At 50.8% G+C, this 140,977-nt stretch overlaps 3 protein-coding genes and 1 long non-coding RNA gene across 7 annotated transcripts; 2 read left to right on the top strand and 2 right to left on the bottom strand.

Annotated features, from left to right (window-relative positions):
* Positions 1-894: 894 nt before the first annotated feature.
* On the bottom strand, positions 895-25,248 carry ZDHHC7 (zinc finger DHHC-type palmitoyltransferase 7). Its single transcript, XM_025427023.3, has 8 exons — positions 25,006-25,248; positions 12,784-12,869; positions 9,337-9,668; positions 4,017-4,141; positions 3,508-3,604; positions 2,949-3,030; positions 2,081-2,211; positions 895-1,422 (listed from the first exon to the last, which is right to left on the bottom strand). The coding sequence occupies exons 3-8, from the start codon at positions 9,649-9,651 to the stop codon at positions 1,246-1,248; spliced, it is 927 nt and encodes a 308-aa protein (XP_025282808.1). The 5' UTR covers positions 9,652-9,668; positions 12,784-12,869; positions 25,006-25,248; the 3' UTR covers positions 895-1,245.
* A 42-nt stretch (positions 25,249-25,290) lies between these two features.
* LOC125755159 (uncharacterized) lies at positions 25,291-33,303 on the top strand. The gene is made up of 2 exons (XR_007410934.1): positions 25,291-25,782; positions 32,643-33,303. It is a non-coding gene; the product is annotated as an uncharacterized LOC125755159 (long non-coding RNA).
* Positions 33,304-35,747: 2,444 nt separating this feature from the next.
* KIAA0513 (KIAA0513 ortholog) lies at positions 35,748-95,084 on the top strand. Of its 4 annotated transcripts, XM_025427024.3 has the most exons (14): positions 35,748-35,901; positions 45,344-45,432; positions 74,998-75,470; positions 77,478-77,577; positions 78,431-78,504; positions 81,415-81,485; positions 83,115-83,319; positions 84,191-84,231; positions 84,763-84,841; positions 86,740-86,817; positions 88,033-88,062; positions 91,102-91,182; positions 91,706-91,800; positions 93,315-95,084. In XM_025427024.3, exons 3-14 carry the CDS (start codon positions 75,142-75,144, stop codon positions 93,362-93,364), a joined length of 1,233 nt encoding a protein of 410 aa, XP_025282809.3. In that variant the 5' UTR covers positions 35,748-35,901; positions 45,344-45,432; positions 74,998-75,141; the 3' UTR covers positions 93,365-95,084. The 4 variants fall into 4 exon arrangements, with proteins under 4 accessions (XP_025282809.3, XP_025282810.3, XP_025282812.3 ...); XM_025427025.3 differs by lacking the exon at positions 45,344-45,432; XM_025427027.3 differs by lacking the exon at positions 88,033-88,062.
* Positions 95,085-103,113: 8,029 nt separating this feature from the next.
* On the bottom strand, positions 103,114-114,279 carry CIBAR2 (CBY1 interacting BAR domain containing 2). The gene is made up of 9 exons (XM_049110621.1): positions 114,102-114,279; positions 112,883-113,117; positions 110,849-110,917; positions 110,673-110,774; positions 109,945-109,946; positions 109,620-109,728; positions 105,741-105,854; positions 104,186-104,287; positions 103,114-103,452 (listed from the first exon to the last, which is right to left on the bottom strand). The coding sequence occupies exons 1-9, from the start codon at positions 114,119-114,121 to the stop codon at positions 103,318-103,320; spliced, it is 888 nt and encodes a 295-aa protein (XP_048966578.1). The 5' UTR covers positions 114,122-114,279; the 3' UTR covers positions 103,114-103,317.
* Between the last annotated feature and the right edge of the window lie 26,698 nt (positions 114,280-140,977).

The raw sequence follows: 140,977 nt of genomic DNA, 5'->3' as shown, positions 1-140,977 counted from the left end.
GAGAAACAAACATAAAGGATACAAAAAATAAAGCTGTTGCCATCCTGAATACTTTCTGCAAGTGAGTAAGGCTCAGAGTCCAGGGGCTCTGCCTTGGGGTCCCCTCACGTTCTCAGCGATGCCCAGAGGCCGACATCTGTCTCTCTCTGCAAGTGGCTGTGGCCTGGCCCTCCCTCCTCCACACCCACCACCACCACCAAGCTGCACAAAGCATGAGGCCACCGTGAGCCTTCGCTGTTCTCTCACTGAAGTGCCGTCTCTACACTGCTGATTTGGCTGAACAAAAAAATGCCAGTTCCAAGGCCCTCACACGCTCAAGATCTTTAAAATAAAGTTATAATAGGAGGGCAACGAAGGACCACACCGGAGTGATTGTTCTTTGGATCAAGATATTCTCCAAAATGCAATACATTCATAGTAAACCCCACGGGACGAGGGTCCCATGGCAGCTCTCCCCTCTTCCCTGAAACGTTGGTTTCTAAAAAACAGCTCATTGGCTACACGCAACTATCACCTGTTACGTCACCTAAACACTGCCTAAGCGCGCACACACACACGCACGCACGCACGCACACATACACGCATAGACATACACACAGAGACACACACACACACGCAGACTTGCTGAAAGGGTCAAAGCACGCCTCTTCCAGGGCAGTAGGAGTGTACCTAAAGCTACCTTCACTGTTCAGTGCACAGACCTTTTGCAAATTCAGTGCAAAGTGTCAGAGCTAATTGAGACCAAAATGTTTTTCTATGTAAACGCCTCTTCTTGATCAAGGGAGTGTACTAATGAACCCCAGGGTCAACAGGAACGCCCTGAAACCATTGGATGGACAATTCTTATTCACTGGATTTACTTTTTCTTTTTCTTCATGATTGAAAAAAAGCAGCTTAGTACACAGGATTTTAATAACCCATGTAATATCCCATACAACTTTAGAAAATGCAAAGTATCCTTAACAAAAATCCTAACTGTGCAGGAAGATAATGACATTTGGCTTCTTTATGTGGCCACATACCTCTCGTTAGTTGTATAGGCGAAAACTGGCCAGAGCATCATCCTGTCACTGGTTTGGAAAATCTGCAATCTGTGACTATAAATATATAAAACTCTGCTTGCTGCAAGCAACTGGTCTGTATATGTTCCGTCTGCCCTATTGGTCACAGGTGAGCTGCTGATACCCTTTCAGACCCAAAATAAATAACTTAAAGTCTGTTGACAAGTCCCGGCATGAGGAGGCCTCAGACAGAAAACTCTGGGCCTCCTTTCTTGGGTCTGGTCTGCAGTTGCCCAAACCGGAAGCCAACAAAAGGGTTCATCCAGAGGAGTGAGGGGGGCCCCCCAAAGACAGACCGCATCCCCTCCCATCGCAGCCTCCGCTCCCACGTTGGCTTCTCACTCTTCAGCCTCTCGATCTCCTGGAAGCAGAAAGGAACGCATATGGGCAGCAGCCCCAGTTAGAACCCCCAACACACGCAGGTCAGGCCTCAGGATCATACTGGAGGTGCCACCACCAAAGTTGGGAATCCGGTTTCATTTGACAGCCAGATGCTCAGGTGACATGTGGGCCCTCAGTGGTCAGCAAAGCAGACTCTCCTTGCTGTGCCAGCCCCAAGGCCCCCCGAGGACATGCAGGATGCAGGCTGCAGCCAGCAGCTAGCAGCACACAGCCCAGGAAGCCCCAGGAATGGCAGGAAGGAGCCAGTCCTCTGGGTCAGGCCCTCACCTTTTGTTCATTTGTTACAAGTATTTATCAGGTGCACAATTCTAGACCTATAGTTCAAAGGCATGAAGGTAATCCATTTGCTGCACCTCACCTAGCTGCTCTGGTAGGGCTGGGTCTCCCAGAAACTGGGGAATTTGCCTGGCTTTATCTGCCTGGATCTATTGACTCTCATATCAAAGTGATCCCTGAATCTGCATCTCGCATAAAGATAGGAATGATAAACACAGAGAACCTAACCAAGACTGCCCTATCAATCTCCTGAGTTAATACACCCGCGGCTATGGGGGCCCCAGGACCACCCACTTACTGAAGCCAAAAGTTAAGCGAGTGCACCAGAGAAGGAAGCGTACCGTTTCATCGTTGCATATGGAGTGGATCTGAGTGCCAAACATAACTGCAGTGAAAGTGAAAAACAGAAGGCTCTCAAGGCACAGGAAGATCAACAGGATTACAGTCACGGGAGGGGAGAAGTCACTGCATTCTGCGAACAAGAGAACGCAGGCTGTGAGTGGGCACCAGAGCAGGACAAAGCACAGGATGGTGCGGCATTCAGCTCAGAAGAATCCTTGTGGTACCAGCCCTGGAGCCAGCCTCAGCGTACTTGTGCTGGCTTGTAAATGGGCACATTCATTGTTCACCGTGGGGTGGAGGCAGTCACCCCACCCGGGTGCAAATCCACCCCCCCATCTTTTGGTCAGCAGTTTCCAGAGTACCCGAGATTTCTGTGAAAGCTGTACCTATGTGTTGAACCATGCACTGGCCTTCAAGGGAAGCTAGGAGAGGACACCCCCTTGCTTGGCCACTGCCCACAGGACCCTGGGAGGTATGTCTGGCCCATCCCCAGTCCTGTCCAGGGAGGAGCAGCTGGGGCACACCACAATGCACCTGCCACGGTTCACTCCAATCCAGTAACACAAGGACCACACTGAACAATTCCCAGCTAGCTAACCAGAAGACAAATGTGATGTTTGGTGGAAGGAGACGAATTTCCAGGTAGTCCTGAACTCTGCGGAACTGCTTAGCAGGAACTGTTACGTGATGAAGGAAGGGGTACGTATATGTGGCTTCGACACACTAGCCAAACAGTGGACCTGAAACCCATATTCTTCACTAAAGGGATTTAGGAATTGACTGGAAAATCGGTTCATTCAGCTCTTCCCATCCTTCCCATTCATCCCAGCATGAATTTGTGGGAAGGGGACACACAATGTGACTCACCAGTCCACTGCCCTCGGACACAGGAAACGAACTGGAGTCCACAGAGGATCAGAGCATGGACTGAGGACAGAGCTATGTACATCTGGAACAAGAGAGAAGCTGATCAGCAATCGGGGAGCAATCGCATATTTCTAGGAGCAAAGGCCACGTTCACATGTTTACTTTATCATTTCATTCATCAGCAAATTACTGGGGGGAGGAATCCATCAGGACAGCTGACAGCTGCCACCCAAGATCATCCTACACTAAGGAGCACAATCTCACAGAAAACGCAGCAGGGAAGGGAGTCCTAACACATTTCAACAAGACCCTATTAGCAACTGTGACTCAAGGTATCTGAGGGAGAACGAGATGCATAAAACACCTAAAATAGTCACATAAGCAACATACATTTCTTGCTTCCTGCCAAGGACCGCACAGAATAATAATTTCAATCTCAGAGAAAAGGTTGGAGAGAGAGAGAGGTCTGATGTTAGAATAAATTCACCTGCTCCAGGCAAGATTATAGTTAAAGAATTTAAAGCTCAATATAAGTCACCATACAACTACTTTTACTCACAGTGAAGAGCACAAAAAATCTCTGATTCTTTTCTCCTACACAATTGTTCACCCATGGGCAGTGATGATCCATTTTCCGAATACATCTTTTGCAAATACTGCAAAGGAGAAACTTGGTTTTTAGTATTCGATGCTATGAAATACACAACCCCAGGTCACACATCCATACACAGAATTCAGTGCTGGCAAGAGGCCTCAAGAAGGGGTTCCTATCCTAGGGAGGGGGCTGTGTACCTGCAGCGGTGGGCACCAGGCTGCCCTAGGGAGGGGGCTGTGTACCTGGAACGGGGGGCACTAGGCTGCCCTACGGAGGAAACTGTATACCTGCAGCGGGGGGCAACAGGGCTCCTCTAGGGAGGGGACTGTGTACCTACGGGGTGGGGGGGGGGCACCAGACTGCCCTAGGGAAGAGGCTGTGTACCTAAGTGGGGGGCATCAGGCTGCCCTAAGGAGGGAACTGTGTACCTACAGTGGGGGGCACCAGGCTGCTCTAGGGAGGGGGCTGTGTACCTGCAGTGGTGGGCACGCTCAGGCTTGATACAGCAGCACTTTGGGCACTTGTAGATGACTTCTCCAGGCTTCAGCTGCAAACTCTCCATGTACTCTTTAGTAGCATTCCCTTTGGGTACTGCCCCCTGCAGTTTAGTAAGAATGTGTGTTGGTCGGAGAGAAAGAAAGATTAAAAAAAAAAATCAATAAACAAGGATCAATCTTAGATTTTATACACCGTAAAATAACTTGTAATGCTGTCGCTGCCACTTAAAGTACATTAATATGAAAAAAAGGAGTGCCTGGGTGGCTCAGCTAGTGAAGTGTCTGTCTCTTCATCTCAGCTCAGGGCTTGATCTCCGTGTCATTAGTTCAAGCCCCACACTGGGTTCTATGCTGGGCATGGACCCTACTTAAAAACCAAAAATGAAAAATAAATATCTAACTTGAGCAGGATTAGAAGTTTTACTTTCCATGAAAAATAGCACATGTATTCAAACGAACTCAAAATACATTTTTATCTTTCATAAACTGGCAAGTCACCTGAGTTCTTTCTAGCTTCATGCAGGACATACCACAGGCAAGGTTTGTTTGTCGAGCCACTCCAACTCAAGGGCAGCTGATTGTCCCTGCAGGGTGCCAATGTGTTCTGTGGACACCACTCCCCTGTCACCCCATTCTAGGGCAGGGCTTTGTGATAAATGTGGGCCACATAGCTTTCCTATCAGCTACAGAAGAGCAACACTGAACCAAATGATAACATGAAGGACTTTATCTCATGTTTGCAAAGTTGTGCTATACATCTTCGTCTGCTGTCCTCATCAACAGCACTCGTGCACACATACCTGGACAGCATGGCCCTGAGCCCCTGACATGATACGGTTGGGTGGTGGGGCGACCCTGGGAGTAGCAGTGTCAGGGGTGGCAACAGTGCATTTGTTGGTGCCCTCCATGCTGGCCCAGGTGAAGAAATATGTGTTCAGGTAATGCCCACTGATGGCAGGAGTCGTTCAGAGAGCCGTCCGTGCAGAAGCCAGGGGCAGGCAAGGCCTGCACAGCAGGCAAGGAGGGCCTTGTTCTTTGGGCAGTGGAACTACTCAGTGAACACATCTGTGGGATGTGACTCCAGAAGTCATGGCAGGACGCACTGGGAAAGATGACCCAGTAGAGTGGAGTTTCTAAACATGATAAGGTGGGAATAAGGTCTCCTCTCCCATTGGTTAACACCATGGAGCCTGCACTTCGAGCAGAAATGCACATGGGGAAGAGCAGCCCAGAGCTGCAAAGGGCATGCAAGCCTGAGGAGACCCAAGGTGGGAGCGAACAGTGGTGGGGACAGCAAAGGACTCCTCAAAGCCCAGAAGCCCAGGCTGGCATGAGGGCCAGAGATCTGAACCTGTGGGTTGAGGGCCAATATCCATGCCCGGCAAAGCTCAGCAGCAAGTGTGCTGGGCCTGGAGACTGGGGAGTCTCCAAGGCCCCTGGCAAATCAGACCTAAAGCCCCGTGAACCAGCAAGAGGCCAGGCCTCCACCAGGCACCCAGCGACGTGAGGACAGGAGGGGCTGCTTCCAGCCCACCCCGCCACCACAGTGTACTTCCCTCCACCATCCTAGCATGGCGAAGCTGTTCCACTCAAGATCCTAGCGCTTCCTAACACTCCAGTCATCTCCTTGAAAAGTTAAGGTTTAAAATGTTTGGGCTTTGAAAATTTAAACCAGAATGTTAGGTAAAGCATTTTACTTAATTTACATACCACATTTGAAGTCTTTAATCAAGTTTTCTCCACTGATCCAGGAGTCTTAAAGATATAATGGTTTTCTAAGTCCTGTAATGTTGTATACACTCCTGGTGGGAGTTCAACGTTATGTGTTTCCATAACAGGAGGAAACGGACCAGATTTCAAAACTCCATGTACCTTAATTTTTATGAGACACAAATGTTCTCTTCTTCCATAGTAAAAAAAATGTGATCAGCTACAATACCCTTCTAGAAAGCAGGACAGCCCAACATCTGTACTCGCTCCTTCAGAAATGTGGATTTGGCACTTAATGATTCCAATTAGATCTGTTCTGTGGGGCCACTCTTCCTTACTGCGGGCAGGGAGAGATGGACACCTGAAGGACAGAGGAAACTCCAGGAGCCAGTCCTCCTCTTCCATTGGTCTGCCCTGACAACAACCTCCACAGCCCAATCTCACAGTCTGTCAGGGGCCGAGTGCATTCTTGCCCTTGTGCTCCTCGGGCTCCACAGTTTTATTTACACTGACTCCAGTGGTGTCTGTAGCTTGCCAGTAGTCCTAATATGTGGCACAGCTGAAACAGTGACATCAAATGGACAAGGGACTGAAATGGGACAATTCTCCAAAGAAGACACACAAATGGCCAATAAGCTCATGAAAAGATGTTCAACATCATTAGTCATTAGGGAAACGCAAATCAAAACCACAGTGAGGTACCACTACATGCCCATCAGAGTTGCAATTGTCTGAAAGATGAACAATGGCATGAGGATGTGGACAAGTTATATCCCTCACATGCTGCTAGTGGGAACATTATTTTCTGCCATGGAAAATAGTTTGGAAGTTCTTCCAACAGTTAAACAGAGTTACCACGTAATCCAGCAATTCCACTCCTAAGTATCTACCCAAGGGAAATGACACATACACCTACAAAAAGCACTTACACATGAATGTTCATGGCAGCATTATCTGTAACAGCCCTAAAGTGGAAGCAACCCAAATATCCATCCACGGATAACAAAAACCTATAAACAAAATGTGTCATATCCATACAATGGAACATCATTTTGCCATGAAAAGGAACAAAGTTCTGATAAGTGCTACAACATGGATGAACCCTGAAAACCTCATGCTGAGTTTAAGAAACCATATAAAAGGCCCCATCTGGGGATCCCTGGGTGGCGCAGCGGTTTGGCGCCTGCCTTTGGCCCAGGGTGTGATCCTGGAGACCCGGGATCGAATCCCACGTCGGGCTCCCGGTGCATGGAGCCTGCTTCTCCCTCTGCCTATGTCTCTGCCTTTCGCTCTCTCTCTGTGACTATCATAAATAAAATAAAAAAAATTTAAAAAAAAATAAAATAAAAAAATAAAAGGCCCCATCTGATATGATTCCATTTAGATGAACTATCCAGAACAGAAAAGTCCATAGACAGAAGGTGGGATGGCGGTTGTCAGGGGCTGGGGGAAGAGGGAACTGGGCAGTGATGGCTAAGGGGTGCAGGGCTGCCTTCCCAGCTGATGAAAATGTCCTAAAATTGACAGTGGTGGAGGATACACAACCCTGAATACATAAAATCCACGTAACTGTACACTTTAAAAGCATAAGTTCGTGGTGTATCAATTATATTTTAATTCAAACACTGATATCCAAGACCCCAAACTCCTCCTCCACCTTGGAACTCCCTCCCTCCTGACATTTTGTCCAGCATTCTCTTTAGTGACCCAGCAAGGAGAATGAATGTGCCCAGAAGGACAGGTGCGGTGCCATACACGTACCTTCTCCCCATCACCTCTTGGGGCTTCCTCTAAATGCTGAGACCTTTCCCCGCAGGAGGAGGGGGGCTGGGATAGGAGTTGAACTGCAGGGGTTAGGAGCAGGGTTTCACTCCCAGAGGGAGGCTCTGCTGCATAAAAGGAAATGGGGAGAAAGCCCCTGAAAAGTCTCTGAGGGGAGATCCAATTGGGCTATGATCAGAGATTCCACAATCTTTGTGCAGCAAGGCTCCAAAGCCAGGGGGCAGACCTTGCATCTGACAGGCAGACCTGTCCCACAGTGCTACTCCCAGCTGCCCACCAGCCGGGTCTACAATACTGTCCTCTGCCCAAGACCCCCACCAGGCAAGGGACAGGGTGAACAGGGTAGGAAAAGCCCCTGGGATATGAACTCAGCAAAAGTCAAATAAATGTGCATATAAACCACATTTTATAGACCACTGTTTTAGTGCTGTGGAAAGCAGCTTTCTTCAAATGACACTCCACAGGGACAACTAGCACCTGGCAGTGCATGCTTGTCCCATGGCATGGACAGCGGGAACCTCTCCCCTGGGCGGGCGGCTGCCCACCCACTCGGCAGCCCTCGGCATCTCCTCCAGGCTCTGGGGCAAGCCTAGAATCTGCAGTCTGGATCTGGAAGGGAATCCTGGTTGAGCTGTAAGGGTCTGCACCACTTCACCTACCCACAGGAGGTCTCGAATAAAGAACCTCAGATAAAGAACCTTAAACCCAACATAGAGGTTCTAAATCCAGTGGCCTTCAAGACATCAGGGACCTAGTGACCTGTGTTTGGTCTGGGCCCTTGTTATTCTCAGGGAAACTGCTTCCCAAAGGAGCCCAATACACGGCCTCTGTTTTGTCGACAATACACCTGAGTCAGCTCTTTTCCTGTGTGTGGAGCCTGCCCTCTGCGGTGCAGTCCCAACCCACCCCTGCTGGAGCCAGTACAGTCATCAGGGAGCTCTTCCTCTGCTGCTGTACCAGCCGGACCTTGACCCTCTAGCAGCTAGAAGGAGGTATTGGCCTCAGATTTTAGCTGATACAGAACAATTAGATAACTGTAAACCGAAAGAACTTAGAGATAATATCTAAGATTTAGCCCAAAAAAGTTAAAGTAGTTGTTGACAGTCAAAAGACAACTGAAAAGATTAGCTGAGTGGTGAAATCTAGAACCCAGATCTCTTAGCCGTCAGTCTGTTCTTTAAAGGAACACAGTATTTAAACCAACCAGGAGGGATTTTAGAAATCTAGTTACAATCTTTCCATTTGCACAAACCACCCCTTTTCCGTTCCTGCACTGTGACATCATTTGTGTTTGAGCGATGTTTATTCTCCAGTTAAGATGTGAAAAATGCGGGGCACCTGGCTGGCTCAGTCAGTTACACGTCTGACTCTTGGTTTGGGTCAGCTCCTGAGCTTAGGGTCATGAGACTGAGACTGAGCCCTGCTCAGGCTTCACACTCAGCAGGGAGTCTGCTTGAGACTTTCTCCCTCTGCTTCTCCCCCCCCGCCCCCGCCCGTGTGTGCATGGGTCCGCGTGTGTGTGCTTTCTCTCTCTCATAAATAAATAAATCTTTAAAAAAAAATGTGAAAAATGTGGGCTGCTTGGCTGGCTCAGTCAATGGAGCAATGATTCAATCTTGGGGTCAGAGTTTGAGCTGCATATTGGGCATAGAAATTACTTTAAATAAATAAATAAACTAAAAAAAAAAGAAAGACATGAAAAATGCCCCAAGCCTGTACCCAGGAATTAATAAGGAGCAGGAGGCCCTTCGCCAGAGTCTATGGTGCCACACAGAGGGGATACAGGGCAAGAGTGAGTACTCACAGGGTCGGTGAGCATGGTTCTCAGGTGGGACGATAGGGCCAGCACCGCCAGGCAGTTAAAAAGGACTCCGTTGACCACAGAGTACCAGAAGTCTTTGGAAGGCAGCAGCATGACGAACGTCACCACAAAGTCCGCATAGACGACCAGGAGCCACGTCATGACGGCGCAGATCATGCCGCAGCCATCGCGGATGAACCAGACCCTATCTGCCATGTCAGCCTCCGAGGACGAGGAGGACGAAGAGTCGTAACTGTCATTTTCAGCCAGGAGAGGATGATGTTCGACATCCCGCAGCCGGTGTCCTGATGACGGCATGATTTCCTCGGCACACCCTAGAGGGGAAATGGACAGAGCCGATGAGGCTCGGGGGTCACACACGCTTGCTCATGTGCCACCTAAAATATGATGAGTTCCTCTGCGCTTGGCTGTCCCATGAAGACTGTCTAAACACACACAGCAGAAAAGAATACATCAATTAGATCAGAACTTTAAAATCTTCCACCTTGGTGTCTAGTTGACAGCCTAGAACACAACCAGCCCCACTGTGTGGGTGATACCTAGACACATGCATGCTGCCACCTAGAGCCAGCCACAGAGGAGCAAAGCAGTGGAAGGAACAGGTCAGATACAGGTTGCCATCCTCACCACCAAGCCTGCGCTGTCACATGTGTGCAGAGCCCCGCCCCCCAAGCCCCACACCATCCTCCGCTGGCACGTGGACCCAGAACTCCAAGAACCTGCCCATGTGTCCCCCCCCGCCGCCGTGCCCGGGCTATAGCGCCAAGGCCAGGGCCGAGGCTTGTGGTGCGCTTGCCCTGGACTCTGCACTGTTTCTGGAATGCCGTTCTCTCTGCTTTCATCTCTCAGAAGTTTTCTTCACTTGCTAATCCATTTGTTCAGGCCTCCTTGTGAGACCTTTCCCATATTTCCTACAGCATCTGATATCTAGAGCACTCGGGGACTGAAGGAACTCACAAGAAACTCTTGCTGGACCGGTTTTGACTGCTGCTTTCATGCATGCCCTTCTGTCACCAGCGTGCGACCTTAAAGTAGCTGGATACTCGTGATAAACATAGAGAGGGGTCTGTTCACCTGGCTTTGAGGGGTTCATACCAGGGACAGAGAAACACCAACAGCATTGATCAAATGGCCCAGGTGGTTCCTCGGCACCAGAGCTTAGGCAAGCGCCCTGGGGCTGCCACCAGCCTGCCACCACACTGTCTCTGTGGCCTGGGCGCAGCTTCTTTTCCCTCACACACCAGCGGAGCAGTGATGACAACAATGGTGCGCGAGCCTGCTGACAGAGGTCACATGGCCAAACTACCGCAGAATTCCCCCTCGATGCACAGATATTCACCAGGAGACACCTGAAATCGTTTCCCCGCTGTCAGTAATGGAACCCTGCTCTTAGGTCTGACAAAAATAGCCTGAAGGTTTTTTAAGTGAAACAGAAGAAGAGAAAAGAGAAAAGCCACACAGACAGGTCGCAGCCAGCCATCTGGCCGCACCTGCTGCCTCCTCGGCCAGCACTGTCACTGCGCCATTGTCCTCCCTGCCACGGAAACCCTACGCGCCCCCTAATGCCTGAACTTCCTCCCTCCCCAGCCAGCCATCCTGAAAGGTTTTTCTTCCTCTGAGGAATCTTTCGGAACACCAGACACAACTCCCTGAAGAGGACAGTGGACACTGGTTCTGCCCACACTGTCGGCCCAGCCCCATCCTGTCAGGGGCAGAGACAGTGACTGGAAGTCTCTTCCTTCCCTGGAACTCCCAGGCCCTGCTCATCAGTGCTGCCTGCCGTGTACAGACCCCTTTCTACCTCAAGAGAGTCCTCCGTGTCTCAACTCCTGACTCACAAGGAGGCTCTGGTCTTCTGTCCCCCACCCCCATCCCTGTTGGTGTGTGCACACTGCTGGGCCCCAGCAAGTGGGTGTTTATCATCAGGCAGACCCAACACCAAGAAGCTGGTCCCCTTCTCAGGTTCAAGTCGTTTCCTGGTGATTTCCACAGGAGAGTCTCAGTGAATCCTAACCATACATCATCAAGCACGTAAGCTGAAAAATCCCTCAATCAGAATTCGTTTTGCTTTATGGCTACTCAAGTGGGACAGTGCCCCTGACGAGTGGGCGCCTGCTTGCTGAGCAGTAAGACAAGACACCACAGGCTAGCTTTGTGCCAGAGCATGTCTATGCAGTCTAAGTTCCATCCAGAAAGCACGCACAGTAAACAAACACCGAACCAGTTCAGCCCAGCCTTCCCGAGGGAGACAGTGGTGAGAACTCCCCCAGAGAGCGGGGTGCAGCCCTGCAGTGGCCCGCCCCTACCCGGGCTGCAGATGGCAGGTCTATTCCTGAGGGAAGAGAAGCCACGAAGACGCCAACCCTGGGCGTGGTAGGAGATTCCCAGACCAGCTGACGAGGATGTCGATGCATAATGTTTGTGTGCGTGACAGCCAAATTTATAAAATCCACCAGAAGGCACAGGGAAAATAATCTGATACCTGAAAGTCCCTTTATTTTCAGAAACATAATCAATGAACACAGCAGGGTACGGTGGCTAAGTTCAGCTGTCTGGAGTCCACCCCGGGCATTCTGCTGAGTCACCGTGCGTATCTCGTGAACATGGCAGGAAGGGCGGGGAGGAAGTGAAGCTGCAGCCCCTTCACACAGAACCAGTTTGCGAATGAGCAGGCGGCATGGGCGCTTGCAACGCGCTACTAAGGGTAGCAGTCGCTGGGGTAAGGGTGCGTCTGCACGCTCAGTGCCCACTGCCATCGAGCCCCTTCTCCCCAGCACCGTTTCTTTTTTTTTTTTTTAAGATTTTATTTATTTATTCATGAGAGACACAGAGAGAGAGAGAGGCAGAGACACAGGCAGAGGGAGAAGCAGGCTCCACGCAGGGAGCCCGACATGGGACTCGATTCCGGGTCTCCAGGATCACACCCCGGGCTGCAGGCGGCGCTAAACCGCTGCGTCACGGGGGCTGCCCCCCAACACCACTTCTGAGAGGAAATCCAGAGGCACCACGCAGCAACCCACAGGCAAGCAGATGGCATGTTGGCACATTTTGACTTTAATGGCTGGTTTAATGGGATTCCATCTACACTCCCAAACCTAAGCTTAGTTTATGCTCACGTTTGAGAAAGCTCTGTTTCCCAGAACATGGCAAGCGGCACAGGAGAGCTTCATGACTTAAGGGGACAACCATCTGTCTGTCCACTGTCACTCGGCACTCACCTAATCTTCTACTACCTGCTGATAACTTATAACTTCACGGAATCCCCTACCAGAGGCACGTCTACCTTCAGGACAGATAGTGAGCAAATCAAGGTCAGCAGGTAGGAAGACTGACCTTCTGTACCTCCCATGCTGCCCTTTCAAGGAACATAGTCGGTGTCCAAGGCAGAAAGGAAGCGGTGACGAGGCACCTCCAGAGTCACTCCCTTACCTCACAAACGATCTCTAAACATTACTTGAACATCTTGCGCCTTTTCTTCAGGATCTTAAGGTGCATAGTGTCCTATGTGACAGGATCTGAAAGATAACAAGATCCAATTAGAAAAGTAACTTATTTTGTGACAAAAGTATGTAACATTTCGTAGGATAGGATTAATTTGGGGAGATATATAACCAACATAACATTTTACACGGGAAGTTGTTATTCAGAACTACCCTTAACTAGGAAGGAAATCATCACTCCGTGTTTTCATTACGAGTAAACTATGAAATTATTGCCAATCCTGAAAATGAAGTAATATACTTTACATCTGTTCATTTCACCCTCCTGCTATCTGAGCCCTGGCATTAAATACAAGTCTAGAAGCCAAAATCTCTTGGAAAGATTCCCCAGGGACCATCCACACCAAACCAGACTAGCCTGTATTTCAAAAGTCAACAAGTGTTTTAGCAGCCACAGCAAGACTTCCAGAGAAAACAGGAGAGGTGAGAGGTGCTGGACGGGACACTTTCGCCAGCTACGGGAGGGAGCAAGTCACGGAAAGGGCAGCAGACACCTGAGGTTCGCCATATACTGAAGGAAGAAAGTCCCAGTTCTCACTTCCCTGCTGGCTCCTGTTCACTGGCAGGTGAGTGACCAGATGTGGCCTCTCCAGAAACACTTATCTGGCCTGAAGAGAAAAGGCCTAAGATGGGGGGTGGGGACCTCCCAAATAACTAGTCTTTATTTTCAGCACAAATCTTTTCATGAGTTTTCTTAAGCTGTCCATTGATGTCGATGTCTAGTCTGACTGAAATACAACTGACATGCACCACTGTGTGTGTTCAAGGTATACGGTAGAATGCTCTGACGGACATATAGGTCAGACTTTTGGAAGAAAGCTAAGTGAGGTCTCATGAGAGACAGAGCCCCAGAAAGGGGAAAAAGGAATTCAGAACAGGCAAAATGCAGAGTGAAACCTTAAGAAATAAGACATCCTATCTGTGCAACAAAAGAGGAACATTCTGAGAACTTCCTAGTTACTTAAAAATTAAAATGACAGAATTTTAAAATTTCAGAAAAATACAGGATTAGATGAGAGAGTGAGGAACTTTCCCATAAGAAGAATTAAGTGACAAAGAGAGAGACCTTGGGAGAGAGCCCAAGATAAAACCAGCTGGCCCAGCGTCTCAGCAGCAGGCCTTCCCGCTGAGAGTCTCGCTCCCCTCCTGGCCACGGGCTCCACGTGCCTGTCCACTCTGGCTTTACGCTGCTGCTTTCCAACAGATTCTTTCTCTGTTAAGGCAAACCCTTTGTTAGTGTCTCAACAGATTCTTTCTCTGTTAAGGCAAACCCTTGTTAGTGTCTATGTTCTGAAACCAAGACCCTTGACGAGAACAGCAGGAGGCTGGTATGGGAGAAGGGAAGAGGGTCCGGGGCCAGGGAGCTTGCCCTAGGTTCTGCCACCAGCCGGACTCTCCAGAGCAGAGTAGAGGCTGCTCACTGTCCGGTCTCAAGTTTGCCGTGCTTCCGAGGGGGCCAGTTTTGACACCTCCTCTGCCCACCATCTGCTACAAGATTCACCAGGAGCTGCTTCTCCCCTAGCACAGACCCCATAACCACCCTTCCACCACCACCCAAGAGCCAGTGTTCCCTAGCACCTTCCAGCTCTGAGCTTCTGAACTTCAGAGGAACAAACATGGACATGACTCCCAAGCTGCTGAAACTAATAGAGGTGGCTTTTTTTTTTTAAGGTTTTATTTATTTGAGAGAAAGAGAGCGAGCGAGTGCAGGAGCAGGAGGAGGGGCAGAAGGAGAGGGAGGCTCCCAGCTTACCTGACTGAACCACCCAGGTGCCCCCAGAGGTGACTTTTTAAACACAGTATTTACATATAGTAACTTTGTTCATGGAATATCTATGCAATAGCCAACAGCTTTAAATACCTAATAATATTTTGAACTGTTTCCAAATAAGCTTATGTTTAACAATGTTTTAAAATAAAACTGGCTTTGCAAAATACAAGACTGCTCATCACAGACCTCAGGTTTATAGAAGAATCTCTACAATGAGACCAAATCCCAATTACTTTTATACATTTTAAAAAATAACCAATACAGCAACCACTTTGAAAAGTGGCCTGGCACCTTCTCAAAGTTGAATACCTACCCTATGAGTCAACAACTCCACTTGTATGTATCTACCCAGAAGAAATTAGTAAAAACACCAAACATGTAAAAAACTGTCCACAGTAACTTTATTCACAATACTCCCAAACTAGAGACAACCCAAGCATCCACTGCCAGGACATGCACAAATAAACTATGGCATACTCATACAAGGGCACACTTCTCAGCAAAAAAAAAAAAAAAGGGAAAAAATTAATGAGATGTGTGATCTCACAGATATATCACAAAAATATGATACCATCTCTATGGCACCTGAAACCAGGCAAGAGTAGTTTATTCTGAAAGAAATCAAGACAGGGGTTTGAGCACATGAAGCACAAGTGAGAAGAGCCCAAGGTAACTTTCTGAGGTGATGAAATGCCCTACATCTTGATAGGGCCATCAGGGCCCTTGGCACACATATCCGTCAAAACAAAAGTCAACGAGCTGTTTAAAAAAAAACCCAATCAACACTACATTTAAAATTGTATATTTCACTGTACGTTAATTACACATCAATAAAAAAAAAATGAACAGAAGAATAATAACCAGCACAGGTACAGGTGCCAGGTGAGAAAAGTGAAACAGAAGCCAAATGCTAGCCAGACGCTTCCCCCTCAGAAACGGTGCTCAGGGCGGTGACGTGTCTTATTTCTGTCTGTATCTTCAGACAAGATTCCTAACTTCTTCCCTCACTTTCTCCTTGGCTGTAAACAGAAAATGGATTTGCAAATACAAACTGAAAACAAATAAGCAAAGATATCAGTATTTTTTGGTGATCGGTCACTCTAAAAAAAAAAAGAATCAAGAGGGGCACCTGGCTGGCTCAGTCAGTTCAGCAGGGAACTTGTGATCTCAGGGTTGTGAGTTTGAGCCCTAGGCTAGGTGTAGAGATTACTTAAAAATAAAATATTAAAAAAAAAAAAGAATCAAGATACAATTATTTTCACTACTCCAATAAAAAAAGAATGCCTACCCTAGAGTCTGATATTCATGTTTATATGAAAATGCTGTTTAAACTCATTACGGCTTTACTATTCATACACCCACTGATGACCTATAAAAAGTAAGAATAAGCGACTCTGCTTCAGGCACAGAAGCAGCATATGAAGCAAACACAAGCCATGAGAGATCTACTTAATTCAAACACGGAGAGGGGGTACCTCTAAGCACGATCCTCTCTATACCAGGCCCCAGACAGGAGCTTTAGCCCACAGGAGCTCACAAACCAGCAGAGGTGGGAATCAGGCCGGTAAATAATGTGCTAAGTGTTATCACCAAATTAGGAGTGAAGTGTGATGAGGGAGAAAGAGGACAACAGCTAATTCTGTCTGGAGGAGCCAGAGAAAGCGTCAATAAAGAAGCCAGCATGGTGGGCCCTGGGAGCAGGCAAGGTACAGACAGGAGGAGAGAACAGTAAGTATGAGGCAGCCCATGTGGGAGCAGGAACAGGAGGGCTAAGGGGCCTCAAGCTCAGGGCAAAGGAGGATGGGGAAGGACAGGAGGGGAAGGGCAGACTGGGGCACTCACAAAGTGCTCGAAATGCCCAGCTGGGGAGTCTGGAAGTCCGCAATTGTTCTGCTTGGTATAGGAGACACCAGAACTTTGGTAAATAGAGGTTTCAAAAAATAACGGGTGAGACCAAGGATGGAAGGAGGAAGCCAGGCAACTAGGAAGCCATTGCCACCTCTCAGAAGAGACAAGGCACAGGCCAGGGCCGAGAGAGGGGTGGGGGCCTGCAGAGGATGGACAGCCAGTCACCAGTCATGGGAAGAAAAAGCACAGCAAGGGCCAAGGATAAGGTCTCGTGGGGGCACAGAGAGGGAAGTGAAAGGGACCCGGAGTGTGTCGGCCCCACCTACTTCTCCTGGAACAAGGGAGCCACAAGACTGGGGGAGAGACTCCAGTACAGGACAGGCAAGGTTGAAACAGACCTGACCATACCTGGGGCCACAGAAGTGTGGGCTGGAGCTCTGAAAGGTGTCCAAAGAGCCAGCAAGGGAGCCACAGGGGCCTGAGAGCAGGAAGGCTGGAGCAGTCAGCCACACCAAAGCAGGTGCCAGGAGAGGCTCATCAGGGACCTTCCTTAGCAGGTTTGGGCAAGGGCCACGAGCTGGGAAGACCAGGTGGTGAGAAAATGAAAAGAAGCACCCTAAGTCCTGGACACATGCAGCTAGAAGGAAAAGTCGAGGGAATTTTGCTTCTTAGCTTCCACTCTCATGTATTATTTCATGGGATGCTTCAACAGCGATCCTGAATAACATGAGGGTTGGGGCGTCCCCCCAACCCCAAACACCTGTAAATCCATGGATAACTTTTGACTCCCCCTAAATTTAACTCCTAACAGCCTGCTGTTCACCTGAAGACTTATGGTAACATAAACCACCAATGAATACAATTTTTGTATATATTCTCATGACAAAGTAAGCAACAGGAATGAAAGTGTTAAGAAAATCTTAGGACGAAACACATTGACAGTACCATACTATATTTATTAAAACAAATTCAAGTATGAGTAGCTGCACAGTCACACCCATGTTGTTCAAGGATCACCGTACTTGGGTCTCCCCGTTTGCACATTTGCCACCCTGGACCCACGGGGTTAAAGTCCCCTCCCCTCCCGAGTCCCTGGGGCTCCACACAAATCCCACCATACCTCATCTTGGTCTGACCATGGCTAGCTTTTAAAAGCTGAGGACAGCCCCAAAAGTGATGTAACGGAAAGAGAATGAAGAATATATGTAAAGTTAAGCCAATTAAGCCAGTGGTCTAAGAAAACATAAGTTAAGACGCCTCGCCACGCTTGCTCCTGTTTTGTTTTTTTTTAATCCTGTACTTACTTGAACTTTTCCTGCAACTACAAAGATAATTTAAGCTCACTGCAGTTTTCTGTTTTTAAAGAATGAGAGTCCAAGTGTGCAGATGCAGGAAGATGAGCCTTCTTCCTGAGACAGAGGAAGCAGCAGTGGGGTGGGGGTGGGGGGGGTCTACATTTGAACCATGGAGACGCACTGAAGCTAAAGCCATCCACACTCCATAACACCATCCACACTCCATAACACCGTTTTCTGAGCAAGGGGTAGGGAGTGGGTTGGGGCCATTCCAAGTGCAGGAAGCACGAGGGATTGGAGCAGGGAGGCTGTGGGGAGGACAGCCAAGGAAGCAGTAGGCCCATGCAGCACGGCAGACCCCAGTTTCTAACAATGTGATGGGAGTGGCTTGCCCTGCTATCCAGAAGCCTGGCTCGCCACCCAAAGGCTTAACGAGGTTAGGGAGTAGCCAAGATGATATGAGAGAAAACCAGGGTATCAAAGGCAAGTCCTGAGCTGAAATGATTCACGGTGGAGTACAGGGTGAAGGGGAGAAGCCTGACAAGCCAGGTGACCGCAAAGTCCAAGGTGACCAGAAAGTCCAAGGAACTGGAAGTCCTAGTGAGACTAGGAACCTGGTGTGGAGGAAGTGACAAGGTAGCCACATCAGCCAAAGCAGAGCAGCTTTAAGAACTCAACAGCATTAAGAGGCACCACTCAGGGTAACAGGTAAGACTGTGCATGTGACAGAACAGACAGGCCTTGACCTGGAAGGGGAGGGAAGGAGAAGGTCTGGCACGCCTGCCCAGGGGCATCAACTTTCAGCCTCCAAGCTAAGTGAGTGCCCCAATGGGAAGACTGCAGACAGTGGAGTCCTAGCTGAACTTGCTGGAAGAATGGAGCATTCAGATATCTGCTACAGTGTATTTATGGCAATTATGTTCTCAAATGTTCTTTCCATCAATTTGCAATCATGAAAGATTTAGCTTGTGCTTTCAAACCCTACCAATAATGTATGCCATATGAAACCACTATCTTCTCTAATTATTAAATCTACAGAACAGAATATTAACTTTTCAAGAAAAAAACCAACAGAATATTAAATTAAATCCAAGTCTCAATAACATGCTGGCACATTACCCATACTGTGAATGGTAAGCTTAAGGTTTATAGAAAAGTTTTCCACACTAAGATATAGAACCTCTAGAACAGGCCTTGGACACTGCAGATCAAAGGATGGTGAAAGGAGGAACGTATCCACGAGGGGCCATTGGACTCGGAAAGGAGTCAATCTCATGAATGGGGGGAGCAGTGCTAGGTCTTCCTTCTTTCCCACTGGCCACACTTTGGTCTCTTATTGGGTCCTCTTCTTTGTAAACACCTACGTGTTGGCAGTGGCCAGGCTCAGCCCTGGGTTTCCCCTTTATCTACATGCTCTCTCTCTCTCTCTCTCAATGATTTTATAGGTTCTCAGGTCCATGGACGCTGCTAAAAACACATATATCCAGGAAGTTCCCAAACTAACCATGTGTCACTGAGTATATCCAGCTGGCTCAACAACCCCCTCTGCCCACCAAACCCTTACAACCTTCACAGCTCCATGGGGCACCTCCAACTAGTTGTTAGGGTCAAAACACAGGAGTCACCCTTCATTGAATTCTTTCCCCACCTTCCCACATTGAACCCTTCAGCAAGTTCTGTGAGTGCTACCTCCAAAACCAACCCCAATCTGACTCGGTTTCTGCTCTCACTGCTTCCCTCACCCCACAATCCACCCCCATTCAGCCTTGAGTAAGTTTTCACAGATAATAGGTCACATTCTTCCCTTACTTAAAACCACCACTTAAAACCACTGAGTGCCTCTGCAGTTAGAATAAAATCCAAAGGCCTCTCTGTGGAGGCCCTACCCAACCCAGAGTGTGTTGACCTCACTTCTTATCCTCCCCACCTCACTGGCTGTCTCCTTACTGTCTCATCACCTCCACACAGTGTTCCCTGCAATGTCCCGGCACACTCCCAGGACACTCCACACCCATCTGTGGAATGAATGCAAGAATTGGGGAGCGTGCCTGAGAAAGCCCACAGGAACATGACAGGGACTGAGTGGGATCTGGCACGGGAGATCTGGGAGCCTTGGGGAAAAGCAATTGGGGAGAAATATGGAAAGGTTAAGGGGAGAGAGGGAGAAAGGGAAGATAAACTCACTTTCAAAGGTTTTCTGGGGGAGTCTCCATTTTTGGGGTGTCACCCTGAGTGTGCAGGCTTGATGAGGTGGTCTCAAGGGCACACTCACCCATATGCCAGATGCACGCTCACCATTATTCCTGTACTAGAGCTACAGCCTAATTCTGAAAGTCAAATGGAGCAGCTCTTTTAAAAACCCCAAGAAGGTATCTGAAACCTGAGGAATTCTAAATCCAGAAGTAAAAAGAATACCAGAGTTCCAAATCTCTCTAGGTGTCCTGTCCCAGGGAATAGCTGAACCTCAATCAGGTGGGTGAATCTCAGCCTCTTTCCAGAAGTTCCTAAATACGGCTTCCTTGTTTAAAATGAAATGAACTTTTATAACACTGGACTCAACCCAATCTGAAACACTATGAACACCTGACATGTACTAATATAGCGAGCTGACAGGTGCAAATTAATGACCATGTAAGACATTATAAAGGGAAAAGAAAAGAATGGCCAATTACTACCCATCTCCTAGGCGCCTGGAGCTTTATACACATCATTACATTGAAGCTGGCTACTATCCTAAAAGCAAGGCGCTAGTACCAGCTTGTTTTAGAGAGGAATAGATGAAACCTTAGAGCTATAGTAACTTGCCCAAGCCCACAGCCAATAAAGGGTGGAAGAGGACTGACTTGACTCCAAACCCCATGTCCTTCCACTAAAATACACTGCCTCCTAGAGCGTTGGTTTTAGAAAATGCATTCTGTAATGAATAAATTGAATTAAGGAATATGGAACTCTGAGAATTCAAAACATTTCAACAAAGAAATGATATTGTAAAAGCCTGTCTCGAGAGACAATGGAATCTTCTCTATCCTGACAGCTCCCTGCTTACGAAGTGCTGCAAATAAAATGCACCCTCTCCTAGAACACAGAACCTAGACATGCACCCTCTCCAAAGCACCAGCTAACCAGGGGGCTAGTGCTGAGTGCACTCCTCATGCAACCAGGATTCATTAAGTACCTTTTACCCTCTAAACACACAGCCCCTCACCCCTTCCTACATGCTCTTGAGGATACCCCTTGCTTAGAGCTCTGCCCCTTCCGTTCTCACCTTTCCCACAACCAAGTTTAGGCCCCCTCATCTCTGGTGGGTACCTCTGCAGAACCCTAATCTCAAAGCATCCAGGTCCAACAACACTCTGTGTAGCCGTAGGAGTTACAGCCAAAATCAGTGCGGGTCACAAAGGCAGTCTGGTCCCAAATCTATAAGCCCTGTCCGTGGCATTCAAGGCCTCACGGCATCTGGTTCCCCTACTTTGTTGGGCTCAGTGCTTGCACTCTCTTCCACACAGTGCTCATGCTGATCCCCTCGCCATGCCCTTTCACCCCTTGGTGCTAGGCTCCTGCTCTTCCACTCCACATAGATGACTCTCACCCTCTGCCCAAATTATTCATTATCAAGCACTTACCAAGCCCCCACTACGTAGAAGCCACTGTAGGAAAACGTAAGTGTCTTAAAAACTGTAAGATGCTATACCAATATATAGCATTATCTTGGGCCCATATGGGTCCGGATTTTACGAGACAATTGGGTCCTTTTTTTTTTTTAAAAAAAAAGGTGGGGTTTATTTTGGGCACCTTGGATAGCTCAGTGGTTCAGCATCTGTCTTTGGCTCAGGTCGTGATCCCAGGGTCCTGGGATTGAGTTCCACATCAGGCTCCCCGCAGGGAACCTGCTTCTCCCTCTGCCTATGTCTCTACCTCTCTGTGTATGTCTCTCATGAATAAATAAATGAAATCCTCTAAAAAAAAAAAAAAAAAAAAAAAGATTTGAGAGAGAGAGAACACGAGTTAAAGGAGGTGAAGAGGGAAAGGGAGGGAGAATCTTGAGCAGACTCCCCCAGAGCTCAGAGCCTGATGTAGGGCTGAATCCCAAGACCCTGATATCATGACCTGAGCCAAAACCGAGTCAGACACTTAACAGACTGAACCACCCAGTAGCAGTAATGTGAGCTATGATTAGCAAGACAAGAACATGTTTGTAGACAGAAGCAAAGAAGTTAGTGAATGGGAAGAAATAATCAGAGAGGCAAAAGTGAGAGGAAATGCCTAAACGCTGGGCAGGGCAGGGCAAAGAGCAGACACAGAGTTCACGGGAAGATGGGATTCCCTCTTCCTCAGAAGCATAGGAAAGAAAAAGACTGATTGATACTGAGAGAGAATTTTAGCTAGAAAAGACTCAAGGTTGAGAGAACTCTCCCATTGGCCTCCGTGGCCTCCATGTTCTAGAAGGTAGTCATTCGTCAGGGGTAAAACAAAGGAGTGTATTTTTGAAGTAGAAAGGGACCATGAAAGAAGGAAGGACGTGTGTAATAAAAAATATAGCCTTGCTCAAAAGGAAGTTTGGCCTTTGGCCTTGGCTGACAATCTGATTCAGGGTGGGAGCTGGCCACACCAGAAAGAGCAACAATGTGACTCAGAGTGTGGCTTTGGGTCACACAGTATCACCACAATCAATCAATGAATCAATTACACTTCCAAAACAGAACCCCAGGAACGACTCTGAACACCGAGGCTCAGATGAGTTAACCTGGTTAGCCACACGCCATGTGCATTGTCCCCTATCAATGTTAGGAATGTAACGTTATGAATCCACAGAGAGAGGTCAACAGAAGCTTCACTTTCGCTGCTTCCTCAGACTCTGTGTTAGAAGCCTCTTCACTTGGCTGATTTTAATCTTTATCCTTTACCTGTAATAAACCACAACTGTGAGCAGAACAGCAGTCAGTTCTGCGGCCTTCTAAATAATAATCAAACCTCAGGGTGGTTTTGAGAACCCCGAAAATTGCAGCTGATGACAGAAGTGAGAGTAGTCCTGCATGACTGTTCCCTCTAGGGAGCTGTCACGCTGGTCTAAACACTTCTCAGATGTTACCCCTGAAGGGTCACACAGCAAGTTGTCAATATGGACCCTGGACCCTGGCTTTGGGGCCGAAAGGGAGTGAGATAAGTGTTTAGACTTTACATTCTGCTCTAGTGTTTGGCTTCTTTTTATACAAAATAAGCTGTATTGTTCATAAAATAGTTAAATATTAAATACAAAAATTAAACTATTTTTAAGAAACAATCCCAAAAAGCTGCTTTAAGAAAACTATCTTGTAGGATGCCCAACATGGAGTGGAGCATGGCAGCTCTCAAATCATCAGGAAAACTACTTCTCAATTCATCCCAAACATTAAGTTCACATGTAAACTTATTTCTAGTTCCATTTTTCTAATTACCGAAAACTGTGTTACTTATACCACTAAAGAGGCCCAAGCGAGGAGGTAACAGTTTCAGTAGGCATGTACCAGCCTACTCCGTACTTCTGCCTGAATCAAAACTGTTCTTACATAAAGTTCCTTTTAGTACACCCTCTCGCTGAGAGAGCCATTCTGTTCATACTAATGCTTGTCCTTTCTAGAAGAGGATTTCTGCTTTTCCAGCGGACTGATTAGCACAGCTGTAATCTGAGGCAGGATCTGAGCCATTAATAGCAGAATACTTCACACGCTTTATCCCCTTTGCTTTGAGCTAAAATATCTACATAAAAAGTTCCCACGGTCATTTAAAGAATTCTTTAGGAAACTACCTTTCATATAGTCTTGTTCTCCACCCTTTCTCAACTCAAAAAATCAACCTGAACCCACCAGTCTAACTCTCCAAATTACACAATCCAAATAACTTCAATAACTCGAACTCTTCTAATTTTCCAGAATGTTTAAGCAATGCAATTTAATACTTCATTCCATCCCACTTTTTTTTTTTTTCTTCAAATATCCCAAGAGCTTTTCATGGTAACCAAGTTCTGACTCCCTGATAAGCAAATTTTGACAAGGTGACTTTTTTTTTTTAAAGGGGGCTTTTAGGTAAGTGCAAATTGTTAAATAATGCCAAAAAGATTGATCTTACCATCTGTGCGGTGAAGAGTTTAGGGAGAAATAATGATTTCTAGACTGTCTGAGACAGGAAGAGTAAAATAAATATATATGTGCAGTGAGTACATGGGCTTCACAGACTCACTGCACAAAGGGTCAGTAGAGAAAGCTACAAGGCAGCTACCTCAACAGTTCTTACACTCCTATTTAACTACCATTATAAACTTTTTTTATTGTTGTCATTGTTTGTTTGTTTTAGGTTTTATCTATTTATTTGATAGAGACAGCACACAAGCAGGAGTGGCAACCAGAGAAAAGAGGGGATCCCCGCTGAGCAGGGAGCCCAATGCAGGTGGATCCCAGGGCCCCGGGGGTCATGACCTGAGCTGAGCCAAGGCAGACACTTAACCCACTGAGCCACCCAGGCGCCCCATAAACTGGCTGTTTATGAGCTAATAAAGTTTGTCCATCGCAGCAAAGAGACTTGGTTCCAGCAGCAACGACTCCTCGGGAGAGATGAACCTTGACTGCAGCAGGAAGAGGCGCAGACGTTGCCCCGAAGGCTGACCTGATTGTCCCAGATGCCCTCTCGGGCAACAACCGCCGCCCCCCCCCCCCCGCCCCAGACACCCAAACACCACTGACGGAGAAAGTGAAAATAACCAGGCAGATGGGCCAAGAATACGAGAATGATTAAAACTTTTTAAGAGGAAGGGAAGGAGCCACAGGCGATGCTCAAGAACGCCCCTCGTAAACCGTGCCCATAAACCGCTCTTTACAGCCCACGGGGGGCTGACGGCACTCTCTCCTTCGGGCTGACAGCAACCCCGTTACCAGTCACCGGAGGGGAGACCGCGGCTCGGAGAGTGGGTGTCATGCCCAAGGTCAGGCAAGACCCGGGCGCTGCAACTCGGGCGGGATCCCGAGATCCCCGAAGGCGGGGCGGGGGGCACCAGGAAGGGAAGCCAGGCGCGGGCACAGGGCGGGCAGAGGTGCCCCCGAGGAGCCCGGGAAGGTCGCAGGGGCGCGGCGGGCGGGGGCGACGGCGCAGGGCGGCCGAGACCCCGCGCGGCCGGGAGTCCGGGGCGAGAGCAGCCCGCCCGCCCCCGCCCGCCCCGCCCGGCCCCCGCCACGGCCCCCGCCACGGCCCGGCCCGCCGCACTCACCCGAGGCCCGGGCGGGGTCGCCCGGCGCTGCGGCTCCTCCCGGCCTGCGGCGGCGGCGACTGCAGAGGCCGAGGCAGGGACGCATCATGCGGCCGCGCTCATGGCCGGGCCGGAGCGGGCCCCGCGGCTCGGTTCGGGGGGTCCCGCCGGGCCGGTGGGAGGGAGGCGGCCGCCAGGCGCACACACGAGGGCGCGGAGCCCAGCCTGGCGAGCCGGGCGGCGCGACCCCCGGAAGTGAACCTCCCGGAGGTCAGCGGCGCCGCGCTTGCGCAGTTCCGGCCGCGCCGCCGCCGGCCGCGGAGGGAGCACCCGCGGAGCCGGGACAGGCCTGCGCAGCCAGGGGCCTTGCGGAGCCGAGTCTCACAGGCTGCTACTTCCTGGTCAGAGGCAGCGCTTAGTCTAAAGCTCCTGCCGCCAAAATAAAGGGGTCCGTCCGCCCTGGAGTCCGGAGGAGAAAGGACGGGGGCTACGGGGTGCCGCGTGGGCCAAGCCGCGCCGCCCGCCGCCCGCCGCCCGCCGCCCGCCGCCCGCCGCCGCCGCGAGCGCACCTGCCCCGGAGCCCGCCGCCAGCTCGGGGTGTGGCTCGGGCCATGTGCGGAGCCAGAGCTCGGAAATGGGGAACCGGGGGAGCGGGAGTGCAAACCATTGAGCCAGAAGGCACGTGGGGGAAAGGGGAAGCGCGCGGGGCCGAGGACTCCTGGGGTGCGCCGCGACTCGGCTCCCCGCCCGGGGCGGACCGCGATTCCTTCCCGGTGCTACATCCTCGGGGCTTCGAAGGTTAGACTCGTGCTGTTTATTTCTTTGGCTTTCCTATCCGGGGCAGTTTTCGCAGGGCTGGGAGGTAGGTGCCTAGTGTTTGTTGTTCAGCTGGTAAGTACTGGCTGATTGTCAGAGTAACCAAAGCAGTAATCACAGCCAAGGGGTCCCCCAGACTCAGCGCCTGCAGGCCGCCTTCTCCCGTCTACCGTCCTTGCTTCCAGGAACCCCGACCCCAGCTCAGCTTCTGCACCCGAGGGGTGCAAGCAGCCTTCTCCCGTCTACCATCCTTGCTTCCGGGAACCCCGATCCCAGCTCAACTTCTGGACCTGAGGGGTGCAAGCCACCTTCTCCCCATCTACCGTCCTTGCTTCCAGGAACCCCGATCCCAGCTCAACTTCTGGACCTGAGGGGTGCAGGCCGACTTCTCCCCATCTAGCGTCCTTGCTTCCAGGAACCCCGATTCCAGCTCAGCTTTTGTCCCTGAGGGGGGCAGGCTGCCTTCTCCCCATCTAGCATCCTTGCTTCCAGGAACCCCGATCCCAGCTCAGCTTCTGCACCTGAGGGTGCAGGCCACCTTCTCCCCGTCTACCGTTCTTGCTTCCAGGAACCCCGATCCCAGCTCAGCTTCTGGACCTAAGGGGTGCAAGCCGCCTTCTCAGCATCTACCATCCTTGCCTTCTCACCATCTACCTTCTTGCTTCCAGGAACCCCAATTCCAGCTCAACTTCTGCACCTGAGGGGTGCAAGTCCCCTTCCCACTGTCTACCGTCCTTGCTTCCAGGAACCCCGATCCCAGCTCAGCTTCTGCACCCGAGGGGTGCAAGCCGCCTTCTCAGCGTCTACCATTCTTGCCTTCTCACAATCTACCGTCCTTGCTTCCAGGTACCCCGATCCCAGCTCAGCTTCTGGACCTAAGGGGTGCAAGCCGCCTTCTCCCGTCTACCATCCTTGCTTCCAGGAACCCCGATCCCAGCTCAACTTCTGGACCTGAGGGGTGCAAGCCGACTTCTCCCCATCTAGCGTCCTTGCTTCCAGGAACCCCGATTCCAGCTCAGCTTTTGGCCCTGCGGGGGGCAGGCTGCCTTCTCCCCATCTAGCATCCTTGCTTCTAGGAACCCCGATCCCAGCTCAGCTTCTGCACCTGAGGGTGCAGGCCGCCTTCTCAGCGTCCACCATTCTTGCCTTCTCACCATCTACCGTCCTTGCTTCCAGGAACCCCGATCCCAGCTCAGCTTCTGCACCCGAGGGGTGCAAGCCACCTTCTCCCCGTCTACCATTCTTACTTCCAGGAACCCCGATCCCAGCTCAGCTTCTGCACCTGAGGGTGCAAGCTGCCTTCTTCTCCCCATCTAGCGTCCTTACTTCCAGGAACCCCGATTCCAGCTCAGCTTCTGGCCCTGAGGGGGACAAGCCGCCTTCTCCCCGTCTACTGTCTTGCTTCCAGGAACCCCGATCCCAGCTCAGCTTCTGGACCTAAGGGGTGCAAGCTGCCTTCTCACCGTCTACCATCCTTGCCTTCTCACCGTCTACCTTCTCGCTTCCAGGAACCCCAATTCCAGCTCAACTTCTGCACCTGAGGGGTGCAAGTCCCCTTCCCACTGTCTACCGTCCTTGCTTCCAGGAACCCCAATTCCAGCTCAACCTCTGCACCTGAGGGGTGCAAGCCGCCTTCTCACCATCAACCGTTCTTGCTTCCAGGAACCCTGATTACAGGCTCAACTTCTGGATGTAAGGAGTGCATTTAGAAACTTAGTTTTTTTTTTTTTTTTAAGATTTTATTGATTTATTTAACAGAGAAAGAGAGCACAAGCAGGGGGAATGGCAGAGGGAGAGGGAGAGGGAGAAGCAGGCTCCCAGCCGAGCAGGGAGCCTGATGCAGGACTCCATCCCAGGACCCCAGGATCATGACCAGAGCTGAAGGCAGCCACTTAACCAACTGAGCCAGGCAGGGCCCCCTAAACTTCTGTTATTGTATCTTGTACTTCTTGATTCAAAGTGGTGCTGTGCATTTAGTCAGCTCTCTCTGAGCCTCCTGTATCCTGCTATCTTTGAGTCAGGATTTGTTTCCCTGAGGGAAGAAAGTGAGTGAGGCCTTTAATCAGTGATCAGTTCTTTATGTTTTGGCTGAAAGGATGGTTATCTTTGAATAACACCAAGACCGCAAGTTGCCCTGTATTTGGGATATCCTTCTTATGAGTAGTGTTAAAAAGAATAGGTCTTTCTGGTTTTATTTTTTGAGAAAGAGAATCTTAGGATCTCGTGGCTCTGAGATTATGAAATCAAGGGTGGGATGCTGGGACTCCTGGGTGATTCAGCCGTTGAGCGTCTGCCTTTGGCTCAGGGTGTGATCCCAGAGTTCCCCGGGGATTGAGTCCAACATCAGGCTCCCCGCAAGGAGCCTGCTTATTCCTCTCCCTATGTCTCTGCCTTCTCTCTGTGTCTCTCATGAATAAATAAATAAAATGTTTAAAAAATTAAAAAAAGAGTGAGATGTTTGACCAAGCCACCCACAGGCCCCACAATGGGTCTTTTTTTTAAGGGGGGGGTGTATCTCAGACAAAAAAATTCAACTGTCAAAGATTTAATTTACTTATTAATTAATGAGGCATATAAAATGATACAGTTGGTTCAGAGATAAATCCAAAAGGCAGACATGTATCTAGGCAGTAGGAATGAATGTGCTTAATAGCTGAACTTACTTAATAGATGCAGAACTGGTTTCTACAGTGAGGGAGGCACATCAAATGAACTTTGATCAGACAAAATTGACTTTATGTCTAATATCTATGGACAAGAATCACTAGCATTGCTATCAGGTCTCTGCTATTTATAAAGTAATAAATAGCTTAAAGAAAGGAGAAGACCCCGTGGAACCAGATAATCCGGAAGGGTGTGCCAGATGTTTGGTTGTTCACTGAAGACACCTAATAATCTTTTTGGCCCATTTCAAAGTCCTTCACAAGAAAGGAAGAGTGGAGGGATCCTCACCCCCACGATTCTCATCACCCCCACACTTGTCTTGCCTATGCTTTTTGATCCTGGTTTAGGCTTGTTTATCATGACTTTGAAAGTGCACCCCTTGCTGTAGGAAATGGCATGGTAAAATCATTCATTAAAATATTTAACAGGGACGGCAGGCATTGACCAAAACAATTCTGTTTTTTAAGGGTTTTCATCTCTTTCTCAACAAAATTGGTATGTTTTTAAAAATCTCTTATGCAAGTCATTTCCCCTCGTCAAGCCTCAGCTTTTGTTTTATCTCTAAAATATGAGATTAGACTTGATTTCTACGGTTTCTTCCTGTTTTAAGACTAGTTCAACTCAGAGGTTTGGGTTTATTTTTTTGTTGTTGTTGTTATTGTTTTACCTCTCCCTGATTTCACTGAAGCTCTGGGATAAGAAAACCTAGTATTTCCCATCCCTTTGGCAGGGATGGGAAACATCCCATGTCCCAAGCTAGTTCTGTTTATCCTTCAGGAGCTGGTTTCCAGCTCATCACTTGTCCCAGGAAGCAGCCCTTTTAAAGCAGAGGCTGCATTCAAACATATGAAAAGATGCTCAGGCTCATTCAAAGTAAAAGGAGTGAATGCAAATTTGAAGTACAAGGAGATGCCATTTTTCACTTAGTAGATTGGCAAAGATGAAAGTTTGGTAATACTTGATGTTGGCAAACAGACTCAGCTGATGCAATTGTAAATTTGTTCATCTTTTTGTAGCTCAAGATAGCAATATGAACCACAAAAATTTAAATGTACATGCCCTCTGACCCAGCAATTCCCCTTAGGACTTTATCCTACAGATAGACTTAACCACATGTACAAAGCTGTTTGCACTTGAGTACATACGGTAGCATGCTGTAGAAGCAAAAAGCTGGCAGCACCCTGCATGCTGTGAATATTTTAGGGAAAATATGTCGTACACACAAATAGGAATACTGTGCTGTACAATTGTAAAAAGAAATTGAGACAGATTTTCATGAATTCAAATGTATGGTCTTCAAGGTATATCAAGTTTATTATGTCACACTGTGTGTGTTCTTGTGTAAGAAAGCAGAGTGGGGGGGGCAGCCCCGGTGGCCCAGTGGTTTAGTGCCGCCTTCAGCCCTGGGTGTGATCCTGGAGACCCAGGATTGAGTCCCACGTCAGGCTGCCGGCATGGAGCCTGCTTCTCCCTCTGCCTCTCTCTTTCTCTCTCTCTCTGTCATGAATAAATAAATAAAGTCTTTTTAAAAAATTTAAAAAAGAAAGCAAGCAGAGTGGGGAGATACGTATGTTTATATGTACAGAGAATATCCCTGGACAGATAATACAAGAAATGGGTCTGTCATTTGTTAATTTTTTAACCACGTATTTATTTTTGAATACATGGAAACATAATGAAATGAGACAATACAACAATTGGCAAAACATTCAAATGTCATAGAATAGACTACCCAAAACATGAAAAGCTCTTCTTTTCATCAGGGAAATGCAAACTTAAACCACAGTGAAATATTTACACACTCACCAGAATAAAACGAAAAAGCACGAAGCATTGACAAGCATCTGGAGTAACTAGAACTTCCATGCACTGCTCGTGGGAAGGTCATTATTAAACCCCCATGGACAACTATTACTATCTGCTGACACTGAACATGTACAAACTTATGCTCACCAAAAGACATGTGCTAGAACGTTCACACAGCACTGTCCACAATTACCCCAAACTGGAAATAACCTAAATGCCCATGACTGGCAGAATGAATAAACAGTGTATACTCACACCATGAACTGCTTTACAACAATAGAAATCAACCTCTCAAGTACATGTTGGGTTAAAGACGCTAAGACATAAGACCATGCATACTATATGATTCCATTACTAAAAGGTTCAAAATCAGGCAAAACTCATCTTTGTTATAGAAAGATGGCCCAACAGTGGTCACCATTGAATTAATCATACTCCATGGTTTGATCTGGGTGCTAGTTGTATGGGTGCCCACTTGGTGTCAGTTCATCCAGCTATGTACACTTGGGATTTGTGCACTCCATTTCAAGTAAACAGCGGGAGAGAAAGAGAGGGATGCTTCTAGAAGTTGTACAGTGGAAAATCAGAGGTTTCTTCTGGAAGGGGGTTTGGGTTGTTCCTTATTTTTTACCACGGCCTTTGTGGTGTTGAATGCAACGGCCAAAATAGGGAAGCCAGAAGGCTGACAGTCCACAAACCATGGCATTGGACCAGGCCCAGAGAGCCTAAAGAATCCAATGTACTATGATGTGTCCTGAATTCCTTTTCACAGGGACACCTCACCTCCAGTTGTGGGTAGAGCCTGCAGGGGCATCATGCCCATGCTTGGTGGGGAAGGTGTGTGGCTAGTGGACGTGTATGGAGAACCTACCGAGTCCCATGCTCTGGGCTTGGCCTTCTGTGTCACCTCAATAACTCTCATGCCCTTCAGTTCAGAAACTGTACTGTGGTGTCTTCCTCCCTGGAGTGCTTTCTAAAATTTCCTCCTCCCTCCCATTCCCACGGTAGTTCAGTTCCCCCCTCCCTGCTTTGCTCCTTGTCACACCTCAGTTTTATTTATCATGTATCTTTTACTTAGTCACTTACTCCAGTGTTTATCTCTGGCTATAGCACAAGCCTCATGAAAGGCAGGTAGTTTTGTTGCTTTTGTCCACTAGCACAGCCCCAGCTCGATCAACCAATTAATATGCATGTAATGAGTGAGTGAACACACTATGGGTGGCTCCTTTCATAGATGAAGAAACAGGCTCAGGTTAAGCAGTGTGCTCAAGGTCACACAGCTAGGAGGGGAGAGCCAGGATTCAGGACAGATCTGTCTTTGCTGCTGTAATACACATATACTCCCTTCATCCTCACAGCCCTAGGAAGCTGGTGTGATCCCTTTGCACAGCTAATGAAACTGAGGCTTAGAATGAAGTGATTGCCCAACGGAAGCAGAAAGCACAGCTAGCCTGTGCTGCCTCCCTTCTGTCCGTCTGTGAAGATCCTGTTCTTCAGACCATTACAAACTCCTTCTTCAAGGAGTCAGAGGCCAGGCTGTGTACCAGTGCAGCTCTATACCAAGCCCTGATGGCTTGCTTGTTCCAGCTGCCAAAGGCCCCATCACCAAGTCTCCTGGAAGTCCTGGAAGCAAGCGCCTGCCCATTTGTGCTCATCTTCTTGTCCCCCGCCCCCCTTGTCTTAAACTCACTGGTTTATTTGACAAGCATTTAATGATCTACTCTGTATTTAGCACCTTGCTAGGTGCTGCAGACACATGAGTAAGCAAAACCAGACAATGTCCCTGCCTGTTACAGAGCACACAAACTAAGTGAACAAGTTAATAAGTGCACAATTACAAACAGGCGTTCCTATAAAGGAAAAGGATATTGTGTGGTGAAAGGGTATACCTGGAATCTGGCCTGGCCTGGCCTGGTCTGGCCTGGAGGTCACATGGCTTCGTTTTGGGTGTGATAGGTGAAGGACACGTGGGTATTTGATAAGCAAGGGGATGCAGGGGATGGAGGTAGAGGGTTCCAGGCAAAAGGGTAGATGGGGAGGACTTACAGTAGAAAGCAGCACGGATTGCTGGAAGTACTATAAGGGGCCAGTGTGCAGAGGGTGAGGGAGAGTGAGGAGACCAGTCTGGAGAGCTTGGAAGGGCCAGGTCAAGCTCCACCCGAACAACCAGAAGGATTCTGGCTGTGTCAGGGGCAGTAGGAAGCCGCTGGAGGATTCAGTCACCTTTGTGGTTTCTAAAGGTGACTTTAGCTGCTTTGTGGAGAGCAGAGCTGGGGAAGGACAAGGACAGATGCAAGGAAATGTCAAGTAATGTTGACAGAGCCATCGGGTTAGAGCACTCAGCATTTTGTCTAAAAGTATCTTTCCCACAGGTTACTAATTATTGACAAAGAGGGGGAAAAAACCCTTTACAGTAAAGAAATCTGTTACCATCTCAACCAGTGGTCAACAGCATCAGCAATAATGAGACAACTGATACGGTGCCTCCTGGTCCAATGCCCTGAGGAGGACACATCCCTGCTGCTCAGCACTGCTCAGCACTGCTGCCCACACTGTGCTCCCTGACTATCCGGGGCAGGTAGAAAACCCACCCTGACAGACAAAACAACCAGCTTGTGCTCTAAATACGCATCAGTGCCTGGAAGGACACAGAAAAGTTGGGAACTACTCCAGCCTTTGAAGATGGAGGAAGGCGCCCCCAGCCAAGGGATGCTGGAGGTCCCCAGAAGCAGGATCAACAAGGAGGCCATCCTCCCCCAGGGCCTTCAGAAGGAAGGCAGCCCTGCCAATACCTTGATTTTAGAACTTGACCTCCAGTACTGTAAGATAATAAATCTGTGTTGTTATAAGCCACAACATTTGTGGCAATATGTTCCAAAGGGGGAGGAAATAGGCATGGTGGGCCACTAGAAGCAGAAGTGATGCTAAGGCACATCGCCTGGTTGTGCTCCTATTACTTTTTCAGAGCCACCCTCTAGTCAAAGTATTTTTGAGTATTGACTCAGCCATCCAATAAATTTACTATTTCTCCCACCCTTTCTTCATGTCCTTTATACAATATCACGAGAGAGCTCAGCAAATGCTTTGTCCTGGATATCTGGTTGCATTCCCCCACCTGCTCAGAGTCTGTCTTCCTCAGTTTCCTGTGGGGACCCACACTCCCCGTGCTCTTCACCCAAGGAGCCAGCCTCACTCCTCTCCAGGTATGGCCAATCCACTTATCCCCACAACCTGGCTTCAGAGATTGATTCAAGGGGTGAGCATGTGACCAATGTTGGTCCATTTAGATCAAATCCTAGGACTTCTTCTGGAAATACTGAAGGGCAGAGTCCTTTCCCCCTGGGGTTGCTAAGTTGAAAGAACTATTTGCCGGTTGTTCCTGAAGACCACCTTGTAAAAAAAGCACCTGATCCTAGAATGAAGCCAGCTCACAGGGAAGCAAGTAGGGGAGAGAGACTGAGCTCTGATGACATCACTGGCCCCCCTGGATCCTGCTGAGCCAACCCCAGAATTTAGGTGTGTTATATGAGCCAACATATTCCCTTTTTCTGGAAAAAAAGTTTAAATTCTATGACTTACAATTGAAAGAATCTTGGTAAATACACCTTCCAGGTCCAAACGCACTATTTCTAGCATATTTCCTGACTTAGCAGTCTTCACATTTCACAACAGAAATATGGTTAACCTAGCATGCATGACTTGGTCTTTGTCATCGGTGCTTCCTCTTCTGAGGGGTCACAAATATTTTTTGTGAGTAATCTGTCCTGAGTATTTCCCACGCCCAATGTCCAGTTCACTGGCCCGTGGCTTGGAGAACTCTCTCCTCCACCTTTTTTTTAATGGCCACGTAGCTCCCTCTCTCCAACCTTCCAGCAAAGTCAGAAGATCTTTTATGAGATGGAGAGAGGGTTCACTTTAATCTCTTGAGAAATGATACTTTCCCCAAATGGAATCTGACCCTGAATGAGCTCACATTTTCCAGTTTTCCTGAATAGTTGTCATCACCAGAGTCAGGTCAGAGCTGCTTGAGTCTTGGCCTCATGCTGTGTTCACTCACTAAACTAGGTGAGGAGTTCCCCCATCCACAGATACAATAATCCTCTTCCCATAAAGTCCACCAGATGGGCTCGTATTCTGCTGGAGGCACTAACAGCATGCCCACCTATCTGTTGTGTCCACTTAAGGGAATGAAGGCTACCTCACACTCCTTCCCTTCCTGAGTTCATATCAAACTTGAAATACTCCCAGATCCAGCTTCTCATACATGCTGGCCACACCGAGCTGGTCAAGCAAATCTGGATCAGAAGCAGCTCTAGCACTGAGGGCCCCATAACTCCAGCTTTTTCCTTTTTGTTCTCTAAACTTTGCCAAGCAAGTCTTAATTCCTGGAGGTCATCTTCTCGGGGACCAGCAGGTGCATTCAGGGCACAGGAAAGATTCTTGGTCATCAGTTCACATCACCTTTTTTCCTAAGTGGCGGAACTCCAGATCCTCCTGTGTAACCCCTAGGACTTCAGAGAACCTGCAATTTTCTAAAACTGCCCTATTTCAGAGAGCACTGCATTTATTTAGCCGGGGCGTTATTATTTCATACAAGCAACCACCAGAAGGAGCACTAGAGCTCTGTAATGCAGCTGTGGAAACCTGTTTGCAGAATGTGAGCCCACTCTCTGGGATCATAAGAATTTAGGTGCTGGTGCTGGTGCTGGAACCCAGTTTTGGCTATTTGGCTGGTGCTGGAACCCAGTTTGACAAAACCTCCAAATTACTGGGAGTGTCAGTTTGTTTCTATAACCCCTTTCCTCTTGAAAAAGCTTCCATAGGAGACATTCCTCTTTTTTTTTTTTTTAACCTCTTTTCTTCTCTTTTTAAATTTTAGAGACGTGGAGGAAGCAAGAACCCTTGGACTGAAAGTCATTTACTCCATTTGCTGACCAGATGCAGACTGGCCTAGAACTTTTGGTGCAGGCAAGGGGTGGATTCTATCAGCTGTTAGTAAGATGCACCCCTTTAAAAAATCAATCAGGCCTCAGATTGCCCTCGTATAGCATGCATCCTTGCCTGACTTACTTTAAAAGTCTGCTAGTTACCGTCTCCCTGGAATGGGAAGATACGCAGGTCCCGGCAGCAAGGGGAACCAGGCCTCCCTCCCCGGCTCCAGGCCGGGGCTCCCCAGGCCTCCCGACCCAGGTCACCAAATCCCCCAGTCCCGAGCTCGCAGAGCGGCCCGTCCCACCCAGCGCTTCCCCGGGGGAGCCCTGGTTTTGAGCAGCCCCAGGAAACCGGCTCCAGGACTTTCCGGAACGGCGGCCCAAGGGGGGAGCCCGAGCGCGCGAGCCGCGACGGCAGGACCGGGACAGGCGCGCCGCGACCCTCGGGCTCCAGCCGCCAGCAGCGCCCCGCCCCGTCACGTGACCCGCGCCCGGGCCGCCCGCGTGGGGCGGGGCGGGGCCACTCTCGCGCCTGCGCAGACGGCGCCGGGCGGGGGGCGGGACCGGCCAGCTGACTGACAGCTCGAGCGCTGGCGCCTCGGAAGGACCCGGCTCTCAGGCCCGCGCAGTGGCCGCAGCGCGGAGCCCGGAGGCGGCCGCTCGTTCCCCGGCCCGACCCGCCGGCCGGCGCCCCGCCGCGGTGAGAGAGGCTCCCGCCGGCGCCCGTGGGGGGGAAGCGCGTCAGTGGTCCGGGCGGCGCGGGGCTACCCGAGGGCCAGCGGGCGACGGGCCGTGGGATGGCGGGGCGGGGGTCGGGGCCTCGGGGGCTGCTGCAGGGGCGGCGCGGCTGGGGTCGGCGGGGATGGGGGGCCGGGAGCCCGCCGAGTGCGGGCCGTGCGGCACCTGCTGGGGATGGGCACGGCCCCCCCCCCCCCCCCCCCCGTGCAGCTGGTGTCGGCCGGTGGCTTTGGGGTGGAGTCGGCTCCTCAATCTTGGGGGAAGAAGAACCCCCCGATTCCTGCAAGGACATGCTGGGGAGGGGCGGCTGCAGCCAGGATGGGAAAGACATCTGCCAACTCGTGCTGGGTGTTCAGTCCCAAGTTCGCTGCCTCTCTGCCCGGGAGGCGGACGGGTGGGGTATGGGGTGAGGGAGAGCGGGCTCTGGATGGGGTGCCGCCCCGTCAACTCGCCCTGTGCCTTCCCAGGCTCCCCGGCCCCGTGGACGTTTGCGGAGGGCACAGCAGCGCGGGCGCAGCGGGAGCAGCTCAGCTTACAGCAGCTGGTTCAGGGGGCTCTGACCCAGGGGCCCGGGAACTGGAAGGGACTGGATGTGGTCTTCCTGGAGCTGGGTGCATTTTCCCGCCAGTTCGGGGTTTGTGCTTTCTTAGGTTGCACCTTGATTGGATTTCAGAGAAGGACTTTGCAGTGGGCACTAGCCGTGGCCAGCTCCTCCGACTCTGTGGTGAAGTGTAGGGCAAGGGTGCCAACCTGCAGATGAGCAGGAACTTGCCTCTGAGCTGGCACCGGCGAGGCCACCTGGTGTGGAGGCTGTCGGTATGGTGAGTCAGTGGTAGAGGCTGGCAGACAGCTGTCGGGGACCAGGCTGCTTTAGCCAGGCTGCCACCCAGACCACTGTCACCTAATGCTAACGTCTTCAGACTCGTCTCACTGGAGGGACCCCTCCCGAAAGCTACACAGGGGCAGCCAAGATCTACAACAGGGAATTAAGCAAAGAAAATAAAAGAATGACTTTGATTGGTTACGCATGAGCACTCCCCTGAGTCTTTTACAGGTTTTCTCTTTGAAAGTTCATGTTTTCTCATTATTCAGTCTCTCCCTTCCACCTGTTTTTATGTCCATTTTGTTCAGAAATAAGCCTGCTTACGCATATGAAGCACAGGGCAAAAGGCTTTTGTGATCACCTCACAATGAAAAAGTTGACTCATGAGATTTTCCTTTTTCCAGAAAAGAAATGAAGATGACTGAGGATTCACACATAGGCACTCTTAGCGATTACAGATTATCTGCAGCCTCTTGTGTGGTTCTGGGACACGTTCCCATGTTGTCCTGCAGTGTGTGTCTTTTGTATGTCTTTTATATGTGTCAGTTAATATGAAGGTGGTTTGTATTAATTGAGAATGTAACGACCAAAGACAGTGAAGAAGTACTCCTGGTTGACATGAATAAATCACAAACCTTAAATGACTTGCTACAGAATTCCAGAGAGTGGAGGATAGTGATTCTCTCCACAGCAATTAAGTTTGGCTCTTCCAAGGTAAATTGCTTTATGGTGACCCCGAGAGGACATTTTTTAGGACCATCCCCAAGAAAGGTTTAGGATGAGTCATGCAACATCCTATCTCTCTCTCTCTCTCTCTCTCTCTACTTACTCCCTCAAAAAGAAAATAATCAGGTTAAAAGAAACATCAAAAGCAACCTGGGAAGATTAAAAAAAAAAAAAAGTCATGAAAATTCAACCAGTAGTAGGAAAAATATGCAAAGGGAGTAGTAAAATCTGGTTGCCAGTAACAACCCCTCCCTTTGACCTGACAGATACTTTACAAAAATCTCAATTGAGCTTCACAATAAACTTGGAGTGATAGGTGGTGTTATCACTCCCACATCACAGATAAGAGAACTGAGGCTGAGTGAGTGCCCAGAGTCGCTTAGGTCCTAGGGGTGAAGGGAGATAGTCAATATAGCCATCTGGGTTAACCAGATGTAATAGCCTGTCATCAGCCTGTGGAATGGGACGTGGGAAAGAGAGGACAGATGACAGCACATCTAAGGATGAGGACACCAGGGCTTCCCCAGCATCTGCTGGCAGAGCATCCCTCTCTCCCACCTCTTGCCTCCTCGCTAACTCTGCTCAGCTCCCTGGTGCAGCTGCCCCTTCACCACTTCCCCCACCCAAGCTTGAAAGAGTCTGCATCTACTCAGATTTGTTTATCTGTCTTTGAGAAATCTAGTAGGAAGTATGATTGCAAAGAGCCTCTTACTCAATTGCTTGGCATTTCCAAATAGTCTAGGTGTCTTCAGCTTTGATGCAAGAGAACAAAGCAATTCTAGGGAAACATGCCCTTAGAGTTTTCCTTGTCCTCCACACGGAAGAGAAGTGCAGTGGTTGTGAAACCTGAGGAGCTGACCCAGTAATTTTGTTTATTGGATGCAGTATTTTATACGTGGCATTGTCTGAATAATGGTTACACCTTTTTTTTTTTTAAACAGGGCACAGCTGTTCTCATTAGAGAAGAACACGCTTTAATTCTACTTTTTAGATTGGGGCATCTAGATCTGCACGAGGACTTCATGGGGAGGTTATCTGAGATATGTTTCAGTGGGCAGTGGTACAAAACAGAATTAAAAGCCAAGACAATTTTAGGGCACAAGAGTAGATATATAGATCCGAATGAGAAAGATGACAGTTCCAATCTACAATTCCATGCTTGGAGTATTGTGTTGTTTTCTGGACATCACATTTAAAAAGGACATAGAAAAAAATCAAGAATACTCATTGGAAATTGCTGCAGTGGTAAGTGAACTACAGCTGGTAAGCCTGAGCATCTGGGGAGCCATGGTCACAAAAGATTCAGGGCTGTCATTTATTAAACTTGTTTTATAGTGGCCCAAGAACCAAAGGACACAAGTTACATTTAGGAAGTGCATCTTTTTAGGAGATGCAATTCAATGCATAACTAAAACTTTCCAGCTTTAGTTTAGTTTTTTGTTTTTAAAGATTTTATTTATTCATTTGAGAGAGAGAGAGAGCAAGCACAGAAGCAGAGGAAGGGGCAGAGGGAGAGGTAAAAGCAGACTCTGCTGAGCAGAGAGCCTGACACAGGCCTAGATCCCAGGAACCTGGAATCATGACTCAAGCCAAAGGCAGACACTTAACCAATGGATTGAACCCAGGTGCCCAAGAAAGATTTTAGTTTTAAGAACTTAATCATGCCAGAGTAATCTTTTTAAAACTATGGGTTGAATCATACCTCACCTCAGTGGCTTTCTAGTCCTGTGGGAATTGAATTCAAAGTTACTGTGGTCTACTTGGGGTGCTGTGTGAGTGCTAGCTGACTTTGCTTGTTTCTCCAGCTTCACCAATTACCACTCTCACAAAAATCCCACCTTCTTCTTGTGCCTTGAGCACATCCAGTTCACTCTGCCTCAGGGCCTTTGCACTGGCTATTCCTTCTGCCAGATTGTCCCATGGCTGGCTCCCTGTCATTCAAGTGACTGCTCTAATGTCCTATCTTTAGAACTTCCTTAGCAATTAAAATAGTTTCTTCCTGGCCCCCAACCTACCCACTTTATATTACAGTATTTTATTTTCTTCATAACGATAAGAAATGATCTTTGAGAAAGCTTTTATTGTCTGCTGCCCACTTACCACCATATCCAAATAGTGCTCCAAATAGTGCCTGGCATGTAGTAGGTGCTCAATAAATATTTGTTGAATGAATGATTTTAACGACAGTCAGACCTTTCCAAAGATGAGAGGGATTGCTGCCTTGGTAGAAAACCAAGTTAGTTTTCTTATACTGGAGACAGTCAGAATAGGCTGACTAGCCAGCCATTGGGGAAGACAATTCAAACACTAGATAGAGAGGAAAACCAAATAACTTACTGTACTAATTTCCTGGGACTATTATAACAAAGTTTCACAAACTGATTGGCTTAAGACAACATCTGTTTATTCTCCCACAGTTTTAGAGACCAGGAGTCCAAAGTCAAAGAGCTGGCAGGGTTGGTTCCTGCTTGGGGGTTCAGAGAGAGAACTGGTTCACACGTCTCACGCGGCCTGTGGTGGGTTCCAGCAATCCTTGTGTTCCTTGGCTTGTAGCCTACATCACTCCAGTCTCTACCTCTATGTTCACATGGCCTTCCTCACCCTATATGTGTGTCTCTCTGTTTCTTCTCTTCATATAAGGACACCATCAAATTGGTTGTATTCCATTATGAGTTTATCTTAAATTAACTAATGACATCTACAAAGACCCTTTTTCTGAATCAGGTTATGTTCATAGGTTCTGGGGGTGAGGACTTCAACAAGATCCAGTAACATGTTAAAGGAAAAGCCTGGCAGGAGGTGCTGGGTTCTCTTTAGGGATAATGACATGGATGTAGGTATTTTTACAGAAAGCATTGTGCTCTTTGTAACTTGCAAGGTAAGGGGTGATGCGCATGTGTCAAGGGTGAGGGGACCAAGGGTCCAAGCAATTGAGTAGCTTGCCCAAGGTCAAGAGGACAAGATGAGTCTCCGCATCTGAGTGCAATGCCTATGCCCCCACCCACCCAACCACCGCCTGCTAGTGGCACAAACCCAGGGTAGGATGTGGGATTTGTCTGATGGCTCTGCAGGAGCCCTGGAGGGATTATTTCCTTCCTTGGCAATTTGCTTTACCCTCTCCTCGTGGTGGAAGCATCCCTCTTTGGCATCCCACAGTGAAATAAATGGTGCAGCTGTGCCTAACACTCCCAGCAGTGGACCTCACATGGCCCCCTCTGACGGGTGCTGTAACAGTAGGAGAAGTTGCATTTCCCCTTCTTGAGCTTTCCCACTCAACAAGGGGAAATGCAGAGGGGCTTTTCCACAAGGGGCTTTTCCATAAGGGGCTTTTTCCATAAGGTTTTAAGAGTTCTGGGTTTCCGTGTCTTGGGTTATGACTCCGAAAATGCATAGCTGATGTCCCAAGAATGAGCCATCCAGGAATTCATGGGGAAACTTTTTGTTTTGGGGGCTGGGGCTGTGGGAGTATGTGAGAGCAGGGCAGGCTGCCAGTAAAATACCTGAAATGATTTGCACCTTCGCCTTTGAGACCTTTTCATTTCTGGCTCTGTCTCGTGCCTTATGAAGGGAGATAATCCCTCCCTTACTTAATGTAATTAATTTTTGGATAAGGTAATACATGCAGATGGTACAGAATTCTGATGATAAAATGCCCGCTGAAGAGTGGTTCCTGCCTCTGCCTCCCAGGGTCACCCATTGCCACCAGTTTCCTCTGTTGCCCTCCAGATCCAATGTCCCCTTTAATGTCCTGGAGTGCCACCTCCCCACATGCACCCTGAGGGCTGTGCTCACATCCCTGCTTTCTGTTCTACCTTCCTGCTGCATGTCGGAACTCCTTCTGTGGGGACCTGATGGGCCCATTTGTTCCCATGTGTTCCCACACCCACAGGCGTGGCCTGTGTGTGATGGTTGGTGATGACAGTACCTCTGCCAAGACTTTTATATTTGGAGGGGAGATGCTCAGGAGAAATGAGTCTGTGATGTAAAATGAGGGGTTCTGAGGCTGGAGGGTGGAAAAAGTTCTCGTATTCCTGGGGTTCTCAGAGTCTGGTCCCTATAACTTGAGGGCTAGCCCTGACAGGCAGGGGAAGGGTCTTGAGGTGTTGCTGCGACAGGTCATGAGGTCATGCCGGTTGGGTTTACTCTACCCTACCCAGCAGTGTGCTAAGTGCTCTCTGGGGTTGTCATGTTAACCCTCGTAAGAACACCCCCGGGTAGTACCCATGCCATCCCCAGTTCACAGACAAGGAATCTGCCCACCCTCGTATAGTCGTAAGGGCTACGTTGGTGTGCAGATCCAGACAGCTTGTCTTTCTGTCCCAGGGTCCAGTCCAGGTCCCCCTTTGGTCTGAGGTGGTTCTCATCTTTCCTTGTTTTGTGGATGGTGTGGTGGTCCCCGTGTAAGACAGCATCTTCACAGCTCTCGAAAGGAAGAACGTTTCACACGTGGCCTGTGTGTGATGGTTGGTGCTGTACAACAGAGCAAGAACATTACATAACCCCTGCTTTCATCCTCAGGGATTTTCTGGGCTCATTCCAGAAATGTCCTCTTGCCTCTCTCAGCCCAAGACAAATGACCAAGATTCATTCCACCGTAGGAAGAATCTCCAGCAAATGCTGAAGGAAATGGCAAATTTGGTGGGAGGGAGGAAAAGAAAGGAGAGAAAAGGTTTTTGATTTTTTTTTCCCAGTTAATTACTGAATCCACTTAGGAAAACACCATATTCCTCAGTGACGTCCTTTGATAAACCAGGTGTGTGTTCTGAGGCTTTTTCCTGGCCTTTGCATCGAAGCCAGGCATGACTCAGAGCAAATGACTCACCCGTGGCAAAAGTGACCAATGAGCTAGGGGGAAAATGAGAATCTAGCAACAGTGGAGCAAACGGCAAGTGGAAAATACCAGAGCAAATGAGCTCAGAGGGCTGCTGTGTGCTGACACTCTTGAGTTAGGGGATTTGGGGGTGGACCCAGGAGGCTGAAATACAAAAATAGGGCCCAATTAAAAGGGATGAAAGCCTCATGAGAGAAGAAAACCAAATTTTGAGTTAATAGTAAAACAGCAAGAATGAAGTAAATGCATTATGTTGAGACCAAAATCAATGGCAAACCAAAAAAGAAAAAAAATCAGTTTTTCTTTTTTTAAAAGATTTTATTTATTCATGAGAGACACAGAGACATAGGCAGAGGGAGAAGAAGGCTCCCTGTGGGGAGCACTATGTGGGACTCGATCCCAGAACCCTGGGATCACAACCTGAGCCAAAGGCAGATGCTCAACCACTGAGCCACCCAGGCACCCCCAAAACCCCAGTTTTAAACACTTAGTGTGGTGGTCCAAGGAGAGTGGAAACTGGTTAACAGAGGGGAGCTAGTTTAACACTCTCCCTACTGTGAGGAGGCAGGTTAGCTAAACTTCATTAAGCAGCTGGATGGCTCTTGAGAATCCCAATGCTCGATTTGGATAATAAAAAAAATACATCAGGGGCGCCTGGGTGGCTCAGTGTGTTAAGTAGCTGATTCTTGGTTCCAACTCAGGTCGTGATCTCAGGGTCAGGAGATCGAGCTCCATGTCGGGCTCTATGCTCAGCAGGGGAATCTGCTGAAGATTTTCTCTCTTTCCCTCTCCCTCCCTCCTCCTTGTGTTCTCTCTCTCTCTCTCTCTCTCTCTCTCTCTCAAATTGGGGGAGGGGCAGAGGGAAAGGGGGGGGAAGCAGATTCCCTGCTGAGCACAGAGCCGGATGTAGGGCTTGACTCCACAGCCCTTGAAATCACAGCCTGAGTAGAAACCAAGAATCAGCTGCTCAACCCACTGAGCCACCTGGGCGCCCTTCCTGTCCTCTTCTAAGTTACCCTGCCAGCTGATCCAGAGTGGCCAAAAGCATGAGAGGTCCCACGAGGTTGATGCCTCCTGCCTGGTGGTCCTGCTTCTTGCTTGAATGTGAGTCCTCTCTCCACGCAATCACCAGCATGTAGCATCTTTGTAAAACATTAATCAGATCATGGTGTCCCCTTGATGCAAACTCTCCAGTGCCTTCCCATTGCTCCTGGGATGAAATCCTAACCCCTCAGCTTGGCCTCCAAGCCAAGCCCCTGCTTTGTGCCTGGCTGGAAGCCCTGCCATCCTCAGCTCCTTGCCTCCCTCCCTGTGTCTCCCTGACAGGAGCCGCACTGCCTCACTGTTGCTTTAATGGACTAGGTTCATTCCCACTGCTGAGTTGTGAATTTGCCATTTCCTCAGGCTGGGATGCTGGTCCTCCAGATGGTAGAGTGACCCTCCCTGGCCTCTCAGGCTGAAGGAGCTCCCCACCTCCATCTGGTTTTTCTGGCCCAGCACTGCCCAATAGAAATATGGGGTGAGCCACATGCATTATATTAAGTTTCTAGCAGCCGCACTAAACAAGTAAAGAGAACAGGCAAAATTAATTTTTATAATGGATTTTATTTCATCTAGTATATCCAAAATATCATTTCCACATCTAATCAATAGAGAAATTATTGAGACATTTTACATTCTCGTTTTGTACTAAGTCTGGAATCTGGTGTGGTCAGCACAGCTCAATTTAAATGAGCCACATTTCATGGGCTTAATAGCCACGTGTGGCAAGTGGCTACTACATGGACAGTACAGCTCTGATCTATTTGTGCTTTATTTTATACACAGCACTTAATGATGAACTGTAATGATTCCTTTTTTATCTCTTTGTTCTCCAGCTTAGAACATAAGCACCCTGAGGGCTAGGCTTTTGTTTGTCTTATTCATCTGCAACATTGCCTGGCACACTGTAAATGCACAATATTTGTTGAATGATGAGCTAACCTATGACAGAAGGAAGGAGACACATCACATCTTCTTACCATTCCAGACACAACTAGGTAGCCAGTGCTATTTGGAGCCTGCTTTAATCAGGGGAATTCCACACACAAGGTTTCCTGTAACCAAAAATGTTAACTGTTTCATATAGAGACTTATACATTGTCTGCAGTCTCTCCTGATCGCTTTTTATTGGATTGGTTTTGGGGATACAATGATAACCTAAGAGAGAAGTGCTAATGACTAGGAAGCAGTTAACAGGATGGAGAATCTCTGGCATTGTTTGCTGCTGGGGAAAGCATCTAGAGACATTTTTGATTGTCATGACTTGGGGGTGCTTCTGGCATCCCAGAGATGCTGCCCATCATCTTGTGGTGCACACACAGGACAGCCCTCACTGCAAAGAATGACTCAGCCCCAAAGCTGACAGTGCTCTGGTAGATCAGTCCTGCTGTAGATCAACCTTGCTGTGGATCAGCGTGGCTCCAGCATTTGTTGCATTTCTGAGTCACTTCTGATAATGTCAGGAAGGCTATTAGTCTCTGGAAACTGGACAGGTTCTGTGCAGACCCCATCTTTTCATTCCCTTCTCTCTCTCAGGTTAACCCTGCCCCTACTAATCGGTTCTTTTCCTAAAAGGATAGACTGAATAAAACTGCCTTCAGCTAAAGCATTTGAGAGGAAAGAAAATTAGCTTCGCTTTTAAACTGGGAGTTAAAATTATGCAGGGAAGACATCTGGAAGAGTCTGTGTCCTCAAAACCACAGATCAATACACTTGAAGGGCCCCCCTGAAAGCTATTTAGTTACCTTCTGAGCAGAGCAGCAGCTGAAACTGATTTCTTTTCAGTTACATGCAAGGAAACATCTGCCAAGCAGGCTTTTAAAAAATATTTATTTACACTCCAAAGCAGGGTTGGGGCACAGAATTATGTGCATCTTAATTTTTGTTTAGCACCCCCCCCCAAAAACAAAAAAAATAAGCAAATTCAGCTCCCATATTATTGGGGGTAGAAAAACAATTGATTGTGTATGTTTCACTTTTCAGGTTCTGGGGAATACAGTTGACTCTGGAACTACAGGTTCAACGAGTTTGAGCTGCCCGGGCCGCTCATATGCAAATAACAGTACAGTGTCGTAAGTGTATTTCTTTTATGATTTTCTAAATAGTGTCTTCTTTCATTTGGTTTATTGTGAGAATAGAGTATGTCATGTATAAGACACATGTTAATAGACTTTACATCATCAGGAAGGCTTCTGGTCAGCAGTAGTTATCAGGAGTTAAGTATTTTGGGAGTCAGAAATTATATGTAGATTTTCAGCTGCGTGGGGGGTCACCCTCCCATTGAGGTTCTAGAGTCAGCTGTATTTGCAAATACAAACTGAAGTTCTGCCACACTTGGGGATCTTTGTTATCCTTCCCAAGTCTTCCAGTGACATCTGAATGCATCTGCCTTAGGTGTGTGTAGGGGATAGCTACTGCCTGCCGCTTCATGGTGTTCTGTCTGTTGGGAGCATCTTCCCTAGAGGCTTCTGCTAGATTCAACCTGAAGAATGCAGCTTTTTAAAAAGATTTTATTTATTTATTTGATAGAGAAAGAGCGCAAGCAGGGGGAGCAGCAGGCAGAGGGAGAGGGAGAAGGAGACTCCCTGCTGAGCAGGGAGCCCAACGCAGGGCTGGATCCCAGGACTCTGGGATCATGACTGGAGCCGAAGGCAGATGCTTCACCGACTGAGCCACCCAGATGCCCCCTGAAAAATGCAGTCTTTAAAGTCTCCCAGGCAGAATGGAGTGCCCCTACTTCTGGGCTCCCACTGACATCTGTATCCTGGATTAATAGCACTTGGGATGTCTCTGGGATCCTTTCTTTATCTCTGTCCCTCCCTCGATCATGTTGGGGAAAGGAAGGCATGGTATCTGTTGTTCTTTGTACCCCCAGGACTTATCACAGTTTCCACTACGTGGTAGGGGCTTAATACATATTTGTCAAATGAATGACCTGAAGTCTACAAAATTACACCTGTTACTTGTCCACATCGGCACTGCCTCCATCAGAGGAGAAAAGAGAAGCAGCAGCCATGTTCTTTGGCCTGGGGTGGTGACATCCCGGATGTGACACTGAGCAGAGGGATGGCAAACCAACCCAGGGACAGGAGTGACCCTTCTCTCTGGTTCTCTTGTACCCATTTGATGAGCAGAAAGAGAGGGCTCTGGATTGCTGCTGGGTATGAACCACTGTGTGACTCTACTGCCTTGACATCACCCTGTCAGTTCACTGCCCTGGGTCTTAGTTGTTCACCTTAAACACCATCCATGAGTCCGTGCCTTTCCCCCTGAGCTTCCCTGCCCTGCCTCTTTCTTATCTGTCTGCCAACCTTCCACTGTCTTCTGGAAATCTCAAGTCTCATCCAACTGGAACATCATGGGATTTTATCTGAGTTAAACAAGGTCTGGAATCATGTAGGGCATAACTGTTTTGTTCCTGTTCCTTTGCAAGCATTTCCTTTATTAGTGTTATTTTTCGATCATTCAGGTTTTTTTTTTCCTTTAGGCACTGAATAACTTCTACAAAAACCTAGCATTTGCGAGTGATCAATGCTGAGCTCTTCTTGTTGGCCAGTCTCTACTGAAATAGGAATCAGGTGCCTGGGTGACTCAGTTGGTTAAGCATCTGCCTTCAGTTCAGGTCATGATCGCAGGGTCCTGGGATTGAGCCCTGTGTCAGGCTCCCTGCTTTAGGGGAGCCTGCTTCTCCCTCTTCCACTACCCCTCCTCTTGCTAGTGCTCTCAATCTGTCTCAAATAATAAATAAAATCTTAAAAAAAAGAATTAAGAAACCTCATTAAATGCTGTAGAATAGATATCTAAATCAGACGTTGTCTGCATCATTCCCAACCAGGAAGACTCCTGGGTTGCATCTTATCCCCTAGACATGAGTAAGAGAGGGTTAATCCACAGTTTGGAAGCTCCTTATCCATACCCCAAATTAGCACAGTTACCTGCTTACATTACAGCAAGGCTGTGACGTCTGGCTCTGCTTGGGTTTATCTAGACTCTTTGATTTTGGCTCTCTGGCTTTAGACAGCTGTTTAACTTTTCTAAGCCTTGAAGTTTTTTCAGCCATAAAATGGGGATTCTAATAGACCTAGCCCACATGTTATGGGAGTGTTAAATCAGGTTATCCATACAGAGCATTAGCTCAGTGCCCAGTGTGTAGTGAGCATTACGAGTGTTGGTGGTGTGAGCATTACGAGTGTTGGTGGTAATCCTTCTTTAACTATTAGAAAGCATTAAATAGTAGTAACAGCTAACATTATGCAAAGAGAGCACCCCAAAGCAGCTTGACTTTCTCACAGCGTTGCATTAACCGAAGCAGCATCAGGAAGCAGCGGCTCTGACCTTCTGGAGAGCATGTAACACCAGGAGCGTAGCAGCGCACTCAGGTGTGGCAGGACAACCCTTGCATGCACCGGAGAAGGAGGAGCAGCGACTGTTTTTGAGGAAATATCTGAAAATGCCGTCCTTTGATTCAAATACGAACTTTTAAGGGGGAGAAAGATTTTAGAAAAATGTGATTGTATTTAGCTTCTAGAATGGGTGGTATAAAAATCTTTAAAATGTTTGCTCAATAAAGGAACAGCAGTTGGGAAATGGGGCAGATCTCTCCAGGAAGGAAAAGAAACAAAGCAGGCCATGGGGGCGGTGGCGGCTCGGAAGTCCTGGCTCATTCGCAGTCCCAGCAGAGGAACCAGGGCCATGGTCCCTTGATTCTCCTGAGCCTTGGTATGTGATTGTCCCCAGCACAGGCCCTCAGAGATAGAGGCAGGCTGATGACTGGCAGAGATTTGAGTCAGGCTGTGGCTGAGCAAGGAGAGTGTGACCCCCGCCCCCGTGGCCACATTGCCTCCAAAGACCAGGGTGCTGCCCTGCACGGCTCACAGGCCATTCTCTGTTCTCTTTGCTTGGGTGGTTCTGCTGCGAGCCCATTGTGGCGACTTCTTATTGTCCCACATGGACCTTTGTGCCTTTAGGAGACCATAGGAGTTTTTCATCTCTGTTTCCTTAAAACCACAATGGCTCGGGAGGAAGGAGGCCCTGGTTACAGAAGGCTTGTGTTTTTCCATCAAGGTCACTTGGTGGGCAATCCGGGTGGCTCAGCAGTTTAGTGCCACCTTCAGCCCAGGGCCTGATCCTGGAGACCCGGGATCGAGTCCCACGTTGGGCTCCCTGCATGGAGCCTGCTTCTCCCTCTGCCTGTGTCTCTGCCTCTGTGTGTGTGTGTGTGTGTATGTGTATGTGTGTCATGAATAAATAAATAAAATCTTAAAAAAAAAAAAAAGGTCACTTGGTGAGTTCTCTGCCGGTCAGTGCCTTTGTCTAGTCAGTACAGAAGAGGCTGGATCCTAGTGTGGGTTTGAAGGAAGGAGGCGACCCGGTGTCCCGAGTGCGTGCCATGGCTGCAGGCCCCCAGGAAGGGGAGATGGTGGTCTCCTGCATCACCCAGGTAGGTCACAAGCTTTCAGGGCCAACACTCAGAAACCAGACCCTGAAAGGGGGAGCTTTGCCTGCATTTACTTTATGGTGATGCATTTACTTAATTGTGATGCATTTACTTTATTGTGATCGAGCCCTTCTGGAGACAGTTTGTCCCTTCACTACTACCAGGTCACGAGGGAAGGTTCTCCATTCCTAGTTGTTTAAATGGTAAGAGTCAGATGCACCTCTGGACACATCTGTGAAGGACAAGGGGACAGGACCACCACACAGCTGGTCTCAGCTGTTAAGGGCTGTCGGTGAGCACTGTTCTTTGGGAAGAGAGTCCTCACATGTCATGCTTAAGCAGATGCCCTGTGCACTTGTTTTAAGAATGTAACAGAGGGAGTTCTGAAGCTGGGTTCCATTTCAAGGATTCAATGATCCTAAGTCATTGTCACCTCAGATGAAGTGACCAGGTTCTGCCCCGTGTATGGGAACCTGCGCTCCAGCCTGTTCAGGCCGCATGGACAATTGTCACCTTCTCAGACCAGCAGTCAGCTCAAGGCTCTATGAGGGCTCTATGGAGCCCCTTTGGCATGTGCAATCTTGATCCTTACATCAACTTGGGCTTTCTGTACTCCTCTTGTTAGGAGTACAGGGCTGTGCTCCTAACGAGTGAGGCCCATCCTCCAGGAGCATCCAGTTAGGGAGGCATCCAAAAGGAAATGTTGGAGGGTGCTTGGTAGCCCTCAGGATGTGAGCCAGCCCATTGCATTTGACACTGCCGTGTTATAGTTTCTCAGATGCCCAGAGTTACTTTTTCATTTCACTTTAGTCTTTGGCTCTCTGAGCTTCATATAGAGAATCTGGCAGGACTCATATCTGTGGGTTTTCTTCATTAAGTATTTCTAGCCATGTGTCTGTTTCCACCATGCAGTCACACCTGCTATGTGTGGCTATTCTAACAGGGTCTTCCCTGTTTAGTTTTAAAAACAAAACTGATTTAATCCAGAGTACTTTCTCTGTGCATGACTCTTTCCTCCATGTAGATAAAGGAGGGGAAAAAAATCACAGAAAAATCAGTCTCCGATATTGTAGAAGTCTCCACTTTCTGCCTCCTTTCCCACGAATGTGATGCTCCACTCTGCCTAACAAGAATTAGGAGAGTTTACCCACTAGCGGCTCTTCTCTGCGGTAATCACTTCTGGTCGCTCCCTGTCTACTGGATCCTCGATTGTTTGTTGCTTCCCTTGCACAGCAGAGAGAGAATTTCTTTCCCAAGAGAGTGGGGATTGGCGCATAAACTGCAGAGGAGGGACAGCCTCTCTGAGGCCAGCACCATCCTTGAGATCAGCTGGTAGGAGAGAGGAGATGGTTGACTCGGTTGTTCCACATTCTCCAGGGACCTACAACGTTCAGAACATGCTGGTTAGGAATGGTATGTAGCTCCAAACGGACACCTGGGAGAGATGTGGATAGAGAAACCAAGAAATCTAGTAGACATAGCAGGCTGGATGATGGGCCAACAGCAGCCAAGCAGCCGAAGAGTTGGGTCTCTAGGCCCGACTTTTTATAAGAAAAGGAAATTACCACTTACTTAGCCCCTACCATGTTCTGAGAACTTGGCTGGCTGTTTCTACCTCTTTTTTTTCTTTTTTCTTTTTAATTACATATGGTAAAATTGACCTTTTCTTGGAGTGTATTTTTATGAGTTTTAAAACATATAGATTCATTAAAAAAATACAGATATGGATTAATGTAACCACTGTTGCAATTAAGAAACAAAATATTTGGGGCACCTGGGTGGCTCAGTGGTTGAGCATCTGCCTTCAGCTCAGGTCATGATCCCAGGGTGCTGAGATCGAGTCTTGCATCAGGCTCCCTGTGGGGATGTCTGTGCCTATGTCTGTGCTTCTATGTCTCTTATGAATAAACAAATAATCTGCGGTGGGGAAGTCTGATAAACATGTCCTCAGCCAGTGATCAAGGTCACCAGTAAGAAGTCCTGTTGATGGCATACCCCTCTGATACGACATGATGACAGTGGCACTTTACCCCTGGACTTCCTCCCCAAAACCCATACCCTGAGACTAGCCATGAGAAAAATGTCAGGCAAATCCCAGTTGAGGAACATTCTATGAAATACCCAACACCTACTCCTCAGAATCCTCAAGGTCATCAAAACCAGGGAGAGTCTGAGAATCTGTCAAAGCTGAGAAGAGGGATCCCTGGGTGGCGCAGCGGTTTGGTGCCTGCCTTTGGCCCAAGGCGCGATCCTGGAGACCCGGGATCGAATCCCACATCAGGCTCCTGGTGCATGGAGCCTGCTTCTCCCTCTGCCTATGTCTCTGCCTCTCTCTCTCTCTCGTTGTGACTATCATAAATAAATAAACAAACAAACAAATAAATAAATAAATAAATAAGCAAGCTGAGAAGAGACTCAGGAGACACGGTGACTAACCCAACATCCTGGAACAGAGGGGACATGAGGGAAGAGCCAAGGAAATAGGAATGAAGTATAGACATTAGTTACTAAGAATAGATTGATACCAGTTCATGAATAGTGACAAATATGCCTTCTTCGTATAAAATGTTAACAGTAGGGGAAATGATGTGGATCATGTGGGAATTCTCTACCATCTTTGTAACTTTCTGTTTATTTCTGTATATTTAAAACTACTCAAAATGGAAAAGTTCATTTAAAAAAAAAACCAAACACAAACACCTGCCAAACCTTGTTGCATTCCTACCAGCAACATATAAAGAGTTCCAGTTGCTCAGCATCATTGTCAGTGCTTGGTACTATCAATATTTTTTATTTTAGCCTTTTTAACAGATGTGTAATTGTAGCTTGCCATGGTCTCAGCTCACCTTTCCCCGTTGGCTGTTGATGCTGACCCCTTTTCACATGCTAACCATCCCCATGGTCTTTGTGCTGGGTCTGTCTTCCATCCCTTTGTTAGTAAGCTGTTCTAGGGATTTTTTAGAAAAAGATTCCTTGGGAGGCATCTGGCTGGCTCAGTCAGAGAAGCATGTGACTCATGATCTTGAGGTCATGAGTTCAAGCCCCACGTTGGGTGTAGAGGTTACTTAAATATTTAAAAAACATATTCCATAGGAATTTCTGCTTAGTATGTCATCTCTGATTAGACGGGACTATTTTCTTCTTCCCAATATATTTGTCAGTGCCTTTTGGTATCTTTCCCTGGCTTTACTGCACTAGATAAGACTTCTCTGTTGTACTGTGTTAATAGGAGTGGTGAGAGCTGATATCTTTGCCTTGTTCCCAATGTTCCAGGGAAAGCATTCAGTCTTTCACCATTGCATATGTCAGATACAGAGTTTTCATACATGCTCTTCATCAAGTTGAGGAAGTTCCCTACTATTCCTGTTTGCTGAGAACTTTTATCATTGTTTGATTTTTACATTTTACTCCCAGGATAAACTCTACTTGGTCACAACATATTATTCTTTTTACATGTTGCTGTAGTTGATTTGCTGATGTTTAACATGTTTGCATCCATGGAGGATACCGGCATATCATTTTCTTGCACTGTATTATCTTTGTTTGGTTTGGTAGAGTAATACTGGCCTCATAAAATGAATTGGAAAATGTTACCTCCTGTTCATTTTCAAGAAGAGATTGTGTAGAATTGGTGTTGTTTATTTAAATACTTGGTAGAATTTACCAGTGAAACCATCTGGACCTGGAGATTTCCTTTTTGGAAAGTTCTAAACTATCAATTTCCTCAATAGTTAAGGGACTATTTGGGTTATCCATTTCATCTTGAATAGTTTAGGTAGTTTGTGATTTTTAAGAAACTAGAATTAACCCATCTTATATAGCTTATTGGCTTTATGTATGCCCTTATCCACTCATTCATTCATTCATTCATTCATTCTTAGGGAGGGAGAGAGGCAGATGAGGAGGGGCAGAGGGAGAGGGTGAGAGAGAATTTCAAGCAGGCTCCATGCTCAGTAGGGCTCGATTTCATGACTCTGAGACCATGACCTGATCCAAGATCAAGAGTCAGATGTTTAACCAACTGAGCCACCCAGGAGCCCCTCTTACCATCCTTTTAATGTCTACAGGATCTCTAGTGATACCCCCTCATTTATTCTTGATATTGTGATTTGTGTCTTCTCTCTTCATTGATTTGGCCTGAGGGTTATCAAGTTGAATAACTTTTCTAAGAAGACATTTTTTCATTGTATTGGTTTATTGTTTCTCTTTTTCAAGTTCATTGATATTTGGTCTTTACTATTTCCTTTCTTCTACCTTTTGGCATTATTTTAATATTTTTCTAGTTTTTTTTTCTAGTTTTTAAGATGTATTTATTTGAAAGATAAAGAGCTAAGAAAGGGGAGTAAGGGGAGAGGGAGAGAGAAACTCAAGAAAACTCTTCCCTGAATGCAGAGTCCAACTCTGGGCTCAATCCCATGACCCTGAGATCAGACCTGAGCCAAAACCAAGAGTCATATGCCCAACCAACTTTGCTATTCAGGCACCCCATTTCTAGTTTTTAAGGTAGAAGCTTAAATTATCAATTTGGGACCTTTGTCCTTATCTAAACTAAGTATTTCATGCTATAAATGTCTTTTAAAGCACTGGCTTGGGGGATCCCTGGGTGGCTCAGCGGTTCGGCGCCTGCCTTTGGCCCAGGCTATGATCCTGGAGTCCTGGGATCAAATCCCATGTCAGGCTCCCTGCATGAAGCCTGCTTCTCCCTCTGCCTATGTGTCTCTCTCTCTCTCTCTCTCTCTCTCTCTCTGTGTGTGTGACTATCATAAAAAATTTTTTTTAAAAATTAAAAAAATAAAAATAAAAAATAAATAAAGCACTGGCTTACCTACATTTCATAGGCTTTAATTTGTTGTATTTTCACTTTCAGTTAGTTGAATACATTTTCTCCTGTTTCTTGAGACTTCCTTTTTGACCAGTGGGTTGTGTAGAAGTGTGCTGTTTAATTTCTGAGTGTTTGAAGATTTTCCTGCCATGCTTCTGTTAACTTCTAGTCTAATTCCATTATGGTCAGAGAACATACTTTGTGTGGCTTCGGTTGTTTTAGATTTGCTAAGGTTTGGGATCCCTGAGTGGCTCAGTGGTTTGGTGCCTGTCTTCGGGCCAGGGTGTGATCCTGGAGTCCCAGGATTGAGTCTCACATCAGGCTTCCTGCATGGAGCCTGCTTCTCCTCCCTCTGCTTGTGTCTCTGCCTCTCTCTCTCTCTCTCTCTCTCTGTCTCTCATGAATAAATAAATAAAATCTTTAAAAATATATTTGCTAAGGTTTGTTTTATAAGCCATGAGGTGGACTGTCTTGGGGGAATATTCACTTGGAAAGAATGTTCATTCTGCTATTGTTTGGTGGCAGGTTCTATAAATGTCATTGAGATCCAGTTGGTTGATATTACTGATCCACTCTTCTGTATCCCTGCTGATTTTCTGTCTGCTACTTCCATAGATAAGTAAGAGACGAATCCTAACGCCTACAGCTGTAATTGTGGCTTTGTCTCTTTCTTCTTTCAGTTTTGTCAGTTTTTGTTTCATATATTTTGAAACTCTGGTGTTAGCCGCATGAATATTTAGGATTGTTAAACCTTCTCGGTGACTGACACTTTTATCATTATGTAGTGTTCTCTTTTATTCCCAGTAGTTCTCTTAGCTCCAACCTAGACTTTGTCACTAACATAGCTTTTCTGGCTTTCTTTTGATTAGTGTTTGCATATTTTTCATCTCTTCTATTGTTAATCTATTAATACAATCACATTTGAAGTGAATTTCTTGAAGGTAGCATATAGCTAGGTCATGTCTTAGCCATTCTGATAATCTCTGTCATTTAATTGGTGCATATACGCAGCTTACACTTGATACAATTATTAATAAGTTTGGATTTAGGTCTACTATTCTATTGTTTGTTTTCTTGGTTCCATGGAGTCTTCACTCCTCTGTGTTCCTTTTCTTATATTCTTCAGGATTATCTGAATGTCTTAGCATTCCATTTTGTCTATTGAATTTTTTTACTTTATGTGTACAGTTGGCCCTTGAACAACATGGAGGTTAGGGATGCCAATCCCCTTCACAGTTGAAAACTCACATAATAACTTTTGACTCCAAAAACTTAATAGTATACGGTTGATGCAAATCTTTACTGATGACGTAAATAGCTGATTAATACTTTTTATATGTATTATATTTATATTGTAATAAAGTAAGCTAGAGAAAATAAAATCTTATTAAGAAAATCATAAGGAAAAGTAAAGACATTACAGTATAATAAGTATATTGTATTTATTGAAAAAAATCAGCATATGAGTGAATTCAGGTTGTTCACACCCATGTTGTTCAAGGGTTAACTGTAGCTGTTTTTTTTGTTTGTTTGCTTTGGGTTTTTCGGTGTTTTCTCTAGTAATTCTGATATACACACTAAAATTTCAGTCCACTTAGAATCTCTATTTGAAGACTGTGGGTGGAAAGTAGAAACCTTACTACCATGTAGGTCCCTTTATTCTTTCTCCTTTATTTTGTAGTGTTAATATGTATACCTCTATTTACGTTGAAAAGCTCATCAGCCAGTATTGTGAATTTTGCTTTTGACTGTCCAACATATTTTGAAGAACTCAAGAGGAGAATAGTCTCTTATATTTACTCAGACTTTCCCCTCCTTTTCTTTTGCACTTTACTCCTGATGTTCCATTTCCTTCTCGTATTATTTACCCTCTGTCTAAAGAAGTTTCTTTATAACTTCCTACTAAGCAGGTCTGCTGGCAGCAAACGTTTTCACTTTGCCTTCATTCCAGAAGCTTTTTTTTTTTTTTTTTTTTTTTTGTGGAGGTAGAATTCTAGACTGGCAGTTCTTTTCTTTCAGCACCTAAGAAGTGATGTTTCACCTCCTTCTGGCTGTCCCAGTTTCTGTTGAGAAATCTACAACCAAACCCTTCTTCCCCCATGAGTAATGCATTCCATTTCTCTGGTTCCTTTCAAGATGTGTTCTCTGTCTTGAGTGTTCATCAGTTGTATTATGATGGCCATGGCTGTGGATCTCTTTGGATTTAATCTTTTTTGTGTGTGTTAATGTTGCTGCTCAAGTCAGAAGGCTTATGTCCTTTGCCAGATTTGGAGAGTTTCAGTCATTATTGCCTCAATTTTTTTATTTATTATTATTATTTTTTGGTACTGCCTTCTTTCTTGCCTTCTGGGACTGTAATGACACAAATGTTACCTCTGTTAGTAAATTGTCCCACAAGTCCTCAGGGCTTTGTTCATTTTTTTAATGTAATTTTTCTTATTCACATTACATCATTTTCATTGATCTGTTATTGCATTCACTGACTCTTACCTTTGTCATATCCATTCTGCTACTGAGTCTATCTGGTGGGTTTTAATCTTCCAGTTACTGTATTTTTTTTAGTTTTGGAATTTCCATTTAACCTTTTTTTATATTTTCAGTTTCTTTGCTGAAACCTTTTAACATTCCCTTCCTTCCAAAAACTCCTTACGTTGGAGCATTTTTTAAAAATAATAACTGCTTTGATGTCTTAGCTAATTTCAATAATTGTGTCACCTTGGCATTGGCATCTTTTGATTATCTTTTTCCTTGTGAGTTGAGAGTTTTCCTGGTTCTTTGTACGTTGAGTAATTTTGGATTGGTTCTGAATATTTGGATATTACATAATGAGACCCTGGCCCTTGTTTAAATTCCACAGAGAATGTTGCTGTCTCTGTTTTAGCAGGCACTCAGATTCTGAGTCCCTACTTGCCTTCATGGCTTCAGTATCAGTTGTGTTTTCAGTGACTTCATAGTACTCTTTAGATCTGCCCCACTGGCCATGGGGTGGCCCATGGTCTCTCCTGAACCTCAGCACTCAATATCTAGGATATGCTGTTGAGGATTATATATATATAATGTGTATTATATATATATATATATATATATATATATACATGCAGCTCTAGGGTGAGCCCAGGACCTCATAAACAGTTTTATGGGGTTGTTCCCCTGAGCTCCTCCCTCTTCACAATCTCCCAAGTACTTCCAGTTTCAGGGACCTCCTCGTCCCCTTAGGTCCTTCAGCCAAAATGCAGGGGTGCTACTTCTCTTCTGCTACACTCTCCTTACAACTTAGCTCACCTCTGTGACTAAAAAGAGGAGAATCAAGAGAACAATCCAGTAGGATTGTCAGCCTCTTCAGAATACAGCTTCTCCCTTGGGAACGGAAGGTTCCCTCTTCTGCGGCTGTTGTCACTGCTACTGCAGAGCTGCTGGGGGCGGGGGGGGGGGGGGGGGAGGCTAGGTGCAAGAGAGCCAAGACAGAGGCATGAAGAGAGGAAAAACTCTGAGATTTGGCTGTTTCTGAGAATTAGGGACCCTGTTCCTGCTCCTGAAGCAGGATGGGATGGCTGTCTCTGGATCTCTGCTGTCTGCAGGGAGGCCCCCTTTTAGGTGTCAGGTTGTAGTTAGTCCAGGTGGGGGTCCTGTCATAGGCAGATGGCAGACTCACCGCCATTTTGGTGGTGTCTTAAATTCTGTTGTCTTCCCTCATCTACCTGCTACTGTTTCCTTTTCAGGGATGTCAAATAGCTGCTCAGGTCACTCTGCCCGGGTATTATAGCCACATTCAGTGGGTGAGGCTGGGTGGGGTGTACTCACCCTCATCTCATTCAGAACCACCAGGAAGCCAGAAGGCATGTGTTGTAGAGGCATTCAACAAAGAAATCTGGTTTAAACAAAGGAATGAGGAAGTAGGGATGTAACTGGGGCAGGAAAATTGTGGTTTGTGTGGAAAAATAAAGGTCGAAGGAGTAGGTAGTTGGTAACAGAAGCAGCTGATAGGCAGGGTCCCATGAAGGACTCACGGGGCACCTCCCCTGAGATTTCCTCACCCCCAGCCTCATGCATCTGCCTTTACAGAGACAGATGGGTTCTCGGCACCCACTCAGGCTGCTGGGTTCCAGTGATTGTTTGGTTTGACTGTAAATAAATGAGCTTTATTCCTCCTTGACACTGAGTGCTAGGAAAGGTACCCATGGAGAAGCAAAGGAAGACTTCTCTGTGAGTGAGGAGTCTGTACTCTGGGATTCCCACCGTCTGTGCCCAGGCTGTCCCCTGTGTTCAGCCGCATGCTGCAGAATCTGATCTGCTCTTGATTGCAAGCATAACTCTTGCTTTGCTAAGACTTTCTGAATGAGTGGCCTATTGATACCAGTAACTATCTCACTGAATTTCCGCCTGCACACACTGACACAGATGAAAGCAAAGACTGTCTGTAAATTGTAGAGCAGAACTTTTGAAGTGGCCTCTTTCTCACATCTCTGATGTTGATCTGATCTTCAGAGTTTCCATTTCCCTCTTGGCCCGTGCCCTGAACATTCTTCAAATGTCTAATATTAATGCCACTCAGAATGTGGCATTAATATTAATTAACCTTTTTTTATTTAACCTTTTTATTTAACCTTTTTTTGTTGTTGCTTTATTCGCTCATTTGATGTTGGTAGCAACGGCGTAGGGTGGACAGGATAGCTGTGGCATTGTCCTGCATTGTTTTTTCATAGTTGTCATCACAGAATAATGTAAGTCTTGGTTTTTCCATTTTCATTTCATGTAACGTGAGCATTTTCACAATGCTATGTTGTCATCATGGTCCTCCGTGACACTTGGACGAAGTGCCAGAATCAATGTAACAGAATTTACCAAGTTCTTCTCGTTGAGCATTTAGGCTACTGCTACTTCTTTTGCTGTTTTAAATTGTGCTGCGTGGAGGTTCCCTGGCCATCTCTTGGGTCATTTCCTTAGCATAAATTAAATAGACTTTTAAGGTATTGTCAAACATGTTTCAACATTAAAGAGCATTTCAAAAGATCGCAAATGACCTATAGAAGCAACCAGCATAACACATTAACACATTTCAGATTTCTCCATGTTGAAGAGCAGGTTTGAGGTGTGCCAAGAGATCTAGCCAGAGGGAGGTGGGTGGTGTGTATAGGGAAGTGAAGAAAGCATTAACAAAAGCATAGGGTGTGTGTGTGTGTGTGTGTGTGTGTGTGTGTGTGAGAGAGAGAGAGAGAGAGAGAGAGAAACAGAGGGTGGAAGAGAGAAAGCAAGAGAGAGCAAGGAAACCAGCCAGATGAAGTTGTGTCTTGACGAGGCCAACAACCGAATGCTTGTGCCAGGTTGCTCTTGAATAGTGGCAGTATCCCCTCTGCATGTGGCCACTGGAGAGCTGTGTGGGCAGCCTTGACCAGCTCCAGATTGCAGAGCACCTTGACCGTGAGCCAGAGGTGACCTGGCCGGCCAGGTGAACCACATCCAGGAAGATTTGCCCAGAGCCTTCTCTTCCAGAGACACAGATGTCCAGTGTGCACACTTCTTCACTGGGGCCAATGGAGCAAAGCACCAAGCCCAAAGAAAATGCATGTCTGTTCAGTTCTGTCCTTCCCCACCAACTGCTCCCCTCCCCACTGCCCCAGCTTCTTTGGAAAGGGACAAAGTGTGGAGCCCAGCCCAATCCAGTGATTAAGTTTGGCTATCTCCATACCAGGGGTGGGAGCAGTACGGATTTATTTTGTCAAATTACCCGAAGGGATGGAAGGCCAAGTCAGTCTATATCCAAATTGAATCCAGCTGTCACCAAATTGTTAGCTGTATTCTTCTTTTATTAAAGAAATATAGCTGCTCACCAAGGGAGGGATGCGCTTTGCAGTAATTTCTAACATTTGCTTATAGTGGAACCAACTCAATAAATCAATAGTGAAAATTAAGAGGAAACCCCTGTATCCAGATTCCTCCTTGTTGCCTTAAACTGGAGGGCTCACCAGTTCATGAAGAGGTTGCCTAGGATGAGTGAAACATTAGCAAAAGTGCAAAATGTACATCCAGATGCTTGTGTGAGGTGACTTTTGAGTTGAGACTCAGGATGACTTTTGAAGAACTAAGAAGTCTAAAGGCTTTGACCATGGAGGAGCCTTTGGTGGGCAACCCTAGTCCCCTTTCTCTCCCTCCCTAATCCACTTGTGGCTAACAGAATTCCTGAACCCTTTGGTTTTTTTGGCAACGTGGTGAAATGGGATTTGTTCTGGAGCCTTTTGCAAGCTCCGTGAGGCAGGAAATTTGTGTCTTCCACGGCTCTATTCCCAGCACTTAGCACAGCACCTGGCCTGTCATGGTGGATTGAAAATTGACACAGTAGAGTCATGGTTTTGTTGGGGAGGGCTTTGTGGAGAACTGAACCCATCTCACTCTCTCACCACACTGTGGAACCAGCAGATGGTCCCTTATCTCTTTTTTCTGTGAACTGTGGACGTGTTAGATGTTTCTTTCTTCCTGGAGGTCATAAAATACGAGTCCTCTTTGGATAGAAGCTTTATAGCAGCTGCAGTGGGGTAAAGCCTGCATTAAGTGTCATAAAACGTTATCTCAGAATGCCAGTGGCAGGAACCCTGGAGGTCCAATGGCCTCTCCTGTGGATAACCTGCTGACGAGCAGACGTCCACCCTCTGCTGGCTGCCCTAGAAACGGGACTGAGGGTACTGTTCTGGTAGTGGAGACTGCAGCCTTGGTGGGCCTCCACCCTAAGATTCACTCTTCCCTCTGGAGCCACATAGAAATAATCTGGCCCTTGGTTAGGTGCCCACTCCTCACAAATTTGAAGACTCCTATCCTGTCCCCTGGGTTATTCTCAGGGTAAGTTTCTTCCACTTTCTCACTATTGCTCATGTGACATGGTCATCAGGTGGGCTTTCATTTTCATCTTTATTTTTTTGGATGTTCTCCAGATCCTCAATGGCTCTCTCCTTTTTTTTTTTTTTTTTTTTTTTAAGTCTTAACAAGCATGCCTTTATTGAATTAAAATGCCTTTGCAAATGTATTATTTTTTTTTTCCCAAACAAGGAATCCTCGTGGGTTTCTTTGGACTTAATGATTGAGGAGAGCAATGCATGTGAGTTCTTGGACGTGTGTACTCAGTATTGCTGCCATAAGAGGAGCTGACCATTCCTTTCCAGGTGTGGGATTGGGCAAAACATTCTGGGAGCAGCCCGACCAGTGGAAGCAGGGTGTAGGGGCGGAGCTACTGCTTCTGTTTTGGGTTAGTTTGCTTTCATCAATGCAGCTGGAGGTCTCTCGGGAGTTTGTTATTAGTGTCAAACACATAGACTCATCATGAGCGCAGCGCCTCCTGGTACTGGGCTTGTGCAAGTTTGTGCTGAAATGTCAGATGCCCTCACTAATAATTTATGAGTTATTCAAGGGCAGAAACCACATTGTCGTTACCCTTTGCTGCCACATCATGCCTGGCACATGGAAAGCACTCAGCAGATGCTCAGTGAATCCAGAGGTGCCTTTTAAGACTCAGCTCAACATTGACATCTACTGCAAGCTTTTTGGGTCTGATTGTGTCATTCTCTGTGTTAACCATCCCTCTGACTTTAGATGCTACACATTCTCCACCACCATGTGATTTGCTTTCAATTTGAGTAATTAATGAAGGTGTCAGGTAGAGCCTGGACTGGAGTCCCTTGCCCGTTAGTGACCTTTCCAGGGTCACTGTTGAGTACTGCAGCCCACTACCATATTTCATCGAATTTAAAACCTCATCACCTGTAAGACCCACCATTATTTTATGCACAGTGAAGAAAGATTAAACACTGCCATTTGTACTGACACACAACACTTTCTAATCACTTAGACTTTTTATTCTGTCCTTATTGAAAGAATACCTTTACAATTACTTAGACACAGATTATTATCCAGTATCACTTGATCCATTACAAGGAGGAAAATGTAAACAAAACAAGTTGCTTAAAGTCCTTCTAAAACTTGTTTACATTCAGAAGTACATGGTTTCTGTAAAAATATCCTTCTAAAGTACATGGGTTTCTGTAAACTATCCTCTGTGCCATCAGCATGCTCTTTATGGAGCACCCCATCTGTGTCCCTTTGGGGACTAAGGAAGAACCAGGGAGAAGGAATAAGGAGGACTGATCATGCTCTACTACTTGAGGTGGGGTGGTTACATAGGAGTATTCACTTTGTGAGAATTCAGTGAGTGACACAATTTTGATTTATGCACTTTTTGAATTTCTTTAATTACTTTGAAAAATAAAAGAGGGTCCATTCTTGTCTCTGCATGGTGACAATGGATCATGATAAGCCTGCCTAAGAACAATGATGAGGCATCCAATTTCAGAGATATTAAAATGCAAGAAAAGTGCATTTCAGGGCAACGAAATATAGCCTTTATAGATCCACCTAATTTACACAACATTCGGGCTACATTTGTCCATTTCATTGTCCTCAAAGCTGTAATGAGTTTGCCACGTGCCTTGCTGAAAGTAAACCCCAGCATACAATTTGCAATTTCCCCTGGATCTATGAGTGTGTAAAAAACACAGTGACAGAGATCAGGTTGGCTCCAAGTGTGACCTTGGTCCTCACTACTTGCCTCTCTCAGTGCTCACAGAGCTGTCTTATTAGTAACCAATAGAGACTCCCTGGCATGCTTATCCCACTTAATCTATTCACAGTGTCTACTGCCTTCCCTTCTAGAAGTGAGGTTGACACTTGTCCCTGTCGTCTCCCCCACCTGTCATCTTCACTTCTTCAGAGATGAGGGATGGTGGAGGCTTCCCCTGCAAAGGCTAGGAGTTGTAACTCTTCACTGTGGCAGCCATGCACTCAGTTCCAGTCTCCTTGATCAGAGTGGCCTCTTACCCCATTAAAATCCCCTAAACTGGTGCATAGTGCCAGGCTTTGGACCGACCTTGTGCCCCTCTTTTTTTTTTTTTTTAAAGATTTTATTTATTTATTCACAGACACAGAGAGAAAGAGGCAGAGACACAGGCAGAGCGAAAAGCAGGCTCCACGCAGGGAGCCCGACGTGGGACTCAATCCCAGGTCTCCAGGATCACACCCCAGGCCGCAGGCAGCGCCAAACTGCTGCGCCACCGGGGCTGCCCCTCTGTGCCCCTCTTTTCCCACACCTCTTTCCTGCACGGCTGTGCCTCTCACCAGCACTCAGCTTTTGCCCTCCTCTGCCCTCTGAGTGGTCCTCAGCTTTACCTGTGCTCCTGCCTCTTGACCCCCAAGTGCATTTCTAGCCTGGATTCTGGGGAGCTACAGCCATCCAGTTTTGATGCCAGGTACGTCCTAGCTCAGGCAAGCTGAGAGTTGTGTTGGGATGGATGACATGAGGGTCTGTGGTTGGAATCCAGGATCCAGAATGTGGATTCTAAATGGCCACAGGCGCCTCTGCCTCTCCCCAGACCTTCACCCTGTGCTCTTCCCATCAGTGATATACTAAAAAGTCCACCTCTCGGTGGCCACCTCTGGGCATGTTGCCCATCAATTCCAAATGCCTTGGAAGCCTCTGGTATCAGATTTGGGTAAAACAGTATGAAGTTACCCCCCAGGGCCACACTGTGGTGGTAGCTCATGGTGTTCCACAGGCCGCCCCATCAGAGATGCCAGGACTCTCTGAGGGCTCTTCTCTTTCCTCTTCTGGTCTCTAAGTAGCAGAAATCAACCCAGCCTTCTGAGAAGCCCCTTGCTGTTGGATGTGGTCTTTTTTTTTTTTTTTTTTTTTAAGATTTTATTTATTTATTCATGAGAGACAGAGACAGAGAGAGAGAGAGAGAGGCAGAGACATAGGCAGAGGGAGAAGCAGGCTCCATGCAGGGAGCCCGATGCAGGACTCAATCCTGGGACTCCAGGATCACACCCTGAGCCTCCAGGATCACACCCTGGGCGGAAGGCAGGCGCTAAACCGCTGAGCCACCCAGGGATCCCCTGGTCTTGCTTCTTCTGAGCCTGTGTCTTCCAACCCACATACCCTGTCGTGGTGCTGGCGCCCCCTGCCTGTCGGCACAATTAGATACTCATCTTACTCTCCCTGCCAGGTGTGCATTTTGTCAAGAGGGGGTCTGCAAATTACTCTTCTTTGCACCTACGCAGAAAACAGTTTTGTTTCCGTCGGATTGTGGAATGCATTTTCTTCATCTCCTGGGATATGTTGGAAGCCCATGGTGGTCAGGAATTGTGCAGTCTCCCCAGGCAGCTTCAAAGAATGGCTTCAGGGCAGGGCTTATGCGGTTTATTGACTGAAAGGTCAGTAGTGATCCTACAGCTTTTCCTGCTCTCCGTTGTAAAAACAAGGGCAGTGGCATTTTTTTCGGACAGTCTTCCTTCAGCTTCCTTCACAGAGGCCAAGGGCCTTGGTGGAAGTATGTGTGGGTGATTAGGACCGGGTGGGTGGGCCAGCTGAATTGACACATGCAGCCTGTGACCTGTGATCACCTTTGAACTCTGACCTGTGAGATTCCTGCAACAGCAGATCTTCACTGAGCAGTTATGTGCCTGGCCCTGTTCTGGTCTTGAGAACCCTATAGCGATGAAAGCAGACTAGGCTGCTGACTCACAGGGAGACTCTTGTGGGGGAGTGCAGTCCTGAGGTCACTAACCCTGGCCATGAAGAGACTCAGCCAACTGGAGAGTCTCCTGGACAGTCTGGAGTCAGAGCATTCCTGCCAGGTGCCCGGCTCAGACGTGGACCCTTGTAGAGGGTTGCCATCCTGGTGGGAGCCAGGCGTGCCTGCACGTGGCTGCAGAGATGCAGTGGGAGCTGTGTCCCCTGCAGCCACCTCAAGTTCCACTGCTGTCTGTGTCTGAGGGAGTGAACCAGCAGAATGACAGTCCTCTCCCCCCTGGGAATGGCAGCACGTGGATCCTGTTTTGGTTATCAAATCAGAACGTTGGCCCTTCAGAATCATGGGTGATCTGGTGCTTTGCCAAAAGCCCTCTGGGGCATCTAGTATTTGAGGGAGAGGGGCCCTCGTGGGCGCATTAATTACAATGTCTTCAGGTTCACGACACTTCACCCTGTATCACCAGGAATGCCTTATCTTCACCCTGGTAGTGTGCTCCAGCCAAACGCCTGTGCCCAGCCGATTTAGTGCATGCCTTCAGACTTTTTAAGAGTTATTTAAAAATGTATGTTTCAACACCTCTGCTTCTTTTACGGAGCCTTGTAACTTTTACAGGTCTTTTACATACCTCGTTACAATCAGCGTTTTTCATACGGGGACTTTCTTGACAATTTCACTTTTAAATTCAGTGTCTGGAAAAAGTTACTCTGCAGATGAATGTCGGAATGAAAAAAATTGTATAACCCAGTATGCTTCCCTATTTTGCTTTTGCTGCCTATTTTTTTTGCTTCCCTATTTTTATTTTGCTTTTAGAAACTCCACTAAGCTCCTTCCCCGACTTTGGTAATGGGTTTTGTTATTGTTGTTGTTGATTCCATGGACCTGTAAGTTGCCCTAGATCCACACTGACTAGGTATAAATCTGTGTCTGAGCAGCTGCCTGACTGCAGTGACCTCTAAAAGGACATCGTTGACATTTCATATTTGATATGCATTCATTCTCTAGAATGACTATTGCTGTGTAGCTCCAAACAGCCCAAAACTCTCTTCCTGGTTCAGAGGCAAAGTCAGTTATCACCCAGCCAGAAGGTGATGAGCAAATTTATTTGTCAGGAGCCCAAGGGCTGAGCTGCTCAGCCCCTCACAGAAGCAGATAGAGTCCTTGTTGTGGTCTCATGGTGCGAGAGGTTCTGAGCAACAGGAAGTGTGTTTTTACCAGCCTGGGCTAGTGTCTGACCTCTGGCTGGGGCACTGGAGGGCCTAGCTGTGCAGAGGGGTTCAGGGGGCTTCCTCACTGCAGCCTGCCCCAGGCCAGCCCACTGGGGCCCTTCTCTGACTCAAGACTCTAGGGGGCGAGGCAAGCCTGGGAGCAAGGAGTGTGTGGAGCAAATGCCGCCTGAGCAGGAAGAGAGAGCCCTGGCCCTGAGGCTGATTATTTGTGGCAGGCGGGTGGGGGAGGGGACGGGGAAACAGCAGCTCCTGGGGCTTCCGGATAACCTTGGTGATTTACTCTTTCAACTCTTTGGTGTTCCCAGCAGCGCCTTTCTCTACAGGATGATTGCATTTAGCTTTGTCTCCCTTCTCCCTTTCCTCCACTCCAGCAGTTTCAATAGGCACCGTTTTCCTGGAAACTATCCATTATTATATCTTACAATAGTGGAAGAAAACCAGGTGACAGTAACCTCATAAAGTGATCAGGTTCGCCTGTTTCAGGACAGCCCCAGAGACCAGAAATCTTAGCCAAGGATTTGTCTCACCTTGTTCCTGCCAAACCCTGTTGACCTGCTGGTAGGCCAACTTGAAATAAAACACTCTTTGGGGGACCAGAGAAGACTCTCAGTGAGGTCACCTGCATGTTTGCAGATGAGAGAGGGACAGCCAGGCACCAGGTACACAGCAAACATTCAGACTTTCCTTGGCATGGATATGGTATAAGCACGAGCGCTAGAAGGGAATACACAGAAAGGAGATGGGATTTGTAGGCATGGTGGCGACGAGAGATTTTATCCCCCCTTCTGTCTCTAGACCTTTGTCTAATGATATGTTCATGGTGGAGGGAGATGGAAACCGGATGATCCCCACAAGCTTGACTTGATGCTGGGAAGCATCAGTTTCACAGGGATCCATATGCAGCCTGTGTCGGGTTTGAGCTCCGGTGGCAGACGAGGGATTTGGCTTGGGCACAGGCCCAGGCCCGGAGGTCCCCACACTCCTGGCACCTTAGTGTCTCACTCGTTTTGTCCCGACACTCCTAGGCTAAAGCAAGTACTGGGCACTTCAGTGAGTCTTTAGGTCCTAACAACATACTAGCTGTCTTGGTTAGTTTCCTACAGCTGATTTAACAAATCTCACACATTTACTGTCCTACATACACTTCTGGGGATGGAGATTCAGAATTAGTCTGATGGGGCTAATGTCAAGGTGTGAGCAGGACAAGTTCCTTCTAGAGGCCCCAGAGGAGACTCTTACCCTTGAGTTTTCCAGATTCTAGAAGCACCTGAATTCCTTGGTTGACAACCCCTCCTCCAGCTGCAAAACCAGCAGCAGAGCATCACTCCTGCTCCCTCCCTGACTCTGACCCTCCTACCTCTCCCTTCTAAGGAACCTTGTGATTATGATGGGCACCCCAGGATCATCCCAAGGCACCACACTTAATCATACCTGCAAAGTCCCTTTACCATGTCAGCTCATGTATTTGTAGGTTCTGGGGATGAGGACGTGAGCACCTTTGGGGGACCACTGCTCAGCATACTACACCATTTAAAAGCTATTTTTTGTTTCATTCTTTGTTGTACATGGCCATTCTCTTTTCTTGTTCCATATTGATTTTTGGGATGTTAGTAGATATGGTAAGAGGCAACAACCTTTGAAGCTGGCTCATCTGAACAGACAGGAAGGCTCCCTGGGTGCTTTCCCAGCTTATGGACAATTCAGGACATTCTATTTGATTTTCTTGTTCCAAATTGCTTTTTATTGTGGCAAACTGCAGAAAATTCAACTTCACAAAGATACAAGGTCATAGAAAGGAATACAGCATGACCTAATGGTGAAACTGTGAGCTACTTTGAGCTAGTCGTTCAGTCCGTGTCTGGAAGATGTCGAGTATTGCTATGTTTTCCTTGAAATATTGAAATATCCTACAGCACCCCTGTGAATTTGTTCAAATATCCTTGGGTGGCCTGGCACCAGTTTGGGAACCACAGCTTCAGGTTAAAAGCATCCTTGCTCAGCTCTTTGGGCTCTATCTTATGTGGTGAGGATTGAGGGCATCCCCTTATCTGGGCTGTCTCCTCTAACTGTGGGCAGCATTCAGCTAAGATGTGGCTGCAGAAAAGAATGCAGTGCCCAAGTCTGAAGATGCTGTTGGACTTACTTTCTGCTGCCCCTGGGTGAGCTCTGGCCCTATTCCTGACTGAGTCCTGGCACCATTCCTGACCTAGTGTGGATGGGCTAAGGGTCACTGGCCTCCTTCCATCATGGCTTATGTAGTCAGATGCTTTAACACACCCTATATCCACAACCACAGAGGAAGAAAAGACACTTTTCTGGGGTTCTTTGGGTGTATTTTCTTGTTTCCTTTTTTTTTTTTTTTTTTTAAGATTTTATTTATCTATTCATAAGAGACACAGAGAGAGGCAGAGACACAGGCAGAGGGAGAAGCCAGATCCCTGCTGGGGATACCAGGACCCCAGGATCATGCCTGAGCTGAAAGCAGAGGCTCAACCACTGAGCCACCTAGGTGTGCCCCCCTTTTTAAAGATTTTATCCAATTATTTGAGAGAGCACAAGCAGAGGGAGGGCAGAGGGATAGGGCAAGGGAGAAGCAGACTCTCCACTGAGCAGGGAGGCCGATGTGGGTTTAGTATCAAGGCCGAGATCATGACCTGAGCCAAAGGCAAATGCTTAACTGACAGAGCTACCTAGGCGCCCCCTTCAGGTGTGTTTTCTGAACATGATTTACTAGAAAGCCATGGAGGGCATCCAGTTGATATTAGGCAAAGAAGGCTACCTGAATGCAGAAGGATGCCCAGATGTGTGGGGTAAACCACCCTTCAGGGGTTGAATCCCAGAGTTTATGTGAGTCTAATGACTGCAGGGGAGAGTTATTTACCTTCTGCTTCACATCCAGGACCCTCACCTTCTCTGTGTTTGGACAGTACCTTTGCATAAGGCAGATGGGGTTGAAAGTCTTATGACTTGAGTCTCAGAGTCAAGGACTTTCAGTAATCAACATTGGGCAGGGATGTGCAGTTCTTCCTGATTTGACCTGGCTGTCTGCAACCCTTAGGCAAAGCAAGGTGGATTTTCTGTGGGGAGGTTAGCTCACTACTTACTGTGAGGTTCCAGCAAGTATATGTTCACCTTACAGCTGGAGAGAGGTCAAAATGTAGCAGAAGCTCAGGTAGGAAGCTATGAGGGACCTTTGACCTCTACTCCTAGAACAGTAGGTGTTCCTGCTCTACAACCCCCCCCCCAGCAGGTGACCCCTCTAGCCATGCACCTGTTTCCCCCAGCCCCAGACTTCTCATCTCTAAAGTGGCAATAAAAACATAGTACTTGCCCAGCAGCTTGATGGTGTGGTCCAAAACAATGTTTTTATGTACTTTTGTGCCTTGGAAAGTATAGACTGTTCTGATAGTATCAGCTTCTGTGTCCTCCCTCAGCTGTCTCGACCTTGCCGTGGCAGGGCTCTCATTCGGCTTCTCCTCATGGGCCAGGAGGACAGTAACACATTTCCGTGAGACCTGCCGTGTGTTATCTCCTTTATCTTGACAATACTCCAAATGAGTCTGGGTAAAGAAAAATTCACATTCACATTTTCCAAAAATAGGAATTGGTACTGATTCAAATGACTTTCCCAGGGCAGCCTGGCTGGCCCAGCCAGTGGAATGTGCATCTCTTGATCTCAGAGTTGTGGGTTCAGACCCCACGCTGAGTGCAAAGATGGCTTAAAAATAATTTTTTTAATTGACTTCCGGTGTGAGTCTGAGTGGAGCTGGAACCCAAGGCAGGCGGCTGGCTTTCTTCGGGCCAGTCATTAGGCAAAGTACTAAGCCATATGCCTTTGTCAAAGGCTAGGGCTTTGAAGTTCTGGCTGCTGAGACACAGCCTCATAGGTCCCAGTTCCCTCATCTGCAGAGTGGGTCTGCCCTTCCTTGAACACTGCCCCATGCTTGACCCAGAGTGAAGCAAATGAGTCAGAGCTCTGAATCCCAGAGGGTAGGTGGTGTTTTGACCTTACAGTTGAAAGGAAGAAGCAGACAAAGCCCACTGAATATATATGGCCATGGTCCAGGCTTGGGGGAAGGTAATATGGTAGCACCCATTGTCAGCCTTAGTAACGTGCAAAGCCCTGACCCAGCAGAAACGTAGCTCCAAGGGAACACCAAAGAGATAGCTGTAGGGGCAACATGGTAGTCAAGAGCAGGGGCTTGCAGGTGGGCTGCGACTGGATTATGCCCACTGTCACTTCCTATTTGTATGCTTGGGAGTTAGTCTCTGAGCCTTAATGTACTAGTGTCCTGAGATGAGAGATGAGATGGATGGACACAAGTATGAGCCAGCATGTTAGGAACGCTGAGCGAACAAGGCTTTGCAGGCCCTTCTCTCTTTGTGGTTAGAACAGCATGTCTGCTAGCTCTTGGGGACTCTAAAAGAGACGGATTTGTCTGAGGTGGATGGCAAGGGGCAGAGTTACAGAAAGTTCTGGATTCTTGCCCAGGGAGCCTCATCTGATTGCTCAAGGTCAACCTGCTAGAGAAGTCCTGGCTCTGGTTGCTCTGGGGTTTTGGGGAAATCAGAGTTTGAGCAAAGGCCCCTGGGGATGTGGCTGAACAGCCACAAGAAGGCAGTCTCCTGCAAGTTCCTTCTGCAACTGGGGACTCAGTGGCAGGAAAAGGCTTGGGGGAGTGGGGGTGGAGGCGAGGGGGTCAGAAAGCCTCCCACCAGAATGTGACCACCTTGGCCAGCCTCTGCCTCCCCCCGCCCCCCTACTCCTGTCCTGTGCATGCAGCTGCCTGTACTTGACCTCCTCCCATGGGTGCCCATCAGCCCAGACTCCAGCGGTGGGCTGGCAAGCCTTCCCTGCATGTCCTGCCAGCTTCTTCTCCATGAGCAGCTACTTTCGCCTCATTAGCCTCCTGGTTCCTGAACCTTCCAAAGTCATTGCTGCCCAGGGCGTCTGTCCAGACTATTCCCTCTGCCCAGATCTCTCTCCTGTCAGAGGACCCTTGAGTCTTCTTGGCGATCCTTCCTTCTCCTCAGCTCATATCTGCCTCCCTGATTCCCAGTGCAAAGAAGCCCTTTTTTTCAGGGCTCTCAGAGACATTGCCTGGAGACTCTACATAGTACTCCGTGCCACTGTAAGTTCTTGTTAGGATTTCCATTTTATTAACGGTCTCTTACCCTCCCCCTGCCCTTACCCACCCTCTACCACTCCATCTCTTACCCTGTGTGCCCCCCCCCCACACAACCAGATGCTCCTTACAGCTTTGTTCACAACTGTATTTCCAGCTGCTGACACACTAGCTGATGCACAGTAGCTGCTCAATAAATATTATTGAGAGGTCCCTGGCTGGCTCAGTCAGTAGAACTCATGACCTTGAGTCATGAGGCCCCACATTGGGTGTAAAGCCTACTTAAGAAAAGAAATACTTGTTGAGCAGGTGGGTGGTTAAGGCCTTTGTGTTATAGGTTTACTTAGAATTTTAGCCTAATTTGGTTGGGAGAAAGCTGTGCTGTAAGGCCCAGGACGTACATTGTAAAAGTACAATTGCAGCAAGTTTTGTTCTGCTTCCAGGCTATAGCAAAGCATTTTAATATGCAAAGTCTGTAGTTGCAAATGTCCTGCTGTGATTTAAAACCCTGAGTCTTAGAGTCTGTGGCCCTGCATTGGGTTTGGGAGCTTCCTTGCACATAGAATAAGTCAAAGGGATTGGGGTGCAATCCACAGATGTGTTTTGAAATAAATTTAAATTAGTTGCCAGTATTGAAGAATTGGAAGGTTTCGTGTAGTGCATTTCAGCAATTCTTTGGAGAGCTCTTTAGGTCTTGTACCGCTGGGCCTACATTCCTGAGTGTAGCACCTGGCCGGCTCTGGTAGGGACAGTGGGATTGATTCCTCCTGGGCCCACTTCCTTTGTGTTCTCTGGCTGGCCTCACGCAGGTAGTCACAAGAGGCATGTGATGACAGAGTGACTGTTACCCTGTCCTGCATGGAGGCCCATAATTATGTTTCCTTCTTGAAGGAAGACAGTGGGGTGCTTTCAAGGCCCTTACCCACAAATGACTGCTTCACCCTGGTGTCTCAGCTGCGTGAACAGACTTGTACCCCTGTCTTCTCCCCCAAGAGAGATGAGACCCCTGGGCTGAGGTGGCCAGGGGACAGCAGCGTGTGTGGTGATGGTGCTCTCTTCTGCACGGGGCCTGGGCCTGGACGCTGCAGCCCACGGTACCCTCACACACCCTGGACCGGGTCTTCCCCCACCTCTTTCTCCCCTACCATCAGGCCTCTCACTTTGTTCCCCCTTCCTGAGCCCACAGAGGAGGCTTCTGGGAAAGGATGACTCACACACTCTCAGAATTTTGAGCGAGGGGGATGCTAGGAGAGCCGCTTGCCAGCCTCAGGCTGGATCAGAAATAGCCGTGATAATTTGCTCTGATCTTGCAGTCCTGATCCTGGCATGAAAAGATGCAGCCCTTCTGACTGCTTGAAACTGTTTCAAGATACAGAAATTTGTTTCCTTTTCCCTCTGAATATTTATTTATTGCAAACTGTATCATTCTGATCAAGAACAAAATCAAAAGGAAAAATTACCCCAGTGCTAGGACTATACTAAGCTTCTATCTTCTTTTCCAGCCCTCTTTGTACATATGCTTTATTGTTATTATAAGAAAGTTAAAACTCATGCACTATGCACTACAGTATTCCCAGCACCCAGACCAAAGGATGGCATGCCATGGGATTCAGTAAATATTTGTTGACTACAGGTTATTTTGTTTACTTATCTGACATGAACATCATTCACTCATGCTCTGATTGTTTACTGCATCATTCACTGATTACTGTTGCATCAAATTGTTAGAATTTATTTGCCAGTTTTCTATATTTAGATTTCCCCAGTTTATCAGGATTAGAAATACTGTTACAAGGAGCATTTTTATCCATGTAACCAGTTTTGAGTGTTCTGTATTATTTCCTTAGGATAAATTTCAAGCCTTTGAATTCCTAGATCAGAGGATAAAAAAATGAAAATTATAAAAAAATAGTTTCTAGGTATGCCTGGCTGGCTCAGTTGGAAGAGCATACAACTCTATCTGGGATTGTGAGTTTTAATCTCACATTAGGTGTGGAGATTATATACATACATACGTAAACAAACAAACTTTCTAGAGTCTTATTTATCCCCATTGCCAGGATTGCTTGAGAATATTAACTTTATAATCACCTCACCAGCATTTAGATTGCATTTTGAGATTTTTGCTAATTTAGTAGTATAAGATGGTACCCAATTGTTTCAACTTGACCTATCTACATGTGTGATTAGTAGTGTAGGTTGAAGAATTGTCTAAGCGTTTAATAATAGTATTTCTGGGATGCCTGGGTGGCTCAGCAGTTGAGCATCTACCTTCGGCTCAGCATGTGATCCTGCAGTCTCAGGATCGAGTCCTGCATCGGGCTTCCTGCATGGAACCTGCTTCTCCCTCTGCCTGTGTCTCTGCCTCTCTGTGTCTCTCATGAATAAATAAATAAAATCTTTTAAAATATTTATAATAATAATAGTATTTCTTCTTATGTGCCTTGTCTGTTTGAGTAGTTTGTGTTACTTATTAGAACACAATTTTCAGCTGGATTTGGATGAATATTTTATTTACTTATTTTTTAAAATAATCCAGGTGCCCCTCAATTTGGGTGAATTTATAATACAGATATTATTAACCCAATTTTCCTATCATAGTGACTGCAAACATCTTCCTATTGTGTGATTTTCTGTTTTTAACACCCAGTGTGTTGTTACAGATGTCATTTTCTGTGCTTTGGAGGTTCTGAGAATATGGTGGCTGGAAGGACATTAGAATTCAAGCTCGACCACAGTGTCTCAGATGGAGAGACCCTGGCCCAGAGAGCAGAGGCGGGGGGCACAGGTGGCAGGAGGGGAGCCAGGGCTGATGCAGCCCCAGACTGCCACTCCTTAATCTCCTCAGTGTCTTCTGAGTGGTAGTGCTGTCTCCTGGCTCCTAAAAACCCCATGTGACTCCCCTGGCCCAGACAGTTCTTTCGAGTGGAGGTTCATTCTTCTCTTCTTTGAACCAAGGCAAGCTTTGTAGGACTCCACTGAAAGCATACTGTTGCCACTCCGACAATAAGGAGTCAGCCATTCCATCTTTCTGACTCAGGGTGTTTAAAAATATCCTGAGCTGGGGAATTTGGAGGAACTCATGATCGATTTGTGAACATTAAGCTCTTAACAGGCAGCAAATGCAATCTAATATCAAATCACCCTCAGAAGATGCATTAGTGCCACAGTGTCGGCAGCTACCTGTGTGCTAGGTGTTGTCCTAGATATTTGGGGTCTGCAGAGGTGAGGAGAGGGACATGACCAATCTTGAGGTTGTGGTTGCTCTTGCCTGGAGGAGATGATGCATCAGGAGGGCTCTTGCTTCATGCTGAGTTGTCTGCGTCTCACTGCTGGGGAAGGAGGGTCCCAGAACTGTTAGGTGACTCCCGAAATGGCAGTTCGGAAACCTAGTTAGATGCAAAGACTAATCCCAGCTCTGCTGCTGTTCCACCAGCATCCTGGACCACCCCTCCCCTCCCTGCCCAGCTCTTCCAATACATTCATGGGCAGCTCTGTCCATCCATTCACAGATGTACAGCAAATACTTCCTTAGTCGAGACTGCACTAGACAACTTGATGGCCACAGAGGTGCTCCAGGGGCTTATACTTCAGTGGGATAAACAGAAATGGTAATATCTACCCATCAAACAAGCAGAATTCTAAATGGGGGTAAATAAAATGCTGGAGGTGCACACAGCCATCAGTGAATAGTTTTGAATAGAACGTGTGTGAGCTCCTTGAAGAGATGGCACCGTGTCCACCCTGGGGGCGAGCAGCATCTGGGCAGGGTGAGGCAGGAAGAAGGAATGAAGTGGGGAGGGGGGAGGGCAAAAGGAACAGACCTGTGAGCCAGATGCCATCATCTAGGTGGCTATGGTGCAGGGAGGGCAGGAAGGAGAGGGTGGGTCTAGGCAGCAAAAGATGCTCAGAAGCCATGAGAGGGTTTGAGTGATAGGAAAAGAGACATCTGTCTGGCAGCCTGGGAATGTCCTAGGCCTTGAGTGGAAGAGTCCTCAGAAAGGAGCCCAGGAAAGAAGAGATGCCAGCCCAGGAGGTGAGGGGCCCATGTGCTGAGCAGAGGCAGCTTTTCCCAATGTACAAGATGAACCGTCTCCCATGGCCACTGACACTAATGGCAGTGAGTGGCAGAGGTATCCCTGGTGATTTTCTGATTCCAGCCTTTTTATTTATTGGCATCAGTCTGGTAGGCCAGAGCAGGGGGGGCCCAGCAGGTGCAGTGGCTTTGAAGTCTATTAGTGTAATTTGGAGGAGTCCTGATCATTGGTATTCATGTGTTCATTATTTCAACAACTAGTTATTGAGTGCCTACCATGTACCAGGTGTTTAACAGTAGACAGTAGGGAAATGATGTCCGTGTAGCAAAGACCCAAATCCTAGAAGTTTGGATTCTCATTGCTGTACTCCCCCTATGCATCCCGTCTCGTCATAATGTTTATACATCTCCCATTCTAGATGCCTTAGGGCCATGAGAGCTGCCCCCGAAGACTCCTAGTGCCCAACAACTCCCAGGCAACGCATGTGCTTGGGCTCCAGCTCCCACTGACACAAGCGGGAATCCCATCTGCCAGCCCTCCAGCCTGGAAGCCTCCCCGAACCATGGAGGCCCTGGACGTCCCCGTGGGCACGCTGATAGACTTCGGGACTGAGCCGTCTGCCTCCTCACCCCTGGAAGCCCTGCCTCCGAAGCTGCAGGATGGGGATAGCTCCCAGGGCGACGGTGCTTCGGAGAGCGAGACCACAGAGTCTGCGGACAGTGAGAATGACATGGGCGAGTCGCCCTCACACCCATCCTGGGACCAGTACCACCGCTCCTCTTCCAACGAGTCCTTCTGTTCCAACCAGAGCACTGAGTCCACCAAGGATGAGGAGGCCCCGGAGCTCCGGGAGTTCATGCGCAGCTACGTGGAAAAGATCTTCTCTGGAGGGTGAGCCCCTGGGACCTGCTCTGTGCTCCCGGCTCTGTCCTTTATAGGGCATCCCCTGGGGCCCAGGCTTCCGTGGGCCACCTGGGTGGTTCTGAGCCTCACCCCTGGTTCCAGCCACTCCAAGGATAGGCTCACATCCTTGCTGCTAAATCCAGGACTCTAGTTTGCTTACCTGTGTCTGAGCAATGTCAGGTTAGCTACTCAGCCTTCCCTGTCAGACTCATACTCCGTTAGGGCACCGCTGCTGCTGGCAGACTTTCAGAGCAGGAGGTGTGTAGGCCAAAAGGTTTCAGTTACCCATACTCCTCACCATGCTCATGGCAGCTAAGCCTCCAGCAACTGCCAGGAAGGGGACGCTTCCTTGCTACTCTTTCTTGCCTTTCTTCTATGGTTTTTAAAGGGGTAAATGGGAGCCCTGGCAATTGGAGCAGAGGTTGGGTTGGGATCAGACTAAGGAGGGGGTGTCTGTGGGTGGGCCTCCAGCTCCCCCACCCACACTTGTTACTATCCCAACATGGGGGTGGAGAGCCTGCAAACCCAAATTCCTGGGTTTTAGATGTCAGCTTTGCCCTGCATCCCTGCCACACACTGGTCACTGGAGGCCTTGCTGCTCCTTTGTCTTATGTAGAGACCTACAGCATCAGCATCATGGGAACTTGCTAGAAATGCAGAGTCTTGGGCCCCACCCAGACCCACTGTGTCTGAATCTGCATTTCAACGAAACCTCTGGACTCTCCATGCACACACTTCAGTGTGGGGAGCTAAGCAAATGAAGGGATCATTTTCCAGTTTTAGTGAAGAAATAAGACTGCCTGTTGGCACCATGTATAGTGTACACTATTTCCTACCATGATTAAGGCCCCTTGTTTGTAACTGAGCAAGATGGATGTCTGCCTTTTCCAGATGTGCGTCCGCTTTCTTTGCAGTTAGATGAGGGAAGAGAGCTCAGTGATAATCCAAATAATGGCCTCTGCAAAAACACATTCATGTTCGATTTTGAATGCATTCTAGGAGAACAGTAGATGTGGCTCCCTCCTAATTTTGTTTGACTAACACTGGAATTGGTCTGCTTTCTCTGAGCACACCCAGTTAATGAAAGGGGAGAAAGCATGGAAGCTTGCTAATTTGTCAGGAAGGCCAATCTATATTTGTGGCAGCCTGTCAGCAGTATGGAGCACGGACAACTGAGCCGGATGCATTTTCAAGAGCATTCCAGAAATCACTGCAAACTGGCTGGCAAATTCTCCGATTTCATCTGGTGTTGGTATTTTGGGATAAATGAGACCAAGATGTTTTCTACAAAACCTTAAATAAATGAAAAATTGCATGAGCTAATTGATCTTCAGCCCTTCTGTTTCTTTTTTATTTTGTCTTTAAATCTGGGGCAGATTATTAGCCTCCCACGAAGAGGGATCAGAAGTAGTTTAAGGTCAGGTGAGCATTCTGTTCACCCTGGCATTGGTGACCCCCTAGGGTCCCCTAGTCTCCATCCCTCACATACACAGCCAGGATTGTCAGAGGGGTGAGCCGACTGGCTCTTCAGAATAACCAACCAAAGCCAGTATGTCCTGCTGAGACTGAGCAGATTAGGGATTCTTGAATTCACTGGATGGTTCTCTGCTGATTTCAGCCCTAGTGGATGGGAAGGCAGTGGAGCTAGAGAGCCAGGCCCTCAGACGGTCACCTTACCTTTGTCAGAGCTCCTACTTCACTGGAGGCAGGACGCAAGGGACAGAGCCTGGGCTTTGGAGCCGGGAAGTCTGGATGGAGCTCCTGTTTGCTGCTCTCTAGCTGTGTTTGATCCTCTCTGAGCCAGTTTCCTCATCTTTGAGATAGAAAAGACCCCAATTCCTCATGGGCTCACCCGAGGGTGGGATGAGCTGGTGTAAGTTAGGCATCTGCTCCTAGGGTGCCATACTTCCTTGTTCCTTCTCCTGCCTCTTCCCCGCTGTGGCTGGATTTCTTCCAGAGGATTCAAAGTTGCTTTGCCTCCTCTGTTCCTTTCAGGGAGGACTTGGACCAGGAGGAGAAAGCCAAGTTTGGAGAGTACTGTAGCAGTGAGAACGGGAAAGGCCGCGAGTGGTTTGCTCGATACGTGAGCGCCCAGGTGAGGGGCGGCGTCGGGAGGCGCAGGGGTGTGTGGCACATTCCCGCCACCTCTGCAGCACCCACTCTGGAGAAAAGAGTCACGGGAAACAATCCAGCTGAGAAACTAGTAGAACTTACTTAAAGATGTTCCCCAAAGACCTCACTAGAGTAGCGGGAAGTGAGAAGTCGCTCATCCGAGTGCCTCTACTAGAAAAAATGAGCGAGCAAACTAGTCTTTCAAACTGCTTGCAATTACAGAACAGTTTGTTTTTTTAAGGGCAAGCATGTGGACAATGTCCGTGCCTAATTTTAGTCAATAACCCTCAATATTCAGTTTTTATAAAGATAATGTAGACAGTGACAGCCATGTGAATTCAGAAAAGAACGATTTTTTGGTAAATATCTTGTAGGCTTTTTTTTTTTCTGAAGTGGCTTAGGCCCTTAGTTTTTAAAGTATTTTTTTATCACAATTTATTTTCCAAAAAGAAATTAGAAAATGCAAATCAGCAAAAAATAGAGAAACAGCCCATAACTACACTCCAGAAATCTCCCATGTTGTCATCTGCGGGTTTAATCCCTCCAAGCTGTTCTGTGTTGTGTAGGTAAGCGTGTGGTGTTCCTAGCTCTTAAAATTTCAAGGAGATGCAGGAAAATGTTGGCTTGTGCTCTGCCAAGCAGTGGTGTTGTCCCTGGTGCCAGCGCCCTGCTCAGGGTCCTGGCTGCTGTGAAGCAGGGGAGGCTGCTCCCGTCCCAGGCTCATGGCCGGGCTGTGTCTAGTGCTGCTCAGCATGGTAAGCCCAGCACCCATCTGAGCTACAGCGTGCCTCCACCACCTGCTCGCTCCATGACGTGTCTGCCCTATTCCTGGACAGCGCTGCAACTCCAAGTGTGTCTCGGAGCCAACCTTCTACCGCCTGGTGCAGTCTTTCGCTGTCGTCTTGTTTGAGTAAGTAATGCTGTCACTCAAAGCCTCTGTCCTACAAGCATGTCTTCCCCGCCTCTCCTACCCCGTACTAACCCAGCCATAACAGCCACCTGCGTCATCAACTGGCACTTGCTCTGAACCACCCACCCCCCCATCTGCTGAGAGGCAGCGTCCTACCAGCCTCTTGCAAGAGGGAGTTAGGGTCCTCCCCTGGCAGTAGAGGTTAGGTGGGAGTAAATCCCTCCATGAGGGCCATAGGACAAGCTGGGATGACACGCAATTGACCCTGCCCTCCTGCAGCGGAGATGTGGCCTTTTCTTGATTTCTTGTTGTAAAGTACTTCCAACTAGATAACCACCCACTTAATGATGTGATCAGATGACTTGGGCCTGCCCTGAGTACTAATTAGGCCCTGCTGGAACGTTTTATCACAGCACAGTAGAAGCCCGAGGGTGATAAAAAGGGCCCCTCCTGCCCCTGTGTAGCTGTGAGAGGCAGGCCATGTGACTCACAGGCTCCCTCCTCCTGAGGCCCTGGGGTTCTGGGACTGCCAGGCCCACGTCATGCATCTTGGACCTGCGTCAGAGCAGGTGACAGCACCCCCACCAGCATGAAAGGACAGGATGTGTCTCTGCCTTGAGGAGGTGAACAACAGCTTTATTGATCTAGGGGCAGGGGAGAGGAAGCCCCAATCTGGCAGTTGTTTATGCCCCACTTACCCTTATTTCCTCATTGTGGTTCCGTGGTCCTGGTCCTTATGGTTTGCCTCCATGTTTTGAGGCCTGAAAACCCCCCTCCTTTCCTTTTCTTTCCCCTTCTTATCCCAGCAGAAACATCACCGCTCTTGTGAACCTTAATTCCCTTGTGTCTTGATGTGTCCTCATCTCTTAATTCCCCCTACGAACACAGAGCATGGACTAGAGGGAAAAGACCAAAAAGAGGAGAATCCTTATTTTTCCAGCACCTGCTTGGAATGTCCCAAGTTGAGGATAGGCTCATGTGGGATTCTGGGTCTCAGAGCTGGCAAGGGTGGAGGGACAAGAAAGCATCACGGAAGGAGCGGGTTTCAAACAGGCCCAGTTGTCTTGTGTGTAACACACTCTCGAGCTCTGAGAATACCTCAGCTTCAAAACATTCCCATCCAAAGGATTTCTCACGAATCCATATTTTGCAAAGATTGCACCTGTCCCGCTTGGTAACACATATTTAATTCTGCATTTACTTTGAATTTTTCCTTAAAATAGGAGAGGGGAAAAAATACATTCAAATTCCAACCCAACTAAAACACAGAACCTCCCCATTTCTGGGTGAGCATATGTATTTGTGGATGGTTGGAGGAAAAAAAGAAAGGAAAAAAAAACTTGTGATCTTCTAAAAATATGTATTTTTAAAATTTGAGCTTTACAATTTTTAGTTTATTAGGGTTTTATGTTTTTAATTTATAGTCCTTTATGATTTTATTGGCAGAGTTTAGGTCTTCAAGTTTTAAATTATTTTTATGTTAAAAGAGAAAACTGTCCCTGACCCCATTGTATAGATAAGTTCCATTGACTTTTTTAAAAATATTTTATTTATTTATTCATGAGAGACAGAGAGAGAGGCAGAGACACAGGCAGAGGGAGAAGCAGGCTCCATGCAGGGAGCCCGATGTGGGACTCGGTCCCCAGACCCAGGGATCATGTCCTGAGCCGAAGGCAGATGCTCAACCGTTGAGCCACCCAGATGTCCTGACTTTTTTTTTTTTTTTAAGTAATATTTGTGCAAAGTTAGAAACTAAACAGGAAAGAAAAATACAGAACAGGGTAGAGAGGCATAGTGCCTAAAATGGAAAGGAAACCTCTTCTCACAGCCCTGTCCTCACTCCTGTGGCCCTCTTTCCAGTGATAACCCCTATCAATGACACATGCCAGTGAGTATATATTTTTCCAAAAAAAAAAAAGAGCATTGCATCCCCATACAATTAATTATTCGTTTCTAATGGCTATATGGTGTTCTGATATCTAAATGTATCATAGTTTATTTGACTTGCACCCCATCAATGGTCCTTGGATTATTCCTCCTCATTGTCTCCTCTGGTTTCTGGTGCTGCAGTGGGCAACAGTGTCGCATTTGCAGCTGTCACAGTGCACATTTCTAGGGGCAGGCAGGCCCCCTGTTTGAAGATTCCCCCCTCTTTTTTGTTTGCTAAGCTGACTGGATCTGTGTGTAGCTCATAAACCTTAGTGTAGTAAGTATAATATAGTAATTATAATCCTTTACATTTGTGGAACATTTTTTGGTATATAAAAGGTTCTTGTGTTTAACAATTTAATTTGATTTTCGGCAAGTGATATAGGGTAGGTATTCATATTCCTAGTGGTTCTCCAAGTGCTCTCCCTGAGCCCAGGAGCATTAGAACATCAGCTTCACAAGGCAGTTTGTTAGAAATGCACATTCTTTTTAGGTCCTAGCCCAGAAACACTGAACCAGATTCTGGGGGTGGGCCCAGCAGGTGGGCTACTCTCAGGGCGATTCTAATGTAACTCAAGTCTGAAAACCACTGACTAGTATACCCTCGAACTCACTGCTAATTCCTAAGAATTAGGGGTTGGAGGGCCACTTGGCCTGGGGCCTGACTTCCAGTCCTGGCGCTGCTCCTGTGTATAGGATTGAGCTTCCTGAGCCTTGCTGTTCCACTTTGAAAGGGAGAGGAGGCCAGGCTAATAGACCAAGATCTCCTTCCTGCCCAGGATCAGACCAATCCCCAGCTGTGTGCCTATGGGCACTTCATCCAATTGGAGATTCTTTTTTGTTGCTTCTACATAGCATCTGGGGAGTGAAGTATTAATGTGGACATATTTATAAAATTCTTAGGTTTTGCTTCATGAACTTGCACTGATAAAATTGGGTAAAATGATTCTTTAGCTAGTCGAGCCTTACTTGTCATTTTAGGTGTCATCAGATGGACGACTTTGGGCCTGCCAAGAACCTCATGACCATGTGCTTCACCTATTATCACATCGGTAAGGCTACGGACACAGCCTCTGTGGAGGGAAAACATGGAAACTCAAGACTTGTCACTTTATAACGTGGCATCAAGTGAGGATTTCTTTCCCACTAGCAGCAAAGTTGTGAGGCTTCCAGAAAGCAACAGAACCTGAGGTTAGGGTGGGATGAGCAAGGAGTAAGGTTCCTGAAACAGGAGGAAAAGAGGTAGTCCACACTGTGGGTCATGAAGTTGCCTATCCATGGTAGGAAGGAAAGCACCCAGTGCCTAGATGAGAGGCTAAGTTCATTTGGTGGGAGATTCCATGGCAGACTCAGGGATTGCTGGATGTGAGAACATTCTTTCATGTTTTAGCAAAATACGACATTGGGTTGGTTACTGGAGAGAATGGGAGGATCAATATAGGGCCTTGGGGTGGAACGCGTCCCTGGGTGTGGGTTGGTGATGCTCTTATGAAGAGTACAGATTGTTCTTTATTCTGATGCCTGACAGTTCTTCTGGCTCGTTGTGTTGGAACTTTCTGGTAATGGGAACTTGAGGGCTCCCTGTGTGAAGTTCCTTGGGTGTGACAGCAGGGACTCATTCAGGCCGCTGTGAGCGAAGGCTGCTGGGGGCCTGCATGTGGTCTGGAGCTGGGTCAGGGCAGCAGTAAGCATGGCCTCCCTTCCCACCTTTCTCAGGATGCACAGTTCTGTTCTGATGCTATAACCCTGAGTCCTCTGCAGTTTGGCTTTGTACTCCCCCTACTTCCAAGTGCCTGTCCTCTCCATGCCTCAGTTCTGCTGGTGACAGCTGATCAGACTGCCTTAGCTCCAGGCCAGGCCACCACTAGGCAGGTCCTTCATGCTAGGCCTTTGGGTCAAATGGGAACTTCTCGTCCACACTGTGCTGCTCCTTCTCAAAGAGCTGCTCAAGTGGCTGCTGCTTGTCTGCATCACATCTGTGCAGTTGCTTACATTAGTAGGGGACACTCAGCACCTTGACCTTTAGGAGCACTTTGATGAGCAGGGGCCACCCTGACCCGCAGGAGAGCCTTTGGCCCTCAGGGGGCACCCTGGCCTGTGGGAGACCCTTAGACCCTCAGGAGACCCTCTGCCCAGCAGGGGGCGCCCTGACCTGCAGGAAACCCTGACCTGTGGGGGCACCCTGACTGGCAGGAGAGCCTCTGACCTGTAGGGGCCACCCTGACCAGCAGGAGAGCCTTTGGCCGTGCTGTCTTCCCTTCCCTCCCCCCTCCCCAGGGATGCCCACTCCTGCCTGGGCCAGTGTCAGGCCCACAGCAGGGCCCGGAGCCTCTCTTGAGTCCACCTGCCTCCTCCCAGCACAGGGAGAGGTTCTTGGGCCACCTGTAATCCTTGGCCTCCTCCAGCACAGCGTAGCTCTGTGTGTGCCTTGCTCCCCACCTTCAGGTCGCTGAGCTCCTTCAGGGCTGGTCCTCCCGTTTCCTCTGCAGTCTGGGTGCCCTGGCTAACATCTTGTATGCAGTGGGTGCTTAGCTGTGGCCCTGAGAGGCCCGGCCTGCCACCTTCCCCTGGCATCTTGGGGCCTCTACTTGTCGCCCCTGCCACCAGGGGTCCTGGCACCCTGTTGTTCCTGCTAAGCTGTGCGGTGCCATTCCTGCTACCTCCCACCTTCATCCCCTCAGGTAAGCCGCTCCTGCTACCCATGGAGTCCAAGGAGAAGCCTGCAGGGAGCATCGACTCCTACCTGAAATCCGCCAACAGCTGGCTGGCAGAGAAGAAGGACATCGCTGAGCGGCTGCTGAAGAACACGGCCAGGACAGAGAATGTCAAGGGCTTCTTTGGGGGGCTGGAGACCAAGCTGAAGGGACCCCTGGCCAAGAAGCACGAGTAAGTGTGTCACTAGGAGGGCTATGGCGAGGGCCAGGCATGACGTGGGCAAAGGCCACGTGCAGAGGCAGTGATAGGGCGGCTCTGACCTGGCAATGGAGGGGTCTGTGCGGCCGCCCTGGGTAACTTTAGGGTCCTGCTAGCCGCTCCTGGGAAGCACAGCTGCCGGCCCCACTTGACTCCCCACCCTCCACACAGAGTTTTCTGTGGTTTGCAAATGCCATTGGATTGGCTGACAGGCAGGGGTGTCCCTGGGGATCAGGGTTTTCTAGGACTGATGGGGAGCATGTCGAAACTGCCAGCGAGCAGGAGGGGACTTGCAAGCCCTCTTGCCCCCTTCCTCCTGGAAGTGTGGTGAGAGCCAGTGTGAACGGAACCGGGTAGGCAGGGGATGGACTCCCATCCCCCAGGACAGCCATTCTGTAGCAGGAGCTCAGGAGCCTTCTGGGACTGGGCGCTTGGGAACGGGTTGTTGAAGTGAAGACTTCCCAAGGAAGGGGCATGTCAACAAGAGGGTACTCCGGGCTCCCAGTGTCTGCGCCATGCCCACTGCAGTCCCCACAGTCCCCTCTCATGGTGGGTTACAGCCAGGTGACTTGGAAGATTCCTTCTGTGGTCCAGACAGTTTGGGATGCAGAGAAAATGATGCACAGAAGCCTACATGCCACATCTCCTTAATTCTGGTAGATGGACAATTGGCAAATGTAGCATTGACTTAATAGCACCTTTTCAGAGAAAACCACATTAAATGTCCCCATTACGAAAAGACATAATCATGCTTCAGCCAGGTAGACCGGTTCCTTTGAGCTGAGAAAATGTGTAGGGGGGTCATTTTGTCACTGCTGTGGTGTTTCCCCCCCCCCCCCCCCAGGGAGGATGAGAACAAGCCCAAGGAGAAACCACAGAAGACCGGTGAGTGCCTCCCAGTGCTCCCCGGGCCCAGCAGGTGCCCAGCTGTGGCCACAACAGTGCCCCTGGTCCTATACCCAGGCCCCCGTGGGGTCTTCAGTCAGCCCCCCAGGAACTGGCCCCTGACCATCTGTGGCGCGAGATGCCACCGTGGATGACTCCTGACGTCATTCCGCTGTGGCCTCTGCTCACCTGTTGAATTTCTGGGGGAAATATCTTCTCTGGGGAGAGGATTCAAGGACTAAATTCTACATCCCAGGGAAGTGAAGGAAAGTATTGCTGGGGCTGGGAGAGCTGTGCCAGGGACCCCTCCTTCAGGAGAAGTCCCCACCGCCAGGGGGCAGGAGCATTATTCCTGGCTGTGGGCGGCAGAAAAGGAATCTTGAAAAAAAAACAAAGAAAAGCAATCTTAGAATTTCCACTGTGTTCCTATAACCACTGGGGAGAAGCAGTGCTGCCTGGAGGGATGCTGAGGGGTCTGCCAGCAGGGGGGTACAACCGGAGCGACGGTCTGTCTTTGTCGCCTGCCTACAGTGACCATGTGCAGCCCGGAGGAAGAAAGGAAAGGGGAGAAGGTCTACCTGTACACACACCTGAAGCAGCAGCCCATCTGGTAAGGCCGGCCTCGCACCTATGGGGCCATGGCTCCTGACATCTCCATCTCTGTCAGAAACGGAGCTTGCTCTGCCCACCAGGGTAACCAGAATAGAAAAGGTGAACCATGGCAGGTGTTGGGGAGGATGTGGAAAAATTGGGACCCTCATACATTGCCGATGGGGATGGAAAGAGGGCAGCAGCCACACACAACAGTCTGGTGGTTCCCCAAAATGTTAGTGGAGAGTTACCCTGTGATCCAGCAGCTCCGCTCCTAGCTAGGTGCTCAAGAGAACTGAGAACAGGTACCCAAGCAAAAACCGATGCATGTAGGTTCCTAATAGCCAAAAGCTGAAAAGAACCTGAATGTCCACAGGCATGGACACGTGATGCATGGACACATAAAATGTGGTATAACCATGCCACACAGTACCCTTCAGCCACGTGAGGGAATGAGACCCTGACCGATGAGTCATGGGTGAGCCTGGAAAACATTTTGCTGAGTGAAAAAACTAGACACGAAAGACCACAATGGTGTATGATGCCATTTAGATGAATCGTTCAGGATAGGTTCGTCCCTAGAGACAGAATAGCTGAGTGCTTGTGGGGCGCTGAGGGAACCAGGGAATGGGGAGGGACTCTTCATGGGGCTTCTTCATGGGGGGATGAAAATGTTTTGGAAGTAGATGGTGGTCACGCTTGCACAACTCTGAATATACTAAAAACCACTGAATCGTATACTTTAAAAGACTGAGTTGATGGTACATGAATTATATCCCAACAAAGCTGTTTTATATGAATGTATAGGAATGAAGGTCATGAGTAAATGAGGGACGGGTGGTCAGGAGACCTTTGCCCTCAATCTCACTCTGTGAATGACCATTTGTGCTGTTTAGGCTTGTGAAGCATCCCCATCACCGTGTTGTGTTCACTCCCAAGTGGGCAGAGAGCTGGCACCTGCAGCCCCAAGGGTGTCAGATATGCCCCTCCCTCGAAGGCCACAGTACGGCCCTTGGAGAACTTGGCTACAGGAAGGGCAGAGCGGGAGTGTGGCCAGGGCGGCCCAGGCGGGGCTGTCCCTAAGCCTGTGTCTGTATGGAGGCTGAGCTGCACCAGGTTCAGCAGAAGCCGGGAGAAGCTACCAGCCGTGTCACCCCTGTCTAGGGCTTCACCTTGGGCCTCCTGGACTGTGACTTGGCCACTGTCTTATCACCTCCCAAAGGGCTTGGCACACTCTTTCTTGAGGGCCCCAGTGATAAAAACTTTCGGCTTTCTGGGCAAGTGCTCAGCTCTGCCTGTGCAAAAGCCACTGTGGACAGTGTGAATGGGTGCGGCTGTGTTCCCGTAAACCCCGGTGTACACAGGCAGCAGGCTGGGTTTAGCCCACGCACCCTGTGTAGTTTACAGACCCATGAATTTAAGAATAATGTCTCTTACTTGTGTATCTATGAACGTGTTTGTTTTCTGCATTGTGCCTGTCTGTGCCAGGTTCCCATTTATGTTACTAGACCCTGTTCTGAGGCAGCAGGTGTCCCCAAACCTCTGGCTTCCTCTGGGAGGCCCAGTGGGGGTGGAGAAGCAGAAGATGGCCTTCATCCACGTCCCAGAGGAGGTGGCTTCAGCTTTGACCAGATGGAGGCGGGACTTAGCCACCTGGCCTCCGTCGTCCTGCCCCCACGTCACTCATGTTGTACCTTCATCCCAGAAGAGATGTGACCCTTGGCCGGGAGCCAGGGAACTGCCTTGGTTTAGGACAAAGGCACATGCTCGTTTTTCTCTTCTCTACTCTGCCTCTCTGCAACTTGTCCGAAAGCCCTATAGATGTGGTGGGAATCCGTGCGCCCTATCCCTCCAGTGTGCTGAGACCTGCCTCCCCGCCCTCCCTGGAGAGGACTGACACCCGCCTCTGTCCCACAGGCACACGCTGAGGTTCTGGAACGCGGCTTTCTTTGACGCTGTCCACTATGAGAGGAGAAAGCGGTCTCCCACCACCAGGTAGGAGCAGCGTCTGGGCCCGCCTTGCCTCGGGGAAGAGGACCGGGGAGTGGCTTTATTTTCTGGTTTCTGCAGAGAAGAGCAGAAGGACGGCTGGGTTAGTGCGTCCATGTCTTCTTCAGCACCTTCTGACCCCGGTGCCTGGCGCACTGCCTGGAGGGTCCTGGGCACGCATAGCTTCATGGGTGGGGGTCCTCAGCTTGCATGAGCGCTTTCTGTCCTGGCCTCTGGCATGACTTGGCCTGACCCCGCCCCCTACAAAACGCAAACTCCCTCAGAATGAAACCACCAAGAACCCCAAGGAGCCACTCTGCCTATGGCTGTCAGAGATGAGAATCCTGAGCACAAACCATGCCACAGGACTATGGGGCACAGGGCTGGCCGCACCCCCCCCACCCCACCCCCACCCCCCGCAGATTCAGCTCAAGAGAGTGAACGTCTGGGGACATGCGATTGCTACATTCAGCTTACTGCTCTGATCTGCAGCCTGAGATCCTGCCAGCCTCCCCGAGGGTGGTCTTGCCATATCAGAAGACCCCCTTTGTAAACTGTCACACAAAGCACAGTGTGGCAGTGAGGTCTGGTGGTCCTTCCCGCTCTGGTCATGGCGAGCCAGGGTTGCTGCCTGCTGTGTCTAGCTGCCAGGCAGGAAAGGGCAGCAGCCCTCCCAGTCCTGGGCCCCCTAATTGGCACCCCCTCCCAGTCATGGGACCTTGAAGTCTCTGAGCCTCTCCTTCTCTAATGGGGGGAGACCCCCTCAGCCTTTCCCCCTGGCAGGAGACAGCAGGTGCCTGCTGTGTATGGCCGGTCCATAGGGCTGGGGGGAACTGAAGTGCAGTCCTTCCATTGGGGTGGGGGGGCAGCTGCACCCCAGCAGGGCGGGACGGCCTGCATCTCCTGAGGGAGGCAGAGGGAGCACACAGAGGGGAAGATGCTGAACCAGTCCCGGGGATTCTACTGAGAGAATCCCACACTCTGCCAGGAAACCAGACTGAAGGAGCGCTTAGATGCTTGTAGGCGAATGGGGTTTCCTCCTGCTGCTTCTGTAGCTGTCGGGCTCCTAGCAGATAAATGGTCTCGAGTACCCCGTCTCTCTCCGTCTCTCTGTTTCTGCCTGTAATAATGCTCCTCTCTCGCTGTTCTCTTTTTTCCATCCACATATCTTGCATGACTTTGACATGTTCCTCTGTTTACCTGTTTCTGCTGCCGCTCCAGAGGGGATGCTGGAGAGGAGGAGAAGAAGAGGTGTGTGTCCACGTGACTTTGTTGATGTTACAGTGCCGGGGGTCCCCGCCAGGGCCACCTCAGGGCGGGAGCCGTGCACTAGCTGCTGCAGGGGCAGAGCCCAGACACTGGGGCAGGCCCCTCGCTGGGACAGGCTGGTGATGGGTGGGGGCTCACCGAGGACAGAGCACCAGGAACAGGAAGCAAATAGGGCATCCAAGACTCTGCAAGGCCCAGTGTGAGTTCAGAGAGCAAGCAGCAGAGTCCGATGTTGAGCAACTCAAGCCTTCCCCTGGCTGCTCTGGCCCCTCCTAGGCAGGCCCCCAACCCACCCCCTTGACTTTACCCTTGGTAATCCCGTCGCAGCCTGGAGCCGTGGGTGGGTACAGAGGATCTGCCTCTCTGCAGCCAGGCGCAGAGGTGAGCAGGGGTCTGGCAGGCCCTCCCCTGCCCCAGCCAGGCTTGGGAAGGGGTCCCCTCCCTCCCAGCCACTGTGTGGTAGGGAGCCTGTGTGTGCGTGTATGTGTGAGGGGGAGGGTCCCCTGAAGAGAACAGCCTAGAACGGGGCTGGCTTGTTTTTTCCAGCCCACGGTGGAGTCCAACCCTAATCGTTCGACCTTCGTATTTGTTAGATATCTTTTGTAATATATTTTTGGAGTTAAGGACCTGCCTATTCAAAATACAGTTTCTGATACAAGGATTGTTTCTTCGCTGGACGTTTCCCAAAGCACGCTTCCTTTAATCAGTGATGTATTTTTAGTGCTTATTGTTTATGAGAAATCTTGCTTCTTATGCAGTGTTATTATGGCTATAAAAGGAGCATGTAGGCATAATGGACACCCCCCCCCCTTAGTACAAAGCCCCCGCGTCCCCACAGTCTCTCTGGGTGGGAGTGTGACTCACCGCGGCCTCCCAGGGGCAGGGTTGCTTAGCACCTCTGCTGAGGCACAGAACTGGAGCATCGCAGCCGCCTCTGAGCCCACCAGGAGGCACCGGCCCTGGGGCCACATGGGCTATGCCACCCAGAGCAGACGTGGTCTGACCACATCTTGGACCTGCCCCCCACCCAGACACCCACACATGCCCTGGGCCTCACCTGGAAGAAGAGCATGTGTTCTCTTCGTGCGGTGGGAGGGTGGGCTCTGGGTCCCCGGGGAGCCACATGCCTCCAGCATCACATCTCCTCTATAGTAAACTCAGCCGATGATGCTCAGAGGCAGAAAGGCTTCCACTTCCAAAGGCATCTGTGGTCCACATCTGGATTCCCAGTGTGGCAGTTTTGACACAATGTCCTGCCCTCTGTGGCACTAGACCTTGACCGGGATTGGATGTTGATCTCAGTTTTAGGGAATTGATTTGATTGCAGACAGCACCTGATCCTCTGATTGCTAATGACCTTGCATCTCTTTCTTCAGAGGTCAGGTTAAATGCCCCAGTTCTAGTCCTTGCCACAGCAAACAGAATGACTTTCTCATCCAGGTCAGGAGGGTCAGGCTGTTGGGTCATCCTACATGATGTGGGGTTGTGCACTGCACAACCTATGAAACTGTACACTGCAGGCCTGATGTGGTATGAGGATTGATGTGCCTGGATGATCCTGAGGGTAACCGTGGGGGGAACGAGGGATGGGATGAGCATCATGCCTAGAAGCATATCTGAGTATCTTCACGGTATCCTGTTATCGGCGAGAGGAGGCTGGGAGTGACACCTGCCCTCACGGCTATCATGCTCCTGACGTCCTGCGGCCTCCTGCTAAGCCATGGCCACTTGAGTGGCCCTGGGCCTGAGGGTGGGGAGGAGTTAAGATTTGCTGTTCTTGGTTCTCTCTTCCTTTGGCTTCTCCATTGCCCCTACCCCTCACCCCCTCACTCTCTCACTCCGCCTCTCCTCTCCCTCGTCTTTTCTCTCTCTCCTAACCTTGTTTCATCAGACTCATCACCCAGAGCTTAGTTATTAAGGGGGAAATGGGCTTACATGAGCATCTCCTCCCTCCACATCTGCATTTGGCCCTGCGGGGAGCTTCTCAGGTAGACACGGAGGCTCTCATCCCCTGAGGGCAGGGCGTGGAGCTGAGCAGAAGCACAATGATCCCTAGTCCACTTGAGACGGGGGTGCTGTGCCAGAGGAGGGGGAGACCGCACCCTGCAGCGAGCTGTTGGAGACGGCTGGCTTTCAGTCAGGACACGGAGCTCATACTCGGAGAGCACCCCCCCCCCCCCCGCCCACGGCCTGTGCACTCACACGTTCCTCCACGGAGAGTGGACAGAGTCAGGCTTCAGAGCCCACCCGTGCGGCCACACACAGGCTGCGCTTCTTTCTCATTGGGGTTTCTGCGCTCTGTGCTAGAGGCTTTGTGGAGTCTTCATGGGGGGGATGGTTCACGGGGGCCTTGGGATCGAGGTCTCATCTGTGTGCTCTGGGAGCTCCGTGGAGCATAAAACTTACCTATGAGGAAGCCGGGCCCGGGACATGCAGCAGAGCCAAGACCCCACCTGGCAGGACGGTGTGGCCCTCAGCACGTCCAACCTCCCCGACACCTTGGGCCTCCCAGCCACGAGAGGCTATGTACACCCCCCACCCCAAAGAGCCAGTGAGGCCTGCAGATGTAGCCCCAGCCTGAGGGCTTCCTGGACGGGTTCTCAGCACCCACTGCCTTGGGATGCCAGCAGGACCCTCTCTGCAGGTCTTTCTGCCTTTCCGATCACACCTGGACCTCCCATCCTGGAACCATAGAGAAGGACATGGCGGGTGGAGTGTTCTTTTCTCCTAGAGAACATTCTGAGCAACTACAAACCACACATCATCTCTGGGTCAGTAGGAAGCGTATCAGCTTTGGGATCTCCTCATCTCAGGAAGGCTGAAGCGATTGAGTTTAGGCAGAGTGTCAGAACCCTGGGCAGGCTTTGCGTAAATGCAGATCAAACAGCTCTGCAGGGGAGGCGCTCCCCACTCCGTGTTAGGGAGGCCACATTGGGTGCCCCCTGTAGATCAGAGCAGGGGGGCAAGAGGCAGGGGACACGATGGCATTCTGGAACCTTCTCCTCTCACCTGTGCTTGCAGGGAGAAGTGGTGCCACATGACCCAGGAGGAGCGCAATGACAGTCTGCGGTTCAATGAGAACATCACCTTCGGGCAGCTGGGGTAAGGGCACGGACGACGACCCTACCTTGGGGGCTCCTGGGGACCCCAACTGAGTGGGGCAGGGTGGGGCCAAGCCTGGGCTTTTCTCCTGCTGGAAGGCCCATTCTCATGGCCAATCACCCACAGAGGGGGAGGCAGGGCAGAGGGGGGCAGTGATGCCCGGATGCGGTGATGAGAGGCCCCCAGAGGAGACGTTCCCACTTGGGGGGGCATTGCAGAGGGGGCTCCGACCCTGACGGTGTCACACATACTTGACACAATGTCATTATAATGTGTATTCTGACACAGCTCAGAAGCCCATTATTACTGATGTTAGACCTGGCTTCTCGTTCCTGATGACCGTGCTTCCTGCCCCCACGCCTGGTGGCGGGCAGTTGTGCCATGAGATGGTGGTTGGCTGACGAGGCTGGTGTTCGTTTTACACTAACAGTTCCAGGCGGGGCTGCATGGGGGGCCCTTGGCTCCCCCCCCCCCCCCCCAGGGAGCAGGAAGGGCGCTAGCTCACGGGTGTCTTTTCCTCCAGCACGTTCACTCACAACATGCTGGCATTCGGGCTGAACAAGAAGCTGTGTAACGACTTCCTGAAAAAGCAGGCCGTGATCGGCAATCTGGATGAAGGTGAGCGGTGGCCAGAGGCAGGCGGGTCTCGGGGTTTAGGAAGCGATGCTCTGCGTTCTGGAATGCCCCACCCTGCTAAAAGGATCACTACTGTTTTAATTAGAAACATGATGTTGAACTATGGGGCAGGTTCACCCCTTCTCTCGTCCCGTCTACCTAAACGCACAGAACACTTGTCATTGTATTTGGAAGTCTGTTTCTGCTAGGTAGCATTTGCCAGGGGTGGGGGATTGGTGAGCTGGGGTGGGAGAGCTTACCAGCCCAGTGTTTATATATGGGGCCAACGGTAAAGATGGAACTGGGTGCTCAGACTCTGATCTTGAAAATGGTCAAGCTCCAACCATGAACTTCCTTCTAAATGTCCACCATATGCCTACCTTTGTTTCTTGAGCCACACAGGTATGAGGGGCAGGGGAGAAGGAGGAGGAGAGGGGTGACGTGAGGTTTTTCTAGAATCTCTAACTTCTTTTTTTTAAAGATTTTATTTATTCATGAGAGAGACAGAGAGAGAGAGAGAGAGAGAGAGGCAGAGACGCAGGCAGAGGGAAGGAGGCTCCCTGCAAGGAGCCCAATGTGGGACTTCACCCAGAACCCCTGGATCACGCCATGAGCCGAAAGCAGATACTCAACCACTGAACCACCCAGGCATCCCTAGGATCTCTGACTTCTTTAACAAAAGAGGATACGAAAAAAAAAAAAAGAGGATACGTTAATATCCGCACCCCAACCTGCTATTGGAGCCAGCCTTTATGGGACATCCCACCACCTGCTGCAAAACAGTTTTCCTTCATGGCCTAAAAAGTCTTCCACTTAAAAATACATTTGGATTGACACAGTATTCTTTTAAAAAAAAAAAAAAACTCCATTTGGGGCACCTCAGTGGCCCAGTGGGTTAAGTGGCTGACTCTTGGTTTCAGCTCAGGTCAGGATCTCAGGGTCTTGAGATCAAATCTCTGCATCAGGCTCCGTACTCAGTGGGGAATCTGTTTGAGATTCTCTCTCCCTCTGCTCCTCCCTATCCCTCCTCACGTTCTCTCTCTCTCTCTCTCTCTCTCATAGAAATAGTTTTTAAAAGCCCTCCATCCTGCACCAAATTAGAGGGGACCACAGCAGAGTAGCCTCAGGAGGCAGGAGAATGCTCCGTGCTTCCCTGGGAAATAGCAGAATGTTGTCGTCAGCCCCACAGTACCAGTCAAGAACATTGTCCCCTTGCCCCTATGCCCCTGTGCGTAGGACTCGGGCCTAGCTCCCGTGGCACAGTTCATCGACTGGCACTATGCCTTCCCTGGCCTTCACGTCATCTCCATAACCAGATGCATCCCATTTCTGAGAGACCACGTCCAGGTGCCAGGCGTGCAGTGTGCTGGTGGCTAAGGGCTCTGTGTCACTGCAAATCTTCAGAAGCCTGTACTTACCACTCCTGGTGAGGTCCTGCTGAGTGAATGCAAAGAGCAGGACCCACCTGCTGGTGTCGACATCTTTCTTCCAAGAATTAACATCATTTTCCTTTCCAGAGCAATACAAGCTGCTGAGCGACCACATTGAGCAGATGGCCACTGAGTAGGCCGTGGGAGGTTGCCCAGAGTACCCTCCAGGAGGACTGAGGGTGCACACCCCTTTCCTGGGCCAGCGACTGGCTGTCACCCCACCTGATGACCCTGCATGACATCGGCAGCACCCAGAGCCACTCCACGCTGCCCTAGAACTAGCAGTTAGAAGAATCCGGTTGCCTGTCTCCCCACCTCCCTTTTGCCTTGTCTGCTCCCCCTATCTGCGTGCCAAAGGGTCCCTGGGATTACATGGCTAAAACCAAGGTGACTGCCCGTACTCCTGAGTGTCAGGCCTGTGACATAAGACAAAGCAGGAGGAGGAGGAAGGAGAGCAGGGCCGAGGCAGACACAGGGCAGCGCCTGCTGCAGCCTCCTGAGGAGGAGAGAGGGAGAGGGTGGGGTGCACATGGGGATGCAGATGGAGACATCATGAGCTGGCCCACTCCAGAGACATGGGGCAGGCCCTGCTGATAGTCTGGGACATTCTTCTTCAGCAGTGGGATGGAGTAGGGGTACGCCCACAGTCAGCGCCCCCAGGGCAGGCCAGGTCAGTCCGTGGCTTCGGCTGGCTCTGTGCCAGCTCCCCACCCTGAGACAGGAACTGGAGTCACTGAAACTGCTGGGAGGAAGGAGACACTTCCGATTTTAGGGAGGGGAAAGAGCTCGGTGCTGGGGACCTCCTTCCCTGGCTGCAGAAGGGCCCAGTCAGGGGGGTGAGCGCCCCGGAGACCTGGCAGGATCTGAGCGGCTGCTTTAGAATCATACCAGCACCGAGGTGTCGGTGTCAGACCACCCGAAATGTGCCTGGTCCACTGACAGCTTCCTTCTGAAGCAGAGAGAGTCCTGCCACTCTCCCTGGGAGTAGCATGGGCTGTCTGCCCCATGAAGCAGCATTGGAAAGAGAAGTTTCTTCAGTAGTTGCAAGGCAACCACCCTTTTTAAAAGCAGACACTGCTGTCCTGTATTTCAAGGAAGACAGGAAAATCTGTGTGACAGGCAGCCGGGCAGAGGCAGCTTCTGGTGGCACCTGTGTGAGGCTCGTTAGTGGAGCAGCCGTGTGCCCTCCACCCCCGGCAGCCTTGGGAAGGCACCTTCCCCTTCCTCCTTGGCCCACGCAGGCTCTGCAGAAACCCCCTGTCGTCCTGCATCAGGTGCCTGGGAACCCTGGCTTTTCTCCCTCGGTTTGTACCGGGCACCGCTGACCAGCCCCAGGACTGACGTGTGACGGCAAGCATCCAGCATGCAGCTCCCCTGGCGTGAATATTTCCCGTCAGTCTGGTTCCCTCTGCCTTGGCGCCTTGCCCTTGGGCTCTACCTTTCCTGACATCCTCCCCTCCCATTCCCTTCTCTACCTCCTCGCCTCTCGGTCATCACATTATGGTCTCCTCTTGAGCACAACAAACCATGCCTGGTCGTCGCTACCCGGCCAGTGCTGGAGCGCTTTTCCTCATGGGATGCCTCCCTGGAACGTTCCAGAGACGAGCATGCACCAACTGAGCTGTAGCACACGTGTCTTGGTGAGGATGGGAGAGGCGACGTGAAGTGTGGTGTGATCTGAGCGTGCAGCTGTGCAGCTTTGCCAGCCAAAGGCTGGATCCTGAAGCTCTGCTCGTTTTTATGATGGTGTCTTGTACGTGTGTGCACGTGTGTGCATGTTTTGGGGGGGCGGTCAGCCTGTCTGGCAGTGTCACCAAATAAAGCACAGCCGTATTGTTGGGTCAGGTCCCACAAACAGGAGGTCCCCCCAATTCCATGGCCAGTGTTGGGCCCCAGGGTTAGCATATGTATCTACTGAATGCATTTCAAAGAAATAAGGTCAAATTAACAGGTATATGGACCCCTCCTTCAAATAATGCTAAAAGGCTCAGCCATGACCCAGACTCCGTCATGCTCCCCTACCCATCTGTAGAATCAGGGCCACACAGGGGGTCTGTCCGAGACCCCCACTGGGCTCTCCCCTTAGCTGCAGAGTCGTTGGCTTTGTCATTTCTTACTCGTTGGTTGAAATACGTTAGGACTTTACTGTAAGGTGCCCAAAAGACTTATCCTTGTGTATGTGAGGTATTTGTATAGAAGTTTGGTTCTACTTTCTGGAGAGAGCCAAGTGGGTCCTGAGGTCCATTCCCCCAGGGAGGGGCCTGCAAGACCTCGCGGGTTTTGGAAGGAAGCACAGCTGTAACTTCTTTCGGCTTTTTCAAGCACTTTAACTTCAAAAATGACCTTGAGACTTTTATTCCTCCATGTAGGCCTCTTGGAATAGCAGTTAAAGGTGGAAGCAAGGGCCACTTTGGGTTTTCTCCCCTCCCGCTCCTTGTTCTTTTGGATCTGGCTGGGAAGAGCGGGGTTGGTCAGCCGCCGGCTGCTGCCAGAAACGTGAGCCCTCCTCAGAGGGCTTGATGATGGCTTGCCGTCTCCTGGTGGCAGCCTTAGAGTGCCTCTGGCCAGTGTCACCTGGAGGAGTACCAACCCTGGAAAGAAGGCTGGCAGCTTGCTCTGCTATTTCCCTCTGTCCTTGTAACACTGTCTCTTCCCTCAGGGGCCTGGCCGGAGCAGACACAGGACAGTCTCAGAGATCCTAGCATGTGGAGAGGTGCCACCCTGGTGTACACACAGGGACACTTTGGTGTGAAAGCCCCTCTAGCCCTTCCTGTAAACTCAGGAACCAGAGACTCAGTGCAGGAAGGGTCAGATCATATCCTAGAAGAGAGTTTCCCATCCCAGCAGGTAGGGTGTCTGAAGCCGGGAGCTCTGAAGGCTCACCCTGATGCAGTGGCATTTCAGGTTTTCTGCTGCCTGTCCTCTGGGGCTGTGTGAATCACAGTGAGCCAGGACAGCCAGTCCTCTCAAATAAAAAGTTCCCTGCACGGAAAACAGGATGATGTTGAGATGCAGCTTTTGGAGGAGAGGTCAGGGTGGTGCTGAGGGAGACAGGGAAGGAGAATCCCAAGCAGGCCCCACGCCCAGTGCAGAGCCCGACACGGGGCTCCATCTCATGACCCTGAGATCACGACCTGAGCCAAAATCAAGAGTCAGATGCTTAATGGACCGAGCCACCCAGGTGCCCCACGATGCAGTTTGGTATGTGTTGAGCGTTTTTTTTGGTAGATGTGTTAGAGAGGCCACGTTGATATTCAGATTGCATCTGTTGTATGTGTGTGCATGTGTTTAACCAAAGGAGGAGAACCGGATTCTGATACTCTGAGTTATTTGTACAGTGAAATGGAGTGATCTATGATTTTCCTGTTGCCAAAAAGGGGGGGGGGATGCTAAGAAGCTCCTACATTACCAAAAGGAGGACCAGAAAGTGCCCATTTCCTGAGTTCTGCACCCAAATTAAAACCTAGGATGTTCAGGTTAGCTGGTGAGCCCACCCAGGCAGAGGTGGACAGTTAACTTGTCCCGCGGAGCACCTGGTATTCCAGACTCCTGATGTGGGAAGCGCAGCGTGGATGCCAAGAAGAAGTTTGTGTGAGGCTCCGTCTCGCCCCGGTGACCACACCTGCCAGTCAGGGCCGCAAGCTGAAGGCCTGACCTTCCTGTGCACCGCGGCAGCCTGACGGTTGGCTTGTATTTGGGGAGGATCTAGGTGGACCTGTGAGGTTGGATCAATTTATTACCAGATTACCTAAAACTGCAAACACGTGGCAACTGAGTGGGGGCAGCCGAATCCTTTGCCTGGCACAGTGGAGAAGCTTGGGAAGGATGGTCTGTCATCCAGAGGGAGGGGGCAGGAGTGGGGAGCCAGGCCAGCCCAGCCTTGGGGGAGGTGGGTAGAGCGCTCAAGCCAGCCTAGGCTGCATCCTTCTCTACCCATGTTTAGTCATCGACCAACCTGTGGGGTGGAGCTCCCTCCTGTCCCCAGCACCCCACCCCACCCCCCCACCCGCCCCGGCCTTGTAGTCCTGAACCATTGCTCCCATGTCTCTGCTGCCTCCTCCCAGCCTCATTTTTCCCTTTAGGACTTTTAGCGATCAGTTTCACCAAAAAGGGAATTGTACTGGCTAGAAGCGCCCCAATTGAATAATGTGCATGGTTCAGACCACGGGCAAGGCCACCCAGGCCATGTGTCCCATACGTCCTAGTCATCATGGGGCTGGGAATAGGGGTGTGTTGGTCACCAAATAATAGGTGGAGGAGTCGTTCTCATATTCATATTCAGTAAATGCACTCGATGCTAAGGCTGTCCTCTATGGGGGACTCCGGTGGGGCCTCGTCGGTGCCCCTCGTTTTCCCTGGGCCCGAGAGTCACATACTCCTCATGAGGACCGGCATGCTCTGTTCCCTGGGTGCTGGCCTGTTTTCCCGAGTCGACCAGAGCCCAGCATGGAACCCCACCCCAACTGTGTCCAGGGGACTCACATGTCTCCAGGATTCGAGTGGGGCTGCACTCTCCATGTCGGGGCTCTTGGTGACTCATGGGAAGGGATAAACTAATCATTTCTAGAAGAGCGTCAGGATGGTCTGGGTTTGCCCGTCTTCCCATCACTTCCACACACGCCTGCTGCCGGGTGTCGGGAGCTGGGAGAGAACTGGTATCCTCACCTAATCCACAGGCTCCAAGGCTACCAGGCAGAGTCAGAGCAGAGCCCTCCTTTGCTGCACTGGGAGTGGTTTGCACTTTAGGTAAAAGGGACCACCTCTTGGTAAATCCCTTTTGACCCAGGGGTCAATCCCAGAATTGGGGGGGCTGTACCTCTTCCCTCCTCGGGCCCGATGTGTGTTCCTGAAAACAGGGGAAGGCACTGCGGGCTCCCTCCCCACACGTCAGCTCTCACGGGGTGGGGTCCTGACCCCTGACCCCTTCTGTGCTGCAGACAGGGTGGGTTAGCTCCCTCTGCCCCTGAGGTCACCAGCAAGCTGGGGCTGTCACTTCTGTGAGGCGCCTTGAAGAAGACAAGCCAAACCTTTGAACATTAGGAAATGCTAGAAATTCAGACAAGAGACATATGTCCCCTTAAAATATGTAAATGTGCTAGAATAAGGTCAGTCTGCCGCCTTTGTTATAAAAACCGTGGCCTCCCCTGGGGCCTTCGGTGATGGTTTACACGTGTGCATTGTGCTGTTTTCTCCCTCGGCCAGCTGGTCGTGGACCTGAACTTGCCATTGCCACACCCAGACCTTGCCCTTAGGAGCCCCCAAAGTAGAGTTGCGACGCCGGTGTTGTTGGTGTGACAATTATGCAATCCTGTGTCCCGCTAGGTGTTATCCTACAAACAGTATTTTAAGGCTGAGGAGGTTTCAAGGTGGAAGATCTCAGAACAGTGCTAAAATCAAAACTGTTTTCCTGTGAAGAAAAAAAATATATGTCTCTATATTGCACCTCAGATTGTCAGAAGGTGGAAACTTAAATACATTATCTTTAAAAAAAAAAAAAAAAAAGCTGGTCTGTTTCATTTTTGTGTTCACGTATCCATAAGGACTTCTCACAGAATTGGCAATCTTCTCAGTGACGTAAGCGGGTTTTCAGAAGAAAGCTTTGGTTTTGTTTTGTTTTTTTTTTTTTCTGGGGCCAAATAGAGGCTTTTGCCATTTAGGCTGAGCATGAGGGTCTTGTCGAGATGGGTGTGCGTCTCGTGGAAGCACGAGGAGGAGGAGGAGGAGGAGGAGTGCTCCTCCAAGGGGCAGCCTGGCCTGCACGGGGCTCTGTGTTGGTGGAGTGGCCCCTGTGGACTGGTCCTCAGCCCGGGCCCCCAGATCCCTGCAACCCCTTCTGCTGGGGTCCTCGCCTGCTCTTCCCCTGAGCCCTCTGAGCCCAGGCCGCATCCCTCCTGTGTTTGGGGGGCTTGGGGTGAGGGCTGTAGGTGGAACCCAGTTGCATCTCCTACCTGACCGAGGTGGGGTGCCTTTACCCGTCCTTTCCGGTGGGGTTTGACAGGCGTGCTCTGTGAGATGGTGCTCTTTCTCATTTTCTGATTATAAGAAGTCGGTAGGCACCTTCTAAATCTCTGGCCTAGGGATCCCTGGGTGGCGCAGCGGTTTGGCGCCTGCCTTTGGCCCAGGGCGCGACCCTGGAGACCCGGGATCGAATCCCACGTCAGGCTCCCGGTGCATGGAGCCTGCTTCTCCCTCTGCCTGTGTCTCTGCCTCTCTCTCTCTCTCTGTGACTATCATAAATAAATAAAAATTAAAATAAAATAAAATAAAATAAATCTCTGGCCTAAAGGACTGAGGGAGGTGAATCTGAGGAGCAGTGAAGGGCCTGGGGAAAGGGCAAGGGGGGTCCCGGGGGCAGGGTGGGGTATTCTCCGTGGGGGTGCCTGGCCTCCATGCCCCCGGTTCTCCCACCCAGTCTGGAGAATGCCACCCCCTCTTTGGCAAATGTAGAAGGACAGACTGAGTGGTGGATGCTCCCATCCCCAGGCTGTCACATCTGACTCATCCTCTGGTGCTCGGGGGACTCCACCAGCAGCGGCAGGCCAACCGACGGTGGGGTTCGGAGGCAATTATGTGGAAGGAGAAGGATCCCCTTAGGGCAACAGGGACCCAGAGGACCATGGGGCAGGGTGAGGTAGCCCTGGGAAAGAGGCCAGGTCCCGTTCCACCCCCCATCCCCCCCCAACTACCAAATAATTCCTTGAGTCTCATTTTTACGTCTGTAAAATGGGAAGGAACTTAACCACCTGCCCTGGGTGGTCCTGCGAGAACCAAACGTGGCATACACAGACCGCAGAGCTCCCACTTACAAAAGGCAGAAAAAAAAAAAAAAAAAGACCAGACTTTTCTAAATTTTACAGGAATACATTTAAAACACCTTACTCAGAATTCGAAATTCACAAAAACTCAATTTAAAACTTAAACGGTGTGGGGATCCCTGGGTGGCTCGCCAGTTTGGCGCCTGCCTTTGGCCCGGGGCGCGATCCTGGGGTCCCGGGATCGGGTCCCGCATAGGGCTCCCGGCATGGGGCCTGCTTCTCCCTCTGTGTCTCTGCCTCTCTCTCTCTCTCTCTCTCTGTGTCTCTCATGAATAAATAAATAAAATCTTAAAAAAAAAAACAAAAAACAGTGAAGCCTTCGATGGTGTTTCTCTCTAGGTTGTACCCTTCCTCCCTCTGACCGTATCGAAGCGTTGAGGGAACACCACACTGTCTTCTGGACAGGATGCTGCCAAACTGATGAGTCGCTTAGCAAAGCCAACCAGATCGTCTGATTTGTCCGGTTGGATTTTTGTGTTTTGATAGAAGCATTTGTGTGCCTCACCCTCCAGCGACGGCCACTGTCAGTCTTCTCTGCCGAGGTGTCTGCTACCCGTTTTTGATGGGGTGGCTTGTCTTCTTATTGACCTACGAGAGTTCCTTGTATGTTTTAATTTTTTTATTTTTTTTAAATTTATTTATGATAGTCATACAGAGAGAGAGAGAGGCAGAGACACAGGCAGAGGGAGAAGCAGGCTCCATGCACCGGAAGCCTGACGTGGGATTCGATCCCGGGTCTCCAGGTCGATCCCGGGTCTCGCGCCCTGGGCCAAAGGCAGGCGCCAAACCGCTGTGCCACCCAGGGATCTGAGGAGCAGTGAAGGGCCCGGGGAAAGTTCCTTGTATGTTTTGAATACAAATCCTTGGTCGATAAGGGTTTTGCAAATATTTTCTCCCAGTCTATGTCTCGTCCTCTGGTTCCCTGAACAAAGTCTTCCAGGGAGTAGGAGGCTTAATTTTATAAAGTACGCGTTACCGATTTGTGTGTGTGTGTGGATAGTCTTTGGGGGTCTTGTGTTAAAACTCATCCCCAAACCCAAGGTTATGTAGATTGTCTTTTGTATTTATTCTAGAATGGTTATAGATTTGCATCTGAAATTCATCTCTGGACAGTTCTGCATGAATTTTGGTGTACATTGTGAAGTTTGTAGCTGCATTCATTTCTTTCCATATGGTTTCTGGTTAATTGTCCCTTAACTGTCTTTGGATAAGACATGGGATATTTGGCTCCATTCGGTTTGAATTTCAACACTTGGAGGATTCCACAGGCCAGCCGGTGGCCGCTAACTGTGGCTGGTGACCCTGGCACCACAGCACCACAGATGCTCCTGCTCCCCAAAATCCTGCTCCCCTGAAGCAGCAGCTCCCATCTTCCTGTGCTTGGACGAGGCTCCCCCTCACCAGGTCATCGGTCCTGACCAGGGAGTGGTGTTGGGTGCTTTCTCTGTCCTGCGCAGACACCCGCACAAGTCTCTCTGACCAGCAGCAGGTGAGCTCGCCCTCAGGGAAGAGGGGAGAGATAGCCAAGCATACAGAGGGAGAGGGACCATCCCAATCCGCTGGTCCAGAGAGCCCCCCAAAAGTCACGCTCCTTCCACCCCTGTCCACCCCACCACCCACCTCTGCCTCTAGGGCCCCAGAAGAGAGAAGCTCTGAATCTTTCTGCTGCTTCCCAAGTGGCCATCCGCAGAGATGGTGGCGAGGAAGGCGCTGGCTGAGTCCAACCCTGGAGTTAGGAACCATTGGTCTGTTTGGTGCGCTGGGGTCAGAGCAGGAAGGGATGGGCACCTACTGTGTGCCGGGTGCCACCAGGCTGCAGGACCACCAGGTGAATAAGTGAGGCTGCTTTTCTCTAGAAACTGTCAGTATGATTTGGACACAGCTGAGGTTGAAGAAGATGTGCATTTGTGCATGCGCGTGCCTGTTTGTGTGCACACACATATGCGTGTAAAAGTATGAGATACGACCTATGGCGTAAAATGTGATGACGTGTAATATGCAATACAATCTATATGTTTTATAAATCATTATGTAGAAGATACAGAACATTTTTTTTAAAGATTTTGTTTATTTATTTGACAGAGGAGAGAGAGCAGAAGCAGGGGAGCAGGAGCAGGAGAAGCAGGCTCCCCACTGAACAGGGAACCCAATGTGGGGCTTGACCCCCAGACCCCGGGATCATGACCTGAGCCAAAGGAAGACACTTAACCTGAGCCACCCAGGTGCCCCAGATATAGAATGTTTTCATTACTTTTGGAATGGGTGTTGCCCCTGGTAGAATCAGGATGGGCTTCCCCAAGGATGTGCCACGGAGCTGGATTTGGTGACTAAGAGTCACTGTGATGAGGATGTTAATCCTGCAATGATCCCATGAAGGTTTCGTGTTCTGTACTGTGTCAATATGAAAATCACAGTCTCACCCCCTACCCTCCATCCCCCTAGACCTCTGTGATGTGTCCTTGGTCCCAAGGTTATCCCTGCACATCATGTCCACGTGTTAGGGGTGACTCACATCCCCCCAAAACTCATATGTTGACATCATAACTCCCAGTGCCTCAGAATGTGGCCTTATTTGGAAATAGAATCTTTGTAGATATAATTAGTTAGGGTGAGGTCACACTGGATAGGGTGGATCCGTACTCCAATAAGACTGGTGTCTGTATAAAAAGAGGGAATTTGGACAAACACACACACACACACATACACACACACACACACACACACACACACGGAGAATGCCATGTGGGGATGCAGACCAAGATCAGAGTGCCGTGTCTCCAAGCCAGGGGACGCCAAAGATGGCCAGCAGGCGCCGAAGGCCAGGGGGAGGCCTGGAGCAGATCGTCCCTCACGTCAGGAGCAGCCCACCCCGCCTGCTTCTAGATCTCGGACTGCAGGCCTCCCTCCCGAGCTGCTGCGGGAGAGTAAATTCCTGTTGTTTGAGCCTCCAGCTTGCGGTGCTTTGTTACAGCAGCCCTGGGAGACTAATCCACCCTCTTCACAGCATTAGCAGAGGTTTAACCCCTCAAGTCCCCAGGTCATAAGCTGCAAAATGAGACCCAGTACGACTCAGGTTACGACGCACTCCACGTTTATTGAGCACCTATGAGGCACCAGGCACCATGCTAAGCCCATGGATCCCCAGAGTGACGTGTGAGGTGAGCGAGATTGCCCCTGTTGTGCGGACAAGGAAACAGGCTCAGAGAACATGAGACTCACCTGGGGGGGTGGGGGGGATGCAGCGGAGCCCCCAGCCCACCCCCAGCCCCTATGTTTCAGACTGGGGAGCTCTGGCCCTCTGGATGGGGCGTCTGCCCCTGCCCCGTGAGGTCCTCCACGGGGTCCTCCTCCGCAGAGTGGTCCGTGCTCTCCTCCTCTCCCCTCTGGCTCTGTATGGCCGTCTGAGTGCTCTGAATGACACAGCAACAGCATCAGTAATTACAGGGGCGGCGACAAGTGTCTGCAATTTCTAAGAGCTTCCTGGAGATTGGTTCACCTAGTACTCCCCACAGCCCTGCAGGTGAGGGGGGCACTGTTATTAGCCTTACTTTGCGAGGAGGAGTCTGAGGCACAGACAGGTTAAGGAGCAGTGGGTTCGGACCCAGGTGGCCCAGCTGGGGGCCATGCTGGCTTCACTGCCTAGAGAGGATTATTCAGGAAGCCTGCCACCTCCACTGTGGGGTAAGGCTCCCCCTTGCCCCCCACTCAGTGACTAAACCTCTTCTGATGGGCAGTGAGGCTGCTTGGAGTCTTTATTTGTCTCATTTGGTTGAGACTCAGAGTCCTGCAGGAATACGGATGCGCTTTGCTGAGCTCCTAGGATAACACGTACCATATGACTTTCCTAAAATATGAGAAATTCAGACTTTTGAAACCTATGGGCCCATGGGCTGGGAACTAGGAATGACCTGCCCAGAGCCCCCGCTTCTCAGTGGACACACTTCAGGATGCCTCCGGGGGGCTCTCAGGACACGCAGTGGCTGCCGCGTGCTGGGCTCTGAGCTACGGATCACCGGCTCAGACTGGCCGGTCCAGGTCGGACCCCGGGGCAGGTCTCCACACTCCCCGAGCAGAACCTCGTGGAAATCCCTGCTCTCAGATGGCCCTCGTCACAGGATGAACACTCCCAGCCCCAGTGCTCACCTGGCCAGCGAGAGACCACGGGACAGTTGGGGAGGGGGTGGTATCCTTGAGTGGCCGGGCATCGTGATGTCCATAAACCCCATGCGTCTTGGCTCTAAAATCCTGCCACGGAGAGACCAGGGCCAGCTGTTTCCAATCAGGAAAGAAAGGAAGGGGTGTGGGGAGGAAGGAGGGGACGGAGGCGATGCACAGCGGGCACTCCCAGAACCCCGACCTGGCCCAGGTCCTGTGTGGGAGCTTCCTGCGATCTACACTAGCCCGCTAAGTGGGCGTCAGCATCCCATTTCATAGACGGGGAAACAGGCCCAGGGAGCCTACGTAACACATCCATAGTCACACAGGAAAATTAGAGATTGCTCTTGCCCCTAAAAGAATATCGTAGAGATAAGTGGGCACACCAGAGCCTATCTGGTCTGCATTTAACCTCATACGGTGGTTTTAAAGCTTACCCACAAGCTGGAATACAGTTCCCTTCCCCTTGAATACATCCCTAGTGACTGACTCACTTCGAAGGCGTGGACTGCGGCCGAAACGACACTAAATTACCTCTAAGATTAGGTTATAAAAGGCGATACGTTTTCTACCTACCTCTGTCACAGGATACTGGCTTTATTTTTTTATTTTTAAAATATTTTTAGGAGCGGGGGAGGGGCAGAGGGGAGAGAGAATCTTAACCCCACCACAGGGTTCGACCTCACGACCCTGAGACCCTGACCTGAGCTGAAACCAAGAATCAGACACATAACCCACCGTGGGGCGCCCCAGGATGCTCGCTCTAGACCAGCTGTGGTGCTGCGAGGAAGCCCCCCGCCACCTGGAGAGGCCTCGGGCAGGCAGGCCTTCGGGCTGCAGACCCCTGAGGAGCCAGGCAGGGCGGGCTTTGGGGCCCGAGCTCGGAAGAACCCCATATTTGGTCTAATCCTCTGCTCTCACTGTCTTGCAATTCTTAATAATTGTTGAACAGAGGGCCTACATTTCCATTTTGCCTGAACCCTGCAGACCCAAAGGCCGGTCCTGAACCCAGAAAACAGCCATCACCCGCCAGACGCGGGGTAGGAAGCCTCATACATGACTCCAGCCCCAGCTGCCAACTGAACACCCAGGAGAGACCCATGAAAGAGCATCCAGCGGAGCCACCGACCCCGAACCAGAGGATCATCGCAGCAGCCCAGCTGCTGTGCAGCGAGGGGTTTTACAGGTCAGCCAGCGCCTGCTCCATTTGCAGCCACCGTAAGCCCTCGTCCGCACCCGAACGGCAGCAAGCCTCCGCCTGGGATGCTTTTTGTCACTGTTGACTCATTTGCTTGTTTTTTAAACACCCAAGTCATGGTGAAAATGTTGATATTCCAGAAAGATAGAATTGGGAAAATTCTCCACCTCTGGTTTTGGCAGCCGGGGGCAGATAAAGAAAAGAATTCATCAGCACGAGTCTGCGAAACTGTAACAATCGCAAAATGCTGCCAATAAAAATTGCTCCTATGAGGATAACCAGAAGCAAACAGAGTCGGAGTCCCGTACCGCCAACTAGCAGGTGGGGCATCTGTGGTGTCCCTACCTCCAGGTCTCTCTCCAGGTCATAGCTGTCCAGGCTCTGGAAGGCGCTGGAATAGACCTCCACCGCTTTGGCGTGGAAAACCATCTCAATGGTGACAAAGTCGGAAAGGATTTTCTGTGGGGAGAGAAGCCCGAATCACGCAAGCGGCACTGGCCCAAGGAGAGTCCGGGGTCACCTTGAATGTGGAGCAAATGGGCGGGTGGGGGTAGTGTTAGCTGTCCTCTGGGGCGGGGAGGTCCTAAGGCAGTGTCACTCTGCTCAGCAAGCGCTTTCGGGGTTCCTACGGCATGCCTGGCTCCAGTGAGGCCTGCTGCTGTGTGCCAGGCCCCATAATGTGTGCCAGCACCCCTACTGTGTGCCAGCACTCCTACTGTGTGCCAGGACCCCCTACTGTGTGCCAGACCCCCCCTACTGTGTGCTAGGCCCCCTACTGTGCACCAGGACCCCTGCTGTGCGCCACCCCTACTGTGTGCCAGGCCCCCTACTGTGCGCTAGGACCCCTATTGTGTGCCAGGACCCCTGCTGTGCACCAGGACCCCTGCTGTGCACAAGGACCCCTACTGTGTGCCAGGACTCCTACTGTGCACCAGGACCCCTGCAGAGCGCCAGGCACCCCCTGCTGTGTCCTGGACCCCTGCTGTGCGTCAGAACCCCTACTGTGTGGCAGGCACCCTCTACTGTGCGCCAGGCATCCCCTACTGTGTGCTAGCACCCCTCTCACTGTCCACCAGGCCCCCCCTACTGTGCACCAGGGCCTTACTGTGTGCTAGCACCCCCTACTGTGCACCAGGAACCTCCCTACTGTGTGCCAGCCCCCCTACTGTGTGCTAGCACCCCCCACTGTGCACCAGGAATGCCCCTCACTGTGCACCAGGCCCCTCTACTGTGTGCCAGGCCCCCCTACTATGTGCCAGAACCCCTACTGTGCACCAGGCACCCACTACCATGTGCCAGGCCCCCTACTATGTGCCAGCACTCCCTACTATGTGCCAGGCACCTCCTACTATGTGCTAGCACCCCCTCACTGTGCACCAGGCACCCCCAGACTGTGCACTAGGCAACCCCCTGCACTGCGCACCAGACCCCCTGTGTGCTAGCACCCCCCCACTGTACACCAGGCACCCCTCTACTGTGCACCAGGCAACCCCCCCATTGTGCACCAGACCCCCTACTGTGTGCTAGCACCCCCTCACTGAGCACCAGGCACCCCCCACACTGTGCACCAGGCCCCCCTACTGTGTACCAGGCCCCCCCTACTGTGGTAGCACCCCCTCACTGTGTGCCAGGCACCCCCCCCACACTGTGTACCAGGCACCCTCTACTGTGCGCCAGGTACCCCCTACTGTGCACCAGGCACCCTCTATGGTGCTCCAGGCCCCTACTATGTGCCAGCACCCCCTACTGTGTGCCAGGTACCCCCAACTATGTGCCAGCACCCTCTACTGTGCACCAGGCACCCTCTACTGTGCTCCAGGCCCCTACTATGTGCCAGCACCCCCTACTGTGTGCCAGGTACCCCCAACTATGTGCTAGCACCCTCTACTGTACACCAGGTACCCCCTACTGTGCGCCAGGCACCCTACTATGTGCTAGGCCCCACCTTACTATGTGCCAGCACCCCCTACCGTGCACCAGGCCTTCACAGAGACTCCCACTTTGCGTTGGGCCCTGGCAGGACACAGGCTTGGGGCGGGGGAGGAGCCTGCAGTCTGGGAACACCCCGTTTCCCATAAACTTTGGAACTCCCTGGCCAGGGAGGCAGGCTCTGAGGAGGTCTCCAAGCCAGCACAGGCGAGGAAGGGGAGAAGGGCCAAAACGGGGAGCGCCTGCCTCCTGACTCCTGCCTCCCTCCTGCCCCCCCAACCCTCCAAGCCGACCTGGTGGTGAGCGCTGCAGCCCAAGAGGTGGGGCCTAGGCCTTCTCCTGTCACTCACTGACCTATGACTGATCCTGTCTGAGCCCCCGTGTCTCCATCTGCACGGCGGGGCCCAGAGTGGCCCCAGTTCACGAAGCCCCCCCGAGATTCAGTTACCCAGTAGCTCTGTCTGGCTGCCCTGAATCAGCACCAGCCCTACCTGGGGGTTTGTGAGAAATGCACGTTCTCCAGCGCCCCCAGACCCACGGAATGGGGCTCCAGGGTGGACCCATCGCGGGGTGGTCTGCGTGTGAAGCAGCCCTCCAGGAGCTCCCTGACCCACGCTCGGCTGCGGGAAGGCCTGCCCGGAAGCGTTACCCACGTGCTTTTACAGGAGCCGGAGAGCTCTCCTGTGCTTAGGATCATTTTATTAGAAATGTGACCTAAAACTATACACTGATAGTCATTATCTCAAGTTCTGCGTTTTTTCGCTTTTAAAACTGGGAGAGTTCTTCGGGGGGGATGGTTTGGAGAAATGCCTCTTACAAACCTAATCCCCAAAGTCTGAAAGGTGCCTATTTTAAGCTGCATGCGCTTCTTGGCCTCTAACTGTGCCAAGAATCTTGTCCTAAACCCTTGCCAGCACCCCGCTTGCCAGGGCCCCGCGTTCAGGCCTCATAAACATCAGGTGCTGAATAACGGTCTGCTGGTACTTTTAGGTCCTGCCCGCAACGTGGATGCTTAAGCGCTAACCCCCACAGGTTTCTCTCACTTGTGCATTCATTTACTCGCCCATTCACTTCCCAAATATTTACTGAGTACTGCTCAGCGCAGGCCCGGACCCAGTGCAGGGACCCAGCGGGGGACACGACACACAGGCGCCACGTCATGTCCCGTGTGTGACTCACGTGGCACCAACAGGCGGGGGGCGGGGTGGGCAAGTTGCCCCCTACACTCTTCACCCCGCGATGATTGGCATGTGTCATGGGTCTTCCCCAGGGTATCAACTCCATGAGGACAGGGGCCTTGCTTCTCTGACTGTGGTGTCCCAGCGCCAGGCACAGTGTCTGGCACATAGTAGGTGTGTATTCAACATTTGTTGGGTTGATGAGTGAGTTAAAAATACAATTAACCCATCTACCCTGGGATAACTGCCCCCAGGGGGCGCAGAGCCATGAATTAATGTCAGGGATGGACTGAGCTGGGGCTCCCGGTGAGTTTCCCTGAAGATGAGGTGTTAACTTGACGCAGAGTGAGGGCAAAGCCTTCCTGGCAGAGGGCATGGCCTGTGCAAAGGCACTGAGGTGTGTCGGGGTTTGGTGCCCTGCAGCTTGGATTGCTGCGTCCAAGATAAGGCTGGGCTGGGGCTTCCCGAGGCTTGGGGAGGATTTCTATCTTTATCTTTAGAGTAAGGGGGGTCATGGGAGGGTACGTAACCCAGGAGTGATAAATGGCAGCCGCCGTTTGTGAGACCCCTGGGACTGTAACGTGGGTGCGGGGGGTGCTGAGAGTGGGTGCAGGGATCTCCGTGACCGGCTGGGGCTCCAGGATTCTGGGTCACACTGTGGGGTGGAGTGGGGGAACGGGGAGGGGGGGTGGAAGGAGGAGGCACCTGTGCCCCCCCACTCCTTGTGCCTAACCATAGCTTACTCAGTCAAGGGCAAAGAAAGAAGGAGGAAGTCAGAGCAGTGCTGTGGGTCCTTGTGTGGAAAGGACGGGGATTTGGGGTGGTGGTGGCAAAGCCTGCCAAATTCTCCTGGTGGGAGCTGGGCCTGGGTGCTTAGAGGCAGGGCCTTCCCCTGCAGCCATAGGTCAAGATTAGGTGTCCTGGGAGCCCAGGCTCTGAGACCCGTCCGGGCAACTGGCAACACATGCTCACGTCCACACATCTGTGCTCACAAACACCGTATGTACACATGTGCATGTGCGCTCACAGGTTCACACACAGATCTGCACACACACGTGTGTGTTCAAACACACACTCGAGGCCAGAGTACTTCCAACACTGGGCCGCCCACACCTACCTGTAGGTCCTTCAGCTTCTGCTTCTGGAAGGTGTCGATCATCTCCTCCAGCTGGTGGGTGGTACGACTGGCATCCACTGAGGCCCTCTGCACACTTGTCTCTGCCTGGCTCCAGAGGCAGGAAGTGTCACGGGGCGGTCCGGGCCTTTACACACTACTCTGGATCGTTTCCCATTCTCCCTTTGGGTCATCTCTCCTGCCTCATGGACCTCTCTTGCCAATTTGGTCATCAGAGGAAAGGCCAAGCTGGACCATGGTGAAAGGGCCAGGCGCTGTTTGGCCAGACCTGCTTACTGGCTGTGTGACCCTGGGCCAGTCACAAAACCTCTCTGAGCCTCAATCTCTTTGCCTGTAAGCAGGGGACAGTAATAATACTGCTTTGCAGGGTTGTTGAAAGAATTAAACAGTGGGCACCTGCTGAGCTATTACTATAAAGGTGTCCCACCTTTGATAATAATTCCTGCGTGTGGAATGTTTTTAGGTAATTAATTTGTCTGACCCGACTGGTCACCAGGCACACGGAGAACCTGGAATTTAGAGTTAGAGACCGTCAGAGTGGAGTTCCACGTTTGCCCCTTGCCTCCCCTGTGTGACCTCGGGCAGGTCACCTTTCTTGGCCTCAGTTTCCCCATCTAGACAGTGGGCATGAAGCTAGAGGTGCCCACATCCATTGAGCATTCAGTGAGTAGGCCTGGTAAGGAAGTGGGGCCTTGGAGGGGGTGACTTGCTGGCTTGCTGAACAGTGTTAATGAGGGGACACACTCAGGTCTCCTGACCCCCCAGCCCACCGCCTGCCCTGCACCTTTGACTTGCATCCTGAGCGCACAGCTCTGCACACACCTGCCCAGGTAAAAGCTCACCTCGTCGTTCCGTGGGGTCATTCCTCACCTGCCATGAGCCTCTGCCTTCCCCCCACAGACACGGGGCACTCACCTGGGTCTGAGAACGGTGTGGTTAAGGAGCCAGGTTAACCAGCAGCCCCTACCCAGGGGACACCCGCGACCAATGGCCACCCTGGCCCAGCAGTCTCAGGCCCACTTCCAGGAAGGATACAATCATTTGCCTGTCCGAAGGGGACTTCTGCCTCAGTTTCTCCAGCTTTTCCAATTGTTTGATCTCGTTCTTCTGGACTTGCTTGAATTTCTTGATCTCGGCCTAAAGGGAAAAGGAGGGCCGTTTCCTGGTTGTCCCGGCGGGCCAGACCCCATCAGGCAGTGCCCCTTGCTCACCCGTGTCTGCTTGATGTGCGCCCCATAGAGTTTCATGGGGTGGATGACCTTGGTCTCCAGCCTCTCGACCTGGGGGAGCGTGGACAAGCAGAGTCAGAGCAGATGGAACCAGGGGGTGCGTGGAGCCGGTGTGGGCTCCAGCCTACATTCGTAGAGTGCTGCGTGCACACCCGTAGCTGCATGACAGGAGCCCGTGGCGGGGGCGTGGAAGCACGAGACACCCTCCCTCCCCGCTTACGGTTGAGGATACCTGCCTGTGCTCACGGCTCTACCTCCCCAAGGCTCGGGCGATCCGTTTCATCTCACGAGCCTCGTTTCCTCCCTGTAAAATGGGCATAACGGCCGTGCCCACCAAGGGTTTCGTGACAGTCCTTCGGGTGCCACTGCCAATTCAGTTCTCCAGCCCGCCTTACCGTCCCCACTGCGGGGACTAGTAGGTGCACTTGGAACATGAAGTAGCCCGGGATTCAGAGCTGACTGAGCTGAGAGCCCTATGCAGCCCCCGAGAGCACAGCAGGGTGTATGAGGGGGATGCCTGACGCCCCTGAGTCAGTCCCTGAGAGTCAGACTTAGGAGCCTCCCATCCCTTCCCCTGGGCTCCTTAAAACCCTGATTGCCAGTCACCCCCCACCCCACCCCAGGGGTTCTGAATGAGCAAGTCCTCAGTGTGGCCCAAGAATCTGCATTGCTAACAAGTCACAGGTGAGGCTGAGGCCTTGAGGACCAGTGGCAGGGAGATCCCCTGAAATTTTGGCTTGCCAGATGCTCCAGGAGATCTAGAAGCCCCACCAGGCCCCTTCCTTTACCTTGTCAAGGCTTATGACCCTGCTAGGGTAAACACAAATCTTAAATAAATAATAATAATTCTCCCAGGAGTCAACTTTTAAAAATAATAATAATTTTCCCAGGAGTAGAAAGGAAAAGAGACTTTCCCCCTTGCTTTCCTTACAGCATTTTCTTTTAGAAAACCTGCAATTGTAAATCCCTTTCTTCTGTCCCTTTGGGACTCATGTAAACCTTTCTAAAAGCTAAATAAGATTCTTGATGGTTTACAAGCTGGGAATGGCAGGCGTGTCTTTGAAATGTAAACATCGAGGATGACAGGTCTCTAGGGAGTTTGCTCAGGTGCCTGGTTCCAAGCCTGTGAAGACCTGCTTGTTACAGAGAGAAGTTTTACTCTTCCTTCGGAGAGAGGCCACTCACTGACACAGGTGGCCACCCTGTCACCAGGTGGAATTAGGAATGGTGGGGGGACGAATGGTGCCATTAGTCCTGCGTCCTGAGACGGTGAGTGTGGGGTTGTTTCTGCCTGGCTGTGTAGAGGAGTGAGGTTTTTTTCTTTCCTTTTTTTAAAGATTTTATTTATTCATGAGCGACATACACAGAGAGAGAGGCAGAGACACAGGCAGAGGGAGAAGCAGGCTCCACGCAGGGAGCCCGAAGTGGGACTCGATCCCGGGTCCCCAGGATCACACCCTGAGCCAAAGGAAGATAGATGCTCGACCACCGAGCCACCCAGGCGTCCCCGAGGCAGGGAGGTTCCTGTGTGCCAGCCCCTGTGCACTGCCTGCAGTGTGTGCTACAGTCTGGTTTCATGCTTATTCCAAAGAGAAGCTGGTTGGTTCAGAGGACTCTCCAGGGCTGGCAGGTGATTTTTATTTTTAGCTCTCTCTCTAACACCCTGCTGCCTCCTCACCGCAGCCGCCAGGATTTCTCCGGGTCCTGGGCTCCAGGCATGTGCCTCCGATCTGGGACTCCTGGGGCCCACAGCACCGCCCTCAGGCTGGGCTTCCTGGGGTCCTTGCCTTGTCTGGCTTTTGTCCAGCACCACAACGTTTCCAGGCTCTCAGCCCCATGGCACGGGGCAGGGGGGTGGGGAGTGTATGACCGGGGAGGGAGCTCTATGCGTGTCCACCCCTCACGGACACCTCTTTAAGAGACATGTGCACTAGCTGTGCCCCCTGCAGCGCAGCTCCAGCCCTCAGACCTGAGCCCAGCAAGGGGCCCAGGGTCCCCGTGGGCGCCCCCGCCTACCTCGGCCTGCCGATAATCCTGCACTTTGGCCAGGTCCTCAGCGAAGTTCCTCACGGTGGCCCGCATCTCAGGGTTCTCGGTGTTGGCGAAGTCGATGAGCTGTTTGACCAGCTGGTCGGCCTTGTCCCTCAGCCGGGCCGTCTTGCGGGTGTAGGCGGCCAGCAGTGAGCAGAACTGGCCAAAGTACTTCTCGGCATTGGTCACTGTGTTCTCCATCACCCGCACCTGGCTGTTCCTGGGGAGGTGGGAGCCTGAGAGGCCGTTCTGGGCCATGACACCAGGGCAGGTCGGGACAGCAACGCAGAGGTCACCCACCCATCACCCTGCACCTAGCTGGCCAGCTCCCTGCCCGGGGCCTGGTTCCATCTGATGATGCTCATGGTTCTATCAAGGCAGATCTGGGAGGCCAGCCAGGTCGCAGGCTGGTCAAGTGGCCGGCAGGGATGCAAAGGCTGCTCTGGCTCCAAATCCAGCCTTACCCTCCCTGGGACCCTGAGCGGGGCTTTAGCATCTTCCTGGCAGTTATTCATCCTAGCTGCAAGGGCCCCTCCCTCCAGAATCCCCTGATTCTGCCTCCACCTCCCACCCTGACCTCCCTGAGCTGTTCAAACTGTCTCCCTTCTCTGAGCCCTGAAGGTTGTTAAAAAATGAATAAACTTTTTTGGGAGGGCCAGGTTTAGGTTTACAGAAAAATTAAGTGGAAGGTACAGAGGGTTCCTCAGAGCACAGGCGGTTTCCCTATCATTAGCAGGGGCTGCGTGTTTTGAGAAGCACCTCGAGTGGTTTCAAGGTTGAGTCTGCGATCTTCAGAGGAACCAGGCACCAAAATAAATGGATAAGGGGCAGGCAAGCCCCAAGGGAGCGTTGATAAAACCTGGTCAGAGAGGGTGTGGTCAGGGACCATTCCACGGGGGCTGGGGGTGTCGTCTGGGGGGCTCTGAGGCGCGAAGAGAGGTTTTGCAGGTGGAGCCGAATGAGGGAAAGAGGGGATGGATCCTGTGAATTTGGCTACCCCAGAGCTGTGGGCAGTAATGCCAGAGAGAAGAGGTCAGATTCTGGAAGTTTCCCTGGCCTTCCCTTGACCTTGAGGTGGGACGGAGAGCAGCCTTTGCCACCACCCGCCCCAGGAGGCCTGGCTGCCCCCGTCTCTCTTGCTGCATCAGCCCCCCAAATCCTGCCTCCTGTCCCCTCCCAGCCAAGGCCAACGCAGGCCACTCACCTGGAGAGAACAATGCTCATTGCGATGGACGGGGGGGCACCAGCTGTCCTAGTCTAGGGGAATAAGACAGGGGCCCAGGGGTCCGGCAGGCCAGGCCAGGGAGGGGAGAGGCTGGCAGGGCAGGGCGCAGCTGTGTGGTCCCGGCTCTAGGGACGCTGCCACCTGGTTGCCAGGCAACGTGGCCACCCACAGCCACCCTGGGAGGAGCCCCAGCTGGTTGCCTGGCAACGTCTCCCCAGGCCAGCCTGGCTGCGGGGAGGGGTCCCAGAGGACCCCAAAGCCCCCCTCCACCAGTACACTTCGTTTGACTGGATGTTCTGTGGAGCCAGGCAGTGTGGGGGGGTCCAAGGAGGCAACAGAGATGGGATTCAGGGCAGCTTGCGTGGGGCTCAGCCTGCACGGGAGGGAGGGTCCTTCCTAGCCATGAGGGGTGCCGCCCTGCCTCCCCCCAAAAGTCTGGGAGTGGTGGGCAGGGTCCTGGGATACCTGCTTACTCGGGAGGGAAAGCACAGAGTCACTCTGGGGGCGCCTGAAGCCATGTAGCTGAATGGAGGTGGCGGGACACCAGCCCAAAGGGACTTTTTAACATTTCCATCATCATTTTATCATTTTTCCCCTTCTTTATAAAAAACAGTTCTTGCTCATTGTTAGAAAAGTACGAAAGTACGACACGGAGAGAAAAGCCAAGACCACGCTTAAGAAATCATGCTAAAGGGGCACCTGGGTGGCTCAGCGGTTGAGCATCTGCCTTCAGCTCAGGGCGTGATCCCGAGGTGCTGGGATCGAGTCCCGCATCGGGCCCCCTGCGTGGAGCCTGCTTCTCCCTCTGCCTGTCTCTCTCTCTCTCTCTCTCTCTCTCTCCATCTCATGAATAAATAAAATCTTTAAAAAAAAAAAGAAATCATGCTAAAGATACAACACATTTTACAAAGGGTAAGATGTATTCATTTCATGGTCTGTACATTTTACCTAAAGAAGTGTGGAAGTGGCAGCGACGACGTAGGAGACCGGGTGGGAAGATGGACCAAACACACACAGCAGAACGTTGGCAACTGTTGCTGCCGCGGCTCCCCGGGCGAGTCTGCTCATTTGGTGCATCTGGAAGCTAAACGCGGGCTCTCATCCCAGCCCCCAGCCCTGCTGTGTGACCTTGTGCGGGTCGCCTCCCCTGGAAAATGGGATCCTGACAATAGCTCCTTGGCTCGTCCTCCCTCGTTAGGAGAGAGAAGTCTCTGGAGTGAAGCAAAGGGGACAGGGCAGGGGCCAGACGCCCACTGCAGTTCCTCGCAGGCAGGTGGGCCCGGGGTGGTGACTCCCTGTGCTGCTGCTGCTGCCTGGCCGCGCCCTACGCTGCCCTGCGCCCTGTGCTCCCTGCGGGCCCTGGGCGATGCGGAAACACCCTACAGAGCTCCCCACCTCCTCCCACCCCGGTGCCCTGAGGCTCTTCCCTGCAGGAAGCCAGGGAGCGCTGGGGTGGGGGCTCCTGTACCCCTGCCCTGTGCAGTGCACCTGGTCACATCCCTCTCACATTCTTGGCTCCCTTCACTCTTGGCGGCTGCACTGAGTAGAACAGGGTCCCCCCACCCCGGCCAAATGTCCCCCTAGAACCTCCGGAAGGGATCTTATTTGGAGAGAGGGTGAAATTGCAGGTGGAATTAGGTGAGATGAGTCATGCTGGAGGACTGTGTGCTCTGGTCCAACGACTGATGTCCTCATAAGAAGAAGAAGCAGAGACCCAGGGAGACAGTCGTCTGGCACGGGGGCTGAGACTGGAAGGGTCTTGCCCCGGAGCCCTCAGAGGGAGCTCGGCCCTGCCCACACCCTGATTGTGGACCTCTGGCCTCCAGACTGTAGGATAAACCTCTGTCGTGTTAAGGCCCGTTTCAGGATGGCAGCCCCAGGACACTTGCACGTCCCCACATGCTGTGTCCTCCTGTGTCCAGCCTCTCTCCCTCACTAGGGGCTGGTGACCTGCCTAGTTTCCTCTGACGTCACTCTGACTTCACACCTGCGCCTTATACATTTGATTATCTCTTTGGCTGATGAATGCCCTCCTGAACAAGCCTGGCGGAGAGCCTTGTCCAATGTGGAAGAGGCACCTTTGCCCTGGGTTCTGGATCCTGTCCCTGACCAGACAAGCCTCCTGCCCTGTGTCCCTGTCCCTCTTGCTCCTTCCTGCCAGCGTCAACATGAGCAAACCTCTCCTCCTTATGGAGACATGCTCCCCGGCTGACTTCCCCATCCCTCCTCGCTTCGTGGGACTTTGCAAACAAGTGGCCTCTCCTTGCTCTCATTTCTCTACCCTCCGTCTCTCTCTTTCTCCCTCTCCCCGTCTCTATCTCTGTGTATCTCTCTCTCTGGCATCATCAAGGACTCATGCAAGTAACCCCCAGGGTAACAGCGATGCCCAGCACCCCCAGGGCCCACCCTTGGAGCCCCGCTCAGCCCCCTGCACAGCCCTGGTCTTACTCCTCGCACACTCAGAGAACAGACTCTTTCTCTTACAAAGGGTGGGCTTTCCCAGGGCGTGATCCTGGAGACTCGGGATCGAGTCCCACATCAGGCTGCGTGTATGGAGCCTGCTTCTCCCTCTGCCCGTGTCTCTGCCTCTCTCTGTCTCTCTCTCTCTCTGTCTCTCATGAATAAATAAATAAAATCTTAAAAAAAAAAAAAAAGGATGGGCTTTCTTTTAAAAATTAGGAGTTGGAAACCAGGACAGCATAATGTGAGACCAGGAAATTTTACTTTAAAATACTTTAAAATTGGGATCCCTGGGTGGCGCAGCGGTTTGGCACCTGCCTTTGGCCCAGGGCGCGATCCTGGGGACCTGGGATCGAGTCCCACGTCGGGCTCCTGGTGCATGGAGCCTGCTTCTCCCTCTGCCTGTGTCTCTGCCTCTCTCTCTCTGTGTGTGTGTGACTATCATAAATAAATAAAAATTTAAAAAATAAATAAAATAAAAAATACTTTAAAATTACTTAAAATACTGGAAAAATGCTTTAAACATTCCTGCTGACCAACTCCTGGTGGTCAGATTTCTTTCTTTTTTTTTTAAAGATTTTATTTATTTATTTATTCATGAGAGACACACACAGAGAGAGAGGCAGAGACAGAGGCAGAGGGAGAAGCAGGCTCCACGCAGGGAGCCCGACGTGGGACTCGATCCCGGGTCTCCAGGATCAGGCCCTGGGCTGAAGGCGGCGCTAAACCACTGAGCCACCTGGGCTACCCTCTTTCTTTCTTTCTTTCTTTCTTTCTTTCTTTCTTTCTTTCTTTCTTTCTTCTTTTCTTTCTTTCTCTTTCTTTCTTTTCTTTTTCTTTCTTTCTCTTTCTTTATTTTCTTTCTTTCTTTCTCTCTCTTTCTTTCTTCTTTTCTTTCTCTTTCAGATTTTATCCATTTATTCATGAGAGACAGAGAGAGAGGCAGAGACACAGGCAGAGGGAGAAGCAGGCTCCCTGCGGGGAGCCTAATGAGGGACTCGATCCCAGGACCCTAGAATCACGCCCTGAGCTGAAGGCAGACGCTCTACCACTGAGCCACCCGGGTGTCCCATGGTGGTCAGATTTCTGGGTCAGCTGCCTGGCCCTCAGAGCATCCCACCACCCATCAGACGCCCAGGTAGGTGTTGCCCTGAGCCTCACCTGGTGCACATGGGCAGCCCCGATGTCCGTGCTCTGGGGGCCTCACACCATCCTCAATCCCTCCATCACTCACCGGTCTCAGGAGAAAAACTAAGCTTCCCGAACTCCACCTCCAGACCCCAGCATCAGCTTCTGCAGGGGGAGGGGAGTGTCCAGGCTGCTCAGTGGAGTTTGGACCTGTCGGCACCCCCAGTCCCACGAGCCAGCTCCTTAGCCTAAGTCCCTCCTCTGCCTGAGGGACTGACTCAGTTTCCCTGGAGCCCCCAGCTCTTCCAGGATGGGGAGACGCTCTTGAGCTCTGCAGGCCCCTGCCCTCCGGGAGGGGCGTCTGTGTGGTAGGCAGCGGCCACAGGAGGGCAGCAGAGACCCCCTCATGGGGACCTCCGAGCCAGCGCAGGGGTGCGGCGAGGCGGGGGACCTGGAAACCCGGGCGGGAAGCACAGCCCAGACACCACCACCGCCTCGACACGGGCGGCAGGGAGAGCGGCCGGCGGGTCGGGCAGGAAGGGCCACGTTTGATTCCCATCTTAGCAACTTGAAGGAACTTTGGAAAATGAAAACCACCTTCTCGTAGGGCCACGTGGAGACACCTTGCGGCCGGAGAGGGAACAGCTAGGGGACAGGGGGCCGCGGGGCTGCAGGGCCCCTCCCGCCCCCTCCCGCCGCCTCCCCACCCCACACCCCTTTTCAGGGGCAGGCAGGTCTGAGTCCGGGCAGAAGTTGAACACACCTGCTGGGGACCGGGGTGTAGAGCCCCTGGGCTCCGTCTCTCTTTCCTGTGAACCACGAGAGGGATGCACATCCTGACCCTTTGCCCAGACTCCCACGTGCACCTGCAAAGAGCAAGGACGTTCTCCTGCAGGCCCTCACCTGACTGTCACACCCAGGAAATCCAGGGACGGGGGTGGCATCACACGTCCCCCACAGTCCCAGCCCCGGACCGCAGGCTTTCCTGCTGATCTGGGAGGGTTTGCAATTCCTGCCCGAGGCTGCTTAGTCTCCTTACATTGAGAACTGCTCCTCAACCTCTCTCTCCTTCAAGACTCTGACTTTTCTATTTTGTAACTTTTTATTTTGAAATAATTTCAGTGGTACAGAAATCCCGCAAGAAAGAACGCTTTCACCCAAATTCCCCAAATGTTAACATTTTCCTGAGTTCGTCTCACCGTTGTCTCTCTCTTTCTGTGCGTGTTTTCTGATCCACTTGAGAGCAAGTTGCGGACCCGACACCCCCAGACCCAGACACTTCGTGGGTGTTTCCTAAGAGCAGGACAGGCCTCTTACATAGCCACAGTACAAATGGCGAAATCAGAAAACTAACACGTATTATTATGTTCTATTATCTCATCTACAGACTTTGTTCAGAATTCACACTTGTCCCAATAATGTCATTGTAGGAAATAAGCAAACATAATTTTCTCCTGCTCTAGGATCCAGTCCAGGCTCACCGGCTGTCTTTAGCTGGCCTGATTCTGACATCTTTGTGGCTGCTGGGCCCGTCGTTTTGGGGAATGTTGCTCCATTTGGGGTCATTAGTGTTTCCTGGAATGTCGGGTTTCACACTTGGGAGGAGCGCTCAGAGGTGGTTCTGGGCCTGGGCTCAGTCGATCCTCTCTGTGGGATTCGGTGCTGCTGAGGGTCCCCTCCACCCTGGCTCTGGATTGCTGGTAGGGATGCCTACCTGCACGAGGACATAGGTTCTTGCCTCATGGAACCTTCTATCCAGGGGAGTTGGGGGGGGGCCAAGTCCAGGCTCCTGGCTGGGGTGCAGCACAGGCCAGAACTCCTCACTGAGCCTCAGTGAAGGAGGGACAGTAATCATCCGCCCTCATAAGCTCACCTTGTGGAGGTGTTAGGAAGGACCCTCGGGGTCTGGCCGTAGTAAGCCAGGGCAGGAGGGTAGTGTAAGGTGCAGGTGGGCAGAGGGCCCTCAAGAGCCCAGGGGGACCCGTCGCCATATGTAGCCTGACCTTGCTCGGCTCAGGGAGCTCTTCCCTCCCAGGATCCAAGCCTCAGACATTTTCATTGCAGCCAAAGATTGAATTGGGGTTTTTTTTTCCAGAAGCCACATTACGCTGCACTGACATTTCAGACTGTGCAAAGCCAGCGGGCTAATGCCTGAACTCAGGAAGGGGCTCAGTGCAGGGCTGCTGCAGGCCTCACCACTGGCAGTGGTTTTGCGGCCCTGCCTGGCCCCAGTGTTTCTTCCGATCCTGAATCTGGCGTGGGGGATGTGTGTGGGGGATCTCGGGGGTCTTGCTAAGAGGGAAGTGGGAATGCTAAGTGGGAATGGGGTTGAGCAGAGCCCCCAGCTGGGCTGGGGTTGGTGAAAGCATAAGGGTGGTCCAGACTCCTGGGAAATGGCTCCATCCCAAGAGAGGATGCATGGGGGCGGGGGGGCGGGGGCATCAGGCCAGCCCAGGAGGGGTGTGGCTGGTAGGGGCGATGGGCAAGCAGATGGCACAGCATGCTGCCCCAGTTGCTGGGCTTCGTGTTGGCAAAGAGCAATACAGAACGAAGCAGGGTGTCCCAGTTCCCCGTGATGGGCAGCCTCTGCAAGGGGCGGGGACGGGGTTCTCCCCCTGCCTGCCCTTCACGCCCCCAGACTCTGCCTCCTACTCTGCCTCCCGACCTCCAGCACGTGAGATAAAGGATGTGTGTTGTGTTATGCCACTAAGTTTGTGGTCGTTTGCTACAACAGCTACAGGAAACTCCCTCTAAATTCCAGGCTGGCCATGTATCCCCTCTCTGGGGCTGGCCACAGAGAACAAGAAGTTATACAAACACTGAAGGGCCAGAGAACTCATTGGGGCACCTGTCCAGGGCGACGCTGACCACAGAGCCCCCACTGCCTTCCCCGGCCTTCTCACGTCCCCACTCCAGGACACGGGCCCGGAGCTCCAGATGGGACCCCTGGCCCTTTGCTCATGCTCTTCCCATTGCTCGAGCCCCAATGCTTGGCCCGCAGACCCTTGGGGAGGAAAACTGCAGAGCCAGAGTGTCCAAGTGTCCAGTCCTGACGGGTCCTTGGGGAGGTACTTACTCTCTCTGAGGCTCAGGGACCTCAGCATCATGGGACGTAACACCCATGAAGCTTTTGGTCATGGTGTTTGTTGATGTCACTTGCTCTTCTTATTCTGTCTTTAAGGCCATGTTCAAATGCCTCCAGCACCTGGGCTCTTCCCTCTGACCTCAGATGGCCCTTTGGATCCCATGTACCAGGATACATGGTTTATTCACCTGTAAGGACAATATAGTCGCTAACATTTATCAGGCTCTTACCCTGTGCCAGGCACTGAACTAAGTGCTTTACACATACACGCTGACACGTATCACAAATTACTATTATGCATAATAATTATCAGTCTCATCTCAGAGTCTGCCCCAGACTCTCACACATAGTAGGTCCCCTATAGCTCCTCTGCAACTGATGGCAACTCCAACCCCCAACCAAAAAAAAAAAATAATAAGGTATATTATTTTAAAATAGTTTTGGCCAAAGTAAAAGAAAACCGCATATAATCATGGCTTTAAGAACATGGACATTTGGGAAGTCTGGGTGGCTCAGTGGCTGAGCATCTGCCTTTGTCTTGGGACCTGATCCCAGTGTCCTGGGATCGAGTCCCATATCGGACTCTTTGCATGGAGTCTGCTTCTCCTGTCTCTGCCTCTCTCTCTGCCTCTCTCTGTGTCTCATGAATAAGTAAATAAAATATTTTTAAAGAAGAACATGGACATTTATTTATTTCTCACTTGTGTGATGTGTGATGTCATGATGTCAGAGCCCAGATTTCTCCTATCTTATTCTTCTATTGGCTTCTATGCCTAGTTGCCTCTTGGTCCAAAATGGCTGCTGGAAGTCCAGCCATCATGTACACCATCTATCTAGTCAGTAAGGAGAAGAGAGGGACAAAGACCATGCTCCTTTCTTTACTCAAGTTGTACACATCACTTTGTACAACAAACGCTGCACACTTTGTACAACAAAGCACTTTGTGCTTGTATCCCATTGACCAGAACCTAGTCACATGGCCACACCTAGCTGCAAAGGAGGCGAGGGGATGTAGTCGAGGCTGCAGGGCCCCACTTTTGGCAGGACCCACATCTAGCAACTCCTCATGGACTCAGTTGGTACCGCCATTCACGAAAGCCCCAGCCCCGGGAAGCTTGACGTAGACTCCCTCAGCGTGTGCCAACAGGGACCCAATGTCGGAGATCTGGAGAACTTGGCAAATGCCCTGTACTGTCTAGAACTCAGAGCCCATGTGCTGACCAAGCACCAGGGGCAGGCCCGATGTCCTGTGTTTCTCCAGGCCGGTGGGTTCCTGGGGCTCAAGATCATATTTGTGGCGTGCCTCACTGCCTGTCTGCAGTCTTGACCAAACAATTAGAAAGGACTCTCAGATTTCTTCAAATGAGCAGAAGAAAAGAAAGAAAACCCAAAATATGTTTCCCTTGGAAACCCCGGGGATGATTTCAAAACCTGATGATGCACAAGCCGGGAAGGGGTTGGAGTAGCTGCTATCTGGGTGCATCAAATAGAAAAGCCTGGGAGCGCTGTGGGGGAAGGGCCCTGCAGGGGAGGGCTCCCGGTCCTGGGGAGACCGCACTGTGTGACCTGGGGCGGGTCGCTTTCCCTCTCTGAATCTCATGTTCTGATCTGTGTGGGGTGTACTCCCATCTCTGCCGGCCGGCAGGTCTGCCCAGGCCCTGCAGCCCCAGGACTCTGACCCCCAAACAGCCTTCCGACGAGCAGAAAGCCCTCAGCACCATCCCTGGAACCCCCGGCTCCTCTCTTTCCTCCTTCTGCTGGACTCCTGGCTTCGGTGCAGACACGTTTCTGTAGAGCAGGGAAGCCTTATTTATCCCTCCTCAGCAAAGGGAAGACAGTGTAGGCGCCATCAGCAGCTCCCTTGGGGGGAGAGACGGGAAGGGTGTTGGGGAGCGTAAGACCCCAAGACAGGTCCCTGCTCCTGTTCTTTACAAATCAATTCCCCCTGATTATGGGAGATCCAGGGACATAGGCCGAGAGCCCACAATCCTCCATCCAGAGGTGTCCGTTAGTAACACTTGGAAACGCTGCTTTCCTTTCCCTTTGGTAAATCATCTACGGTCTCCTACTCTCTGCAGATCACAGGCATCCCCGGGTTTGTTTCTTACAGACTCTGCGTTGGCGTAATTTCTGTTATTGTCCACCTTTTTGGTAAGAAAGATTTCAAACATCTAGAACAGTGGGAAACAGTAGGACCATCTGCAATCTGTCTACCCAACCACCGAGGTTCGGGAGAAGTTGGATTTCTAACGGTGCAAACGCCTCGCTGGGCGCTCACGGCACTGCCGGGGTGGGGGAAGGTCTCAGGAGGACTCGTGGCCCTTCCCTCAGGGGGATGGATTCTCGAGGGCACCCCTTACCCTCCGCCCCCCGCAGTGGGAATCTAGCACCGAGCTTTCCCCAGCCGCATCTCCATGACTGCCGCTGGCCGTGGGCAGGACGCCTCCGCCGGGGAGCCCAGCCCGGGACCCCCAGTTGCCGGCCACATGCCTGAGCAGGCCTGGTTGGCATTTCCACGGTCCAAAGCAAACACACGGGGAAGAATATGGAAAATGCAGCAAATGTATTCACAAAGTGGGGCTGACCCCAGTTAAAAAAAAAAAATATCCCAAACGGCTGATGTCCTTTGCTTTTGGAGGTTCACGTGTCTCCTATTTGGTGCAAAATGGCAGTGGCTTGGAAGTGGTATTTTGAAAACCGTCCTCCCTTGGCAAAACACAAAGTTGGCCACCCTATGTTGGTCCCCAAAACTGAAGAAAAGAAAGAATTACTAACGTACGGTATTTAAAGGCTGGGGACCACCATCTGGTGTATGTCATCTGCCTCTTGCCGCCCGGCCTGTCCCAGTGGTCGCTGGCCCCAGGCCTCCATGAGGTGGGGGGCAGGACCGCCTGGGCCACAGATGAGCCACTGGGGATCATGAGGGCGAGGGTCTGCACACACGGCTCAGTGCCAGGGACACGGCTGCGGGGCATGGGGCACGGGGGACGGGGCGCCTTCCAGTTCTCCAGATGAGGAGACTGATCGGGAATGGTCTGTTCTGTGCCTGAGCAGAGCAGCATGGCACCGAGGCCCGAGCCAAGCCTCCACACTGCGTCCCGAGTCCACCAATCAGCAGAGACACAGACTGTCATCTGGGGGAAGCCCATGCAGATGCAACAGCTTGTGATTTGGCCATGTCAGGGTATTTTTTAAGAGCTCCCCCAAACCAGGATGCCTGGGTGGCTCAACGGTTTAGCGTCTGCCTTCGGCTCAGGGCGTGATCCCAGGGTCCTGGGATGGAGTCCCCATCGGGCTCCCTGCAGGGAGCCTGCTTCTCCCTCTGCCTGTGTCTCTGCCTCTGTGTGTCAAAGCAGAGGTCTCCCTATCACAGTATTTTATTCAAATAAAGGATTCTATAACACCCATATATATATGAGCTCTGTCCCTTCCCGCTGGTGTGCTCGAACCACATGGGCTCCCTAATTTGTGCCTCTGTCTTGAGCTCCTGGGAACTTTGGCCCGTTCCTCCCCCACCCCCAGGCCACCTCTTGGGGTCCTCCATAGCCCCGCGCGCTTGGTTCGAGTCCTTGGCCTCCTGGTCATGCCACTACAGAGTGGCTTGGACTTGCTCCCGGCCTCAGTGACCTCACCCGTAAAATGGGAAGAAGAAGACGGCCCCCTTGCTTGTGGGGGGCGAACGCCAGCACAGCACTTGGACAGGGTCTGGCGCCAGGCAGGGCTCCCCAGTGAGCCGCTTCTATTCCTCCTCTTCCTGGCCCCGGAGCTGGGGATGAGCGGGGCGGGGGGCAGGAGCCTCCTGGCAGAGCGGGGAGCATGGGGGTGTGAGCCTGGAAAGTGGGAAGGCGCCCAAGAGCCACTCTGCTGACTTCAGGGTTCCACTGACGCCCGGGACCACCGTCCAAGCCGCCTGCGTCTGAGGGAACAAAGGATGACCTCCCCGCAGGCTCCCCGATCCCACAGGGACGACTCAGTGTCGCCGGACAGAACTTCTGTCTTGAAACAGTGAGTGCCGAGCGCCCGTGCTTCCTCCCTCGCGGGGCGGCCTCGGCACATCCGCCCATCAATTGACGTCCCACCACATTTGGCCGAGTTGACCACCTCCGGGGCCAAGTTGGGGGGCTGGGCCCCGGCCAGGCCAGGGCGTCGTCCAGGAGCAAAGCGGCAGCCGCGGGACCCGGCATCACCGCCACCCCCCCCCCCCGCCCAACACCGAGTATCCCCACTCCCGGGGCGGTCACCCTGGGGATTTGGTCCGCCCCGGCGGGGCCGCAGCCACCGCAAGTGGTCGGGGCAGAGCTCGCCCAGGACCCGGGAATTTCCACACGACACCAATGTCGGGGTGGCTTTCTGACTTCTCACTGATTAAAAAAAAAAATCTTCAGATCAAAGCGGCGTGCAGTCAGGATTTATTTGACACCATTCCTGTTGAGCAGCTGCTCGGGGCTGGGCACCGGGGACCACGGGAGTCAGGACAGGTGCGCACCCTGACTTCCTGGGGGCCCCCGTTAAACTGGAGCAGCACAGTTACTTCTGGGGGGTGAGAGCTCTGTTCACAAGATCAGTTACTTCTGGGGGGTTGAGAGCCAAGTAGGGGTCACCCCCCCTACCAGGGTTGGAATCAGAAAGATAGTCGGTACCCTGTGCCGGTGGGTTTGCAGAGTAACCGGAGCCCAGGTGCGCCGCCCACGGGAGTGGACACGGGTGCAGCTGCCCTGGCCCTTCCTCCAGAGGTTAAACCCAGACCTCCCGGGTGACCCGGCCCTTCCCCTCCCAGGTGTCCGCTCAGGACGAGGGGAAACGGCCGTGCGGAAACACATTCGTGAATGTTCATGGCAGCACTGTTTGCGGTAGCCAGCAAGCGCAAACAGCCCATGTGTCCATCAGCGGGTGAACGGAGAAACAGATGTGACCCGACCACGCCAGGGGATGTTGCTCAGCTGTCCGGCACCGGCTGTGACATAGGTGGACCCTAAAAACACCCTACTAGGTGAAAGGAGCCGGTTTTAAAAGACCCACATAGTGCATGGTTCCGTGTATGTGAAATACCAAGAATACGGACATGGTTAGAGCCAGAAGTAGGTTCATGGTCGCCGGGGCCGTGGAGGGAGAGTGGGGGTGACACGGACGTGGGGCTTCCTTTGGAGGGTCATGAAAATGCTCCCCACTACACAGCAGTGATGGCTGTGCGCCCTGGTGAGTATACTGGAAACTGCCGAGTGGCTCAGCTAAGGGTCTGACTCTTGATATCAGCTCAGGGCGTGATCTCAGGGTCCTGGGAATCGAGCCCCGCGTCAGGCTAGGTGCTCAGCATGGAGTCTGCCTGAGATTCTCTCTCCGCTTCTCCCTCCCTCCTCTGCCTCTCCCCCACTCGTGCCCACTCTCTCCCTCTCCCAAATAAGTAAAATCTTTTGAAAAAATTGCTGAATTGGCGACACCTGGGTGGCTCAGTGGTTGAGTGCCTTCGGCCCAGGGCATGATCCTGGGGTCCCGAGATCGAGTCCCACATCGGGCTCCTCGCGGGGAGCCTGCTTCTCCCTCTCCCTATGTCTGTGCCTCCCTCTCTGTGTCTCCCACGAATAAATAAAATCTGAAAAAAAAAAAAAAAACCTCTCTGGGCCTCAACTTCCTCATCTATGAAGTGGGCAGTGATTAATCTCTTTCTAGAGCTGCTGTAGGGATTGAACGATTTAACACCAGCAGGGAAACCCAGGTCCGTGCTAATGTTCAGAATCACGTGTTGGCTGCTTTTCGCCGCCAGTCCCTGAGGGCAGGGGCTCAGCTGTCTGGTTTGCGGGGGTACCCACTGCGTCGTGCAGCTCCCGGCACACGGTAAGCCCGAAATCAATAGTTTTTGAACAAATGAATGAGTGGGTTTCCCTCGGTGCAGGGGCTGGGCCTCTGGAGGTCAGCAGAGCCCCGGGGAGAAGGGACCGCAGCCCCCAGGTGCCCCCGCCCGGGCAGAGGTCGGGCTCTCCCTGGGTGGTCCCACCCTGGAGTTTGATCAGCACAAAGCCCAGTAAACGAGGCTGGGTGGGGGGAGCAGAGGGGAGCCCTGGCCTCTCCTGTCCTGGCCCTGCCAGCGCCGTGACCTTCCCCACCTGGCCCTGTCCGTCTCACCGGCTGTCCTGGCCTCCAGGGACCCCGCGGGGCCGCCTGGCTCGCCTTTCACACGGAGTGGGGGCACCTCCTCCATCTGTACAGCCTCACCGGGACTTGCCTCGCCGCCTCTCAAATTACATTCCATTCACAAAACACAATCTAGATCTTAAGACGTGTGAGCGAGCGCATTATGAGGGAAAAAGTGAGGTGGAAAAATGTGGTCAGAGAGCGGGCGAGCTGGGATTGGGACACAGGAAATCACTACGCCTTCCCCCCCTCCACCCCCCCTCCACACACATGCCAGCTGGGGAGCCTTTCCATCTGCTGCGTGGGCTCCCAGTCTCGGAGCTGCCTGCTCCGTGAGGGGCTTGTGGGGGCTGAGCCAGGGAGGCAAAGAAATTCAGAGGTGGAGGCCCTAATCAACCGTCATTCTGTCCTTCCTTCTTGGCCAGGGCTGCCGGGGACCGTTGGGCAGGTTGTTGACTCTGTGAGAGTACCTGGCTCCATCCGACAAGCCATGTGCCCGGGCATGGGACTCTGCGACCCGGCTGGAGCATCTTTCTCTCAGGTACCGCATGGACTAGTGATCTTGGCTCCTGTCTCTTTCCCTCTAATATCCCTAAGGTGAGCCCCTCACTCTGCTGCTCCCTGTGGCTCTCGCTGACGATAATAACAACAGATTTCCTGACCAGTCACCATGTGCCGGACTGTGCTGAGGGAGCTGGTATGCAATGTTCCTTCCCCACCATCACACACAATCTTTATGTCACGAAGCATAACACGTAATCAGAACACGATAGAAAACGTGCACGTGCTGTTTAACAAATTATAGCCACTTTTAGCCACTGTTACCATCCCATTTTCCAGATGTGGAGACTGAGACATAGTGAGGGTAAAATCGCAGGCCTGAGATCATCCAGTAAGTGGTAGGGGCAGGATTTGGACCCAGGCCACCAGCTACATAAATGCGTGGGAGTCCCGTGCTGCTGCATCTCAGAGAGTCCCCTCAGAGACCCACCAGGGGCTTTTCCCATTGTGCCCGTTTTCCAGATGGGACCCTTGAGGTCAGTGGCCTCAGGGGTTCGTCCAAGACTCCAGGCCCAGTGGGGGAGGCGACACTTAGACCGTTACTCTGTCCCGTGCATGCAGTAGGTGCTGACCACATGCCCGACTGAGGGTGGCAGGCTTTGCCTCCCACTGGGCAGCCACGTGTAGGAGTGGGAGCCTTGCCCTCACGTCCCTTCACCCCACCGCACCTTGCACACAGTAGGACCTGAACGGAGCGGAAGCCCAAGCAGCGCAGGAGTCTCTGTGCTGGGATCCCACTCCCGCGGAGGAAAGCCCTTGGCTGCCCCAGCTCGCGGCTCCCTCACCTGCGGAAGGGGTCGGGCCGCTTGCCCTCGGGCCTGTCGAGCGCCCTGCACCGCCTGCTGCTCCCCACGCGCCTGGGAACGGGCCCGCACGCAGTAGGCCCGCGACAGCCGCTGTCCGCCCCGGTCCCGAGGCGCTGGCAGCCGCAGAAGCGGGGTGCGGACAGATCCGGGGGCTGCTCTTCGCGCGAATCCTTCCCCGCGGGGCCCCACAGGCTTATTCCTGCACTGGGATTTTTTCCCCCCTGTTGCATCTGTCAGTATCATAAATACTTGCAAGGGGAGGAAAAAAGTTCCCCCAGACTTTACGTCAACACAAACAGCCCTAATTGGTCCTGGAGCCTCATAATTCTCCGATTGTCTTGACCGTGTGTATCTGGGAAATTCACAGCAGTAAAGGTGAAGGTTGTTTTCATTCGTAAATTGAAGTGGAGGCTTTGTCTTCAACTGAAATTTGGCTCCAACCCCTCGCCTTGGGGCACTTTTTCTATGTGTGTGCAGAAATCTGACTTATCACTTTCTTAGGGGAAGGAGAAAATGCATGAATATTTAATTATTCTGCTGCCAAGAGGGGAGGGTTAGAAGCTAAATGAATAAAGAACTGGATTTTTCTTTTCAAAGGCCAGGGCAGGATCCGATCTGGCCCTTCGGATTTTCCCCCATCTCCCCCGCCTTCGTCCTGTTGGGGGCCACAAGCTGTCATGTTTCTGCTACTCCGGCGTCTCTAGTTTTGGAAAGGATCAGCTGTGGGCGAGTTTGGGTAATTTCCGGTTGGTTCTTCTGGGCTCCTTGGCATATTTTGTGTTGCTTGCAACAAACAGGAGAAGGGGTGGCAGAGGCGGGCGGGGGGTGGTGGGAGACGGGAGGTAGGGGCCAAGCATGTCTTTGGCCAAAGAATTGCCAGCCCAGAGGGGAAGGGGGGGGGGGCTCTTGCGGCTGACCTGTGGCCGACGAGGCTAGAACATTCTGCAACGTGGAAGCCAAAACATTCCGAAAGAAACATTCTGTAGCTTCCAGCCTGTAAGAGGAGGAAGAGGATTTCCTCTTTGGGCAGCTTCTGGGGGCTCCGGGGGAGGGCCCCCATCCACAGCGGCCCCTCTGGCGGCCAGCACAGAGGGGCGGGGACAGGGGCGGGGGACAGGAAACGGGGTCAAGAGTCTGGGCAGGACCAAATTTGGAGATACTTGGGCAAGAATTTCAGCCCAGGCAGCACAGGACTGTGTAAAAGCAGAGCATCATCCTCCTGCAACGGTGATCCTGGGGAGAGCCAAGCTTGCTTCCTGGGCGGGGGGGGGGGGGAGTGGTAAACCAAGGCACAAAGGTGCCTCCACTCTGCAGAGCAGATTTCCAGGAGGGCTGTGTGTCTGAGGAGAATAAGCTCAAGGACCACTTGCTGAGCACCAGCTGTGCACCACTGTGTCCTCCCTGAATCTCGGGCACACCCTGCAAGGAGGGGACTGGCCGTTGGGCGCGTAAGACAGACAGGGAGACAGGCTCAGAGGGGTGAATGGTCTGGGCCAGGCTCCTTAGAATGAATTTAAGTTGTACTATTATAGTCTCAATGACAACAGTATCCCAAACATAGAGGCATACTGTATAAACTACTGAACATAAAATAATGGGGAATTCAACATTTCCATAACAACTCATAGGAATAATTAAGACAACTGCATCATGTGGATTTTTGTTCGATCCAGTCCCTCTGTTTCCATCTGACAAAAAACGGACACACTGGATGTGCAAACAGCCCAGCTTTCACATCAATAAAGCCATCATAAAAGCACAAAAAATATGTTTTAAATAATAAAGATGTCCACAATACGAACAGCAGCCCCTTAGATGTGGCACCTTGTGCAGCGTGTGACCTAAACAACTGTCCACAGCAGCCCTGATACATGAGCACATTGGGGGGCTCATGGGGCCACTTGGGGTGGCCTTCCAGAGCCTGGGTACCACCCAGGCTCATCCCATGGTTTAATTGGCTTGTGATGTGCCTGCAACCCCGGCTTCTAACCACGAAGACAAAGAGCACGGATGGGTCAGAAAGGAATAGAAGGAATAGAGGGTGCAGGGATTCTACAGCTGGCCCTTGAACAACTCATGGGTCTGCTTACATGTGGGATTTTTTTCCCGACAAGTACAGTATGGCACTGTAAATGTCTTTTCCTTTTGATTTTCTTCTCTCTTGTCTACTTTATTGTAAGAACACAGTATGTTGGGACGCCTGGGTGGCTCAGTGGTTGAGCACCTGTCTAGGGCCCAGGGTGTGATCCCAGAGTCCCAGGATCGGGTCCTACATCGGGCTCCCTGCAGGGAGCCTTCTCCTCCCTCTGCCTGTGTCTTTGCCTCTGTGTGTGTGTGTGTGTGTCTCTCATGAATAAACAAATAAAAATCTTATAAAAAAAAAAGAATACAGTATGTGGAACATACAACATCCAACATATGTGTTAATCGAGGGTTAATGTTATCAGCAAGGCTTCTGGTCCAACAATAGGCTATTAGTAGTTAAGTTTGGGGGAGTCCAAAGTTATGCATGAATTTTCCACTGCGTGGCAGGGCAGGGGGGTAGTCGGCACCTCTCACCCCGTGTTGTTCAAGGGCTAGCTGTATACAGTTGGTATCACTGTGATCCCCAGGGCTGGCACAGGGCCTGGCCCACGGTGGGTACTCATTACTGAATGAACGCAGGTACGTAGGAGTTGACCCTATGTCCACCTCCTCTGCCCTCGCTCCACGGCTGCAGGCCGCACAGCAGCACTGAGCCCGGGGACGGTGGCAGATGGAGGGGCCGCCCCCAAAACCCCACTGAGCCAGGGGAACAGGAGCCAGTTCCCACAGGCCCCGGGACGCAGCGAACCGTGTGAAAGCCACCAGCCAGAACCTCTTGTGATCAGGGACAATGCTTGGCCCTCAGTCCCGATGGACATCCCGGGGTCCCCAGAGACTAGACCGGTCCTGCCAAGTGCCCTGGCCTTCTGCCCGCCCGGCACTGCTTTCCGAGGGTGGGACCCACCTGGCGACTCCTTCCTTCCAGCTGCTGGCTCCGGGGGTTCCGGCCACACCTTTCCTGTGGCCGCCCCTTCTTCCCGCCCCCGCCCTGCTGGCCAGGCTGCTCCGTGTTCTGCCCGCCACCACCACCCCGGCCTCTCAAGGCTGCGCCCCTGAAGGGAGGTGACAGACCGCTGAGGTGAGGGCAGGGCAGGCGCTGGCTGCGGCCTGTGTGCCTGACCCGCTCGCAGGCTTGGCAGGGGGCGGTCCTGGGAGGGGGAGCCCGTCCGTGTGACAGCCAGCCTGGGGGTGCCGGCCCCACTGACTCCCTCGTGCTTCACTCAGCAGTCCTCATGCAGGGCACACCCTCCCTTGACAGATGGGGAAACTGAGGCCTCGGCGCTTGGGCAGCCTGACGAGGTGACCTAGCTAAGACTCAGGCGTATCTGCCTCCCAGCTGGGAGTGACAAACCCACCATCCCACTGAGCAGAGGCTCTGCCAACCCCAGGATGTCCAGCTCACTGAGGGGCTTCTGCATGTCTCGTGCCTGGTACAGATGCCAGGGCCACGCTGGAATCAGAGAGGATTCTAGCACCGCCCCCCAACACCTGCCCAACCCCAGATTCCAGTAACACTCAACAGAACAGCCTGAATGGACCAGAAAGCCCAGTGGCCTTTGCCCCGATAGCAGCTCTTAGGGGGAGGCCGAGCTATTGCGTTGCTTCCTCCTGAAGCTTCTGAGGACGGATCCCAGGGTGTGGGTGTGTTACCACCTACACCTGGTGGGCAGATGTCTCCGGGAGCCAGGCTGTCAGGGAGGACACAGGGGCGAGGGGGAGTGGGCGGAAGAAGCAACCGGAAGGAAGCAAGGACGGCAGTCAAACCGCAAGACCAGGGGGCTGTGTGTTACCCAAGTGAAGGCAAAGGAGGAGAAGGCACTGCTCCTGGGGGAGTGAGGCCCCAGGGCCAGAAGGGGGCTCTGTCCTGCCTCTCCCCCTGCCCCCAACCCCCCAGCCCCCCCAGCAAATCTTCATCAGTAGGAGCCCCTGGGCGGCTGAGGGAAGAGCCCTGGTCTGGGGGTCAGGAGAGCTGCGTCCCCGGCCCCATCTCGTCACTCATTTAGCAGCTGTATTCCTGCTCAGATACATCACCGCTCTGACCCTCGGTATCTTCTTCTGGAAAGTGAGCGAAGCAGAGTTCCTGGCCCACTGGTGGGGAGGGGCGCTGGTTGTGAGGACTAGATAAGCTGTCGTGATGAAATCGAAATGATTCGGGATGTTCCTCCCACAAGTCAGGGAGAAAGGAAGAAGGTTTCAGCCATCCCAGAGGGTCAGTTTGAGGGTTGAGGGAAAGAATCCTCCATCTCCCCTGGGGCTTGGCCTTAGTTTGGCCCACTTCCTGCTCCAAAGCACCGCTCTGGCCTGCCCTCGCTGAGCTCCTCCACTGTTCTGCTGCTGCACCAGGGCCCAACCTGCCCGGGTTGGTTTAATTGTCCATAGCCTGCATTTTGGGGGAAAATAGGCCCTGTGGGGCCTGCGGAAGTGGTCCCTCTCCTGACCCTGACACGGGCTGCAGCTGCCCGTGCACCCCCCTGCTGGGGCCCTGATGCTCAGGGTCAGTGGGTCACCACTGTGGCTCCTGCGCCCACAAGCCAACTCGGGAGCCAGGACGGTGGCTGAGGGCACCAGAGCTACAAGCATCCCTGCCCAGGCCCCAGGAGCTCCGCCTGGCTGGCCAGCACGCCGTGCCACCTCCTCCTGTGTGAGCTCTGGACCCCAGTCTCCTTGCCTGCGGACTGACTTAGGGATCGGGAGCATCCTTCCAACCGAGCGTCCCACAAGGCGTGACCTTCCCGCTTTCCTCCACCTCCGTCTACCTAGAAAAAATCTCAGGGAAGGACTTTTGATTGGCCCTGCTTATGTCACATGCCCATCCCTGAACCAATCACAGAGGCCGGGAGGATGGCAAATTGTGATTGGCCAGAGCTGGGTCGCGTGCTCTCCCCTGTTGCCGAGGGGCAAGGGCAAACCACTGTGGTTGGCACCTGCCCGCACAACCTTGGGGTCAGGGCCAGGAGGAGCTCCTTCCCCGAGGCCAGGGCGCAGTGGCCCCGGCAGGGGGTGGGGGTTCAGGGCGACCCAACCAGATGTCCACACTCAGGCTAAGTCCGGGGTAGGGTGCCCTGAGCGGGCTGTGTGGGGTCAAGCAGGGGGGACGCCCACCCCTTCTGCCATATGTCCAAAGAAAAGGGGTGTGGTGACACCTCCTGTGCGGTCCCGAGCGGCGGCCAGGCTGTCCTGGTGCCCGGGCCTCCCCTCCCCGCCGCTACAGCACATGTTGCAAACATCTGCCTGGCAGGGCGGCTGCTGGGGGTCGCCTCCTGGAGTTCCCCGCTGCTGACAGGAACCAGCTCCCCTTTTTATTACCCGCAGCGCACATCTGGGAACACTCTGGATCGGTCTGGTCGAGCCAGTGGGCTGAAGAGCTGACTCCCGGCCAAGCGATCGGGGCAGGGGGGGCGGCGGTGGCGACAGCCTGGGTCTGGGAAGCGCCGCCCCCCCACCCCTCCCGCAGAGCTGCCCCGTGTGACCGCTGCTGGCCGGCTGCCACCGGGCCGGTTGTGTAACCAGCCTTGTCCAGGAGGGAGGGGACGGCTGGGCCCAGGGTGGGGCCAGCCAGCCCGGCCTGCCAAGTCCAGAGAGGGGCCTTTGGGGTGGTTTCAGGATGGGGACATGAAGGTGGGGGGGTGCTGGGGCTTCTCTGATTCGGGCTCAGGAGGGGTTACTACCTCCCTGCCCTTCCTTCCTTCTTTCTTTCCTTCGTTCTTTCTTATCTTCCCTCTCCCTCCTTCCCCTTTCCCTGCCTCCCTCCTTCCCCCCTTCCCATTCCCAAAACTTTGCATCTTCTCACTTGAAGAGCACATCCTTAAGATGCACCTTTGAAACTGAGCAGGAGGCAAGATCCTGAACAGACAATTATTAAAATTTTTAAATTTTATTTTATTTTATTTATTTATTTATTTATTTATTTATTTATTTATTTATTTTGAAGTAGCCTCCACCCCAGTGTGGAGCTGGATGTGGGACTCGAACCCACGAACCTGAGATCGAGACCTGAGTTGAGATCAGGAGTCGGTCACTTAACCAGCTGGGCCACACAAGCATCCCCGAACAAAACGTTATTTTAGATAAACCTGGTCTTTCTGCTTCTAAGGATGATCAGGGTGTGGTGGGAAGGAGCCAGGTTCTCACCCTCACCCCCACCATGTGCTGCACCCCTTCCTCTCAGGCCTTTGAAAAGAGAGAAATGACCCCACGATTTCCAGCTACAGGCCAGAGCTTTCCTTTTGCTCGTGGACCACAGATGCTTGCTTCCAAGATGGACACGGCTGCAGAGCGGGCTTCATGGGCCCCAGCAGAGCTGTGACCTAGGCTGTGGTTCAGCCACATACCCTCAGGCCTGGATGGACAGACCCTCTGTCTACTGATCTATCCATCCATCCGTCTGTGTGTGGCACCCTCCAACCGTTACCTGTGCAAACCCCCATCCACCCTAGGCCACGATGTGTGATGTTAATTTGATTTAAAAGTGTCAACTCGGGGATCCCCAGGTGGCTCAGCGGTTTAGCACCTGCCTTTGGCCCAGGGTGTGATCCTGGGGTCCCAGGGGTCGGGTCCCACATCTGGCTCCCTACATGGAGCCTGCTTCTCCCTCTGCCTGTGTCTCTGCCTCTCTCTCTCTCTCTCTCTCTGTTTCTCATGAATGAATAAATAAAATCTTTAAAAAAAATAAATAAATAAAGTGTCAACTCTTCTGCAGATGAAAACCCTCATGGGGGAAGGCTGTCTGGCTCCAGGGCAGGAGGACAGGGGGTGCTGGCCTCCTCGAAGCCAGAACAGTAGGGAAGTCCTCAGGTGCTGCTGAGGCTCTCTGCACCACCCAGCCTCAGCCAGAAATGTCCCCTCAGGTCACATCTTCATTTTTCTCGCAGACAGTGACCAAATTGTCTGGGCTCAAGACATGTGCCAGGTATCTGGATTGTAACAGTGTGCAAGATGGAATGTTAGGAATTAAACAAAGCCAGTAAGTAAATGCAAGTCATTGTAATTAGGGTGAGTCTATAAGCAAAGTAAACTAGGCACCAAAATCCGTAAGGCCAAAGTCAACTTGCTTCAGAGGCGTGAGGCTCCTTCAACTTGGGCTGGCCAGAAAGAGAGATCCAGTCTTGTGAGAAGTGGAAAGGGGGCAGCCCAGGTGGCTCAGTGGTTTAGCGCCGCCTTCAGTCTGGGGCATGATCCTGGAGACCCGGGATCAAGTCTCACAGGCTCCCTGCATGGAGCCTGCTTCTCCCTCTGCCTGTGTCTCTGCCTCTCTGTGTGTGTGTGTGTCTCTCATGAATAAATAAATAACATCTTTAAAAAAAAAAAAAAAAGAAGTGGAAAGGATGCTCTGGGCAGTGGGAAGAGTAGGTGCAAAGGCCCTGAGGTAGGAAAAGCTTGGTGGGTTCTAGGATCTGAAAGGAAGCCATGAGGCTTTTATGGAGGGAGCAAGGAGAAAGAAAGGAGAAGAGGTTGGGGACAAGGGTGGGACCTGATCACAGGGGTCCTGTGGGCTTTGGCCAGGACTTTGAGCTTTGTTCTAAGAGCCATGGGAAGTCACTCCACGAACATAAGGGAATGTCATGGTGTGGCTTACATTTTAGGAAGACTACTCACCAGGTGGTAGGAGAACATGAGGGGCGATAGAGCAGAGAGGCAGGGAGGAGCCCGTTATAATCATTTAAGCAGAGGTGATGGTGGGCTGGACAGGTGGAGGCCCTGAAGTAGAACAATGGGTTAAATCAGCAGGAGTCAGAGTCTCCACCCTCATTGGAGTCTAGTTAGCAAGGGGAACAATTAAACAACTATTTAATTGAAAGATATGGGGGCAACTCTAGGGGCTGCAGGAGTCCTAAATGAAGGGCATCTAACCCAGTCTTGGAATGATCCAGAGGGCTTCCTGGAGGAGGAGACGTCTAAGCTAAAAATGGAAAGATGAGTAAGTGCCAGGAGAAAGGGGGTTGGCACAGCAAGAAAATGGTGTTCCAGGTGGCAGGAGTGACCCATGCCAGGGCTGGAGACAGGAGGAAGCATTCCCGTGTGGTGTGAGGGCGACAGAAGGTCAGTGCTCCCAGGGCAGAGGTGAGGAAGCGAGGCTGGGGACCTAGGGGCCACTGGGCGATTTAAGCCTCCGGGTCACAGTCCGATTGCAATTTAGAGAGATCCTTGTGCTGCTGGTGGCGCTGGCGTCAGGGAGACGTGTCCAGGTCTGACTCGGCGTCTCCTTCCTGAGCTCCTCGGTGGTTAATCAGCTGCCACGCTGCCCGACCTCATCTGGGAGGTGGCAAGTGGTGCGGCACAGCAGCCCCCCCGGGTTGGGAAGATGGGCATTCCGGGCCAGCTCTGCTCCTGTCTGGCTGTGGGCCGGGCCGGGCCCGGGGAGATGAGGCTCCGTGGAGGGTAATTCCTGCTTGTGGGCCCCGGAGTCCGCACTGCTCAGTTTACCCTCCTGGGTCTGGTGGCTGGCCCTGGCCTGCGGCCACCTCCCTGCGACCAACTCCTGCGCCTCTCCTCCGACCTCTGGAAGGAGCATCACTGACATCTGGCGTCGACAATCTTTTTCTGTTTGGGATGTATAGGATTTTTTTTTCAGGATTTTTTTTTTAATTAAAAGAAGAAAATGTATAATATATTTGACGATTAAAGCTATTGTCTGGGGACATCTGAGTGATTCAGTGGGCTGGGCGTCTGCCTTCAGCTCAGGTTATGATCTCGGGGTCCTGGGATCGAGCCCCTTGTTGGGCTCCCTGCTCAGCGGGGAGTCTGCTTCTCCCTCTCCCTCTGCCCCTCCCGCCGGTGGTGCTTGCTTGTGCGCTCTCTTTCTCTCAAATAAATAAAATCAAGATAAATAAATAAATAAATAAATAAATAAATAAATAAATAAATAAAGCTATTGCATGAATAGCCTAGCTTTAAAAAAACTAAAATATTTTCGACAGTCCTGTCCCTCCTTGCGAAGTGCTTTTGGGCAATAGTAAGGCTGGTTCATGACGTGGCCTCTCAATCTTAAAAAGCAGTGTTTGGAGAAAGCAGACCACGTGAAAGGAGAAACAGAATACGGGAACGAAGCCCGCAGGTGTTTCTGAGGCTCATCGCTGTCACCCCGTAACTATAACTTCAGCATGAATGAGCGCATTTCACCCAGCCTCAGCCTGTCACCCGCTGTGGGCCGTGTCCAGGGAATGCCAGCTCTACAAGGTTCTATGGGGACTCTCCATTTGGGGAATGAAGCCGCACACCACTTCTTTCCCTCTTATCACTGCCCCTAGTCCTGACCCCCGGGCTTGTTTGAATCAGGGGCCAGCTCAGGTCCACACTGGGAAGGGTTAATTTAATATGTCAGTTTAGTATAGAGACTCATAGATGGGTTTCTCCTTAGTTCCCTCTCTCTGGTCCTCTCTCCCTGTCTGTCCTGTCTCGGTGTCTCTCTCTGCCTCTCCCCCTCTCTGTCTCCGTCTCAGTCTTTCCGCCCCTGTATTTATTGCATTTATTGATAAAACAGGGCTGTTTGTCTTGGAGGGATTCCCACAGTCCTGGGAGTCTACTTTAACATGGTCCCTAAGTCGTAATTCATATATATGTATGTATGTGTGTGCATATGTGTGTATGAGTGTATGTGTACATGTATATATATGTGTGTGCATGCATGCATGTGTTTGTGTGTATGTGCATGTGTGTGTACATGTGTATATGTGTGTATATGTGTATGTACATTTAAAAACCACTGCCCTATGTCAGGGCTTCTCGAGCGCAGAACTACTGACACGAAGGCTGCGTCATTCCTTGTGATGAGGCCATCCTGTGCCCTGTGGGACACTGAGCAGCATGACCTCCCCACTCCCTAGATGCCGGTAGTACTCAGGGAGTCAACTCTGGAGGGAGCCAACATGTGGTCACTTGGGGTGCCCTGGGATCAGTGTTGTGGGGGGAGGGGAGCAGGCTTGACTGGCCCCCTGGGAGCACTGGAGCTGGGGTGACCCAGAGTCATCCCCAGTTGGCCTGAGACGGCCAGGCCTTTAAGCCCTGGTGTCCCTGGGCCACCAAGCACAGATTGCGTGGGAAGGGTGTGACCTTGGGTGTGGCCGACCCTCGGGGGTGACAGCTGAGCGCCATCCACAGACAGCACTGCCAGTGGTTGTGACAACACGTTCCCATCGAGGAGTCTGGGCCATCCCCCAGTGCCACCAGAATGGGAGAACATGCATGTGAATGATGGGGGCTGCCTAAAGCACTGGGGCAGACTGCAGGGCATGAGCTCTGCCTGCAGGAGGAGCATGGGGAAGAGACTTCCCGGTCCTGCCTCTGCCACCTCTCCCGCTCAGGCTTGCACAGAGGCTTCTCTGCAAGGTGTCTGCACGGTGACGTGGTACCATGGCTGAGAGCATGGCCGTGTGAGCAGGGCAGGTGGTGAGGGGCACCGTCTCCAAAGAAGTTTGTAACGATGGAGCCAGCTAAAAGTGGGTCTGCTTTTTAATTTGTAACAGTGTCATTGAGGTAAAATTCACAGACCATACACCCCATCTCCATAAAGTGTACAATTCAGTGTTTTCTAGTATATTCACAGATTGGGCAATCTTCACCACTACCTACCTAATTCCAGAACATTTTGCTCAACCTGGAAAGAAACTCTATATTCCGTTCTTGCAGTCTTTCCCCATTTCGCTCCAGCTCCCTAGTCCTAAGCTGCTGGGAAGCTGCTTTCCATCTCTAGGGATTTGCCTTTTCTGGATAGTTCACACAGAGTCATACACCATATGGCCTTTTGTGCCTGGCTCCTTTCACTCTGCATGATGTTGTCAAGGGCCATCCGTGTTGTGCTTTACTCCTTTTTGTGGCTAAATAATATTCTGGTGCATGGCTGGACAATACTGGTTGATCCCGTCATCCGCAGATGGACATTTGGGTGGATTCCACTTTGGGCTGTGATGGATAACACTATGGGACCATTTGCGTACATGATTTTGTGTGGATGCATATTTCCAATTCTCTTGGACATAGACCTAAAATTAGGATTGTAGGGTCAGATGGTAACTCTCTGTTTAACTTTTTGAGGAACTACTGGATTGTTCTCCAGAGCAGTTGCCCCATTTTACATTCCTCCCAGCCACATGTGAGGGCTCAGCTTTCTCTGCATCCTCGCCAACCTTTGTTTCAATCTGTCTTTTTGATGATAGACATCCCAGTGAGTGCAAAGTGGTATCTCACTGTGGTTCTGATTTGCATTCCCCTAATGACTCATGACATTGAGCATCTTTTCATGTTCTTATTAGCCTTCTGTACATCTTCTTTGGAGAAATGTCTACTTTCCGTTTGCCCACTCAGGCACATAAATCAAGCTACTTGTCTCTTTGTTGTTGAATTGTGAGTATTCTTTATATGTTCTGAATATAGGTCATTTATCAGAGATATGATTTGCACATATTTTCTGCCGTTCTGTGAGTTGTCTTTTCACTTTCTTGATGGTCTCCTTTGGACTGCAAAAGGTATTAATTTTGATGAAGTTCCAATATTCCTGTTTTTTCTTTCATTGTTTGTCCTTTTGGTGTCATTTCTACGAGCCATTACCTAACCAAGATTATGAAGATTTCCCCCTAAGTTTTCTTCTAAGAGTTTTATCATTACAGTTCTTGCATGTAAGTCTTTGATACATTTTAAGTTAAAGTATATGGTGTGAGGTAGGGGTCCAACTTCATTCTTTGGCAGGTGGCTATCTACTTGTCCCAGCCCTATTTGTTGAAAAGACTATTCTTGGAGCACCTGAGTGGCAGAGTTGGTTGATCCAACTCTCGATTCAGCTCAGGTCATGATTTCAGGGTCGTGAGGTCAAGCCCCATGTCAGGCTCCACACTCAGCAAGGAGTCTGCTTGAGATTCTTTCTCCCTCTTTCTCTACTCCTCCTCCTTGTGTGTTCTCTTTCTCTCTCAAATAAATAAATGATTTTTTTTAAGAAAATAAAAGACTATTCTTTCCCCTACTAAATAATCCTAGGACTTTGTTGAAAATCAGTTGACTGTAAAGGTGAAGGTTGATTTCTGGATTCTCAATTCTCTTCCATTGAACTATATGTTAGAACCACACAGTCTTTTTTTTAAAAGATTTTATTTATTTATTCATGAGAGACAGAGAGAGAGAGAGACAGAAGCAAAGACACAGGCAGAGGGAAAAGCAGGCTCCATGCAGGAGCCCGATGTGGGACTCGATCCCGGGGCTCCAGGATCACACCCTGGGCTGAAGGCGGGGCTAAACCACTGAGCCACCCGGGCTGCCCATGAACCATGCAGCCTTAATGACTATAGGTGTGCAGTAACTTTCGAAATCAGGAAAGTGTCCCTCTTCCACTTTTGCTCTTCTTTTTCATGATTGTTTTAGAATTTTCTGTATGAATTTTGTATTTCCATATGAACTTTAGGACCAGCTTTTTCAGGCTGCTTTTTAGTCGAAATAACATCGGGGCACCTGAGTGGCTCAGTTGGTGACGCATCTGATTCTTGATCTTGGTTCAGGTCTTGATCTTGGGGTTGTGAGTTTGAGCCCATGCTGGGTGTAGAACCTACTTAAAAAAAAAAAAACTAAACTCAAATAAAATCAATGATAAAATGTTTCCTCTCCCATACCACAGCCCC

This window comes from Canis lupus, chromosome 5, assembly GCF_003254725.2.
Source record: "Canis lupus dingo isolate Sandy chromosome 5, ASM325472v2, whole genome shotgun sequence".
In the NCBI taxonomy this organism is placed as follows: domain Eukaryota; kingdom Metazoa; phylum Chordata; class Mammalia; order Carnivora; family Canidae; genus Canis; species Canis lupus.
Note: the sequence above shows the minus strand (reverse complement) of the source record. Positions and strands in the feature narration are given on the sequence as shown.

Bases quoted from the DNA above. Each gene is read 5' to 3' on its own strand.
- ZDHHC7 (XM_025427023.3), bottom strand. From the start codon at position 9,651: ATGCCGTCATCAGGACACCGGCTGCGGGATGTCGAACATCATCCTCTC. The intron at 4,142-9,336 runs GTGAGTACTCAC...ACTAAACTGCAG, and splicing joins GAACCATGCTCACCGACCCT to GGGGCAGTACCCAAAGGGAA. The intron at 3,605-4,016 runs GTACACAGCCCC...TCTCCTTTGCAG, and splicing joins GAGCGTGCCCACCACTGCAG to TATTTGCAAAAGATGTATTC.
- KIAA0513 (XM_025427025.3), top strand. From the start codon at position 75,142: ATGGAGGCCCTGGACGTCCCCGTGGGCACGCTGATAGACTTCGGGACT. The intron at 83,320-84,190 runs GTAAGTGTGTCA...CCCCCCCCCCAG, and splicing joins CCCCTGGCCAAGAAGCACGA to GGAGGATGAGAACAAGCCCA. The intron at 91,801-93,314 runs GTGAGCGGTGGC...TTTCCTTTCCAG, and splicing joins GATCGGCAATCTGGATGAAG to AGCAATACAAGCTGCTGAGC.
- CIBAR2 (XM_049110621.1), bottom strand. From the start codon at position 114,121: ATGAGCATTGTTCTCTCCAG. The intron at 110,775-110,848 runs GTGAGCAAGGGG...TTTTCCCTTTAG, and splicing joins CGCACATCAAGCAGACACGG to GCCGAGATCAAGAAATTCAA. The intron at 103,453-104,185 runs GTGAGCACTGGG...TGTGTCATTCAG, and splicing joins CGTGGTCTCTCGCTGGCCAG to AGCACTCAGACGGCCATACA.